The 144,179-nt window shown below is 45.9% G+C and overlaps 1 protein-coding gene across 1 annotated transcript; it reads left to right on the top strand.

Moving 5' to 3' along the window:
- Positions 1-560: 560 nt before the first annotated feature.
- LOC138265087 (processed variable antigen-like) lies at positions 561-85,057 on the top strand. Its single transcript, XM_069212628.1, has 2 exons — positions 561-659; positions 84,005-85,057. Exons 1-2 carry the CDS (start codon positions 561-563, stop codon positions 85,055-85,057), a joined length of 1,152 nt encoding a protein of 383 aa, XP_069068729.1.
- The last annotated feature ends 59,122 nt before the right edge of the window (positions 85,058-144,179 follow it).

The following is a 144,179-nucleotide window of genomic DNA, read 5'->3' on the forward strand; positions in this document are numbered from 1 at the left end:
CTAAATAAATGACCTTTTACACTAAATGATTGGTGTTGCTGAAGTATGTCCCGAAGTTCTTCATTGCGGGATGTTACATTTTTTTTTTTTTTAAATGCCAGAATCCTCTCCTCTCCCAAATATTTACCCAAATCCATCGTAAGGAGCATTCTGCTGACTCAAGTAAGATGGTAATTTTTCTAATGCTGTGTAAACACCGCTGTCTGTGTGTTCTGAGCGAGAGAGACCTCGTAAAGCTCTGCGTGGCGCCAGCAGAGCCCGTCCAGGCCTTCGGGGCAACAACTTGAAGCTCGTGTGAAGAACAGCCCTGCGCGCGAGGACATAGCCGAGATGGGTCCCTCGTATGGCTGAACACGGGCTCCGTTCTACGCACCCCACATTCTCCTCCTGGGGGAGGGGACGGGGACTGTTCAGACATCTGCTTTAGGTTAGGAGTCGAGAGTTGACGGACACCCAATCACCTCAAACTCCCCTCCCCGCTCGTTTCCACACCATAGTCCTCCTGGACATAATATAAACAGCTCGGCGGGACGAGCGAGGGAAGTAGGCAGAGATGTTAGATGCAATATTTTCGAAAGAATTGTGAAGGGAGCGGGATAGACTCTTCAGAGACCACATTCTCGCTGGTCTTAGGAGGGAGTCCGAAGGGATACAACAAAGTGAGTTAAAAAAGTATGTTTGTTTTAGCTTTGAAATATATCTTTATGTGTGCGTCAATGAATACATACTTTAACTTTCGGTAAACTCCCTTGGGTGGCAGCTATGCACGTTTGAGGCAGGATAAAAAACAGAAGTGCGCTCACTTTGCAACATTGTTCTTTTGAGTTTGTAAAGAGGGAGGCGTAAACGACGTGTTTTCCAAATGGAGTCACATTTCTTCTTATGTGATAAAAATGAAACATCTCCATACAACATTCTCTTCGAATACTGAGAAACTGCCTTTTAAGCAACATCTTGGCCACACAGAGTAAGTTAATTACTGGGGTGATGTTTACACTGCTAAAGTATACCAAGTATAACGTTTTTTTAATATCTATAATCCACGTTAAAGTGGGACGAAAGTTAATTTTGTAAGCAGCATATGGTTACAGTTTGCAAAACTATAGTTCCCCTCAAGGTTACTGCACAGATTAATTGGTGTAGCGCTCAGCTTGAGCCAATACACGTCGTATAGCTGTAGTGCCCATCTATAAATTGTCTACTGCAATTTTGTTTTCGAGCTTACTGAGGTCGCTTATTTTAATAGAAAATGAATCTCACCAGTCTAGACTCAGTTCACAGACACAAAGTGGCCTACAAGGATTTGTAAAATTTCCTAAGAAGCACTTGCCTCCGAATGTCCGCCGAGGCTGGGATAGAGTCAGTCCAGTGAGTGTCAGCGTGACAAGGACAGGAGTTTGACCATTGGCCGCACTTGGTGGTACACCACATACGACAGTGTGGTCACAGTCCTAAATTGTGCTACAAATAGTGACTTGGCTGTATTGTATTGTAATCGTATTTATATAGCACTTACTACCCCTGACGAGGCATCAAAGCGCTTTTCGATGAGTAGCATGCTACTCTGGAACCCAACAAGAATTAGTGATGGATTAGTATCGGGAAATAATGAGTACAGTTTTAGTATTATTATGAGTAAATTTGAGCCACGGATATGAGAGTTTGTTAGATAGACTAGAGTAATGAAGGAGTGGAGGAGGAAAGAAATCCAGAAGTGTTAATTGGGAGTATATTCTTCATTTACTCAACCCAAAGGCTTGGGATGAGTAAAGGGGGGTGGAGGAGGGAAGAGTATGTGGAAGGGTTAGGAAGAGCATAGTAGCAGGGTGAGATAAATGCGGGAGAATTTAGTAGTGTTGTGTGGGAGGTAACAGTAGTAGAGTGAGGTTTGGTGAGTTAGATGTGGAAGCGGAGGGAAGAGCTTAGGCCGAGTTATTTAGGAGATGAAAGTAGTAGAAGGGAATTGGGATGAGTCAGAGTGAGAATGGAGGATAGTTTGATAGAGACATGATATATGATGATGAGTAGATAAGTGTGATAAGATGAGAGCAGGAATTCATAGATATCTAGTATAACAACCCACACAGGAGCCATGCAATGATCCACGAACATGCCAAGCACAGAAACAACATATACACATACATACATATATATATATATATATATATATATATATATATATATACACACACACACACACACACACACATGAATACACATACATATGCACATACAATACATAATTAGAACCATGGGTAAAAAATACTTAGTCAAACAGGTTTAAAGAGTGTGTGTGTATTTTATTGTTATGACATATTAGTGATACATATTTTCTAAAGAAACTATAAATAAATAGAAATATACACATAATCTGAAAAACTTTTTATCAACATAGGCATATGCAGTTCATAGTTGATTGAATATGGTGGTTATGAAGGGAAGAGACAACTCTTGAGTAGTTTTCTGAAGACAAGAAAGTTATCTGTGGCTCTTATAGTTGGGGGTAATGAATTCCATAGTTTGGCTGCTTGGACGGAGAAGGATGTACCACCTATGGCTGTGCTGAAGACACGTGTGGCATCACCGCAATACGGTAGCTGCGGCCAGAAAGTTTTTGATTAGGATATCATTTATTATGTATTATCTTACAAATGTATCACAGCCATAATATCAACTACCGCCATATCTTGAAAGTGTATCCGGATAAGTATATATTTACAATTCGTAAATCTACGTATATCATCTTGACGGCATATGTATCTTTAAGCTAAGCAGATGTGAAGGGAGGGAAAATAAGTCTAAACTTACCTATATTTACTTATCGTCACAATATTGTAGTAGTCGTTATTCTGGCTATGATGATTTTCCAGGGCCATATTTTTGCACACAATATTCTGACATACAAAATCGCTCAAGCCTCCCTTATAATAGAGTGCCGCAGACAGTGTTGCATTTGGTCTAAAGGCCAATCCCACTTGTTTCTGCTGGTGTTATTGTGCAGTTATTTTTAGGACCTCTACTCAACAAGAGTTGCTACCATGGCAACTGTTGCCTCACAATGTCCTCTAGGATCTTCCAGGTGATATGGGTTCAGTTCACTTATCACTCAGTTCATAATATTGGAAACTGGCATGAGATCACCAAGAGAATCAATACAGAAGCGAAGTGCTTAAAAGCAACAATGTAAGAGGATTAACAACATGGGTGGGGGGTATTGTTACTGTAATGTATTTATTCCGAGGTACTTATTTGAAACGTGATGCTGCTGCGAGGGAAGCAGGCGTGTCACTGAATCTTGATAAGAGATATTGCAGGAATCATGGTCATAGAGGATGTGACTACTCCAAACTACAACGAAAACTGGGGGTTCTGTATTGGGATCAATTAAGGACGCCTTGTCGGTACATTAATAGTGGTAGAAGTCACGATTGGAGCAATTTATTTCAGTCCAAACACATACTATGTTAAGAAACCTTACATGTAGCATGTGTTATGATGAATCAAGCAAAGATGCAAAATAAGTGTTTGCACGTTTATTTACACGTAATTTACAAGGATTCTAAAATGCTTCAATTTATTACACTGCCCTTGTTGAGATTTATGAAGGGTGCCTACACTTATTTCAGTTGTCCAGCATCTACCCAGAGGTAGTCTCAAAAATTGCCATAAAAAAACACAATCGGACTGAACCATTACTTCATAGGTCCAAACAATTAATTTGGATAAAGCCTTGTGCAGATTGGGAATTACTCGAAAATATAGATAGGTTGATGTGTTTTGGCAAATTTGAATTGGGCCTACTAAGAATAGGAGACAAGGATGTGGAATATTCTTATCCTAAAAAACATATATATTTACATTAAATGTCTCACTGATTATGTAATATTACCACATTGCTAGAAATGGGGACTGTAGTTGGCAGTCGGTTTGCACCCTGTCCAAGTAGGGACCCTCACTCTAGTCAGGATAAGGGAGATACCCAGCTCAGATAACCCCTGCTAACCCCCTTGGGTAGCTTGGCACGAGCAGCCAGGTTTATTTCAGAAGCAATGTGTAAAGCATTTGCACATAACACAGAGTAATACAGTGAAAACACTACAAAAGGATACCACACCAGTTTTAGAAAAATAAACAATATTTATCTATATAAAACAAGACCAAAATGGGAAAAATCCAACATACAGTAATAAAAATATGAATTTTTGCAAGAATTAACTTAAAAATACAGTTCAGTTCCTTGAAGTCGATAGCTCTGTCTGGGGCTATTACGGCATCGTGAACAACAAATCCAACAGTTCAGGCCGGCCGCGGCATCGCAGGCCAGCTACAGTGTCAGGAAGACCCACAAACAGTACCTTGGAAATGTAGGGTGTCATGATCCTCGCAATGAGATCTGGAGTGCGGCATCGCTGGCATCTGTTCCGGAGGTCGGTGCGGGGGTTGTCGGACCCTTGAAGTCACATGCATTGCAGATTGAACTCCAGGCTGATAACGAAGTCATGATCGCTGGCGTGGATGGCATTGGGGCTGCGATGTGAAGCAAGACGATGTGACGTGCAGTGCCCACAGGTCATAGTGCAGGCAGCGGCGCAGTGATGGCATCCTGCGGCGTCAGTGAGGCCAGGGCTGTGGTCAAGCGGGGCGGTGCGAGGTGCTGTGTCTCCAGGTTACGGTGCAGGCAGCGGCATCATCGTTGCTGAAGCGCAGCTGTTGGTAGGCCCAAAGCGGCGGTGTGGCACAGGGCGGGCTCTGTGCTGCACCCACAGGTCACGGTGCAGGACAGGGGCAACTGTTGACGACACAATAGTCAATGGCGCTTGGATCAGTGGACCGGGGCTGCGGTGCGGGATGGGACAGTGCGTCGTGCACCTCAGGAGTGGTGTCCTCAGGCCACGGTGCAGGCAGCACATTGGTGTCAGTGTAGAGCAGTGTCGTCGGGGATGCCGAGGCTGGGGTGTGAGCAAGGTGATGCAGAGTGAGGGGCCCACAGGTCACGGTGCAAGCAGCAACTCGGTGAGGGTGTCAGGTGGCACGTCGGTGAGACCAGGGTTGCGGTGCGACATGGGGCACGGCTCAGTGTGGTGTCGTCAGGTCACGGTGCAGGCAGCGGCGTCGTTGACGGCATCACAGTGGTTTTTCTTCTGTTGAAGCACAAAACACACAGTTTCCAGTGCTGTTGGCAGATGAAGCTGTAGTCTTTGATATCCCTGAGACTTCCAACAGGAGGCAAGCTCTGCTCTAAGCCCTTGGAGAAACTTCACAAGCAGGATACACAGCAACGTCCAGTCTCTGCCATCTTTAAGGCAGAAGTAGCAACTGCAGGCCAACCCAGCAAAGCACACAAAGCAAAAGGGCAGTACTCCTCCCGCTCTTCAGCCCTTCTTCTTGGCAGAGGTTCCTCTTGATCCAGAAGTGTTATAAAAGTCTGGGGTTTTGAGTCCACTACTTATACCCAGTTCTGCCTGTGAAGTAGGCAAACTTCAAAGGAAAGTCTCTCTTGTTGACAAGATCCTGCCTTGCCCAGGCCTGACCCCAGACACACCCCAGGGGGTCAGAGACTGTATTGTGTGAGGGCAGACACAGCCTTTTCGGATGTAAGTGACCACTCCTTCTTCCACTCTACCCCAGATGGCCCATCAGGATATTCAGACTACACCCCACCTCCCTTTGTGTTACTGTCTAGAGGAAATTCACAACTGCCAAACTGTCAGTCTGACCCAGACTCGGAATACTAAAGCAGGCAGAGGCACAACATGGTTTAAGCAAGAAAATACCCACTTTCTAAAAGTGGCATTTTCAAAAAGACAATTTAAAAAGAAACTTTACAAAAAGATGTGTTTTTAAATTGTGAGTTCAGAGACCCCAAACTCCAGATCTCCATCTGCTCCCAAAGGGAAACTTCACTAAAAGTTATTTAAAGGCAGCCCCCATGTTAAACTATGAGAGAGATAGGCCTTGGAACAATAAAAATCTAATTTGGCAGTATTTCACTGTTAGAGCATGTAAAACACATCAGTACATGTCCTACCTTCTAAATACACTACACCCTGCCCATGGGGCGACCTAGGGCCTACCTTTGGTGTTCCTTACATGTAGTAAAAGGGAAGGTTTGCGCCTGGCAGGTGGGTACACTCGCCAGGTCAAATTGGCAGTATAAAACTGCACACACACAGACACTGCAGTATCAGGTCTGAAACATGTTCACAGGGCGAATCATGTGGGTGGCCCGACCAGTGCTGCAGGCCCACTAGTATCATATGATTCACAGGCCCTGGGCACCTCTGGTGCACTTTACGAGGGACTGACCAGTAAATCAAATATGCCAATCATGGATAAACCAATTCCCATCACAATTTACATAGGGAGCACTTGCACTTTAGCACTGATCAGCAGTAGTAAAGTGTGCAGAAACAATAAACCAGTGAAAACAGAGTCCAGCATACCATAAAAACAGGAGATCAGAAGGCAAAAAGACAGGGGAAACGTGCCAAAAGATGCCAGGTCTAACACACCTCATTCTTACTATGGAAAAACAAAGCTCAAAATGAGTACAGATTCCAACACTTCAACAACTAAAGAACAGAAAGTATACCTCGTACAAATGGGAAGAATCAGTAACTACAAAGAACCATTGTGACTGACTTATTACATTGAACATATTATTTGGTGAAGGCAAACTCTTGCCTTAGCTATTGGTGCAGCACCCTCGGTCAGGCAGTATTTACACCAATTCATGGTATCATCAAGAGAACCACAATTTAAGTAATTCATCAGATACTTCTATGTATCTGTTGATATGGTGCGCTGCACTTCAAAGGCTGCTGCCAAACCACCGAAACCGATCACAGGAGTACTATGAAATCCAGTATAAAAACTGGCATGAGCAGGCTTTCAATTGAAATAACTGATGTGAGACATGAGGATTGTCTACATTTTACTGGTTAGCTAGTGTTGAGTCGACCAACAGTTGGATTCACTCCACTGTTCGCCTCCATCTAACAGATCCTATTGTTGAAAATATAGAGCAAATAGTGCTTTGGTCCCTTGGAGACATGGCATGGAGATATTTGTGGGAGGGACAAATAAATTAGAATGCTTACCATGAATTCTAGCAAAGTTACAGAGCACACAGTTGCAACAGGCATGTCAGGTGAGTCACTCTCGTACAAACTGCATTCAGTTTTAGAACCAACCACATAACTAATACACTGAGCAACAGCGTATGATTTGGGCACATGTAACCCTCAATAATGAAGAGGCACCATCTTGCGAGATGTAGCAGCCCCAGAAATATGGCTAAAATGCTATGCAGCGGAACAAAGTGTACGGCATAACCATCAAAGCAGGTAAAATATACTGACCTGTGATCTAAAAATGATTGAGGCCACCACTATACATAAGAACAAGTTAATATAAGCATATTTTTGTCAACACAAAGGATGAATACAACCGATCTGTAACACTCACTGTTGTACATAATCACAATGTTTGTAATATATGATTTACATACGTATTAACTGATCCACATTTTAAAAAACAGCTATTGTACACAATATATCCTAAATTTTTCCTCATAGTGATAACGACTTTTTACAAATGATTCTTCCCATTAGGGCAATAATTCACTGTGGACAGTCAGACTATTATTGGAGGTATTACATTTCTCAATTAATTTAGCCTCATAACATGCCAAGCGAGGTTCGACATAGCCACTTCCTGGATCTGGGGTATTGACAGCTAGTACTGTCCATACAATATCATCCTCACTTCGATGTTTTTCAATGTAGTATGGCAGCAAAAGGACCCCTTGTGTTTTGCATTGTATTCTAGATCTGTTACACAATTCCCTTTTCATGTCCTGTGTTGTCAGACCAATATAGTGTAACTTGCAGAGACAAGCGATGCACTACACAGCATTGTTTGTATTGCAATTAGAGAATGCAGTCCCATTAATGGAAACCACGTTTGTGTTACTAGTAAATTTACATAGGCTACAGGAGCCATACTGGGAGTGTCCTTGAGTGGGTGGCAGGGCTAATAGAAAGGGTACATCTGACTTGGTTTCATTAGGCGTCTAGCTGCTTATACTGGGAATTGTTGAATACCCCTCTCTTCTTGAGAGCAAAGAGTGGTTCTGGCAGGATGAAAATATATAGCAAGTTTTTTTTTTAATTATGCATTTTTATTTTGTTAGCACTGGGGCTACAGGTTATGACTGTCACAGGGACTGTATTCTATTTCTTTTTGGGTGTGAGAAGGACCGCATGAGGTGTGAACTATGATCGTTTCAGTGTGTTTTTAACAAATGATAAGATATTCACTCTCAATTAATCTGTTGCAAAGTAATTTGTCATTTTTATGCAATATTTCTGTCTGTGGGTAAAATTCCTGATAAAGGTCCAGATATGCCCATAGGCAGATTTTCCTTAAGAAAGTTCAGGTGTGAGCTCCAAAAATGAACAGTGCATTTTTATCAGGATAACTAAGAGATGACCATCATTGTTCTTTGTCCAAGAAATTAAATTTGCTTTTGTCAAAGAGCAAGGTGACTTTGAGATTTTTTGAATGATAATTCAACAAAATATTAAATTAATTCAGGACTTTTTGGGGACTATCCCAGATGGTGATAACACTATCAATATACCTGTACCATTGTTTGTTTTAATTTTTAATAGATTGCTTGATTATTAATCAATTTGTCCTAAAAATATGGCATGAAGAGATTTGCCATCTCTGGGGAGAAAGTAAACCTCATCACCATCCCTTTGATTTGATAGTCCATATCTGTTTTAAATAAAACAAGTTCTTATTTAAACAGATGATCCCTAGCTTGGTGGGAAAATCTGTTGGGGAAGCACTAGTAGTCTTTGTTTTGTTTATAATATCTTCAGTAACGTCCAGACCCCATCTTGGGGGACATTGCTTTATAACAGCTGAATACTACTGCAATAGATAGGATGGAAGCGCATCATGATGGACCTCAGTGGTCAAGCACCACTGTCATTTTGCTAGTTAGTGGAATAGATTTTTGGAATCTGACGGTACATGTGTGATCATATAAAGAACTTATGGATGCACCAGTCTCAATTAATCAGGCTAGCCAGTGTCTGTTTTTCCATTGGTGGCAATCCTCGATGAAACAAAGACGTTTGCACCTAATATGTAACTGTAACAACTCCTAGGGGGTTAGAGTGCTCTCCATCACAAAAAAGCATTGTGAAAACCGCAAGAACGTTGTTTAATGTGCTAATGCATGCAGCATAGGCACATTAAAGCCACACAAGAAATGAAGGACTGTCCGCATTGAAGGCTGTCTTGCATTCAATACAGTCTTGGGCCCACATTTATACTCTTTTAGCACCGCATTTGCGTCGTTTTTTGACGCAAAAACGGCGCAAACATACAAAATACAATTGGCCCGTATTTATACTTTTTGACGCTAAACTGCGCTAATGCAGTTTAGCGTCAAAAAAATTAGCGCCGTCTAACGCCATTCTGAAGCGCCATGCGGGCGCCGTATTTATAGAATGGCGTTAGCCGGCATTAGCCGACCGGCGCTGCCTGGTGTGCGTGAAAAAAAAAACACGTACACCAGGCAGCGCCGGCGTAGGAGAAAATGGCGTATGGGCGTCTCAAAATGGGGCAAGTCAGGTTGAGTCAAAAAAATCGCCTCAACCCGATTTGCGCCATTTTTTTACGACGCCCATCCCCCATTAACATGACTCCTGTCTTAGCAAAGACAGGAGTCATGCCCCCTTGCCCAATGGCCATGCCCAGGGGACTTCTGTCCCCTGGGCATGGTCATTGGGCATAGTGGCATGTAGGGGGGCACAAATCAGGCCCCCCTATGCCACAAAAAAAAATACTTACCGGAACTTACCTTAATGTCCCTGGGGTGGGTCCCTCCATCCTTGGGTGTCCTCCTGGGGTGGGCAAGGGTGGCAGGGGGTGTCCCTGGGGGCAGGGGAGGGCACCTCTGGGCTCATTCTGAGCCCACAGGTCCCTTAACGCCTGCCCTGACCCAGGCGTTAAATACAGGCGCAAATGCAGGGTTTTTTGCCCCGCCCACTCCCGGGCGTCATTTTTGCCCGGGAGTATAAATACCACGCACATGCCTGGGAGTCATTTTTTTAGACGGGAACGCCTACCTTGCATATCATTAACGCAAGGAAGGTGTTCACGCCAAAAAATGACGCTAACTCCATGAACTTTGGCGCTAGACGCGTCTAACGCCAAAGTATAAATATGGAGTTAGTTTTGCGTCGAATTTGCGTAAAAAAAAACGACGCAAATTCGGCGCAAACGGAGTATAAATATGCCCCAATTGTATTTTGTAAGTTTGCGCCGCTTTTGCGTCAAAATGTGGCGCAAATGCGGCGCTAAAAAAGTATAAATATGGGCCTTGGTTTTTGTTTCTATTTTAAAAAAAAGGTCACATTGCATGCAAGCCTTCATTATAGTTCTTCTTTAGTTTCCTTGACATAGAGAGAAATCATATCCCATAATACCGAAAATGTAACAAAAATCAGTGACGCTTTTGCTCTTTTGGCAAATTTGAGCTGGAGAAAACTGAGTTGAGTAGAGAGAAATGTTGAGTGTGTGGCCAATTTACATAAGCAAAATAACGTAACATCCATTGGACCATTCTGGTCGTGGGGACTATAGAGTTTATATATGCTTCAAAAACAGGAATACTTGAAGCTCGCAACTGACCTGCAGCCTATAATGATTTTTCATTGTGTACCAACCATACCACAATGAAAATGGTAACATTTAAAGAATGAAAAATGGGCATAAAGAAAACGTATGTTTTCCTCAAATATGCTTAAGGTACTGAGTTTAGATACAGTGATTATTTGTACACCACTGAATTTGGGGTGATTCAGATGGAATTGTGCAAAATGTCTTCTTTCTAGCACACTAACTTATGTTTGGAAGCCCAAAATGCCAAGAAACTCACTTGGTAATAACAAATGTTCTAATATTCTGTGTTCCCATAACATACATAACTCTCCTGATAAAACACGTATCCCACTTGTGTAGCTGGGCCTAGCAGCCATCAATCAATCAATGAATCATGGATTTCTAGAGCACGGCTAATAACCCATAGGGTCTCAAGGCACTGAATGTGGGTGTGCTGCTCAGTCGAAGAGCCAGGTCTTGAGGTCCTTCGTGAACTGCTTCAGTGATGCGATCTGCCAATGCTTGAGAGGAAGTGCGTTCCATGTCCGGGCTGCTAGGTAGGAGAAGGATCTCCCTCCTTCTGTACTTGCTGTCCTTGGCACAAAACAGAACCTGGAAGCATCACGTTTCACCTAACGAAATCAACACTTTTTACAATGTGGGTAGCTGCTGAATTTGGGCCCTAGCCCATTGCCACTCTAGGACACCAACCAAGCCAATGCATTTCTAAAAACTAAATCCCCTGAAGAGTCCATGTCGGTGTGACTCACGTTGACCCCGTAATGTTTTTTGTACCCAGAAGGCCTTGGAAATCTTAAACCTTGCCTGAAAACACCTATTTACCTCACTTTTCTATGAAGAAAGTTCAGAAAACTGTGGCCATCCACAAAATGCACACCACAACATTTCCACACTTTTCCAATAAAAATCATACCTCACTTGTGCAACTGGGCCTAGAGCCTAGGCACAAAACATTCTTATACATGATGTGACAATGTCATAAAATTGAAAAAAGGACCCAGTTTGGCAATGAGGGTAACTTGGGATTTTGAGTACTAGCTCTCCAAACTCAGACATTTGTTAAAGCTAGGGGAGTTCAGGATAGAGTGACTTGCATAGAAACACTGGGTGGGGGTAAGTTTGTGGATCCACGCAGATTCCACACCTTTCCCTCACAGAACATGAGGAAATGGTTAGGCAAAGTTGAGGTTTGCAGGGCATTATGGGTAAGACAACTTCATGGGATACATGCAAGGCACCGTAATCAAACAGCGGGAGTAGGATGTTCATCTGTGTGTACACTCTGCTTCCCAAATGTTTAACCATATCCAAAGTGAGAACTCACAGTGAGATCTCCCTTTTTGTATATAGTACATGTAGGGCACACCACCCTTGAATAACCAGGGCATCTCGTTTTCATAATGGTCTCAGTTTTATAGGTTTCCCTAGGTGGCGGTCAAGCCGGACCCAAATATCCTAGCTATCCTCATAACCAAATCATGTCATTTTTTGACCGGAATTATTGATGTCTCCACGTTTCATTTTGGTGCCTATTGTGTTGCTGGCGTTAGGCCGAGCCACACAACTGGGGCTGTGTTTCTATAAGGAGAAGTGTGAGAACACTTGTGATAGGACTTTTATGGATCTGCACAGATTTCAGAACTCTCTGCCAGAGAAATACAAAAAAAATGTGTGATTCTAGACAAGGTTTGAGGTTTTCAGGGCACTATGGGTAATAAAACATCATGGGATCCACACAAATCACACCACCCTGAACTCCCCTGGTTGTCTAGTAAAAATTGCTTGGTTTTTGGTTGGGTTACCTGGCTGCCCCACCGATCCTGTGCCCAAACAGTGCAGCCTGTCAGAATGGCAAGTGAGCAAAAGTTGGGGCTTACCCCACTCTGTTGGACCATGTGTAAAAACTATTCCCAAAAGAATGAACATTTCTCCTTGATAAGTGGATGGGGTACTTTAGTCCCCAGAGTCTGAAAAAGCACACATTCGTGTGAAACTCACTTATAGATAATGTAAAACTATACAGGAGCTCCTGCTACTGAATTATTCAGAGAACAATGCTTCTATCTAGACAGTTGACAGTCTGTCAAGAATATCCCAATGATATATAGTGCAACCAGTACTGAATATTCCTCTACATGATTATACGCTGTCTGTAAGTAAGTTTCAGATGAATGTGTGTTTCTTCAGATTTTAAACCCAGGTTCATGTGAACATTTGGGTCACTCTTGTGCTTTATTAGCTTAGTCACCAGAGTGGCAGAAAGTCTGTTATGCCTGTTGGGACACTTCCCAATGCCTGTGGGTGGGCTGATACCACCCACTCTTTTTTGTACCTTTTTTCACCAGGGATCTTGTGGGATTTCTGTCCCCTAGGAGAGAAGACTGGGGATATACTCCCCAATGCTCTACCAGGAGTGGGTTGGAAAGTTTGTTGCACCACTCATGGGGTGTGGGTCTGGCTCCATGTTTGGTTGAGTAGCCCCTGCCCATTTTATTATTTCTTAGCATTTTATTCACTGGTGTCTATGGGCTTTCTGTCCCTGGGGGAGACAGTTTGATGGTGAACTTTCCCTATCCTCAGGGCAGAAAGACTGCTGCAAATGTTCTGGGGTGGGGCTATGCCTGTGCCTGGTTGGGCAGTTGACATCCTGCCCCACTCGCACCCTGGGGGCACCTTGTGAACAAACTCTCTATCAGCCCTTGAGGGGGACAAAAAGCATTTATTGCCCCTTTTGGATGATCGCCAGGGTAGGATGTCACTACTCCTTTTTCTGCCAAAATGTAAAATCCCTAGTATGTAGTGAGCTTTCTATCACTCCTGGGAGTGAAGACCCCTAATTGGGTCAAACCTCCTATCCTCCCATTCTGGATCCAAAAAGAATCTCCTGACCCTTTTGGGGTGTGGGTATAGCTTATGCCATTAGGGCTGCCCAATCCTTTTGTTTGTTTTAGCACAGTTTTGAAATCCCTGGCTGTGAGGTTGGGCTATTCAGACAGAGGTCCATCTGCCATCAGGGCGCCAAAATTCTCTGTTGTCCATTTTGGAGTGGAGGTGTGGAAGAAAGGCCCCACCACTTTTTTTGTCTCAGTATAAAATATCTGGTGTTTAAAGTTTTTCCGTCCCCTGGGGGCAGAGCAGATTCCAGATAAACCCCAAATCAGGACAAACCTCCTTTCTGCCCCCTTTGGGTCAAAAAGAGTCTTGCACCTTCTGGGATGGGAGCATGACTCTTTGTCAGGGCATGCCACACCACTCATTTTTTGGTGTCTTTTGAAATTCCTGTGTGTAGATTAGGTTCAGACACCCCTAATATTCCCCTCTAGGGGGGCGGAAAGCCTTTATTGCCCCTTCAGGAGCAATGTCAGGTAGGAAAGTACATCCCTTTGTTTAGGCCAGTGTAAAATTACTGGTATCTATTGGACTTTCTATTGGAAAACCAGAACCAAGGCACACCTCCTCTTTCCCTCCCGGTGCAGAAAGATTATTTTGCCCCTTCAAGGATGGATGTAACCACCCAATACCAGGTTAGCCACCTCCAACTCCTCTTTTTGGGTCAGTGTAAATCCCTCGATGTCTCTAGTGGGTTTTTCTTCTACCCTAGAGAGGACATATTGGAGGCAACTCCCCCAATATGCTCATGGGGTGACAGAAGGATTGTGTTGCCACTGCTGTGATGATGACAAGGCCCTATGCTAGAGAGGACCACACCCAACTCTTTCTTAAAAAAGTGATCCCAGGTAACTAGTGGCCTTTCCTCACTCCCTGGGACAGAATGGGATGCAGACCCTCATCCCGGCGTGGACAGAAAGACTGTATTTTCAGCCTTTTGAGGTGGGGGCATGCCTCTATGCCAGGGCACTCCTCCTGATCCCCTTTTCCTTTTGTCAGTTTAAGTTCCTAGGTGGTTGGTGAGCTTTCTGCCATACCTGGGGGGCAGGGGCAGATTATTTGTAAACAACCATCTCCTTCTACCCCCGGAAAAACGACAGAAAGACTGATTGGAACAAGGGAAGAGAGAAAATTCTATTAGGCCAAGGGTGCACGCACATCATTTAGTGTTTTGGTGTCTGGTAGTGTGGATCCCCTACAGGGATTCACTAGGATGAGGGACCTTTGGAAAGGAAAACTGTAGGGTTCAATTAAGATTCACTCCAGTGCACCATGCTCATTTATTGTTATTACAACAAAAAAGGCATAGCTTGTGTTGCTGGGGAAGCTTTTCCCTAGCAGCCCAACCTGGAAAATGGAAAAGGGAATCCTTTTGGTGATAGCACTAGCAGGATTCTCTTCCCTTGGCTCTTTGATGTGACCTCCATTTCAGTAGTCCCTGACTTAAAACACTTTTGCCAGGAAGTCACATCAACAGCGTCCCAGGGGTTAGCTCCCTAGTAATCAACTGCAGTGTCACAACACAGAGCTAATGAATTACAGTGCTAACATTTTATATTTTTTATTCAAGAAAAAAGTAGGGAACTCACAAATCCCATTTTATTGGAATATAAGCTGTTGAATTTATAGCTGCTGAAATAAATTATGCACTGAGATGTAAATGCAGGATTGGAACCAGTGGGATAAAAAAGTGAGGGGGAGCATGGGATTTTGTACAAGTTTGTGTAATTTGAGGCATATTATATTTTAAAGGGGCTAAAGATGGTTTAAGAGACAGTCTATAAAAATATATCAAGCCTAATTTTACTAATAACCCACACCTACCCTCACATTTTTAACCTTCTGGTTTCATGCTTGCATTAACATCTCAATGCTCATTAACTCAGCCCGCTCTTTTTAAAGGAAAAACTTAAAATTCCTATTCCAACAAAATGGCATTCAGTAGTGCCTCACTTTGGTCATGAATACAACATGTTAGCGCTCTAGTTGTACATTAGTAGTCTGTGATGACCCTGCAATTGATTAATCAGGAGTTAACTGACTGCTGCTGATGTTGGAAGTAAAGTTTTGACTCTGCATGTCAAAATGTTTTACTGAAATGGAAGAGGAATATATTTGAAAACTCATAGACTTTGCTGCTTCATTTTAGCTATCTGGATCACTAATCATAATTTCTATCACAAAAAAACATTTTTTTTTCATTTACTACAATATCCTCTGTAAGAAATGCTATCAGTTTTATAGCTTTGATTTCATAAAGATGACTTCATGTATGGCATAAATACAGAAAAACTGATGGATTAAACCCAGATCTGTGACTGGAGGTGACTGTTTGATTTGTTCCTCATTCCACCCATCATCTGTTGTTTTTGCATTTGTTGTCCGAAGTGGGAAGGGTATGCCCAGACGTGGGTCCTGTGCTCGCTATGCCACCAGATTCAAGCTAGCCTGGCTGATGAGGGGTGATTCGATGTCAAAATGAACATCAGCATTTTTTTCATTTATAATGGAAATTCTTTAAGTTTTACATCGTTTCTTCCATCAAAATAGCTTCCAGTTTGTTTGTTTTGTCATGAATGAACAAGTTACTTACCTTTTCTATCTAGCCGCAGATTCCTTAACTAATAATCCCCAAGTGTTACATAGGCTATGGAAATTTGTAAAGCAGAATCACTGCGCGTAGCTAGGTGTTGTTGTTCGTCTCCATGTCACCGGGGTTATCAACATTGGAATTGAAGTGCTCAGTGCAAATCTAGGTGCCACCCCAGTGTGCTGATGTCAATTTCTTTTCACAACTTTCCATGCCAGAAGTGTGGCGCCACTGAGAATGCTGACATGTTTTAATGTGGACCTCATCGGAGTTCCAAACCATTAATAAATTTGACTTCGACTTGACTGCTTTGACAAGGCCCTCAGAAGCGTGACTCTACTGCATCAGTTTGCAGAGTGGGGAGAATGGGAGGATCGGTAAGGAGTCTGTGGCTAGATGGTCCCTCCTAGTTAAGGTGGTACCAAAGGTAAGTAACTTGTTCCTCTGATAAAGACTTCCAGCCACAAATTCCTTAACATACACTAGGTAACCCAGCAATACCTCCCCAGAAGTGGATCTGTGAAATAGATTTAACCAAAAAGTCCTGCCGAACCGAATGGGCAAAGTGCCTGTTACAATGGATCTGACCATTCAGACAGTAGTGCTTTGTGAAAGTATGTTACAATGCCCATATTGCTGCCTGACAGATATTCAGGTCGGAGACACCTCGAGCCAAAGCTGTGGTTGTGCCATGGCTCTGGTAGAATGAGCAGGTAAGCCCTCAGGGGATTACATCTTGGCCAGTGCATTGCAGATCTTAATGAGGAGCACTATCCATCATGAGATGGTCCATTTCTGCAGTGACTTCCCTTTCTTGGCCCAACATACCAACCAGAACTCTTGTGTGTGATCAAAATAGAACGACAATGCTCTTTTTGGGTCCAGATGGTGGAGTCTCTTATCTTCTTTAGAATGGTGAGGTGGAGCAAAAAATATAGGTCATGTGATGTTTTGGCCTATGTGAAAGGTGTTACAACCTTCAGGAGGAGGCATGGGTCCTCAGAACTGGCTTGTCTGGGCAAAAGGTGATATAAGGAGGGTGCACAGAGAGTTCCTACAGTCAGCTGACCCTTCTGGACAATGTGATGGCCACATGAAAAGCTGTTTTGTTAGTAAACAGTGAAGTTGGCAGTTGTGTAGTGCCTCAAAGGATGCACACATGCAAAAGACGAGGATCAGGTTAAGACCCCACTGGGGCATGATGAATGGCCTGGGGTGACACATATGCTATAGACCTCTCAGGGACCTAGTTGCAATGGGTGACTTGAACCGAGAAGGTTGATCCTGCACCAACACAAATGACAGACAGACAATCATTAAGCATGGTAGCGCGGAGCCCTGCTTGGCCAGAGAAAGAGCAAATGGTGAAATGTGGGACAAGGATGCAGAAAGAGTGTCAATATTTAAGGATGCATACTATGCCACTAATTTGCTCCAAAGGCAGCTGTATACCATCTTGATGGAGGGACACCTGGATGCCTGAATAACATCACAGACTTCAGGGGGAAGCTCAAAATCTTAATGGTCAACACTCAATCTCCACGCATGAAAGGGGAGGGTACCCAGGTTCAGATGCAGAACCCTCTCCTGTTGCTGCAGAAGATCCTTTTAAAGGGGCAGGCTAATCAGAGGACCGATGGTCATGCTCAAAAGCTCGGGATACCAGACTCTCAGTGCCCAATCTGGAGCCACAATAATGACTTGGGCCTGGTTGGTCTTGATTGAGAAACTTGGGCAAGAGTGGTATTGTGCACTGGTGGCTGGTGCTCCACTTGAGACAAAAAACATATCCAAGTGAGAGTCTCTTTAGAAACTTCAAACTGCAGAACTGCTGACACTGTATTTTCTTGGTAGTGGCAAACAAATCTAACCAAGGCTCTCCTCACTCTTGAAGGAGACCTTGCACCACCTCTAGGTGGAGACACAATTTGTGCTCTGCTAGGCATTGACAGCTCAGTTACTTGTCTTGACGTTCAGAGAGCCCACAAGCTGCTGAACCACCAGGGAAATGACCTGACTTCCCAGCCAGACCCAGTGCCTCTTGACAAAGTTGTCCATGACCCCACACCAACCTATTTGTTGCAGTACCACATGGTGGTGGTGTTGTCTGTGAACACCTGCATCGACCTTCCTCAGATCAAAGGGAGGAAGGCTTACAATGTCAACCGAATCACCTGAAGCTCCAACAGGTTGATGTGGAGTCCGGACTGTGCCAGAGACAAGAGTCATCTCCACCTCTTCCAGATGGTCACAGCAGCGCAGGAGTGACACATTTGTAATTAAAGTCAGCTCTGGCTGGGAAAAGGAGAGGCTCTGCTGATGACCTAATCGTGGTTCCCCAGCAAGCACTGCAGGTCTTTTGCAGTTCCTTCTGAGATCTGGACCATGTCGGAGAGATTCTCTTGATGCTGCGCCCAGTGCAACTTCTTTTTCCACTGCAGAGCCTACATATGCCAATGGACATGTGTCACTAGTAGGATGCAGGAGGCCATGAGGACCAACAGCCTCAGAGTCAGTCTCATCGAAATACAGGATACAGGCTACAAAATTGGTTTTATAGTGCCAGATTTATATATTGGAAGGATGTTTACTATGTGTCCACCAGACTTAAACGCAGACGGAGCTTCAGTTTGGTCATGACAGAGATTACTTTGTAGATAACGTGGCCAAACTTTTTTGATGGCCATGGGGAGTAAGGGCCTGCAGAGAAATGACAACATGTGTGCCAGTCCAATTTGGGCAGGCGGACATGTAGTCATTTTTTTACTGTTACTTTTTTACAGGTAAAACCTGGCAGGAGGGGACAGTAAAATCAATCTAATGCTCCCTCACCATGGGAGAAAACTCCCATGGTGAGGGGAGCATTACTTTCTTCTTTTCAAAAAGAAAATCCAGAAAAGAAAAAAGTATACTGTTTGTAACAGGGCTGCGTCCTTCAGACGCAGCCCTGCATTGAACAGTAAAATGCATTGAGAGGAACTGCTTTGAAGGCAACTCCAGCCAGTACCTTTGTTAATGACCGCCATATAAGCTGTCGTTATAAATCTGGGGGGCGGTCCTTTCACCAGGGAACTGGAATAATTTACTCTGTTGCTCTGTTGAACCCATAACCTGAATATCCTGGACTCATCACTCAGGAGGATGAGAGAGGATGTGGTGTAATGGCCTGAGCTGCTGACGTTGGAGCCAGGGAACCAGGTTCGAGTCTCAGCGATGGTCTCAACTTTCTGTGACTCTCGGCCAATCACTTAATCTTCCTGTGCCTAACAAAAAAATTAAGGTGTCCTTGTTTAACCTAACTGGTACTCATGTAAAGAGCTCCAATGCCTTCCAGTCGAGTTAGCGCTGTATAAAACTGCAAAAAAATAGGCCCAAAAGTGCACTGTGTCTGGAACAGCACTGATGAGAAGGAGCATCTGAGAGGGAGTCAGGTGTTACTTCGGCAAGTAGAACCTCAGCGAATACAGGAGGCCCACTGTATTCTGGAGGTGGGAGATGACTGCCTTGAGCAAGCCCGCCTTCAACAGCAAATCATCAAGGTAAGGGAAGACTGGGACCCCCAACCTCTGTAGGCTGTTGCTGCAACCCCTGTCATCACCTTTGTGAAAATCTGTGGGGTGCTGGTAAGGCCAAAAGGGAGCACCATGAACTAAAAATGCCCCTTGCCTACTATGAATCACAGTTAATGCCTGGGAGCAGGCTGGATGGGAATATGATATGCGTCCTGCATGTCCAAAGCTACCATCCAGTCTCCAGGGTCCAGGGGAGGAAGAACATAAGCTAAAGTAGCTAAAGTGACCATCTTGAATGTCTCCTTTTTCAGGAAGAGGTTGAGAAGGTGCAGGTCTAGGATAGGACAAAGGTCTCATTCCTTTTTGGGGACCAGAAAGTAGCAGGAATAGCGACCACAACGTACTTCAGATGCCAGTACCCTCTTGATAGCTACCTAGATCAGAAGAGCTAACACTTCCTGACAGAACAAGGAGAGATGGTCCTCCATCAGCCTATCATAAGTGGGTGGCATGGGTGGAGGGATTTTAAGGAAGGGGATGGAGTTGCCCCCTTTTACAATTTTCAAAACGCACTTGTCTGATGTTATTGTAGTGAGGTAGGTGATAGTGAAACCTGTCTCCCACTGGGTTCCCATGATGGTATAGGGTGTTTGAAGGCTGGAGCGGCTGCGGTGGGAGTGGCAGATTTATCCAGCCTCTGGCTGGTGTTCCGACATGGTTTGTGGGAATTGCATCAACGGCAGGAAAAGGCTGCGAAATCTGGTGGACTTGGTGGAGGAACGGGAAAGGGCGCAGTTGATATCCACTTCCGTTGCCACAGTAGGGGTGAAAGGCAGACTGGGAGTGGCAAGGGGCCATGGATAGACCCAAGGACCTGGCCTTACTTGTGCTGTCCTTAAAACACTCCAGGCTGAGTCTGACTTTGCATCAAAAAGGCGAAAACTGTCAAAGGGCATGTCCAAGAGCAAACCTTGTATTATATAACAATTGTACTGTGGGACTCGTTCATACCATTCAGCATAACTCAGTGCTGATCTATTTTTAATTTATAGTTTATGAGCACCAGAAACAACTGTGTGCCAACAGTGTGCATACAAGAGGATTTAATCAGAAATGGTGAGAGAGTAAGAGTTGATGATGCAGTATGTCGTAACAATACACTGTGAAACACCTCTCTAATTTGCTAAGTGCAAATACTGTTACTCGTACTATTGGTGAGAGGTTCAACATAACTCACTATACACTCATACAATATTTAACAAGAGCCTAACAACCAGTGAAACATCACCCATGTGTCTACTGAGTTAATCATGTCTAGTATAAGAAACTGTGAGAGTTGATAACACAGTAGGAATCATCCTCTTTCTGAAACGGTTGTCTGGTGGAGAGGGAGTCGTAGCCGACTACCATCTGCTTCAAAATAGGCCAATTATGCTCCACCGGGGTGGAACACTCACAACCATGTTAGAAAAGTGCAGTTAAAACATCATACCTATCCCAGTCAAATGTTTCAGTGCCGGTGCATATTCTTTAAGAACAAATACCAATCCAAAAGAATTTTAAACATCAGTCACTTGTGCCTACAAGGAAACGATTGTTATGAGTCCAACCTGAAACCAAGGACATTATCATACATGTTCAGATTGTGGAGTAGGTACAATACTTTAATACAGCCATCATCAAAATGGTGTAAAGAAGTATATCTTACTAATACTGATACCCAGTATTTCTGCATAATGGTGTACATAACCAAAATGACAAAGGCTATAACCCAACATTATTGCATTTTGTTAGTAATACAAGCATGAATGTATTATATCCAAAGTAAAATGATATGATACAAAGTGGTCTTAATATGTATATAGATTCAATATTGTCTTACTGCTAATTTTAGCACATCATTAATATAATTACAGCACTCTTTATACTGTACAGGATTTTGATCCATTTTCATTCCTTCCAAACCAGAAGTGGCAAGATGTTGCTGTCTCTGCTGTCCAGTATATGAACTCCACCACCTGTCAGTAGATTTGATCTTTGGTGTGCCCACATTCCTGAAAATGCCATACCATGGGGGCTGCTTCCACTTTGCATTTGATCTGGCTTCTGGGTTGGACTATGCACTGTTTCACCATTTGTGTTGCCCATCGCACAAACAACTTCATATAGGAGTATATAAGGACATATACATCATTACTAATATTGCAGTTTGAAAGGAATTGGAAATTGTATTATTGATTGCAACAGTTTTAGTGTCAGAAGTAAATGTGCAGGTAGTGCATCCAACACATCTGTAGTAGTCTAGGACATTAGGTAAGCTCCGTAATGCTCAAATGTCACTTTTCACTATAGTTTCTCTATGGGCCCTTAACAACATAGTTCCTGACATTTTTGTTCCTCTTAAAGGCAAACTAGGGAGGTTCTTCACATGTTTCTTTAATTGAAGGCCAATGTTTCCTAATTATCTTTTGGATTTCATTACTGATGGGAGAGGATGTGCTAACCATTACGATTCTATCTTTGGATTCCTCTCTGACTGGGGTCAACACATTTTCCTTGGGAAAAAACCAAACCCTCTCCATGGCTCTAAAGATGCCTTTCCTCAGATACCATGATTCTAGATAAATTGATCTAAGCACTTCAGCCTCTTTGCAGTTGTCTTCCTTGAGATGACAACTATGGTGTGGGAGCAAGAATTAGCCATATGGTAAATTGTTTCTCAAGGCCATTGGGAATTGCTCAGTGTATTCGTCTATGTTCTTTTTTTATATATTATCACAATTGGAGCACTGCATTGTCTGCACTATGATCACTTATTTTGTTGATTGTTAATCTTAATCAGAGTCAAAACATTAAAAGATGCAACCTATAACAGTCCTATGTTTTGCTTTCTTTGCAATTCATTTTGGTCCAATGAATAAGTCCGAGTAATTTTGGTTTCTTCTAAGATACATATCTATGTGTCAATTTGAATGAATCCCACAGGACAATTGATATATTAATACATTCCTACCCTTGTCCACATGGGCAGATAAGCTTGCCCTTGTCATTTAAATACTGATTAGCACAGACAGTTGTCTGCATGGGCATTGCAGTGCTAGGCTGAGAGAAGAGAACATACTCTACAAAGGTATCCAGCAAGGAAGTGGAGGCTTGGACCAACAAGCTCTGGTGGGTTTGTGGGTGATGAAACTGGGGTCCCAGGAGCAGGACATGGTGAAGGGCAGTTGTCCTGTGCACAGGTGCCCTTCTGCAGGGCTTGGAAAAGGCCCTAAGCAGTGCATCTGTAAGGGCTTCATTGAATAGGAGCAAGGGTTCTGAGGGAGCAACTCCCAGCTTAAGCATCTCTGTCAAGACATTCGTCTTGACTGTCACTAAAGGCAACTAAAGGTCCAAGACCCGAGTCTCCCTCCACACCACCACTGCGAAAGAGGCACCCTTCTCTGTATCTACAGTAGGGGGAAGACCAGGCCAGCGTCCAAAGTACTGGCATCTGCCAGTTCCTCATACCAGTTGTTCCGCTAGGTGATGATGGTAACTAAAAAGGTTCTCAGACCCCTCCTAATCATCACCCTGTCCAGGCCTGTAAAAAAAAAGGCACTGGTTCCAACTCGATGGCATGGTGCCGGTCGAACAACATACGTCCATGTGAGAGTTGGATACTGTGATGGGGTCTGCATCTCCATGGGGATTCAGCGGTGCCAGGAGCAACAGCACTAAAGCACACACTATGGAAGGATGAGGCCTCTCACAGGTGGCACTGCTCTGGATCTAGCACTGGATCCAAGGAAGGGCTCGACTTGCACCAAGGGCAAACCCATTGACCGAAATCCGGTAGGGGTAACTCCTGGGCCTGTGGGGCCCGAAGGCACTTCAGAGGGGTTTGCCCCCAAAAATATGAAGTGCATGCCCTCATAAAATTCCTTAAGTTGGGTGGGAGTTTCTCTGGCTCAGGAGCTCTGGGAGACCAGAGCAGACCTTGACAAAGGTTCCATGGTATAGTAGGGTGCACATCGGTGATGCTCCTGTCCCTCGTCCGACGACTTAGACCAGTGATGGGAAGTCAAAGACCACTACAACTTCTTTGGCTTCTTCCTTTTGTGGGATTTACCCATGGCTTCGAGTGCAGCAACGATCATCCGAGACGGATTGGTGAGTGGTCTCAGGACCTTCAGTGCATCTGGGACTGTGAGCAACACTAGGTCATCTGACATAAGGTGGTGAGGAGATTTATGGAACATTCCTTTAGCGCCTTTGGGTGGATGGCATAGCAGTCCATGCAGGCCTTGGAGTCATGGTCCCACTCTAAGCACAAGGGCAAACCAGATGAGGGTCTGTCACAGACATTTGCCTGTGACAAGCACCACATGGTTTAAAGCCTGTTGGTGTTTTAGGAAACATTCCGAACGCACCAGGAGATGGAATCTCAAAAAAGACTTTGACAAAAGGTGAGAAAAAGTAAAAAAAATGACTGAACGTAGCTCTCTCTGGTTCTGCACTGACTGCGCACAATGAAAAGAACTGTTGTCAACACACTGGGGTGGCACCGCCCGAGTCACTTCCGGTGCAGATGAAGCTGATGACGGAGAGCTGAACAGCAACACCTACGGCTGCGCAGGAGCACTGCTCGAAAATTTCCAGCTCCAGTCTGATGCCTTGTACACTGTGGGTTGGTTACTCATGAGGGCTTGGACACCGGGACTGGTTTAGAAACTAACCCCTGCTGTGCATACCCAAAGGCAGAGTATTGCTACCTCTTAATGCTGTCATTAGTGATGTCATCAATTATGCATTTGCAATGGCATCATTGATGTAATCAATTATGTAATTTAACATGTATAAGTGCTGCCCAATTCTGCTCCACCCGTTCCCCCTCTTTTTATCATACGTCTGATTCTGTTCCTTCGGGTCATTTACTGAGGCTCGGTAAGCAGTATAGTGGTTGTTTTATTAAGCCTGTTAATAGTAGCTCCCATTGCAGAGTATGTAAATGCAGCTGTCTAATGGCACTGCCTTGCCACTTGTAATACAAAGAGGGCTGGTAAAATAACAGTGCCAATGAAAACCCTAGCAAAAGTGGTCTACATCACTCATACCTAACCCGTCTCCTCAACCCTCCTATAAAGAGGTGTTAATGTGGAGAGGATAATAGGCAAACATTTGTTAGATCAGATAAACCAAGCTTGAGTTCTATTCATACTTTAAACAGTGAAGTACTGGGAAGGTTTAAAGTTTGTTCTCAGTTAGATCAAGGCTTTGACAAAGAGTGAAAACTCACAAGGATTAATTCCTGAATTATAAACAGACATTTACTAATAAGATTCTGATTATGAGTAACTCAGTTAATTCCGACTCATGCGTAAACCCCTGCTTACGATGGGTCAGAATTAAGAGAATGAAGGTATTTAACACATCTGATCATTATCGGATGTGTTAAATAACTGAAACATAGTTACATTTTACCAGGTCAAACCTGCTGAAATTTAACGCAAAAATGCAAACAGTTTTTTCAGGATCATGTGCCTTTTGATGTGTTAAACACCTAAATCCACTTTATTCCCCACAGACTTGTAATTGGTGTTATTTCTCGCATACAATAAATAACATATATGTTATTCTTATTTATCAGGTGCATTAAATAACACCGAAACTCATAGGCCCATATTTATACTTTTTGACGCAAAACTGCGCTAACGCAGTTTTGCGTCAAAAAAATTAGCGCCGGCTAACGCCATTCTGAAGCGCCATGCGGGCGCCGTATTTAATCAATGACGTTAGCCGGCGTTAGCCGCCGGCGCTGCCTGGTGTGCGTGGAAAAAAACGACGTACACCAGGCAGCACCAGCGTAGGGGGATATGGAGCTTGGGCGTCAAGAAATGGGGCAAGTCAGGTTGAGGCAAATGTTTCGCCTCAACCCGATTTGCGCCATTTGTTTTCACTCCCAACCCCCATAGAAATGACTCCTGTCTTAGCAAAGACAGGAGTCATGCCCCCTTGCCCAATGGCCATGCCCAGGGGACTTATGTCCCCTGGGCATGGTCATTGGGCATAGTGGCATGTAGGGGGGCACAAATCAGGCCCCCCTATGCCACAAAAAAAAAAAAAAAACACTTACCTGAACTTACCATAATGTCCCTGGGATGGGTCCCTCCAGCCTTGGGTGTCCTCCTGGGGTGGGCAAGGGTGACAGGGGGGGGTCCCTGGGGGCATGGGAGGGCACCTCTGGGCTCCTTCAGAGCCCACAGGTCCCTTAACGCCTGCCTTTTGCAGGCGCTCAAAAACGGCGCAAAAGCGGGCGTACGTCATTTTTTTTGACCCGCCCACTCCCGGGCGTGAATTTTGCCCGGGAGTATAAATCCGACGCACATGCCTCGGAGTCGATTTTTTAGACGTGAACGCCTACCTTGCATCTCATTAACGCAAAGTTGGTGTCCACGCTAAAAAATGACGCAAACTCCATGGACTTTGGCGCTAGACGCGTCTAACGCCAAAGTATAAATATGGAGTTAGTTTTGCGTCGAAATTGCGTTAAAAAAAACGATGCAATTCCGGCGCAAACGGAGTATAAATATGCCCCATAGTTAGGCCCGAAGTAGTTAGTTTAGACTGATAACTGTTCTCATTTAATAGCCTCTCAAATTAAAATTAAACTTAAGGGCAGTTATTTCTAATACCGACTATAATGCATGTTATTTGTTTTTTGATAATAGTTTTGATAACATTTACAATTATATATTATGCTATCCCGCTAGCTGGAAAAATTATGAATGCTCCATGGGAGTTGACTATGAACAGAAAGGGATTCTCGATCTTCTCTTGTCTTGGAATGTCCAGAGATTCAATCATATTTATAAAGTCTGTTTTATTGAGATTATATAACCTTGAAAACATTCTGGTATTACAGGAGACTTAGCTCCGTGCTCACCCTTTAATACTGGGGTTTGCTGTGCTCAATAGGCCCGCATCTTCAAACCCACGGTCGGCCCTCAGGTCGGTTGTTAACAGTTTTCATAAGCAAAATTGCCAAGTCAGTTTCTTCTTTAGCAGTGTTATGTTTTTCGTTGTGGGCGAACTTGGTGAATTTTTATCCTTAGGTATATGAAAATAAGGCTTTTCAGTTGTCACTATTGAATATATCTATATCCCCCAAAATTGTTTATGCTTGGATTTGAATCCAAGTGTGATGACTAGAAGCTAATTTATTAACATTAAGTTGCTGATACCCCAAAGAGCTCTTTCTAGAGGCAGGCGATTTTAATACTTGCTTCATTCCATCCGGCTACTGGGAGGAGTAGTCTTTTCCCTGGGCAATCTTGAAAGGTACTGAAGAGAACTCACCGTCTAGTCCCTGACACATTGCTACCTCACTGATTCCTTAAATTTTTCAGCTCTACGAATTCAGCTCAGGACCTGGAAAAAGAGTATGCCCCAAGTATTCAGTACTTACCTCTTGTGCTTCTGGGGATACGTTTACATGAAGAGAGTATTTTTAATTATGTTATGGTGCATTTTACTTTTCACTCTACACTATACAGGATCAGGATCAAGTCAAAGTGGATTACCTGATTTGCTGCTGTACTGGATAAGCATTGGCTTGGCCAACTCCATCCGTAATGTTAGAGATTTTAATAAAATGCAATTAATAAATAGTCCATATGAGTGAAATGTAAGTCTAACCAAAGGCTGAATTTTGTAAGTGAAATTTCCTTTCTAAACTTTGCAAGACTTGCATTTCCTTGGCTTGCTCGATTTGCTAGTGTTAACATATTTCAAAACTGCTTTAGCTCAGCAGAAATGTTTCTACTGTGCCTTTTGCATGGTCTGTTTCATGATGCAAACTTCCTATGCTAACAAAGAAAATTATAATTTCTATTCATTATTAACTGCTTAACCCTCATAGGAATCTCAAAACTTGCTAGACTAATCTTTAACTGGATTCTTTATGGATAGGCTTCTACTGTGAATATGTGTGAGAGCAGAGGTGAATTTATGCAAATATGCTTAAAACTAACATGAATGTTCTTTCTTCCAGAAACCAAGACACATTAAAAAAAATCTTATTTTTTCAATTTGTTTAAATATTTTGTGTTTAGACTTCTCTTTGTTAAAACTTGCATCTCAATGGGAACTGTTCCTGTCTCGCGATGTTCTTGTGTTCTGATTGGCTGATCTAATAATTATCTGAAGAAAATATTAACAATTGTATAGCTTTGTATTGCATATAAAAGTGTCCCAGGGAAAGAACAGAGGGAACTCCCTCAGAGGAGATTCTCACTTACAGACTTATTAGCCATTTTTCTATCTCTTGCTAAAGAGTCTGTTACTGCACTCTTTATGAGTATTGATAAATGTACTGGCTCTTAGATGCTATACCTTTTGCTACTTCATATGACATTGTTTGATACCCTCTTACTCAGATAAATTTTAATTGCTGAGATTTGAATCTTTTCCTTTCGAGAAACTTTTCATGAATAACTCGATTTTAATGCACTTTCATGACTTATAATTATAGAATAGAGATCAGATTATGGAACACGTTTTATGATGTGTTCTGTTATTTATGCTTGCCTAATAAAGAACAAATTAAAAACGTATGGTATATAAAAACATTAGATTCTAACCACAACTCTCATTATTAGCTCCAGAGAATTCACTAAGTTTTTGAGAAATTCATACTGATGTTTGAATTGCAGTTTCCTCTTCCCCAGCTTGTTTTAAAGGTCCCATACTAGGTATCCTAGTAGTTGCAGAAATGTTATAAATTTAGGATTTTCCACATTCCCAGTAACCAACTCAAATGCTTGTTTATAGTTATATGATGTTTTCCTCTCTGGTTTTAAAAACATTCTTCAACATCTTGATTTGGAGTACTCCTGTGAAAAGCCTTCTGTGAAATTCAGCAAGGAAGAATCGATGTTTTGACTTGTGTGACTCATTTTTGTCAATTAGCAGCTGAAATTAGTTTGTAAGAACTCGAATAGTATTGCTTTAATGTGATTTAAAAGAAACACTTAAGGATGTATTTATTGTTCTTTTCAGAACATTAATTTAGCACTTTTAACTGAACCAAGATTCCAAGAGAGCAGAAAGAAAAAAAGGAAGTTCAGAGGATAGCATTCCAATTTCCGTAGACTTCCTTTGCTTAGTCAATCTGAGATTTCTGAGGACCTTCTGCCTCGTCAAGAGCATATGAAGTTGGAGGCATTGAGAGGTCAGTTGAATGAAAGTGAGAAAGAGTGCTGGGTTAAGGTAGGTTTAGGCTCATATTGTGTAGTTGATGGCCTTAGGATCCAGGCCTGTCCAAAATTATCTTTAAGAATGGTGGATGTTTTCTTCATCTCCTCTAAAGAAGATTTGAGAGTGCTGGCTTCTTCATATCAAATCTTCTATAGATGATGCTGGTAATCATTTGTTTTTCCCACTATCTGTAACAAGAACTATGCCTCAACCTCTTGTGTAGTGGTGCCTCTGGATGCCTTTTGAACAGAACGTGGCACAAAAAATAATGTTTCTTAGAGAATTGAGAAAACTCCTGAAGTGATTAGAACCACAACTAACTTCTACTCTTATAGGTGAGATTTCTTCTCTCCTGAAAGGCTTTTTTGGTGATCATAATGAGATGTTATTCTTTGACCTTATTGCTTCTCCAAATTGAGCTGTATGTCAATTAGTCATCTCAAACAATATACTTGTCATCACAGTTTTATCATGTCCATTGTTATGTCTCTGTAAGATATCAGTCAGCAACCTAGGAGATGGAGACCCCATTCATAAATTAATAAAGGCTAACTCTCTTCAGTGCCACTTTAGTATCCTGCCTTTTCTCCAGTTTTCACAAAGCAGATAGTCTGCTCCCCTCCCCCCACAGAGAATATGATTGTGCCACACTAATTGATCCCAATTTCGTTGTTTTTTTTGGATGTATGTATTCCCTAATTGAGAAAGACAAGGAGATTCTTCAGGCTTATTTAAAGGAGTTTAAAGGAGAATTTACAGAATCAGTTACATGTGGCATCACCATCCCCTGCTGGGGCATCCTTCTCTTTTTGTACCCAAGAAAGACTATGATTGTCAAACCTTTTATTGCTCATGGACATTTAAACAAAATCAAATCAAGGATAGATAATCTTTGAATATTGTGTGATGCCCTTTGGGGTGTAGAACATTACTGCAGTTTTCAGCACTTCGTGGATTTAATCATCTCTGATGCCTTTAATCAGTTTATATCACTCTATTTGTATGACATTTGGTGTTTTCAAAGCTGTTCAAGAACATTAAGAATATATAATGGGTTGGTCGTGTCAAGACTTTGGCATCATGGTTTGTCCTGTAACTCTATGATGGAAGAATCTGAAATCCTTTAATTTAAATTGAATGAATCTGTCTTTTCTGTAGTACTAAATAAATTATCAGCTGCAAGATTGACCTCCTACCAATGTAAAAGAGGCTCAATGTTTAGATTGGATTTACAAACTTTAAATTTTCAGTTTATGATGAATTTTGCTGGGATAATTGGCAACATTACTCCGAGCCAATGGAAGGAGAATATGTACTAAGTTTTGTTCTGGGATGAACCAGATAAAAGAGCTTTCACTACATTAAAGCGGATGTTTGTTTGTGTGCCAGTCCTGCATCATCCTGATACTTCAAGGAAGTTTATTGTGGAAATTTGTGTCTCTGAAAGAACAGTTGGAGTGATTCTATTGCAGATGCAGAAAGATGATGGCAATAGCATGGTATAAGCCTCATATTGTGTCAGAGCAGAATTGTGCAGTGTACGTTTAACTAGTTCTTATTTTACTACTGATGTATAGTTGGGGGTATTTTGACTATAAGCAATGCTAGATCTATGTTGTATCAGAAGCGTACAGTAGCCTAGACCATGGCATTTTACTAAGATGTTTTAAATGATTGTAATGATTTAATTAATGAAACAATAAACCTATACTACTGTCGGAGTCAGAACAGAATTGCTGAGTGCATGAAAAGGAACACTTATCCATGAAAAGGGTGTCTATTTAATAGATATAGGCACATATTTATACTTTTTTAGTGCCGCTTTGCGTAATTTTTTGACCCAAGAATGGCGCAAACTTGCAAAATACAATTGTATTTTGTAAGTTTGCGCCGTTTTTGCGTCAAAAAGCGGCGCAAATGCGAAGCTAAAAAAAGTATAAATATGGGCCATAGTGTTTTGATGGGCTCTAGAGAACCATTTGTAATTGGAACGGATCATTGAAATTTGCGGTGGTTGAGAAACTTCAACGTAGGAATAGCCATCAAGCATGATGGGTATTTTCCTTTGCGCAGTGTAATTCTGTCATCACTTATATTCCTGGCTCAAGGAATGTGTTGGCAGATGGCTTTCCCCATTGTTATCCAAAGTAAATGCTCCCATATAAGCAGTCTGTAATTCCTCCTTGATGTGTTGGTTGTTGGAATAGTTTAGTCCCTTTTAGGCAGTGTAAGGATTGTACAAGAACAGCTGGTTCCAATAGAGTTAGAAGATCGCCATCTAAAGACTCTACTGGCTTCACAAAATCAGCTGTATTTTATATAAATTATCTTTAGTCTCACCATAGAATTTCAAGTGTATGAAATAACGATATTTCTGTTTGTAGAGTTTTTAAGTTACTTCTGTTTATAGTTTTAAAGACAACTTTGGCTTTCTTTTTTAGATATGTTTGGTGGTTAACTGCTCTCTCTGTTATCCAGGAATTTGTTTGCTTGTCTTGTTTGTACTCAACATAAAGCATTGAATTTGAAGTTCATCATTAGGAGTGGCCTAAAATTGTGATAATCTGCGAACACCTGATATCCCAGGGATCTCATTATACACCAGCAATAATTATCATCTGTTCACCATTTCAAAATGCGCCATTATGTTAACTTTTTGTTGCTGTCCTGATATTTTCCAGTTCTTTTTCCGTCCATAAATGTTGGGAGGTTTGACCTGCCGAAATGTATCTGGGGAAGATTGCCTCCGTTCAGTAGTAGGCGCAAAAGTCAGGGTTCTGTTATGTGTGGTAACAGGAGATACTGCACATGACGGATTTTATGGGCCGCTCAATAGGAGGACCTAAGCCTTTTGGATTTTAGCAAGGTTTACCACTGACTGTCCAAAAGCACTGACATTGAAGTCAAATTCCAACTGGAGCAATGTATGTTTTTTTGCATCTCTCTGAACCCACTGCCAGCATACACTGAAAGATGTATTAGTTAAGTATAGGCCAGAAAAAGGGGGAAAGGGACAAGAGATAAGAGAGACGCTGCACATCAACACACTGGGTAGTCATACAGCCAGGCAATGACTCCATCTGGAGGAACATGGACATATATAAAGATAAGACGTCTTAAGTAATTTTTATCTATCCTGCTGCAGCACCTGATTTCTGATGCTGTATTTGATTTAGCTGCAGTATATTTCAGTATATCATTTCAGTGTCAAATTAAAAGTCAAGAGTATTCGGGGCTATTATGCTTTTCTCACTTTAGACAGATACCTTCTTTTTTATTTTAAAAAGTTTTTATTGGGGTTTTAGAAAGATAAATAGCAAAACACACACACATTTATCTATCTCTCTCTCTCTCTCTCTCTCTATATATATATATATATATATATTGTCACAGAAATGTCCTGCTACTCTTCCTGTGCTCGCCTGGCTAGGTGGGTGCTCATAAAATGGGCACAGGACCCATTCAATATACGCTCCACATAGAATTTAAACTATGGCACTCCATGCAGTTTGCTGTTCTTTATTTAAGACCGTGATGGTTGAAACGCGTCGCCCTAGATTTGTGATTTTTGAGTTATTTGGATTGATATGGAATTGTTGACTTAAATAAAGAACAGCAAACTGCATGGAGTGCCATAGTTTAAATTCTATGTGGAGCGTATATATATATATATATATATTTATATACATATATACTCACTGAAACAAAACAAAGGTTACAGGGACATTATAGTTAGGTTCTGAATTCACTCGTACAAAACCATAGAAATTAGTTAAAAGAACTCTAAATATAACTGCTGAATTTCTATAGTTTTGCATGGGTAAATTCAGAACTTAACTATAACGTCCATGTAACATTTTTTTTTCAGTGAATGTCTATAGTTTTTTAATGTAGCCAGGCCTTACAGCCAAGCCCTTACTACCACCTAACCCCACACCGCAGATGTCCCTTGGCCGTGTGTGGTACAGGTTGGCCACAGGGCCTGTCTCTGTCAGTTGATTGTTAGTGGGTGCGTGAGTGTCTGATTGGGTCTGAAACTGGGTGTGTAAGTCTATGAGTGTGTCTGAATGGGTGCATGAGTGAGTATGTGACTGGGTGTCTGAGCCTCTGAGTATGTATGAGTGAGTGAATTAGTGTATGAATGAGTTTATGGATTTTCTTCCAAATTTACCATAATCGTGAACATTTTACGAATAAACAGAGGAAATTAGTGAAAATTCATAAAATTCATGAATTTTCATGAATATTTTGCACCGTGAGGCACAATTATACTAAACTTATAATTTGCCCACAAAACTCACATATATCACACGCCTGGGGTCACGGTACCTTCACTCTAACCTCTTCTGCCAGTTTATATTTTAATTTTCACTCCCGGGGACTGTGTCCAATGAAATAAAATGGCTGTCACAACTTTCTAGTCAGGTGTGGTCAGCCAATTGCAACGCTTCTTTTCACACGCGTATTCGTGAAAATCAGCAAACTCCATTAATTATTTGCGGCCAGAGATATACAAATGTGTTTACCCTTAAATATCTCCTAAACTACTCAACGGATTTACACCAAATAACAAAAAGCACAATCTGCGTACCAGCAGCTAGCTTTCTGCCAAATTTGGTGTAATTCCGTCCAGTGGTTTGGGCTGTAGACGTGTTGACAGGTCCCATGGGAATTAACATGGGAAACACAACATTTTTTAGCCTCCTTTTTCTCAGCACCCACTTGACGGATCACCAAGAAACTTCCCATGTGCAACAAGAATTACCGGGCCACTTTATTTTGGAAAATTCCGTGAAGAGTGAAGATTCGTCAAACGGTGCCAAAGATATAGGCAAGTCCAAAAACACTTTTTCTATGGAAACATGGTCCTAACTCTTACTACCTACTGGTGACCGCCTTTAGGTAATATATATATATATATATATATGTATAAATGGAACATAAATAAAGAAGCATAAACAATGGGTTGTCCATATCGCAATAACATAAGGAAGTACATAGTTCTATTCACTGAGTGTATCGATTTTTGGATCTATACATGGACGTGTACTGTAAATGTGAGTGTGGTTGTGTCTAAGACACGAAGTTTGCAATTTGCAAAATGGGAGAAGAAAGGAATTGTGAGGTGGAGTCCCCAAAAAAAAGGGATAGATAGTATGTCAAACCTGCAAATAGGATAGAGATAGGACAATAGTGAGAAAGAGTAATAGAATAGAGAGTAGTGAGGAGGGGAGTTGGGGAAAAGGGATGGATGTTGGGTGAGCGGATGAGGGAGGGTGCAGGAGGAGTTAGTTACTTTATTTTGTTTTATTTTTTGGGACACGTGATATGTAGGCGTCTAACTTTGACCAGATTTTATCCTTCCTTCTGGAGGGTGTTTTTAGGTATTTGTTTAGTAAGTTATCCTCATCGCTACTGAACTTTACCCATTCCCACCATGTGTGTGGTGAGAGTGTGGAAAGATCTTTCCATTCAGAAAGGATGATTTTTAGGCCTATAGTATCATCTTTGTTCTGTATTGTTTGTATATCGGGGGAGGGATCCTCAAGCCAATGGATGCGATCGAAGGCGTCCATTTAGTGTGTGGAATTTGTGAGATGGTTTTGCTAACTTCATTCCAGAAGTTTTTGGAGAAAGGCATTCAATTAGCATATGTTTCAAGTCACCCACTGACTCCTTGCAGCTCCAGCATATCCAGTGTGCCATGGCGACCATCCAGTATCTGCTTTGCGCTAGTGATGGTGTGATGTTGTTTGAGGTAAGGGTCGACTATATGGAAGGCCAGTTCAAGGACCTCTCCTGGGTGCTACATGACTCAAGTAGGAGTGATTCCCAGTTGGTTTCTATAGCTTTAGTTAGGAGCCTGTAGGAGAAAGGAGAGTGTAAATCTTGGATGCCGTGTCACCTCCTTTTGAAAATGTTTGTAATGTGGGGGTAAGTGCGTTGTTTTGGGAGGATTGCATCTAGATAAGATTGTTTTAATTTAAAAAAATTGGTAGAAGTCTAGATCATCTAGGTTATGTTTTGTTTTAATATGGGATAAGGGTAGCAGATTAGAGGGTGTACCAAGATCATTTACTATTAATATACCTTTTTTTTGCGAAGTTATCCAGGTATTTTGAGATGGTTGTTGTACCATAAGGATGCAAGATTTGAGTAACACACTTTGTTGGGGAGCTTACTGTCAACTTTGCGTAAGGCCTTTGCTATTCTTGACATAATAGAAGACTAGTGAGCTGTTTTAATCTTCTTAGCGGTAATTAGAGATGTAAGGGAAAGCAGATATGCAAGTTGTTTTTCGATATCTCGCCAAGAGGGAGCATTGGTGGTGTTAGGGTGGGAAAACCAGAGGCTTCCTTGTTTCGCTAAAAACGCATGTTGATATCTTCTATAGTCTGGTAAGTTTAGATGCCAATGTTTTTTTGGGGAGGTTCTTAGTATTTTTGGGGAAATTCTTGCTTTTTAAGATTGCTATAGGAAGTCATTGATGATTTAATCTATTTTGGTGAAGAAGAAGTCAGATAAGCATAGGGGGGACATGCTAATAAAAAAGTTGACGAGTGGGGTAAATCTTCATTTTGATGGATTCTATTCTTCCCCACCATGTGATATATCTGAATGAGAATGTGTCAAGGATGTCCATCATTTTGTGTAGAGTTGTCTTTTCATTATGGGTGATGGAGTCTCTAAGGTTTTGAGTGAAACACAGACCAAGGTAGTTAAGCTTGTCTGGAGCCCATTTAAGCCCATGGTTGGCAATAACAGAGCTGTTGGCGTGACTGAATAGTGTGATGTGGTCAGCACTAAATCTTCCTTTGATAAATCCTGATTGCGAGGGATGTATTATGTTGTTCAGTATCAGTTCTAGATAGAGAGCAATTATTTTCATGTAAATTGTACAATCAATATTTATTAGGGATATTGGACGTTAATTTCTAGGGCTTGCTCTTTTTTCCATCTTTAGGAATAACTACAATTGCTGCTTTTGCAGCAGTTCCCTTTATTGTACCAGTGTTACAGAATTGTGAGAATAGATCTGCTATGGGGGAAATTAGGGATGAATCCCATTTTTGGTAGAAAGAGTCTGGGAAGCCGCCCGGCCCGGTGTTTTCTTAGCTTTGAGCTTTTTTATTGTGTTGAATACTTTGTATCAGGAGATAGGTTTATCTAGTGTAAGTTTGGGAGTATTATCTATCTTTGTGATGCTGATTTTGTTGAGGTATTCTAAGCATGATTCATAAGGGGTATTGTTGATTTTGAGTAGAGGGAACAATAAAATTGTTCAAAAGTGGATAAAGTAACCCCCACTTTAGTGGAGGGTATACCGAGGTTGTCCTTGATGAGGGATATCCTAGTTTTGCATTGGCTTTGTTTTAGGTAGGTAGCAAGTAATTTTCCTGCTTTGTTACATCTGCATAGCTTTATACCTTTGGGTCATTAGGTGAGCTTTGTTACTGAGGATTTTATTGTATTTGTTTTTTAACTTTGTTAGTTGGTTTATTTGGGACTTATCTTTGGAGTTCTTGAAGTTTTTTTCTATTGATGTGATCTATTTTTCAAGCTCATTTAGGGTACGATTATCCTGTTTGTTTTTCTTAGACGTTAGTTTGATCATGTGATCCCGGATGGTGGTCTTGAGGGCGTCCCATATAATTTGAGGATTAGGGCCTCAGTCCTTATTGGTATCTATATATGTGCCTATCTCTTTACGGATTGTTTCTCTGAGATTTGGATCTTCCGTTAGGAGGTCATTCATTCTCCATGTTTTTGATTTGTGAGAGAAGCCTAAGATATTGTACATTAACAAAATGCAAGCATGATTGGAGACTAGGATGGGTTTGATGATGGGATTAGTCACAAATGGGATGTGTGGTATGTCGATTAGAATGTAATCAATACAAGAAAATTAGTTATGAAGGTGATAAAAGAACAAGTAGTCTTTTCCTGTGAGGTTATAGAGTCTCCAAACATTTTTTTAGACCATGGGGGTCATTACTATATTGGCGGTAAAAGCCGCTTACCGCTGTGCAGAAGAACGCCAACACTCCGCCGCGGCCGCGGAATTCCGCCACGGTCATTATGACCCACAGCTCGGACACCCACACAAGTCCGCCACACCAAAGGTCAGTGATAAACTGGCGATAACAAAACTTCCACCGTCACGCCAACACGAATACGCCCACACTATCATGACTCACGAATCCACGCGGCGGTCTTTCAACCGCGGTATTTCATTGGCGGTACACACCGCCGCGCTCAAAATACACACACATTTACAAAACACTACCACATTGGACAATACACACAACTGATACACATACACACACCACTCTCACACACCCAATACAATATAAAACACACACCCACATCACCCACAAACCCTTACGACCACAATTGCGACAGAAGGCCAGAGAGAGACACCACCTGAAAGAACAATAGCATCCACAGGCCCCTACACCATCACTCACACAACATCCACACACCTCACACAACACACCTCTAAATATCACCCCACACATCACAACACACACCACCCCACACATCACCCACACCACCCCATGGCCCCGCAAAGACACCCCAGGTTCTCTGAGGAGGAGCTCAGGGTCATGGTGGAGGAAATCATCCGGGTAGAGCCACAGCTAATCGGATCACAGGTGCAGCACATCACCATAGATAGGAAGATGGAGCTATGGTGCAGAATCGTGGACAGGGTCAACGCATTGGGACAGCACCCAAGAACTAGGGATGACATCAGGAAGAGGTGGAACGACCTAGGGGGAAGGTGCGTTCCGTGGTCTCAAGACACCACATCGCGGTACAGAGGACTGGCGGCGGACCCCCACCTCCTCCCCCACAACTAACAACATGGGAGGAGCAGGCCTTGGCTATACTGCATCCTGAGGGCCTCGCAGGGGTAGCTGGAGGAATGGACTCTGGTACGTCAAATCTTTCATTACTTCATCCCCCACCCACCTGCATGCTATCACATACCCACTCCCTCGCACTCACCCCCATCACTCCAACTCCTCACGTATGTCCCAATATCACAAACCACACATCCCAAACCCAAGCCCTGCAAGTAACACCAAAGCATGGACACCCATCACCAAAGCATGGCCACTGCACATACCCATACACCCCCTAACCCATTATCACACAAGGTCCTACACAGGAAAGCAAGCACTGGGGTACAGGGTCACCCACCCATTGCACACCATGGCACACACCGATGCAATAATTATGCCTTTAAACCCCTGCAGGACCCATACCCAACGTCACCGGACAGGAGGGTCCAGACATGTCCACTCCACCCACAGAAGAGGCTCACAGTGATGACAGCAGCTCTGTCCAACTGGATCCGGATGACCAGCCCGGCCCATCTGGGACCTGGGGACAGTCGGTTCCCCTCACACTGGCACAGGCCACCACAGAGCCTCCCCCCTCTGGAAACACCAGCACAGCAACCACTCAGCGGGCCCATACCTCTGTCCCCAGGACACGTCAATCAGCAGTGTGTCCACCACTACAGCAACACCAGGGACCTGGGGGCATTGGCAGTGGGCACACGGTTTAGAGAACAGTGGCCCAGGGAAACAGGGGAACTGGGAGGGCTGCTGTGCGACAGGGGGAGGACAGGCCCAGGGAACCCACTCTCCAGGAGGCCCTCTCCAACATCATGGGAGCCTACCACCATTCCCAGGAGACGATGCCAACGGTACTGGCCAAGTTTCAGGAGACCCAGCGGCTGCAGGAGGAACAGTATTTGGGGTTCAGGGAGGAAATCAAATCCATCAATTCCACCCTGGGCACCACTGTAGGGTTGCTGAAGGAACTCGTCAACACCAGGAGGGACACTGTGGCACAACAAGGGGCCACTGACACTAGCCTGGACGATCAACTGCGCATCACCTCCACCGGGGCTAGTGGACAGGAGGCACCGCCAAAGGACCACCACACCAGCACCCAACCCCCTGCAGATGGAGAACCACCCCGCAAGTGGTCCCTGAGATCCAGGACAAAGACAGAGAACAATGCCAAGACCCCCGCCAAGAAATTAGACCACCCTGATTGTCATCCTTCTGTCCCACTTTGTCACCCTGTCCATCCTTAAACTGCCCCAGCTCCACTTCCTATGCCCCTTTGGACAATGCACCTGTGAGACTAATAGACTGGACTCTGCCATGGACATTCCTCCACCATCACCCCTGACCATTTTACAACCCCCTCCACTATTTAGCACTTAAATAAACACCCTTAAATCACAAAACTATCTGGAGTCAGTCTGTGCTTTCGAAAATGTGTATTTGCAATAACTGTGGGAAAATGCTATATCCATTGTATTGTCAACATACCTATGTCACACAGCTCTAGTCCATGAGGAAACAAAGCAGATGTCACACAGTGGGACCCACATCTGTGAAATCGAAAGGGAAAGTGACAACTCAGGGTCCATACACTGTGCGAAAATGACAGACAGATGAGAGGTAAAAGGACCAAACAAATGTAGCAGGCAGTGTTGTCTTCTTACCTGTGTCTCACTGGAAGTATTGTTGGATCACTGTGTTCCTGTTGTCTATGTCCTCTTCTTCTGCTTCCTTGTCTTCACTGTTCACAGGCTCCACAGCTGCCACAACACCTCCATCTGGACCATCCTCCTGCAGAAAAGGCACCTGTTGTCGCAAAGCCAAGTTGTGAAGCATACAGCAGGCCACGATGATCTGGCACACCTTCTTTGGTGAGTAGAATAGGGAACCACCTGTCATATGAAGGACCCTGAACCTGGCCTTCAGGAGGCCGAAGGTCCTCTCTATAATCCTCCTAGTTCGACCATGTGCCTCATTGTAGCGTTCCTCTGCCCTTGTCCTGGGATTCCTCACTGGGCTCAGTAGCCATGACTGGTTGGGTTAACCAGAGTCACCTGCAAATATTGAGGGACAACTGTTAGACACACACTAACTCTTAGGGACATCCCCAGACCCAGACACCTATTCACACTGTATTGGGTCCATATCCTCACCTAATAGCCACACAGAGTGCCTCTGGAGTTGCCCCATCACATAAGGGATGCTGCTATTCCTCAGAATGTAAGCGTCATGCACTGAGCCAGGAAATTTGGCATTCACATGGGAGATGTACTGGTCTGCCAAACACACCATCTGCACATTCATCGAATGGTAACTCTTCCGGTTTCTGTACACCTGTTCACTCCTGCGTGGGGGGAACAAGGCCACATGTGTCCCATCAATGGCACCTATGATGTTGGGGATATGTCCCAGGGCATAGAAGTCACCTTTCACTGTAGGCAAATCCTCCACCTGAGGGAAAACGATGTAGCTCTGCATGTGTTTCAGCAGGACAGACAACACTCTGGACAACACATTGGAAAACATAGGCTGGGACATCCCTGATTCTATGGCCACTGTTGTTTGAAAAGACCCACTTGCCAGGAAATGGAGTACTGACAGCACCTGCACTAGATACCTGATCTTCAACAGGAGAGGACCTATACTGCAAGTGCTGCTGTGACCTCAGTGTGGAAGAGACAATGGCTCATGTGTCTGGGGAAAGGGCCCCTGCCTTCAGCACGGAGGAGCTGGAGAAACTAGTGGATGGGTGTCCTCCCCCAGTACACAGTACTCGACGGTCCTCCAGACAAACAGGTGAGTACACTCTGAGCATGCTGTATGGGCAATGACTGTTTGGAGTGGTGTGGATAAAAAATGGGAGGGGGGAATGAGGCGTGCTTGAAACAACAGTGAGTGCATGTGCGACATAGTAACGGTAGGGATGCGGGCCAATGACTGTGACGGTGCGGGAGCTTATATCTTCTCCTTTTCCCCTTTACTATTTGTGTAGGTCAGTGCCCACCAGAAGAAGGATATTTGGCGTGCCATTGCCAACGAAGTCCGGACCCTGGGGGTCTACCACAGACGGAGCACCCACTGCCGGAAAAGATGGGAAGACATTCGCCGCTGGAGCAAGAAGACGGCGGAGGCCCAGCTGGGGATGGCCTCCCAACGTGGGAAGGGTGCCCGTCGCACCATGACCCCCCTGATGTTCCGGATCCTGGTGGTGGCGTACCCGGAGTTGGATGGGTGCTTGAGGGCATCACAGCAGCCACAAGGGGGTGAGTACACTCTCATTCAGCTGACTTTGCGCGCCTTACGAGGTGTCTGGGTGGGGGAGGTGGGCTGTGGGTTCCCTTAGGCCAGGGCGAGTTTAGTAGGCAGGGTCCCTTCTTAAGGCAGGTCCTGTGGCACCCCACCCCACCTGTATACAGAGCCAACTACACCTAGTCAGGCTCCTGTGACATCCATGTGTGCAGCAATCGGGCATAGCCTTGTAAACCATGTCCCTGGGATTGATTAGGGAACTCCAAGTGCACTGCGTAGTGCAGGGGGCTTCTGTGTCTGTAGTGTCCGCCAACAGTAGCAGTATTGCATGCACTCAACATGACTTTCTTCTGTTTCCCCCCCTTTTTGTGGTCTCCCTGTGCTTGTGTGCATTAGCATCATCAGGCGGAGGAGCAGTGGCACCGGAGCAGGAGGGAGATGCATCCCACATGGCCCTGGAGGGTGACACAACGGAGTCAGAAGCTACCAGTGGGACGGAGGGCGAGGGGAGCTCCACGGCGGGGACAGAAGCTGAGACCAGCTATACGGACTCCTCCTCTGATGGGTGGCCCTCCCTTGCGGTGGCCCTCTGTGTCCCCCGCATCTACAGGTACAGCCGCCACCCCCCCTACCAGCACCGCCCTCCCAGCAGCCCCTCAGCGTTTGAACGTGGCCGCGCACCCAGGAGGGTGGGCATCTCCTTCGCCCCAGGCACCTCAGCCCCTGCCCCTGTCACCCCTGCTGCCCTCAGTGAGGAGGCCATTGACCTCCTCAGGTCCCTCACTGTTGGGCAGTCTACCATTTTGAATGCCATCCAGGGTGTAGAGAGGCAGTTGCAACAAACCAATGCATACCTGGAGGGCATTCATTCTGGTCAGGCAGCCCATCAGCGAGCTTTTCAGACTCTGGCCTCTGCACTGATGGCAGCCATTGTCCCTGTCTCTAGCCTCCCCCCTCCACCTTCCTCCACCCAGACCCAAACCCCTGTACCTCAGCCTATCCCAAGCACACCCTCAGACCAGCATGCACACACCTCAACACACAAGGGAAGCTCAGGAAAACATAAGCACCACACATCCCACAGGCACTCACGCAAGCATCATACATATGCAGACATACCAACAGCCACTGCCTCCACTGTGTCCCCCTCCTCCTCGTCTCCCTCCTCCCTCCCAGTCTCGTCTCCACTCACACCTGCATGCACTACATCGTCAGCCACTACCTCCATCACCAGCACACCCACCACCACATTCCACTCACGTACAGTCACCACCCCCACTACCATTCACACATCCCCTGTGTCTTCTCCCAGTGTGTCTGTGAGCCCACCTCCCAAGGTACACAAACGCAGCCACACACCCACCCAACAGCCATCCACCTCACAACAGCCTCCAGCCCATGCACCTTCACCCAAAGTCACCAAACGTACACCTCCTACAACCACTACCTCTTCCTCCAATCCCAAACCCCCTCCATCTACCCGTCTCAGAGTGTCCAAAAAACTTTACCTGTCCAACCTTGACCTCTTCCCCTCACCTCCCCCACCCCTTCAGTCTCCTAGGGCCCGCCTCTCCAGGTCCCAACCCAGCGCCTCAGCCACAACATCAGCGGGAGCAGTGGTGCCCGTAGTGACCGGCTCCTGGAGTGCGCCAGGCAGCAGGGCAGCCAGTGTGCCAAGGAGCCAGAGCATTGAGAGTCCCCCACCTCAAAAACACCAAATGTTGGCCAGTGCCCAGCGGGAGAGAGGAAACAAATCTTCAAACAAAGCCGCTCCCAGGGGTACAGGTGGGAGTGTGGATCCAGCTGCGCCACCATCCAAGGTGGGGAAGGGGCACACTAAAACTGGCAAGTCTGGGAAAACCTGCACTGCGGACAAGACCGCCACCAGCACCGCTGCCAAGGACACCGCCGCCACCAGCACCACTGCCAAGGACACCGCCACCACCAGTACCGCTGCCAAGGACACCGCCACCACCAGCACCACTGAACAGGACACCGCCGCCACCAGCACCATTGAACAGGACACCGCCGCCACCAGCACCGCAGGCCACTGAGCTCCAAAGATTCCGACGCTACTGAGGCCGCCACGAGCAGGATGAAGCACTCTGGGAACAAAGCCCCCTCCAGAACCAGTGGAGAATGACATCCACTACCTCTGTCCTTGGCAGGATGAAGCACTCTGGGCACAAAGCCCCCTCCAGAACCAGTGGAGAATGACATCCACTACCTCTGTCCTTGGCAGGATGAAGCACTCTGGGCACAAAGCCCCCTTCAGAACCAGTGGAGACTGTTATTCACTTGAGAGACTGTGGCTTTGCACTCCCCAGAATGCAGCAGTGGGCAACCCACCCACTGTAGCGACTTGAGAGACTGTGGCTTTGCACTCCCCAGGATGCAGCAGTGGGGAAACCACCCACTGCACACACTTGAGAGACTGTGGCTTTGCACTCCCCAGGATGCAGCAGTGGGCAAACCACCCACTGTAGAGACTTGAGAGACTGTGGCTTTGCACTCCCCCGGATGCAGCAGTGGGCAAACCACCCACTATGGAGACTTGAGAGACTGTGGCATTGCACTTCCCAGGATGCAGCAGTGGGCAAACCACCCACTGTAGAGACTTGAGAGAGTATGGCTTTGCACTCCCCAGGATGCAGCAGTGGGCAAACCACCCACTGTAGAGACTTGAGAGACTGTGGCTTTGCACTCCCCAGGATAAAGCAGTGGGCAACACACCCACTGTAGAGACTTGAGAGACTGTGGCTTTGCACTCTCCATGATACATCAATGGGCATGGAGCCCCCTCGTGGATCTGGCGTCGTGCACTTAGCCGGCTGAGGTGCTCCCCCTTCCCTTTCCCCTGAGGTGCCTTTTTTATTTCTATCTGATGCCCCAGCAGTGTTCTCTCCGTCTTGTTCGGGTATCTTGTGTGGGCCTCGCCCATGCATTTTGGGCCCAGTGGTCCACGGACTATGATGGTGGAATCCCTTGGACTTGTATTCTTGGTGTATATATTTGTTTATAGTGTGAATATCTTTATATATATGTATATATTTTTGATTCATGTCTTTGAATAGATTACAATCATTCGACTCATTTCCTTTTGTCCTTGCATTCTTCCAGGGGGTTTGGGGGTGTAACTGTAATGTATCATGATGTATTAGTGTGTGTGTTGTAGTGGGTGAGGGTGGGCGTGGGGGTGTTGCGTGTTGTGTCACTCTCTTTTCCCTCCCCCTCCCCTGTGTCGTAGGTGCAGTACTCACTGTGGTCTTCGCCGCCGGCGTTTGTGCTCCTGGTAGAGGAGCAGGAAGAAAAAGGCAGGTAGAATCTGAAGTTCCGGTTCCATGGCATCCTGGTTCCTCGTGGGGTGTGTAGAGGTGAGCGTTTTCCCTTCCAAGTCCTGTTTCCGCTGTATTTTTGTTTGCGGTGAATCCGCCCCGGAAAATGTGGAGGATTGGACTGTTGTAATTCTGTGGGCGGTAAATTGTCTTCCGCTTGTCTGTGGCGGTTACCGCCGCGGTGTTTGTTTGTACCTCCTTGGCAATTGGAGTGTTAAAGTGGCTGTCTATGCTGGCGGTTTCCGCCACAGTTGTGATTCCAAATTTTTTCCCGCCGGCCTGTTGGCGGTTTTACCGCTGCTTTAACACCGGCCGCCAGGGTTGTAATGACCACCCATGTGTTTTGCAAAAGTTTAGCATTTAAATGTGGGAAGGCACAATCTGAGTTTCAATCTAGGGTGCGGTCCCACAGGAAGTTGAAATCACCACCAATAATTACTCTAGAATGCGGTGGAAGGAGATTTATCTTTTTTTCAAGGTTGATCAAAATGTTGGGTTCTCATTGTTGGGGACATAAATGTATATAACACAAATTTCATTGTTGTCTTTTTACACTTTGGTGAAAAGCCATCTGCCATCTGAGTCTGCTTCTGAGTACTTGATGGAGAGACCAGAAGATATGGAGATGAGGGTGATTGTGCCATTTTTTATTGGTGGCTGCAGCACATGCCAGATCACTGACCCAAGTTTTCTTTAGCAAGGTAGTTTCTTACAAGGCAACTTTTGGGTCTTGTAGGAGTATACGGTCGCATTTGAGCTTATGTGTGTAGTCTAGGTCTTTTTGATGTTTTGTAGGGTAGTTTAAACACTTAGGCCCTCATTACAACCCTGATGGTCGGTGGAGGAGTGGCGGTAATAGCGCAAACAGGCGGGCGGTAAAAAAAATGAAATTACAAGCATGGTGGTGACCGCCATGCAAAACTGCCACTTCTCCACTTCGACTGCCAGGGTGGTACGACCGCTGGGCTGGAGACTTCGGTCTCCAGCCCGGTGGCCGTCAACTACACCACCGGCGGTATCACGATCCCTCATACCACCATGGATTTCGTGGGGTTCTGTTCCGCCACGAAATCCATGGCGGTAGGCACTATCAGTGCCAGGGAACACGTTTCCTGGCACTGATAGGGGTCTCCCCCACCTCCTCCCCCTCCCGTGAGTCCTCTCCCCCAAACCCACGACCCCCCTACCACCTCCCAAAGGTGGTAGTGCCCACCTCCCCACACACCCCCAACATTGACACACACAACCCCCTTCACGCAGACTCACACAACTACACATACACGCACACATCCACACAGACATACACACACACATTTTCCATACACACAACACCCCCCGCATGCATACACGCACTCACACACCCCCTCTACACACTCACACGCAAACCGCCATGCACGTCCACAACACACAACAGCCCCCACCCACTCCCCTAACAGACGATCACCTTACCTTGTCCGGTGATCCTCCAGGAGGGAACGGGATCCATGGGGGCTGCTCCGCCGCCAGCTCCCCGTCACAAGAACACCGCCACGCGGAATCATGGGACGTGATTCGGTGGGCAGTGTTCTGATGATGTGGCGGTGGAACAGCCTCCACTTCACCACCGACCACCAATATGGCTGCTGGTTGCTCTCCATCCGGAAAAGGGCGGAGGGCTGCCAGCAGTCACAATACGCTGTGCAGAAAACTGCCTGCACTGGCGGTCTTCAGCACAGCGGTACCTCGTGGTCTTGTGAAAAGACCGCCGAGGTCCAAATGAGGGCTTTAATGTTAAGGGAAAGTATTTTAATGTTATGCAGTATTTGAGGTGAGGAGCACGTCAGATGTGTCTCCAATAGGTGGACTGAGGGGCTGAGGTATTTGGTTAATGAGTGAGGTGTGGAGGGGGAGGAGGATGTTGTTGCTGCAGATGGGGTAGGTAATGTATCGGTAGAGGTGGGATGGTGAGGCAGAGGTGGAGGAGTAGAGAGGAATGAAGGAGTACGGAGATGAAGAAAGAACATAATGAAATAGAGAAGAGTTAAGTATAAGTGCAGCGTAACCTGGATAGGAGTGTGTCCAGGTAGCTTGTAAAGGTACATGTAGAGGCTTGAGCAAATAATGAGCGGAGGAGGCCTCAAGTAGAAGGGCCTAGAACTGGGCAATTGAGAGCTGTACCCCTTTGGTGGTATATGTGAATGTTATTGTGAGGATGCTGTTTAGTGATGGTGTTAATGATTTGTGATTTGTTTGGGACATTAAGGCAGCATAGAACAGAAGGGTATTTGTTCATAGGGTATTACGGAACCTAGGTTGAGAGGCATTGTTGTAGATGATATTGGAAGTGGCATGTGGGCTGACCCCAAATAAATTGAATGTCAATTAACTCTATCAGAAGCTTAGAATAGACTTGTAGGGGATTTTGAGCCTTGTAGTATGTGAGGTTATTTATTTTGCTGAGTTACGCATTAAGTTTTGAGAGAGCTACAATGAGTTAAGTTTTGAAGCAAGATTTACTAACATTAGTGTTAGGCAGCATTGTATGGAGGAGATGTGTATTCTGATAGCTATCTGTACTATCCTTAGTAGTAGAACAGTAGACTTAAATCAACTTTCATTTAATAATTGTAGCATTTGTAAATCTAGCTGAGATCTATTGTGAACCAACATCAACAATGCAATGTACATTTGCCAAGGTAAACTGACGGTACAATCCGAATCAACCAGCCTAGCGATCTAATCAGCAATAAAAAACTTTAGTAAGAACATTATTGTAAAACAATTGTGAGTGTGTTGCGTGACGTGAAATCGTAAGGTTAGTTATGAATTTGTCTTGCTGCGTTTCCGAGCAGTACCATGTGTGCAGTCATAAGCAATGCTCCTCTACGGCTGATTGGGTGGACATAGGGTAATATGGAGTATTGCAAGAGTCTAAGGTCCATATTTATACTTTTTTAGCGCCGCATTTGCACCACTTTTTTACGCAAAAGTGCCACAGACTTACAAAATACAATTGTATTTTGTAAGTCTGCGCCGCTTTTGCGTCAAAAAATGACACAAATGCGGCGCTAAAAAAGTATAAATATGGGCCTAAGAGAGCAGTTTGTTAGATCAAGATGATGGGTTGCTGTTAGTAGAAATTTGAGGTAGTGTAGGTAGATATGCTACACATCCTTAAGGTGTCAGTAGCGGTACTTATGGGTATGCGATGCATAGAGCCCTAGTTTCCCAAAATACTTCAGCATTGTGGCTAATAGTGATTAAGGGTCAATGGGTTAGTGACATCTTGCTATATGATGTACTGCCATGGGAGAATATTGTTAATACACATTGGTTAGTGGGATTAGGGCAAATTCAGTGCCAAATGTTTGGGGTGTTTTAGATAGCAATAGATATTAGCATTACATTTACATTTTTTAGCATAAAAGCTGTAAATTTAAGAGGTTAGCTGTAAATCTTGAATTTCTGAAATAAAGGAGTCCAAGTCTCTGTGGTCATCGAAGACCGCTGTTTTCCATTGTGAGTCATTTTTAGACATGCAGTCCCCACACATGAGAATTGTATGGCTAGGTTTTGAGAGTCTTGTGCTGAGCCAGGAAAGCCTTCCTCTTTTTGACAGTGTCTTTAGAGTAGTCTTGGGTGATTCCAATTGAAGATCCTTGCCATTTAATCTTGTGTACCTTCTTTATCTGTGAGAGTCTAGCCTCAGTGTGTGGGTACCTGAGTGGTCTAAAGAATACCGCTCTTGGAGTTTTGCTGCTTTGGGTAAAAAGGTAGGTACACCGTGAGCGTGAACAATTTCAAAGACGTTGGTAAAGACTATGGCCCTCATTACATCCCTGGGGGCCGGTGTTAAAGTGGTGGTAATACCACCAACAGGCCGGCGGTAAAGAAAATGGAATCACGACCATGGTGGAAACCACCAACACAGATAGCCACTTTAACACTCCGACCGCCACAGCAGTAACAACAAACACCGCAGCGGTCACCGCCAACAGACAGGCGGAAGACAATGTACCGCCCACACTATTACAAGGCACCAATCTGCCAGCTTTTCCGGGGCGGTACCAATGCCATCAAAAGCACGGCGAAAACAGGAATTGGAAGGGAAAACACTCACCTGTTGACACACAAGGAAGAACTAGGTCGCCACGGAGCCCAAATTGCAGATCCTACCGATGTTGCTGTATCTATTAATACACCACGAAGTGGAAGGAAGGCGCCGGTGGCGACGACGACGGTGAGTACTGTACCTAGCACACAGGGGAGGGGAGGAGGGAAAAGAGAGTGACACACACACGCGCCACGCAACACCCCCACCCGCAACAGCACACACATATCCAATAACATCACAGATACACCCGTCACCCCCTGGAAGAACGCAAGGACCAAACGAAATGAGTTTAACCTCTTAGCTGCTGGGCCTTTTCCCCCCAGTGCTGAGCCCTTTTTTGGCTATTTGGGGTAGTTTGCGCTTAGGGCTTCATAACTTTTTGTCCACATAAGCTAACCACGCCAAATTTGCGTCCTTTTTTTCCAACATCCTAGGGATTCTAATGGTACCCAGAGTTTGTGGTTTCCCCTGGAGGAGACCAAGAAAATAGCCAAAATACAGTGAAATTTTTGTTTTTTCCCAAAAAATTGGAAAAAAGGGCTGCCGAAGAAGGCTTGTGGTTTTTTCCCTGAAAATGCCATCAACAAAGGGTTTCTGGTGCTGAAATCACTAACTTCCCACCTTTCAGGAACGGGCAGACTTGAATCAGAAAACCACATTTTTCAACACAAATTTGTCATTTTACTGGGACATACCCCATTTTTACTATATTTGGTGCTTTCAGCCTCCTTCCAGTTAGTGACAGGAATGGGTGTGAAACCAATGCTGGATCCCAGACTGCTAAACATTTCTGAAAACTAGACAAAATTCTGAATTCAGCAAGGGGTCATTTGTGTAGATCCTACAAGGTTTTCCTACAGAAAATAACAGCTGAAATAAAAAAATATTGAAATTGAGCTGAAAACAACAGCCATTTTTCTTTATGTTTTACTCTGTAACTTTTTCCTGCGATGTCAGATTTCTGAAAGCAATATACCGTTTTGTCTGCTGGACTCTTCTGGTTGCGGGGATATAAAGGGCTTGTAGGTTCATCAAGAACCCTAGGTACCCAGAGCCAATAAATGAGCTGCACCCTGCAGTTGGTTTTCATTCTATACTGGGTATACAGCAATTCATTTGCTGAAATATGAAGAGTGAAAAAGAGGTATCAAGAAAACCTTTGCATTTCCAAAATGGGATCAAGATAAGGTTTTGAGGAGCAGTGGTTATTTGCACATCGCTGAATTCCGAGGTGCCCATACTAGCATGTGAATTGCAGGGCATTTCTCAAATAGACGTCTTTTTTACACACTCTCTTATATTTGGAAGGAAAAAATGTAGAGAAAGATAAGGGGCAATAACACTTGTTTTATTATTCTATGTTCCCCCAAGTCTCCCGATAAAAATGATACCTCACTTGTGTGGGTAGGCCTAGTGCCCGCGACAGGAAATGCCCCAAAGCACAACATGGACACATCCTATTTTTTTTATAGAAAACAGAGCTGTTTTTTCCAAAGTGCCTACCTGTAGATTTTGGCCTCTAGCTCAGCCAGCACCTAGGGAAACCTACCAAACCTGTGCATTTCTGAAAACTAGAGACCTAGGGGAATCCAAGGAGGGGTGACTTGCGGGGCTCGGACCAGGTTCTGTTACCCAGAATCCTTTGCAAACCTCAAAATTTGGCTAAAAAAACACATGTTCCTCACATTTCTGTGGCAGAAAGTTCTGGAATCTGAGAGAAGTCACAAATTTCCTTCCACCCAGCGTTCCCCCAAGTCTCCCGATAAAAATGATACCTCACTTGTGTGGGTAGGTCTAGCGCCCGCGACAGGAAACGCCCCAAAGCGCAACGTGGACACATACATATTTTTGGAAGAAAACAGAGGTGTTTTTTGCGAAGTGCCTACCTGTAGATTTTGGCCTCTAGCTCAGCCGGCACCTAGGGAAACCTACCAAACCTGTGCATTTCTGAAAACTAGAGACCTTGGGGAATCCAAGGAGGGTTGACTTGCGGGGCTCGGACCAGGTTCTGTTACCCAGAATCCTTTGCAAACCTCAAAAAGTGGCTAAAAAAACAAGTTTTCCTCACATTTCGGTGACAGAAAGTTCTGGAATCTGAGAGGAGCCACAAATTTCCTTCCACCCAGCGTTCCCCCAAGTCTCCCGATAAAAATGATACCTCACTTGTGTGGATAGGCCTAGCGCCCGCGACAGGAAACGCCCCAAGGCGCAACGTGGACACATACAAATTTGTGGAAGAAAACAGAGGTGTTTTTTGCGAAGTGCCTACCTGTAGATTTTGGCCTCTAGCTCAGCCGGCACCTAGGGAAACCTACCAAACCTGTGCATTTCTGAAAACTAGAGACCTAGGGGATTCCAAGGAGGGGTGACTTGTGGGGCTCGGACCAGGTTCTGTTACCCAGAATCCTTTGCAAACCTCAAAAAGTGGCTAAAAAAACAAGTTTTCCTCACATTTCGGTGACAGAAAGTTCTGGAATCTGAGAGGAGCCACAAATTTCCTTCCACCCAGCGTTCCCCCAAGTCTCCCGATAAAAATGATACCTCACTTGTGTGGGTAGGCCTAGCGCCCGCGACAGGAAACGCCCCAAAGCGCAACGTGGACACATACAAATTTTTGGAAGAAAACAGAGGTGTTTTTTGCGAAGTGCCTACCTGTAGATTTTGGCCTCTAGCTCAGCCGGCACCTAGGGAAACCTACCAAACCTGTGCATTTCTGAAAACTAGAGACCTTGGGGAATCCAAGGAGGGGTGACTTGCGGGGCTCGGACCAGGTTCTGTTACCCAGAATCCTTTGCAAACCTCAAAAAGTGGCTAAAAAAACAAGTTTTCCTCACATTTCGGTGACAGAAAGTTCTGGAATCTGAGAGGAGCCACAAACTTCCTTCCACCCAGCGTTCCCCCAAGTCTCCCGATAAAAATGATACCTCACTTGTGTGGGTAGGCCTAGCGCCCGCGACAGGAAACGCCCCAAAGCACAACATGGACACATCCTATTTTTTTTATAGAAAACAGAGCTGTTTTTTCCAAAGTGCCTACCTGTAGATTTTGGCCTCTAGCTCAGCCAGCACCTAGGGAAACCTACCAAACCTGTGCATTTCTGAAAACTAGAGACCTAGGGGAATCCAAGGAGGGGTGACTTGCGGGGCTCGGACCAGGTTCTGTTACCCAGAATCCTTTGCAAACCTCAAAATTTGGCTAAAAAAACACATGTTCCTCACATTTCTGTGGCAGAAAGTTCTGGAATCTGAGAGAAGTCACAAATTTCCTTCCACCCAGCGTTCCCCCAAGTCTCCCGATAAAAATGATACCTCACTTGTGTGGGTAGGTCTAGCGCCCGCGACAGGAAACGCCCCAAAGCGCAACGTGGACACATACATATTTTTGGAAGAAAACAGAGGTGTTTTTTGCGAAGTGCCTACCTGTAGATTTTGGCCTCTAGCTCAGCCGGCACCTAGGGAAACCTACCAAACCTGTGCATTTCTGAAAACTAGAGACCTTGGGGAATCCAAGGAGGGTTGACTTGCGGGGCTCGGACCAGGTTCTGTTACCCAGAATCCTTTGCAAACCTCAAAAAGTGGCTAAAAAAACAAGTTTTCCTCACATTTCGGTGACAGAAAGTTCTGGAATCTGAGAGGAGCCACAAATTTCCTTCCACCCAGCGTTCCCCCAAGTCTCCCGATAAAAATGATACCTCACTTGTGTGGATAGGCCTAGCGCCCGCGACAGGAAACGCCCCAAGGCGCAACGTGGACACATACAAATTTGTGGAAGAAAACAGAGGTGTTTTTTGCGAAGTGCCTACCTGTAGATTTTGGCCTCTAGCTCAGCCGGCACCTAGGGAAACCTACCAAACCTGTGCATTTCTGAAAACTAGAGACCTAGGGGATTCCAAGGAGGGGTGACTTGCAGGGCTCGGACCAGGTTCTGTTACCCAGAATCCTTTGTAAACCTCAAAAAGTGGCTAAAAAAACAAGTTTTCCTCACATTTCGGTGACAGAAAGTTCTGGAATCTGAGAGGAGCCACAAATTTCCTTCCACCCAGCGTTCCCCCAAGTCTCCCGATAAAAATCATACCTCACTTGTGTGGGTAGGCCTAGCGCCCTCGACAGGAAACGCCCCAAAGCGCAACGTGGACACATACAAATTTTTGGAAGAAAACAGAGGTGTTTTTTGCGAAGTGCCTACCTGTAGATTTTGGCCTCTAGCTCAGCCGGCACCTAGGGAAACCTACCAAACCTGTGCATTTCTGAAAACTAGAGACCTTAGGGAATCCAAGGAGGGGTGACTTGCGGGGCTCGGACCAGGTTCTGTTACCCAGAATCCTTTGCAAACCTCAAAAAGTGGCTAAAAAAACAAGTTTTCCTCACATTTCGGTGACAGAAAGTTCTGGAATCTAAGAGGAGCCACAAACTTCCTTCCACCCAGCGTTCCCCCAAGTCTCCCGATAAAAATGATACCTCACTTGTGTGGGTAGGCCTAGCGCCCGCGACAGGAAACGCCCCAAAGCGCAACGTGGACACATACAAATTTGTGGAAGAAAACAGAGGTGTTTTTTGCGAAGTGCCTACCTGTAGATTTTGGCCTCTAGCTCAGCCGGCACCTAGGGAAACCTACCAAACCTGTGCATTTATGAAAACTAGAGACCTAGGGGATTCCAAGGAGGGGTGACTTGCGGGGCTCGGACCAGGTTCTGTTACCCAGAATCCTTTGCAAACCTCAAAAAGTGGCTAAAAAAACAAGTTTTCCTCACATTTCGGTGACAGAAAGTTCTGGAATCTGAGAGGAGCCACAAACTTCCTTCCACCCAGCGTTTCCCCAAGTCTCCCGATAAAAATGATACCTCACTTGTGTGGGTAGGCCTAGCGCCCGCGACAGGAAACGCCCCAAAGCACAACATGGACACATCCTATTTTTTTTATAGAAAACAGAGCTGTTTTTTCCAAAGTGCCTACCTGTAGATTTTGGCCTCTAGCTCAGCCAGCACCTAGGGAAACCTACCAAACCTGTGCATTTCTGAAAACTAGAGACCTAGGGGAATCCAAGGAGGGGTGACTTGCGGGGCTCGGACCAGGTTCTGTTACCCAGAATCCTTTGCAAACCTCAAAATTTGGCTAAAAAAACACATGTTCCTCACATTTCTGTGGCAGAAAGTTCTGGAATCTGAGAGAAGTCACAAATTTCCTTCCACCCAGCGTTCCCCCAAGTCTCCCGATAAAAATGATACCTCACTTGTGTGGGTAGGTCTAGCGCCCGCGACAGGAAACGCCCCAAAGCGCAACGTGGACACATACATATTTTTGGAAGAAAACAGAGGTGTTTTTTGCGAAGTGCCTACCTGTAGATTTTGGCCTCTAGCTCAGCCGGCACCTAGGGAAACCTACCAAACCTGTGCATTTCTGAAAACTAGAGACCTTGGGGAATCCAAGGAGGGTTGACTTGCGGGGCTCGGACCAGGTTCTGTTACCCAGAATCCTTTGCAAACCTCAAAAAGTGGCTAAAAAAACAAGTTTTCCTCACATTTCGGTGACAGAAAGTTCTGGAATCTGAGAGGAGCCACAAATTTCCTTCCACCCAGCGTTCCCCCAAGTCTCCCGATAAAAATGATACCTCACTTGTGTGGATAGGCCTAGCGCCCGCGACAGGAAACGCCCCAAGGCGCAACGTGGACACATACAAATTTGTGGAAGAAAACAGAGGTGTTTTTTGCGAAGTGCCTACCTGTAGATTTTGGCCTCTAGCTCAGCCGGCACCTAGGGAAACCTACCAAACCTGTGCATTTATGAAAACTAGAGACCTAGGGGATTCCAAGGAGGGGTGACTTGCGGGGCTCGGACCAGGTTCTGTTACCCAGAATCCTTTGCAAACCTCAAAAAGTGGCTAAAAAAACAAGTTTTCCTCACATTTCGGTGACAGAAAGTTCTGGAATCTGAGAGGAGCCACAAACTTCCTTCCACCCAGCGTTTCCCCAAGTCTCCCGATAAAAATGATACCTCACTTGTGTGGGTAGGCCTAGCGCCCGCGACAGGAAACGCCCCAAAGCACAACATGGACACATCCTATTTTTTTTATAGAAAACAGAGCTGTTTTTTCCAAAGTGCCTACCTGTAGATTTTGGCCTCTAGCTCAGCCAGCACCTAGGGAAACCTACCAAACCTGTGCATTTCTGAAAACTAGAGACCTAGGGGAATCCAAGGAGGGGTGACTTGCGGGGCTCGGACCAGGTTCTGTTACCCAGAATCCTTTGCAAACCTCAAAATTTGGCTAAAAAAACACATGTTCCTCACATTTCTGTGGCAGAAAGTTCTGGAATCTGAGAGAAGTCACAAATTTCCTTCCACCCAGCGTTCCCCCAAGTCTCCCGATAAAAATGATACCTCACTTGTGTGGGTAGGTCTAGCGCCCGCGACAGGAAACGCCCCAAAGCGCAACGTGGACACATACATATTTTTGGAAGAAAACAGAGGTGTTTTTTGCGAAGTGCCTACCTGTAGATTTTGGCCTCTAGCTCAGCCGGCACCTAGGGAAACCTACCAAACCTGTGCATTTCTGAAAACTAGAGACCTTGGGGAATCCAAGGAGGGTTGACTTGCGGGGCTCGGACCAGGTTCTGTTACCCAGAATCCTTTGCAAACCTCAAAAAGTGGCTAAAAAAACAAGTTTTCCTCACATTTCGGTGACAGAAAGTTCTGGAATCTGAGAGGAGCCACAAATTTCCTTCCACCCAGCGTTCCCCCAAGTCTCCCGATAAAAATGATACCTCACTTGTGTGGATAGGCCTAGCGCCCGCGACAGGAAACGCCCCAAGGCGCAACGTGGACACATACAAATTTGTGGAAGAAAACAGAGGTGTTTTTTGCGAAGTGCCTACCTGTAGATTTTGGCCTCTAGCTCAGCCGGCACCTAGGGAAACCTACCAAACCTGTGCATTTCTGAAAACTAGAGACCTAGGGGATTCCAAGGAGGGGTGACTTGCAGGGCTCGGACCAGGTTCTGTTACCCAGAATCCTTTGCAAACCTCAAAAAGTGGCTAAAAAAACAAGTTTTCCTCACATTTCGGTGACAGAAAGTTCTGGAATCTGAGAGGAGCCACAAATTTCCTTCCACCCAGCGTTCCCCCAAGTCTCCCGATAAAAATCATACCTCACTTGTGTGGGTAGGCCTAGCGCCCTCGACAGGAAACGCCCCAAAGCGCAACGTGGACACATACAAATTTTTGGAAGAAAACAGAGGTGTTTTTTGCGAAGTGCCTACCTGTAGATTTTGGCCTCTAGCTCAGCCGGCACCTAGGGAAACCTACCAAACCTGTGCATTTCTGAAAACTAGAGACCTTAGGGAATCCAAGGAGGGGTGACTTGCAGGGCTCGGACCAAGTTCTGTTACCCAGAATCCTTTGCAAACCTCAAAAAGTGGCTAAAAAAACAAGTTTTCCTCACATTTCGGTGACAGAAAGTTCTGGAATCTGAGAGGAGCCACAAACTTCCTTCCACCCAGCGTTCCCCCAAGTCTCCCGATAAAAATGATACCTCACTTGTGTGGGTAGGCCTAGCGCCCGCGACAGGAAACGCCCCAAAGCGCAACGTGGACACATACAAATTTGTGGAAGAAAACAGAGGTGTTTTTTGCGAAGTGCCTACCTGTAGATTTTGGCCTCTAGCTCAGCCGGCACCTAGGGAAACCTACCAAACCTGTGCATTTATGAAAACTAGAGACCTAGGGGATTCCAAGGAGGGGTGACTTGCGGGGCTCGGACCAGGTTCTGTTACCCAGAATCCTTTGCAAACCTCAAAAAGTGGCTAAAAAAACAAGTTTTCCTCACATTTCGGTGACAGAAAGTTCTGGAATCTGAGAGGAGCCACAAACTTCCTTCCACCCAGCGTTTCCCCAAGTCTCCCGATAAAAATGATACCTCACTTGTGTGGGTAGGCCTAGCGCCCGCGACAGGAAACACCCCAAAGCGCAACGTGGACACATACAAATTTGTGGAAGAAAACAGAGGTGTTTTTTGCGAAGTGCCTACCTGTAGATTTTGGCCTCTAGCTCAGCCGGCACCTAGGGAAACCTACCAAACCTGTGCATTTCTGAAAACTAGAGACCTAGGGGATTCCAAGGAGGGGTGACTTGCGGGGCTCCGACCAGGTTCTGTTACCCAGAATCCTTTGCAAACCTCAAAAAGTGGCTAATAAAACAAGTTTTCCTAATATTTCGGTGACGGAAAGTTCTGGAATCTGAGAGGAGCCACAAATTTCCTTCCACCCAGCGTTCCCCCAAATCTCCCGATAAAAATGATACCTCACTTGTGTGGGTAGGCCTAGCGCCCGCGACAGGAAACGCCCCAAAGCGCAACGTGGACACATACAAATTTTTGGAAGAAAACAGAGGTGTTTTTTGCGAAGTGCCTACCTGTAGATTTTGGCCTCTAGCTCAGCCGGCACCTAGGGAAACCTACCAAACCTGTGCATTTCTGAAAACTAGAGACCTTGGGGAATCCAAGGAGGGGTGACTTGCGGGGCTCGGACCAGGTTCTGTTACCCAGAATCCTTTGCAAACCTCAAAAAGTGGCTAAAAAAACAAGTTTTCCTCAGATTTCGGTGACAGAAAGTTCTGGAATCTGAGAGGAGCCACAAACTTCTTTCCACCCAGCGTTCCCCCAAGTCTCCCGATAAAAATGATACCTCACTTGTGTGGGTAGGCCTAGCGCCCGCGACAGGAAACGCCCCAAAGCGCAACGTGGACACATACAAATTTTTGGAAGAAAACAGAGGTGTTTTTTGCGAAGTGCCTACCTGTAGATTTTGGCCTCTAGCTCAGCCGGCACCTAGGGAAACCTACCAAACCTGTGCATTTCTGAAAACTAGAGACCTTGGGGAATCCAAGGAGGGGTGACTTGCGGGGCTCGGACCAGGTTCTGTTACCCAGAATCCTTTGCAAACCTCAAAAAGTGGCTAAAAAAACAAGTTTTCCTCAGATTTCGGTGACAGAAAGTTCTGGAATCTGAGAGGAGCCACAAACTTCTTTCCACCCAGCGTTCCCCCAAGTCTCCCGATAAAAATGATATCTCACTTGTGTGGGTAGGCCTAGCGCCCGCGACAGGAAACGCCCCAAAGCGCAACGTGGACACATACAAATTTGTGGAAGAAAACAGAGGTGCTTTTTGCGAAGTGCCTACCTGTAGATTTTGGCCTCTAGCTCAGCCGGCACCTAGGGAAACCTACCAAACCTGTGCATTTATGAAAACTAGAGACCTAGGGGATTCCAAGGAGGGGTGACTTGCGGGGCTCGGACCAGGTTCTGTTACCTAGAATCCTTTGCAAACCTCAAAAAGTGGCTAAAAAAACAAGTTTTCCTCACATTTCGGTGACAGAAAGTTCTGGAATCTGAGAGGAGCCACAAATTTCCTTCCACCCAGCGTTCCGCCAAGTCTCCCGATAAAAATGATACCTCACTTGTGTGGGTAGGCCTAGCGCCCGCGACAGGAAACGCCCCAAAGCGCAACGTGGACACATACAAATTTTTGGAAGAAAACAGAGGTGTTTTTTGCGAAGTGCCTACCTGTAGATTTTGGCCTCTAGCTCAGCCGGCACCTAGGGAAACCTACCAAACCTGTACATTTCTGAAAACTAGAGACCTTGGGGAATCCAAGGAGGGGTGACTTGCGGGGCTCGGACCAGGTTCTGTTACCCAGAATCCTTTGCAAACCTCAAAAAGTGGCTAAAAAAACAAGTTTTCCTCGCATTTCGGTGACGGAAAGTTCTGGAATCTGAGAGGAGCCACAAGTTTCCTTCCACCCAGTGTTCCCCCAAGCCTCCCGATAAAAATGATACCTCACTTGTGTGGGTAGGCCTAGCGCCCGCGACAGGAATGGATCACACAAGGGTCAATGGTAGTCATTGCTTGAGTTCTACTGTTAACCCTGGAGTGATTCATTCCTGAAGCATGCACTAGGCGAAGGCACACAAGCGGGGTTGTGTTTTTATCAGGACAAGTGGGGAAACACTGGGTGGTCGGAATTTTGAGGATCCCTGCAGATCCCTGGACTTCTGCTCATTGAAATGCAAGGAAATGTGTTTTTTAAGCACATAATGTAATTTCAAGGGGATTCTGGGTGAAGGAAAACTGGTGAGAGCCATGCAAGTCCTGCACCCTTGGACTCCCCTGGTACTAGTTTGTTAAAGTTAACCCACCACTCACACTGGTTGGTTTTAGCACCACCAGAAATTATGGTTTCAAAGCATGATTACTTACCAAAGTATCTGAATATTGAAACCAAGCCTTCTGAAGGTGGGCCATAAAGCCGCGTCCAGGCACCAACCTCTTTATGGTCCATTCACACGCCATTCACGCACAACAAACAACCCTTTCATATCGCCAGCCACGGGCCCAATCCAATCAATCACTCCACTCACATTAACTTACCGCTGCCAGACAAGGGCCCATCACATTCACACGCCACAGAACGGAATAGGTTTGACTACATTTTACCACCTGTCAAGTAACTGCCTCCTTCTTCCTTAACATTAAAAAAAATTCATGCGTAACAAACCTTTACTAATGACTCCTGTGACAGCCACCTGAGGCTCAGGAAGACATGTTTTTCATGCGCCTTTAACGCACTCTCTGCGCTAAATCCAACTCCTTACAGTTTGTGGATGCAAGTTGGGGGTGTCCGAGTATGCCGTACAAAGCGATTCCTCGAACTGAGTGTGCATATTTACCTTTGAAACTAAGGGAGACATGCTGAGGATTTCTCATGCTGTTACCTAAAGAGAAGGTCATAGGCTACCTGCCTCCTTCTTCCTTAACATTACCAAATGCATGCGTAATAAACCTTTACTAATAACTCCTGTGACAGCCACCTGAGGCTCAGGAAGACATGTTTTTCATGCGCCTTTAACGCACTCTCTGTGCTAAATCCAACTCCTTCCAGTTTGTGGATGCAAGTTGGGGGTGTCCGAGTATGCCGTACAAAGCGATTCCTCGAACTGAGTGAGCATATCTACCTTTGAAACTAAGGGAGACATGCTGGGGATTTCTCATGATGTTCCCTAAAGAGAAGGTCATAGGCTATGGAAAAGGGTAGTGTTTGGTACATAGGGGAGTCCATGAGAACGTAGCATATGTCCCAGCCAACATTATGTGCAGTGATGTGACTATAATGCACTTATACAGCAAACTGAACATCTACTAAGTTCTGATGGAGGATGAACATGAAAAGCAGGTCAAACACTGACCTATACAAGTCATTCTCCTTCAGTGCTGGGATGGCACCAATGGGTTTGAATCCATAGGTGTAGATGATGTACATCTGTACTACCTTTACTATCTGCCTTCTACCTGTGCAATAACCCTGTGAAGGCACTCCTACCATAAGCTTTCCTTACCCATCCATGTCTCTGTTCTCATCAGAGTCCTGGCTAATCCTGTATAATAGCCAAGTGAACCTATACTAGTTTGTGGAAGCAAGTTGGGGGCTTCCAAGTATGCCCTACAAAGTGATTCCTCGAACTGAGAGAGCATATCTACCGTTGAAAGTAAGGTAGACATGCAGGTGAAGAAAGGGTACTCCATGGCAATGTGGCATATGTTCTGTCCACTAGTATATGCAGTAGGGAGAAGAAAATGCATGTTAATTGAACAGAACACCGACCACGCCAAAAGGAAGTCAATGATGAAGTAAAATTCTGTGGCTCCTTGCCTAACGAAGCAGTGGCCCATGGACGTTCGGTATCCATGCACTGCCACTGAAAGGATTACCCAACAGCAGCTCAACCTCAGTCGATTTCCCAGAACTTTGCTTTAGTATGATACAACGTAAAGCAAGTAGGGATACAGAGGCCTGGTTGTGATGGACACTGGGGACAGTAATACCGACTCTCCTGCCGCTTTCCATGCTTTGAGCACACTTTACAGCGACGACATGGACGATCCTTTTTGGGTGTTTTAGGTATGCGATCAGCAAAGTGTCGCTCCTGCAGCCTTGCCACATCCTCCAGAACATATGAGGTGGAGGCTGCTGCTTCTTCTGTAACAGCAGTGAGGCTTTCAATTACAGACAACTGGAAGTCAAGGAAAGTCATGAGTCTTCCTGTTGTTGTCTGACGGTAAACAACATACGCATTATATGTTGCCATCTGAATCAGGTGGGTAAACAGTTTCTTGTACCAAGTGTGAGTTTTACAACACGCATTGTATGGTTGAAGAACCTGGTCGTTCTTGTCCACTCCACCCATGTACTTATTGTAATCGAGTATACAGATGGGCTTGTGGACTTCGGCCATCTGACCCCAAACCGTGATGGGAGAAGTGCTCTCATCATGAATTGTAGTGAGCACGTATACATCACGTCTATCTAGGAACTTGACTGTGAGCAGTTCGTTAGAACGCAATGCAGTACTCTGTGATTTCTGGAGCTTCTTGCAAACAAGCTCCCGCGGGAATCCTTTGCGGTTACAACGAACTGTACCGCAGGCCACAGTGCCAGCTTTGTAGAGCTCACTGAACAGCTCTACTCCTGTATAGAAATTGTCCACATAAAGGTTATAACCTTTGTGAAGAAGTGGCTGGACAAGTTCCCATACAATCTTACCTGTGACCCCTAACACGGGAGGGCAACCTACAGTGTTTAGGGTAGAATCCGTCCCTGTATACACTCTCAGGCTGTACACATAGCCAGTAGAGCTCTCACACAGCATGTACAGCTTTATGCCATAACGAGCTCTTTTGCTCGCAATGTACTGTCTGAAAAGCAGCCGTCCTTTGTACAGGATCAAGGACTCATCGACTGCTATATTCTTTCCAGGAGTATATATCTCTGGAAACCTGGCAGACAAATGTTCCACGACAGGCCGAATTTTGAACAACCTGTCATGATCTGGATGGTCCCGGGGCAATGCAGCAGAATTGTCATTGAAATGCAGCATGCGCTGCAATAGCAAAAAACGATCTCTGCTCATGTATGGTGCGAAGATGGGAGTTACCCAAACAGTGCGAGTCGTCAAGTAGGACTGCAAGGTGGGTTTCTGTACTAACCCCATTTTGAGCGTAAGGCCCAAAAATATCTTCAACTCCGCCAGCGAAGTGGGAGTCCACTGGCGTGCCCTAGAACGGGGCCCTAGAGTGCCTCCGCGCTCCCTCAGAAATTGGTCTGCACGCAAATTTGTTTGCTGCACAACTTTCTGAAGAAAGTCAACATCCAAAAACAGATAGATGTAGTCGACTGGCAAAAAGTTAGCTGTATCGACTTTACATCCAGCGTCACCAGTAAAAGGTGGAATTTGGGGCTGAACCAAACAGGGGGGCTGCCAAGAGAGCACTCTCTCTGTGCTTGCGGCAGCAAGCACGTGCTCTCTGGGTTCGGCTAACCCAATGTGGTCCCGCTGCCCCGAATGTGCTTGCGAAGGGACAGCACGGATGTCGTCATTGTCTCCTTCAGACTCACTGGAAGAGGTGTCGTCAGATGGGACTCCGCCGACTGAAAAATCACTCCCAGAATCTGCCCCATTGTCCTCTCCCTCAGATGCTGTCTCAGTGTCTGCTGTCTCAGTCTCTGAGCCTACATCAGAACTGTCCTCCATAACCCGAGCTAGGGCTTGATCAGAAGTCTTCCAACCAGACGCCATCTCTGCAACTGGCTAAACTGTCCCTCTAAATTACTAGCCTACGTAGAAGGCAGATAGTCACAAAATTGCGTGTGGGTATGTTTGTTGTGTACAACAGGAAATGTCGTCACCTTACCTTCGCTTCTTCTCCAATTCTGCAGATTTTCTGAAAACACTGAAAAAAACAAAAAAAGAATGTATTACTTCACCTTACCACACACCCTGTGCAACAGTCATTTTTGGTGCTCTGCCTCCCATTACCTCCTCTTCTAATTCCCTCAGTACTACCCAGCAAAAGTGCCACTCATATCTCCATAGTCCCCCTGGCATTACATTTGTTTTAAAGCGCAGGTAACGCTTGCCTTTACTAATCCACTCAGCTACTTTATGGCAACTGCCACTACAGAAAAGACATGCATGCATGCATATATATATATATATATATATGTATATATATATATATATTGTGTGAACAAGATTCTCACCCCACTACACGAGGTTCAAATTGACATCTTTTAATGCAAGCAACAGCCACGTACGCGTTTCGACTCTCAGGGATTCTTGATCACAGTAAATGAGTCCCTCTTTTCTTTCATTGTTTATACTTGCGATAAAACATGTCAATTTGAACCTCGTGGAGTGCAGTGAGATTCTGGTTCACAAAATATTTCCGAGGTTGCTCTCCTCCATCACTGAGCACCGGCAGTGGAGTGCACTGCGCAACAGTCTTTTTAACCAATTTGTGTTGCATATATATATATATATATATATATATATATATATATATATATATATATATATATATATATATATATATATATATATGTTTAGAAACAAAGTGGTTGAAGGGTTGCTGGGCGGCACACTCCACTGCCGGTGCCCAATGACAGAGAAGACCAATCTAGAAATTATCTAATGCCGAAAAATTTCACCGCACTCCACGAAGTACAAATAAAAGTGTATTTTATTGCAGTCAATAACCACCAACGTGTTTCAACTCACCAAGGAGTCTTGATCACGGTCCTCGTGGAGTGCGGTGAAATTGTTCACCATTATAAAACAACACACACAAGAATAACAAGCATTTACAATGTAATGGGTCTCGCATCTGATCGAGTTAGAGCTATTAGCGTTATAAACTCCTAACCCAACTTTTCTTGCCACATAAATTGATAATTGAAAGTTAAACTCTTTCACATAAGAGAGACGATTCACAGCGCCACGCCCACCATGAGCATCATGTGAAGAGTTACACAAAAGGAAAAGAAGTTCGCTCGCAGTTAAACGTAACAGCAAAAGTGCAATTAGCCATGTACCAGGGGCGATGGCCAAGGCGGTAACAAAACCTCCCCAAGGAGGGACAAAGGTAAATCATTTTCCAATGTCATCAAAGGATTTTTGAAGGGCAAGCCCACGAACGAGTGGTAGTGATGGGCGTGAGGTGGGCGTTGTTAGAAGCCCAGATACACACCAACAAGTCAGAAAAGCAGCACATGGACGCTGCAATGCTTGTCCTGAAAATAAATATACACATATATATGAGAGAGAGAGAGAGAAAGAAAACACGACACTCATGTCACAAACCTTTTTTTTATACATGTGTGCTTGCCCTTGGCAAAGCACACATGTATAAAAAAAATATTGGCCCCATTGATGGTCACCCTAAGGGCTGACCAACAATGTTTTTTTTTTTTTTTTTTTACCCTGGGGGGGGGGGGCGATTGGCCCCCCCAGGCAAAACTACATGTTTTTTTTTCCCCCCCTGGGGTCGGCCCGTGTTCCAAGGGCCGACCCCGCCATTTTTTTTTTATTTCGTTTTTTTTTAATTGTGGGGGGCGCGATCGCCCCCCAAAACTGTGTAAATTATTAAATATTGCCCCCGGGGGGGTGGGGGAGGCAGCCCGTTTACGAGGGGGCCGACCCCCCCAAAGAAGATCCCTGGTGCCTAGGGGCGTTTCCTGGCTGTGGATCGCAGCCGCGCTGCGATCCACGGCCAGGAAACGGTGCCAGGGAGGCATCGATTAGAAAGGGGAGAGCCTCCCCTTTCCATCGATGCCTCCCTGGCATCTGGGGAGGCCGTTTTGGCCTTTTTTTCCTCACCGGAGAAAGAGAGAACGCTTACCTGCTTCTCTCCTTCTCCATGGGGAAAAACTGCACATGGACGCTGCAATGCTTGTCCTGAAAAAAATAATAATAATATATATATATATATATATATGTCTATGTATATATATATCTATATATATCTATATATATATATATGTGTAAACATATATACACATATATATGAGAGAGAGAAAGAAAACAAGACACTGAAGTCACAAATCTTTTTTTTTTTATACATGTGTGCTTGCCCTTGGAAAAGCACACATGTATAAAAAAAAACAATGGCCCCATTGATGGTCACCCTAAGGGCTGACCACCAACTTTTGTTTTGTTTCTTTCTTTTTTAACCTGGGGAGGTGATCGGCACCCCCAGGCAAAACTACACGTTTTTTTTTCCCCCCTGGGGTCGGCCCGTGTTCCAAGGGCCGACCCCGGCATTTTTTTTTTCGTTTTTTTTATTGTGGGGGGCGCGATCGCCCCCCAAAACTGTGTAATATATTTAATATTGCCCCCGGGGGGGGGGGCGGCCCGTTTACGAGGGGGCTGACCCCCCCAAAGAAGATCCCTGGTGCCTAGGGGCGTTTCCTGGCCGTGGATCGCAGCCGCGCTGCGATCCACGGCCAGGAAATGGTGCCAGGGGGGCATCGATGGAAAGGGGAGAGCCTCCCCTTTCCATCGATGCCTCCCTGGCATCTGGGGAGGCCGTTTTGGCCTTTTTTTCCCCACCGGAGAAAGAGAGAACGCTTACCTGCTTCTCTCCTTCTCCGGTGGGGAAAAACTGTGACGCCAGCGCGCCTCGCGGCGCGCTGACGTCATAAGGGGGCGGGAGGGGGGTGGGATGGAGACGCGGAAGCTCTTCCGCGTCTCCTACGGTACAAAAAAAACAAAAAATCCTCCGGTGCATTGCACCGGAGGATTTTTAACCCCCTCCCTGGTGTCGGCCACTGGTCGTGACCCGCACCAGGGAGGGTGTGTGGGCGTCGGCCAGTGGCCGACGCCCGCACCAAAGGGGTTAACTAGTGGAATATACGAACAATCAGATAGACCAAGAGAACATCAAATAATCAGTATACACAAATATTTACAGCAAGTACACAAGTCCGTACACTGTCCCATGAAATGTCCGTGGACCAGTGGTCCCAAAAAGCATGGGCGAAGCCCACACATGACACCTGCCTCAAAACGGAGAGAACAGTGCAGGGGCATCAGGTCGAAAAACAAACAGGCACCTCAGGGGGAAGGGGAGGGGGGACACCTCAACAGGATGATGGTACGACACCACTGCTCCTCTAGGGGCTCCATGCCTTCTGCTTGGTCCTTTGGAGTGCAAAGCCACAGTCTCTCAAGTGGGTGGGTTGCCCACTGCTTGGTCCTGGGGAGTGCAAAGCCACAGTCTCTCAAGTCTCTCAAGTGGTTGGGTTGCCCACTGCTTGGTCCTGGGGAGTGCAAAGCCACAGTCTCTCAAGTCTCTCAAGTGGTTGGGTTGCCCACTGCTTGGTCCTGGGGAGTGCAAAGCCACAGTCTCTCAAATCTCTCAAGTGGATGCACTGCCCACTGCTTGGTCCTGGGGAGTGCAAAGCCACAGTCTCTCAAGTCTCTCAAGTGGATGCTTTTCTCCACTGGTTCTGGAGGGGGCTTTGTGCCCAGAGTGCTTCATCCTGCCAAGGACTGGGTTAGTGGATGCCTGTCTCTACTGGTTCTGGAGGGGGCTTTGTGCCCAGAGTGCTTCATCCTGCCAACGACTGGGTTAGTGGATGTATCTCTCTACTGGTTCTTGAGGGGGCTTTGTTCCCAAAGTGCTTCATCCTGCCAAGGACTGGGTTAGTGGATGTGTCTCTCCACTGGTTCTGGAGGGGGCTTTGTGCCCAGAGTGCTTCATCCTGCCAAGGACTGGGTTACTGGATGCCTTTCTCCACTGGTTCTGGATGGGCTTTATGCCCAAAGTGCTTCATCCTGCCAAGGACTGGGTTAGTGGATGTATCTCTCCACTGGTTCTGGAGGGGACTCGGTGCCCAGTGATGCTGCACCTGGGGTCTGGCAATTGACTTTGTCTCACCTGGGTGTCTCAGCCACACGATGTACCTGGAACAGGTAGCATGATACTCTATGGAGGCAGACCCACACTCCATCCTGCTGCGACTTATGCTGCCAATTGCTGGTTCGTGTCAGTGCTGGAGGTGGTGTCTCAAGTGGCATGTCCAGGGTCCAGGACGTCACCTGCGTACTCCGACGGCTGCACACTGAGAATGGGGGTGACGTCCGACAGGGTAGCATCGGCTGTGCACGTGGCGGTGCTGATGGTGGTGCAGGTGGCTGCGGCAGAGATGCTGCCAGTGCTGGCCGTGGTGCAAGTGACTGTTGCGGTGGATGGCGACACCATACTGTCTCCACCAGCCTCGGATGGCTGATCCTTGGGGAGGATGCTGCAGGCTGACATTGTGGCAGCGGCGATGCAGGTGGCGGTGCATGTGGTGGTGCAGGTGGCGGTGCAGGTGGCAGTGCAGGTGGCGGTCGGAGCGGCGGTGGTGACTGTGGTGCATGTGGCTGCCATCCCTGATGATATGGTGGTCGCCAGCCCCTCACCAGGAGACATCGTGTCCAGAGGTGATGTGCCCTTTGGCTTGTGGCCCTTCCCGATCTTGACAGTCACCACAGGGACCTTGGCACTGTCCACTCGGTGTTTGGGCGAGGCCTTGGTGGATGGGTGGTGTGACTGTCCCCTGCTGGAATCCAGCCCCTTTTTGACCTTTGCAGGTGGGGGAATAGGGTGGTCCTTCTTTTCTGTCAGTGGCACACTGGCAGCTCTGACGGGTGCCCCCTTAGACCGTACTGGAGTAGCAGGGACCACAGCAGATGCAGATTTTGTGGCTGAGGTGCTTGGCTGGGATCTAGACATCCTGGCCCTAGGGAAAGGAAGGGGGGTGTAGGTGTAGGGAAGAGGTCAAAGTTAGCTAGGAAAAGTTTTTTTGACACACTGGGATGGGAAGATGGAGGGGGTGTGGGAGTGGAGGAAGAGGTAGTGGTTGTAGGAGGTGTGCGCCTGCTGAGTTTGGGTGAAGGTGCATGGGTTGGAGGCTGTTATGAGGTGGATGGCTGTTGAGTGGGTGTGTGCCTGCATTTGTGTACTTTGGGAGGAGGGCTTACAGACACACTGGGAGAGGACACAGGGGACGTGTGAATGGTAGTGGGGGTGGTGATTGCACGTGAGCGGTGTGTAATGATGGGTGTGCTGGTGATGGAGGCAGTGGCTGATGATGTAGTGCATGCAAGTGTGAGTGGAGACGAGACTGGGAGGGAGGTGGAGGACGTTGAGGAGGGGGACACAGTGGAGGCAGTGGATGTTGGTATGTGTGAATGGGTATGGTGCTTGTGTGAGTGCCTGTGGGATGTGTGGTGCTTATGTTTGCCTGAGCCACTTTTGTGTGTTGGAGTGTGTGCATGCTGGTCTGATGGTGTGCTTGGGATAGGCTGAGGTAGAGGGGATTGTGTCTGGGTAGTGGAAGTTGGAGGGGGGAGGCTGGACACAGGGACAATGGCTGCCATCAGCGCTGAGGCCAGAGCCTGAAATACTCTCTGTTGGGCTGCCAGAGCCTGAAATACTCTCTGTTGGGCTGTCACGCCAGAATGATTGTCCTCCAGGTATGCATTTGTTTGCTGCAAATGCCTCTCGACACCCTGGATGGCACTCAGAATGGTTGACTGCCCAACAGTGAGGGATCTCATGAGGTCAATAGCCTCCTCACTGAGGGCAGCAGGGCAGACTGGGGCAGGGCCTGAGGTGCCTGGGGCGAAGGAGATGCCCACCCTCCTGGGTGAGCGGGCACGGGAAACATGCTGAGGGGCTGCTGGGAAGGTGGTGCTTGTAGGGGGAGGTGGCGGTTGTACCTGTTGTTGGGGTGGGCACAGAGGTGTCCGCCACCGCCAGGGATCTTCCATCAGAGGAGGAGTCGCTGTTGATGGTATCCCCTCCTGTCCCCGTTGTGGAGCTCCCCTCACCTTCCGTCCCACTGGAGAAGGGGGGGAAAGACAGAGGACACACATGATCAATGCCAGCAACACCACTACCGTTGGCGGACACAACACACAGGGAGCAGCTCTATGCAGTAGGCCATGCACTAGCAGTTAGTAGGAAAATCTCCAGGCCATGGAGTACTATGCCTAACACCATTTTCTGCACACCTCGAACCCACAGAAGCCTGCCTAGTTGTAGATGTCCACTAACAATATTGGGCTTGGAGTGCCTGAGAGCCTGCCCAACAAGGGACCTACCCTACCAAGTTCGCCCTGGCCTAGGGGAACCCACAGCCCACATCCCCCACCCAGACCCTTCGTGAAGCGTGCAGAGTCAGTTTAATGACACTGTACTCACCCCCTTGTGGCTGCTGTGATGGCCTCGAGCACCCATCCAACTCCGGATATGCCACTGCCAGGATCTGGAACATCAGGGGGGTCATGGTGCAACGGGCACCCCTCCATGTTAGGAGGCCAGCCCCAGCTGGGCCTCCACCACCTCCTTGCTCCAGCGGCGCAGTTCCTCCCATTTCTTGTGGCAGTGGGTTCCCCAGTCTATGATAGACCCCTAGGGTTTGCACTTCCTTGGCGATGGCACGCCAAATACCCTTCTTCTGGTGGGGGCTGACCTAGAGGAAAGGTACAGGAGGAAAGGAATTACTCACCCGTCTGCACCGTCATGCTCATTGCCCACCAGTTCCCACCCATGCCCTGACGCACATACACTCACCATCCTCACATGCAGGCCTCAGCCCCCCCACATGTATCTTCCATCCACACCACTCAAAACAGGCATTTCCCACGCATCATGCTCACAGTGTACTCACCTGTTTGTCTGGAGGACCGTAGGTTAGCGTGTACTGGGGGAGGACCCCATCCACCAGTTTATCCAACTCGTCTGCGGTGAAGGCAGGGGCCCTTTCCCCAGACACTCGAGCCATTGTCGCTTCCAGACTGAGGTCACAGCAGCATTTCAGTGTAGGTTCTCTCCTGTTGAAGGTCAGGTATCAAGTGAGTGAACAGATAGAAAATGGTGGTCACGTCCGCAGCGGTGCGTACCGTCACCGCCGGCGTACATCGTCATTGGCTCCTGGAACCCATAGGGCCCAATGATAACCAATGCTAAATTGCATGGCGGTCTTCGACCGCCTACAGCGATGCTGCACAACGTCAGCGCAGTTACCTCATTTCCCCTTGTCCCTCTTTACAGGTCAGGCAGCCGCCATTTCAGGGGGGCACACGGCATGGCACCTAACTGCGTCACAGCACAATTTGGCAGATATACGGACAAACTACGCCACACACGGATTTACTCACATTACTGAAAACACACTTGGAAACCTATGTGGTACATGACCCCCTGCTCACCATTCTCCTCCATAGGGCACATCCGCGGAGGCAGATGATGAGATGGCATCATCCTCCGGTGTAGAGGCCCCTGGTGGACCTGTTGACAATGGAAGACAGACACATCATTATCACCTACAGACTTGATCGTGCCACAATCCAAGACCTGTGTGCACAATTGGAGCCAGACCTGATGGCAGCTATCCTCCCTCCCACAGGAATACCCCCTCTAGTGCAGGTCCTGTCAGTGCTCTATTTCCTGGCAAGTGGCTCCTTTCAAACTACAGTGGCCATGGCATCTGGGATGTCTCAGCCAATGTTTTCTAAAGTGTTGACCAGAGTGTTGTCTGCCCTGCTGAAACACATGTGCAGCTACATCATGTTTCCACAGGTGGATGATTTGCCCACAGTGAAAGCTAACTTTTATGCCCTGGGACATATCCCCAACATCATTGGTCCCATTGATGGTAGTACACATGTGGCATTTGTCCCCCCGCAGAAATGAACAAGTGTACAGAAATCGAAAAAGCTACCATTCTATGAATGTGCAGATGGTGTGTTTGGCGGACCAGTACATCTCTCATGTGAATGCCAAGTATCCTGGCTTTGTGCATGATGCCTACATTTTGAGGAATAGCAGTATCCCTTATGTGATGGGCCAACTCCAGAGGCACAGGGTGTGGCTAATAGGTGAGCCCAAGGTCCCCACACAGTATGAGTAGGTGTCTGGGTATGGGGTCATCCCTAAGGGTTAGTGTGTGTCTAACAGATATCCCTCGACATTTGCAGGTGACTCTGGTTACCCCAACCTCTCATGGCTACTGACCCCAGTTAGGAATGTCAGGACAAGGGCACAGGCACATGGGTGAACTAGGCGCATTATTGAGAGGACGTTCGGCCTCCTGAAGGCCAGATTCCGGTGCCTCCATCTAACAGGTGGCTCCCTATACTACTCACCGAAGAAGGTGTGACGCCAGATGCCTTTTCTGCAGGAAGATGGGCCTGATGATGGTCTTGTGGCAGCGGTGGAGCCTGTGGACAGTGAGGAAGGGGAGGCAGAGAAAGAAGATATTGACAACCGAACGAACATTATCATGCAGTACTTCCAGTGATACACTGGTAAGAGACAGTCACTGCTCCTCACATATCTGACTACTGTAGGACATTGTATAGGTCAGCCTCTTCACCTCTGTCTATGGACACTGACAGTTCACTTTGGCTTTCCATTTTTCAGATCTCGATACCTCATTCTGCCTTCTGCTATATATACTGCTGCCCAACAACTGTCATACATTGGTATGAGCAAATGAATATTTACATTGATATTTGTTGGTGATGTTGTAATTATACATTTGTGAAAGAACAGACTGACTCCAGATTGGTTTGTGATTCAAGGGTGTTTATTTAGGGGCTAATGTGTATAGGGGTATGTGGAAGGGTCTGGAGTGATGGTGGAGGAAGGTCCATAGTAGAGTCCAGGCTCTTGGTATCACAGGTGCATTGTCCAATAGGACATAGGAAGGGGAGTAATGGCAGTTCAAGGTGGACAGGGTGACATAGTGGGACAGAAGGGTGACAATCAGGAGGGTCCTATTTCCTGGCGGGGGACTTGGCAATGTTCTCCGTTTTCTGCCTGGATCGCAGGGATCGTTTGCGGGGTGGTCCTCGTTCTGCAGGGGGTGGGGTGCTTATGGGCTGTTGTTCTTGTGGCGGGCCTCCTGTCCACTAGCGGAGGTGGAAGGCTGTTCATCGGTTTGGCTAGTGTCAGGGGCCCTTTGTTGTGCCACTGCCTCCCTCATGGTCTCGCCTATGTCAGCCAGCACCCCTGCAATGGTGACCAGGATGGTGTATTTGTTGGTGAGGTCCTCCCTGATCCCTATGTAGTGTCCCTCCTGCAGCCGCTGGGTCTCCTGAAACTTGGCCAGTACCGTGCCAATGGTCTCCTGGGAATTGGTGTATGCTCCCCTGATGTTTGAGAGTGCCTTGTGGAGAGTGGGTTCCCTTGGCCTGTCTTCCCCCTGTTGCACAGCAGTCCTCCCAGCTTCCCTGTTGTCTTGTGCCTCCGTCCACTGAACCATGTGCCCACTGCCACTGACCCCAGGTCCCTGATCGTCCTGGGTTAGTGGGTTTGCCTGGGGTCCCTGTAGTGGTGGGCACACTGCTGATTGACGTGTCCTGGGGACAGTGGCATGGGCCTGCTGGGTGCGTGCTGTGGTGGTGTTTCCTGAGGGGGAGGTTCTGAGGTGGCTTGGGGCTGTGGCAGGGGAACCGACTGTCCAGAGGTTCCTGATGGGCCAGGCTGGTCATCTTGATCCAGGCGTGCAGAGCTGCTGTCATCACTATGGGCCTCTTCTGTGGGGGGACTGGATATGGCTGGCACCTCCTGTCCAGTGACGTTGGGTAGGGGTCCTGTTGGGGGGTAAATTATTGTTATTTTATCTGTGTGTGCCATCTTGGGCAATGGGTGTATCTCCCTCTATTAATGTGCTTGTACTATAGCCTTGGCCCTTGTGTGAGTGGTGATTGTGTGCCCTGGGTTAGTCTCTCTATTGGACATGCTTTGGTGATGGGTGTCCATGCATATCTGTGATGGGTGTCCATGCATTGTTGTTGCATGCAGGGCTTGGTTGTGGGAATGGTGGGGCGTGATGGTGGGGTGTGAGGGAGATGGTGGAGTGATGGGAGTGAGGGTGAGGGTGGGGGTGGGAGTATGTGGTGGCATGCAGGTAGGGTGGGGGGGATATAATAGTAAAATGTTGACTTACTAGAGTCCAGTCCTCCGGCTACTCCTGCGAGGCCCTCAGGATGCATTATTGCCAAGACTTGCTCCTCCCATGTTGTTAGTTGTGGGGGAGGAGGTGGGGGTCCACCGCCAGTCCTCTGTGTGGCTACCTAGTGTCTGAATACCACGGAATGCACCTTCCCCTGTAGGTCGTTCCACCTCTTCCTGATGTCATCCCTTGTTCTTGGATGCTGTCCCACTGCGTTGACCCTGTCGACAATTCTCTGCCATAGCTCCATCTTCCTAGCAATGCATGTCTGCTGCACCTGTGATCCGAATAGCTGTGGCTCTACCCTGATGATTTCCTCCACCATGACCCTGAGCTCCTCCTCAGAAAACCTGGGGTGTCTTTGAGGTGCCATGATGTGGTGTGGGTGATGTGTGAGGTGATAGTAGACGGGATGTGTGGGGTGAGTTGTTGGGGTGTGTGGTGTGTTGTGCGTGGATGGTGTATGAGTGATGGTGTTGTATGCCTCTGGATGTTGGTGTGGTCTTTGCTTTTCTCTCTCTGTCTGCTTCTTCAAAAAATGTCGGTGTAAGGAGTTGTGGGTATTGTGGGTGTGTGTTTTATAGTGGTGTGAGTGTGTGGTGTGTGTATGTGTGTCAGGTGTGTGTATTTTGAATTGTCCAATATGGAGTAGTTTTATAAGTGTGTGTGTATTTTGAGCGCGGGGTGTGTACCGCCATTGGTTTACCGCGGTTGAATGACTACTGCGTTGATTCGTTGGTCGTGATACTGTGGGCGTATTCCTATTGGCGTGACGGTGTGGGTTTTGCTATTGCCAGTTTATCACTGATCCTTGGTGTGGCGGACTTGTGTGGGTGTCTGTATAGTGACGGAATTCTGAGTGTGGGTCATAATACCCGTTGCGGATTTCCATCACGAACACGGTATGTTGGCGGCCGTGGGCACGGCGATCAGTGGGATTTACCGCCAGGGTTGTAATTAGGGCCTATATCTAGCACCTCTGGGATAGACTTTTCTATGAACGCAGAGCATGATGTTGCTTGCTAATCAGCCCCTTTTGGCAGACCAAAAATTCACAGGTTGCCTCTTCTATTTCTGTCTTTCAGTCCTGTGACATTTCTTTCTAGTCTGTTCAGTCTTGCTGTAGTGGTAGTTGTGGATTTAGTAGAATTGCATTTGAAGTCTTCCAGCTGGTTAATCTGTGATCCCGTCTCTGTCACTCTGTTTCCCAGTGACAGGATATCTTGCTTCAGAGATGTGGGGCCTGATTGCATGGATTCAGTGGTGGATTTTGTCAATTATGCTTGGATATATAACACATCAAGTCATTGCATAAACAAGTCCAGCGCAGCAGGGTTATCTGCCTTTGGCTTGATAGGGGAGTCTGGGGCTAATGCTTAGATCTCTTTTGTGCAGGTTTTGGGTCCTTGGAAAACCCTCTAGGTTCCTGCGTGTCACTAGATCTTTGATCTGCCATGTTAGGATGAAAGACCCTGTTTGATATGAAGTGGTTTTGACTCAGTCGGGGTAGAAGAGAGTGTTGTATTACAGCAATGCACCGCTGCTTAAATTCTGCAAAGGGCAGTTGGAAGGTGGTTTGCTGGTTCTGCCTACTGACTGTATAACTTTAACTGTATATCCTTAAATCGCTACCGCATGCACTCTTCTCTTGTGTTTATATTATGTGATACACTTTAGACTCACTTCGGAGTCTCCCTTTTGTAGTGTTGTCACCGGAGCTGGACTGCACCACTACGCGGAAGTGGTGGGTGTAATGTTACCCCTGCTATCGGTGCGAGATGGATCGCACCGTGACCAGTGCTTGAAATGGAAAAATTAAAGTGCCGGTACTCTGTGCCAGAGTACCTGCTTGTTCCTGAGAAGTGCTGGTACTCTCCTATTAAAAGTATTAAGTTTTTCTTGAAATGTGCCGGTACCCTCCCTCTCAAAATAAAAAAGTGCCGGTACTCAGTACCGGACAGTACCGGCCCATTTAAAGCACTGACCGTGACAAGGAGAGGCAGGATATAAATAGAAGGGGAAAAAGGCGCGATAGTTAGTGTGAGCTAGAGAGTTAAATTAAAGTGTTAATTGCAACCTGCAGTGGCCCCGCGTCATTATTTGGCGGCCACGCGCGACCTGACACCTTTGCTTCTCTATTTTACCTTGCATCTTTTTTCTGCCTTTATTTGCTTCTTTATTTTACCTTGCAGTAAGTCTGTACTTAAGTCACCAAGTAGTGGTTCTGCAAGTTGAGTTTTGCAGTGTTGCGTACCCCTGAATTGGCTGGAGTAGGAGAGTCTTGTGTTGCTGGTGGTGGTTTTGCTTGGGGAACTAGGAATGGTCCAGAAGGAGCAACCAGATTGATTGCAGCAATGAGAAGGTCAGGCAACGGATCAAAATTTGTATTTTTTGGTGTCCCGGCTAGTGGTGATGAAGCAGAAAATGAAGGTTTTGATTTATTAACGCATAAACGTAGTGTGAAACAATCATGTGTGATATTAACCGAACTAATAAAGATTGTACGGGGACAAAATGTGCCCTCAGAATAGTTTGCCATCATTTATACGCGTGCTTTATATAACGTGGTGTGGTAGAATTGCACTAATCCGACATAATCATAAACATGTGCTACGATTTGCTTATTTGAAATGCCTTAGCTTAGCATTACTTTAGCGGAGGCTTTGGCCTAGTTGCCTGGTCTCACGGTTTAGATGTTCGTATTTTTCCACTGTGCTATTAAACGTGTAGTTCTGCTTGAAGCTGTACTTTTCCACAGAAACTGTTCACATGCTTATCTTAAAGTTAGTGCCAGCCTGGCATATTTTCTCTTTAATTCAAGGTCGACTTGCAGGTGCGGACAATGGAGGCTCTGAGAGTAAGCTAATCGAGAGACAATGTTGCAAATTACGTACCCATCTCCAAGGATAATGTATGCTTAAGTAAAAGCTTGAGAACTGTCGTTTTTGATTGGTCAATTTGAAGCTAACCTATGAACCCACCAATGGAGACCCTACTGGACTTGAACTGTTGTCTATAAAACCCAGTTGCACGAGAGGAAAGCTCTCTATCTTCGGACATCCCGCCATTTTGACTTCGTAGCTACTATGACCCATTTGCTGTGACGCCATTTTGAGAGACTTCAATGCTTTCTCTAATCGAGAGAAAGAGACCTTAATGATTCTTGCCCTAGAGACTTTAACTTTGATTTGCCCCTTTGCATGAAGTAGTAATCTTATCTTGCCGCCGTGAGGCAATTGCCCCGTTCACCCCTGCCCCTTTGTCCCGGCCCTATGCTGATCGAGAAACGATACCTGTGAGACGAAGAATTAATTGATTGCTGATCGGAATTGGTAATTATGAAAGGAAATTGTAAAATTGCATTGTGTTTCTTTTAGGTAACCAACTGCTGATTTTGATAAGGACCCTAGCTAGGAGTTTTCTAAATTAATGTTGCTAAATTGTTTTTTGCATGAAGTCCCACATGCTGATGCTAATTTGAGGTTAGACGAGGATTCCATATGTCGCACGATGCAATTTGAGATCTTGTTATGCTGACTAAATGTACGCAATTAGCCCATTGCAGATTATCGTATTAGTGCTTTGTATTGCCACTATCGAATGCCTTGTGATTCAAATGCTACATAGATTACACTTGTTCCGACGATATGGACAGCTATTAATGTTCATTTATGTTTATCATTTGGTGTTGAGACACATCTATATCGTGCTAGCTTTGTTAATATAGGGAAATAAATTCACTAACTTTGCAATAAACTGGTGTGGTTATTCCTGACTGAAAGGTCAGGGTTCGCCGAAATGTATTCTGGATTAATTGTTAAGTGTTATGTTGTTCAAGGTGTTGCTTATGTTCGTTATTGATTATCGATTTGATGAAGTTGATTGATTAAGAGTACAGAGAGTTCCCACTTCGTCAAAAGATTCATCGACCTAAAGAGCGTCCGAACGCAGGTAAATTGCTACCACGTTCCGCTCTATCAGTAGATGGTAGCAGAGGACGGTTCCGTCTTTTGGGACCCTGTACCATTAGAGTACATGGTGTTGGATTAACGGTTACGCATTTTGAGGCCTCATTCGAGAAGTTGAATTAGATTTTTTTGGATGAAAATAATTGACAAGATGATGATGGGCTAGGTCCACCGCGACTTTCCCGGGATCTCGGAGCTTGCGAATGGAGAGAAAGGAGATGTGGAAACAGCGTTGGCGGTACTAGTGATGGTATGAGTGAAGTTAGGGTTTTGCGCTTGCACAGCTTATTGCCGCAGAGTGTGTGAAAAGGTTGCAAGGGTTTTCTTTTAAGGATAGCGGAGGTGCGACTCCGAGTGTAGAACTAAGAAGTCGTCGAACTTCATAGAGATAGCGGAGGTGCGGCTCCGAGTGTGAGAGTAGGGAAGTCGTCGAACTTCATGTGCGTCTGGCGCTTTGTGCATAAAAAGGTCCACGTGGTTGTTGTTGTTGAGACGGGCCCTGCGAGGTCAAGAGACTCCGGAGTATGTTGATCCATGTTGTGGTCTGGGCGGTTTAGTAGGTTGATCGGGCGTGGTCAACGAGTGGGTACGTGTGTTAGGGAGTGATAGAAACTTCGACTTCTGGCTTTGACAAGATTCTAAGTGCACTAGAACAGATCATTGACAAGTTGAGAGTAGGTCTGCGGGTCAGATTTGCTAGCGAATGTGGGGACTGAGAAAGACGGAATAGCGGCCGAGGCTGGTGAAAGAGATCGAATAGTGGCCGAGGTTAGTGAAAAATCCCTAAGGTCCTGAAGCGATTATGTTACCCTTCCTGTAGTAAACCGACAGATCTGTTTTAGTTTTTTGGTAGCTCGCGATACATGCAAAAAGTTGTTACGGGAGGAACTGAGTGAAGGAGGACTAGCCGCGAGGCTTTGTCAGCCGCAGTGTGTGTGAGTGTGACGTCACTAGGAGCCGCGCTGGGATAGGTTGGTGGGTGAGACGGGTCGCGCACGGATTGGACGCAGTCCGTGGCACTCGATTGGAAGGGGAAAGGCAGGTGAAGAGTATTCCGGGAATTAAAGTCACCTATTGATTACAAATTTTGTGAAATAACAGTGACCTATTGATTATAAACTTTGTGAATTAAAAGACGAGAAAATGAAATTCCTTAAAGCATTCAGGAGCGCGATGAAGGGAGAGTCATACATCAAAGCGAGCGTAGGGGAAGAGACGCCGCCCGAGGGCACACCAGCTTACATTGTAATGGAGGAAAAAGGGGTAGCTCCGTGTCTTTGGCTAAAGCAATGGCACAAGTGGACAGAGAAACATGGGAGCGTAGCATTCCCGATACATGGGACATTCAATATAAGGGTCCTAGAGAATTTGAGATTCACGATGTATGACATGAAGGTACCTCCAAGGCCAGCACAGTTTGAGGCTCTAGCAATATGGGAACTCATGGCTAGACAGCAACAGAAGAACAAGTTTGAAACAAGGATGAGGAAGGTAGAAAAGACACTAGCGGATGCTAGGTGGGATAATGCGCAGAAGGTGTGGAGGTCAGATGTATTGCAGGGAATAAAATTGTTCCCCGCAATTACTAAAGATGAAGAGGAGACAGGTAAGAAAGCTACCTGTAAGACAGACAGGAAGTGTTCCAAGGACAAAGAGGACGAGGAAAAGTTGAGAAGAGAAGAGGAGTTAGAGGACGAGGAGTTGATAATGCAATTGCTGAACGACCGTCCACCGCCTTATGCAGAGAATGGACAAGGTCCAAGTACCAGTTCTGCCCCTCCGGCATCGGTACAGAACAGTGAAACGCAGAATACAGGAGTACCATCGGGATCTAAGGATCCGAGTTTACTGCTCACCCCGCAGATACCGCAGGTTAGGAGAATGTATCCAGATGTGCCCGTGTTGAAACCAGCAGAACATTAACAGCCGCAGATGCCAGGGTACTACAGCAGTGATAACAGTGGAGGAATGATTCTAGATCCAACCGTAAGGGGCGTACAGAATGGTTACAACCCAACAATGGCACAAGCTGAATCAACTCAGTTTATGATGCCTCAAAAGCAGATGCAGGGAGGAAACGCTCATGCTCAAATGACGGGGAATCAGATGGGCATGCCGGCAATGATGGCCCATAATATGGGGATGAACATGCCTCAGAGTATGGGAAATGGGCAAAATCCAGATGCGATATCACTGCCCATTACCGTAGGTCCAGTGGTACCTTTGTATAGTCAGCCTAACTTAGGTATGAGCAGTCAGGGACAAATGCTGCAGAATGGGACAGAAAGAAGGTGCATAGAAAACACTCCAGGGATAACCCCGATAGCGACTCAGCCAACTGGGTCTGGGTCCTTGATGGAGTTTAGTCCCGTATGCGCTCAGTCAACACTGGTGAGGTCGAGCCCCCCACTGATAATACCATTAACATCAAACACTGAAAAGTTGCCGCAACCATCGATGACAGTCGATGTGAATGCTACACTGATGGGGGTAAATGCGCAACAGCTGACACAGTGGTTCAACAGTTTAAATTCCACACAAAGTTCAGACAGTGGGAAAGGAGACGATTACTTGAGCAGGATGAGGCTGAGCATGGAAGCACAAGAATTGGTGGAAGGGAATATGGGTGTGAACAGGTTAGAATCCTACACGGAAGAGGAATTGAGGTATCTATGTCCAAAGATCACGAAAGAGGTAAACAAGGTACATAAAAGTTTGCAGGAAGTAGCAGACAGGAACGGGATTGACATAGGCAAGACGAAACACTTGAGCAGGAGCTATAGGTTGGATTTTGGGACCACAGATTTTGAACACATGAGATCAGCAGGCATGAAGGCACACCTTAGAGAATTGTTGCAGAGTGCCCAAGTGTGGAGGTGCTTAGACAAGTGGGAAAGCAGATGGGTAAAGAGGAAGGATAAGAGGAGGGACAGTGCCACAGAGCACAATGAGAAAAGACCGCAGAGCAGCGAGACCGTAACCATGTTACCCATGAGGGAGACAGCAGGGGGAAAATTAGTACATGTACCATGGCACAGGAGTGATATTCAGTCTTTTACGAATGATTTTCCCAAACTGAGGGAGAAGCCGATCGAATGGTATCAACAGACTGATAGGTTTGTGAAGCTTGCCAAATGTCTCTGGGAAGACCTGAACACTTTATTCGAGATTGTGGTTCCGGCAGATTTGTGGGAGGATTGCAAAAGAGCTGTAGGTTGACCGACAAGTGAACCAGAGAGAGACAGAGAGACGGGTGCACCATCACCTATGGTGATGTGTCTGTACTATAAGGTGATTGAGCATTTGAAGACGAAGGTTGCCGTGAAAAATGTGGATTGGCAGAAAATTGATCGAACTGCCCAAGAGGCTAAAGAATCGATTCATAGTTACTATGAGAGGTTGTTGAAGGCGTTCAAGAATTACAGTGGCACGGAAGCAATTGAGGCGAAAGATATGCTTCATTTTGTGTTCAGATTTGTGGAAGGGCTGAAACCAGAGATAAGCCAGATGATAAAATCGCATTTGATCTGCTGGCAGTCGAAACCGATTGATGAAGTCTTGACTTATGCGAAATACTGTAGCGACGAAATTGAGGTGAAACAGAAAAAGCTGAAAGAGAAGGTGATGATGATGCAGCTTAAGGTGGCTCAGACAGGCTTGCAAGGTCTGCAGGGACTGCAAGGGTTGCCAGGGATGCAAGGGTTCCAACAGCAGGTACCGCAACAGCAGCCGCAGTTGCAGGGAAACATGGTGTTTCAGCAACAGCAGCCGCAGTTGCAAGGAAACATGGCGTTTCAGCCACAGGCCAGAGGCAGAGGCAGAGGAGGTTTTGTGAATAATGGTCCGGATTTGAACACTGTTGTGACAGGTGTGCAGGCAATGAAGAAAGTGATGCCGTGTCACGCGAGCGGAAACGTAGGTCATTGGAAACGCGAGTGTCCGATGGTGGTGCAGGAAGGTGCAGGTGCAGGTGTAGGTGTTGGTCAGCAAAACAATGATGTCAATGCATTTCAGACAATGAGAGGCCCGAAAATGAGAGGTCCGAACACAAATTTTCAGACCATAAATCAATTGCAGGGATTACAACCTATGCAGCCGCAGCAGATGCAGATGCCCCGTGTGCAGATGACGCAGATGCAGCCGATGCAACAGCAGTTACCCTTGGTACCTAATCAGCAAATGCAAATACCTTTGGCACCAATGAGTCAGCAGCAAATGATGGTTCCTCCACAGGTAACGGGTCAGGTAATGAGCACAAACGGCACAGTACAACAGTTCTCATTACACAGTGAAAGTGGAATAAACAACGTATGGGAGAGTGAAAGTTCAGGAGAAGAAGGAGACTGTGTGCTTGCGGCATTCCTAGAAGCTGATCAAAGGGGTCCGTACGTTGAGGGAAGAGTAATGGGTCATCGCGTCTCATTCTTGGTTGACACGGGAGCCACACGTTCAACTGTTAAGAGCAGTGAAGTACCAAATTTGCCACTCTCAGGGAGGACAGTTCAAGTGGTGGGAGTAGCAAACAGGCATCTGACGAACCCAATAACAGATCCGGTACCAGTCAACATTGGTAACTATCAAGGGGTACATCAGTTTGTGGTGTGGGACTCAAGCCCGATAGCACTGTTAGGAAGAGACCTATTGTGTAAATTGGGTTGCTCGATCATGTGTTCAAACGAAGGAATAACAATAGAGACGAGCAATGATGGGGAAGACGAGGACAGTGTAGAGGGGGATGAGATAGAAACAGTCGACGAAGAGTATCCTCTGATTTGTCTTTTACCGATGATAACTGAAGAAGATATCCCAGCAGAATTACGGGAAAAAGTCGGAAAGGAAGTGTGGGACATGACAGGGAAAGAGGTGGGATTGATGAAAGGAGTAGAACCAGTAAAAGTGATGGTAAAGCCCAATGCGATCTTTCCCCAGACCCCACAATACCACATGCCACAAGATACCCTCATGAAAGTTGCCCAACTTATTGACGAATTCGTGAAGCAGGGAGTACTGAAAGAAGTATTAAGCAGCCCATGTAATTCACCGATAATGGGACTAATAAAGCCAAGTGGGAAAGTCCGACTTGTGCAGGATTTGAGGAAAATAAATGACATCATAATTAAGTGCTGCCCTGTCGTACCGAATCCGGCTGTGATAATGTTTCAGATCCCTTGCGAAGCTGAGTGGTTCTCAGTCATCGATTTGTCACAAGCATTCTTTTCTGTGCCTCTTCATGAGGACAGCCAATTCCTCTTTTGTTTCAAATTCCTAGACAGAGTATACAGTTGGTGTCGAATTCCTCAAGGGTTCTCTGAGTCACCCTCGATATTCAATCAGGTTCTAAAGAAAGACTTGGAAGAGTTAGAGTTACCATTCGAGTCAACCTTAGTACAGTACATTGACGACTTACTGGTTGCATCAAAGACAGAAAGTGGCTGCACAGCCGATACCATTGCTTTGTTGAACCATTTGGGAGGGAATGGACACAAGGTGTCTCCTTCCAAACTGCAGTTCTGTCAGAAGAAAGTGAAATACTTGGGTCACCAGATAGAGAAAGGATCACGGAGAATAATGAAGGAAAGAATTACAAGTGTACTTCAAATGAGTCCACCAAAGACAAGGAAGGAGGTGAGGAAGTTTTTGGGAATAGTGGGATATTGTCGCCAGTGGATTCCCAACTTCTCGACTCTAGCGAAGCCTTTGCTGAAATTGACCCAGAAGGATGCCTTGGATCAGATCGAACTGAAAGGGGATGAGATGGATCCTTTTGTTGAATTGAAAGAGTGCATGTGCAGGGCTCCAGCTTTAGGTATGCCTGATTACACGAAGCCTTTCACATTGTTTTGTCATGAACGTGATGCATGTTCTTTGTCTGTCTTGACTCAAGCCCATGGTGGCGTAAACAGACCAGTAGCGTATTTTTCAGCTACTCTGGATCCGGTTGCAGCAGCACTCCCAGGGTGTTTGCGCGCCGTAGCAGCAGTTGGTATCAGCCTCACTCAGAGTGAAGGAATAGTGATGGGACACCCAGTAACAGTCATGGTCCCTCACTCAGTTGAGATACTTTTGACCCGCTCCCGAACGCAGCACATGACTGGAGCAAGACTCACAAGGTATGAAACGACTATTCTGGGCTCACCGAATGTGCAGCTGAAAAGGTGCACTACGTTGAATCCAGCTACCTTGCTTCCTGGAGAACATGCTGAAATTGAGAACGCTGAAGACGTCGAGCATGACTGCCTTCAGGTGACTGAATTCTGCACAAAACCCCGACCGGACATCAAGGATACAAAACTTGATGAAAATGACCAAATTCTTTTTGTTGATGGTTCATGTCTAAGAGATGGGGTGGGAATTTTGAAAGCAGGATATGCTGTATGTACTGTGACAGGGGTCTTGGAAGCGGGATGGCTCCAAGGAGTCTATTCTGCACAAGTAGCAGAACTTGTAGACCTTACTAGAGCATGTCAATTGTCTGCATTGATGAAAGTCACCATTTACACTGATAGCCAATACGGGTTTGGGATTGTGCATGACTTTGGACAACTGTGGTCACAGAGAGGTTTCCTGACTTCTTCAGGATCCCCAGTGAAAAATGGGGAGAGAATAAGGGAGTTGTTACATGCCATTCAAGTGCCAGCTGAAGTTGCAGTGGTAAAGTGCAGTGCTCACACGAAAGGACAGGATTATGTGTCTCTGGGAAATGCCTATGCAGATCAAGTCGCAAGATTTTGCGCTTTGAACTGTATATTGCTAAGGGATGATTGGAATACAATAAGTGAACCAGAACTCGAACCAGCTGAAGCATTTGCCTTGAAGGTCGTAGATACAATAGAAGAACTAAAAGCACTACAGAATAATGTCAGGGAGGATGAAAGAGATTCCTGGATTAAATCACAATGTATAAAGAGACAAGACGAGCTATGGGTTTCACATGAGGGAAAATTTGTTCTGCCAAATAGTCTCTTATCACAGCTTGCGCGGTTCTATCATGGGCAAGCTCACCTAGGGAGAGATGCCATGATAAGATTGTTCAAAACTGATTGGTTTAACCCCAGATTTCGTCAAGCTGCAGAAGCAGTTTGCCTCGATGTGTCACTTGCCAACAGATGAACCCAGGAAAGGGGACGGTTGTGAACGCGAGTCACATTGGTAGGGCAAGCGGTCCTTTTAGTCGTATGCAGATGGACTTCATTGAGATGCCTGTGCATGGAGGTTTAAGATATGTGTTGGTGATTGTGTGCATTTTTAGTCATTGGATTGAGGCATACCCCACACGTAGAAACGACAGCCTTACAGTTGCCAAGCTATTATTGAGGGAGTTAATACCACGTTTCGGATTCCCGATCTCTTTAGAATCAGATAGGGGAAGTCACTTCAATAACGAGGTGATGAAGTTACTTTGCGAAGCACTGAACATTGAGCAAAAGCTGCACTGTAGCTATCGCCCTGAGGCATCAGGACTGGTGGAGCAGATGAATGGTACGCTGAAATCGAGAATGGCAAAAATATGTGCATCAACAAATTTGAAATGGCCTAACGCATTGCCCTTAGTGCTAATGTCAATGAGAAACACTCCGGATAGAAAAACTGGATTGTCTCCGCACGAAATTCTCATGGGCAGGGCTATGAGACTTCCTGCAGTTCCCGCAAACATGCTTTTGAATATTACAGATGATATGGTGTTAGACTACTGCAAAGGTCTGGCTGACGTGGTTCGCTCTTTCTCTCACCAGGTGGAAGCGACCACCTTGCCACCGATCCAAGGTCCAGGACACGCACTGAAAGCAGGTGACTGGGTCGTGATAAAGAAGCACGTGAGGAAGTCGTGTCTGGAACCCCGTTGGAAAGGCCCTTTCCAAGTGATCCTGACGACAACTACCGCTGTGAAGTGCGCGGGGGTTCCCAACTGGATTCACGCCAGTCATACAAAGAAGGTGTTGTGTCCCACAGATGAGGAAGTTGAAGCGCTGAAACTACCAGTGCCTGATAAAACGGTGCCGAGTGCTGAGACAGAACAAAAGCGAACTGAAAGCGAACAAGCAACAGCAGGAGAAAAAGAGATATTATTGGAGAACGAAGAGTCCGACTCACTTGGGGAAGACCAAGGAGAAAGTTCAGACAGCGACGACGAAGCTGCAGGTGACAAAGAACCTGAGGCAGCTGAGGGTAGCAAAAAGCCTGAAGCAGCTGAAGGTGACAAGGAACCTGAAGCAGCTGAAAGTGATACAGAGCCTGAAGAAAGTAACGGTGACGAAGGGCTCGAAGAAAGTGAGAAAGCAGGAGAGCCTGAGCAGAAGGGGGCTTTCCCAGAAACAGACGATACAGAAAAGGAAAAAGAGAACGTGACCGATTCCCCTGAAGGTGGGGACAAAGAAGAGCAGAACGAGAGAGTTCAAACCTCTACAGAAAAGATCGCAGGTCCATCAAACGGACACGGTGCAAAAAGAAGACTAAGTATCTCACCGATAAAAGAAAAGGGTAAAGAAGGTTTGAACGAGGGAGGAAGGCCAAAAGTGAAAGAGAAAAGAAAGGAAGTGACTGTCGTGGAACAATCGTCAAGTGAAGAAAAAGACTTGGCGAAGGAGGAGAGTGCCAGCGAAGCAGAATCGAAAAGAGAAGCAAAATTGAAAAGGAAAAGGATACCAAACAGGAGGTATTCCGGTCCTGAATGGGCATATGCAGTAAACGATGATTGGACTGATGAGTTTGTATCTCTAAGCATCGAGAACGAAGAAGAAGAAGAGATACCAATAGAAAAGAAAAGTTTCATAGACTCTGTTGATTGAAACGGTAGTAAATGGTAGTGCTTGCTGCAATCTAACGTGAGACAAACAACCAGCTGAGACATTGCTAAACCGAATTGAGACAAATGCTGCTAACCGATAAGTGACTGGCCTTTTGAAGAAGACGGTGTGAACATTGTGCTCGTTCAGCTTTGTAACTGAATTGCTAAGTAGTTTCATTTATAAGTGCTTCTAGCTCTCTGATTCTATACAGATCATGCCTAGGTACGATATGCAGAATAATAGAAAGAAATATTGTAAATACGTGTGTATAGGCTTGGTACTAACATGTGTACTAATAATAATGGCAATTGTGTTTGGAATGCATGGGAAGGGTGAGAAGGAAACTATTGCTGCTTCTACTATTGTTCCTGTTACTGTCACTGAACTAACACCATTGAAAAGACTAGCAATGGATGAGAGGCTCTTGCATGATAAGAAAGAGCTTTCGTATAACGTTTTCTATCGCTTACTAACAGAGTATGTTGAGACTATGGATGCGAAAGATTGTTATGTGTGTACCCAGATACCGACATCAGTAAAGGAAGGGGTGACTTATCACCACATGCCTCTTACATATGGGATTACATGTAGTATAGTAATGTCTAGGTTTTATGGTCAATCTAATATACAGTATTTTTTCTCAAATTATGATGTTACCTTTGCTTATGTTCCTATAATAGCGCAGCTAAGCGAGACTGCAAAATATTGGGATTACAAAATTATGAGGGACTTTTTCGAGCCAATGCAACCTTTTGAAACGGCTCATGCTCATAGGGAGAACCTTACTTGCTCCGTCTCTGCTGTAGAAATAAGCTTTTTAGATCGCACAGATGATAGAAGGGCTCAAATGAAAGCGAAATTAGAAAAGGAGCTATACAAGAGGACTTCAGTAGATAATTATGATTTTGCTGCTATAAAGACACAAGGGAAAATTGCTTTAGATGCTTGGCATGTAGGGAAGTTTTGTATATATCGAGGTGAATCGTACTATGACAATATTTTTGTAGGAGCGAGTGAATGCAAACATACGTTTATCTTTAAGGCCAAATGGACATTCATGATGGACGGACTTGACCCTGTCATTCCAGGGGTGTATTACATTTGTGGGCATAATGCCTATTATCGTCTTCCAAAGGGATGGTGGGGAAGATGTTATTTGGGTATAGTGTTTCCAAAGGTTTATCAGCTGGATGACATATCGATGATTGAAAAGACACCTGGATCCCATCGTATCCAGAAAAGAGAGACCGCAGCTGCTGTGGTAGGTGACATATTTGGAGCCATGATTCCTTCATTAGGAGTTGTGCTGAATTCCATCAAAATAAGAAAGTTGTCTACTATAGTGGATAACATGTTGACAGAATTTTCAGGTGCTATAATCCTGATGGATGCTGAACTTGCAGCGGAAAGAGCTATGACTCTTCAAAATAGGCTTGCTTTAGACATTCTTTTAGCAAAGGATGGAGGCGTTTGCAAAATGATTGGTGCACGTCACTGCTGCACCTATATACCTGATAATAGTGTGAAAATTAAAACTATGCTTGCTAATCTAACCAAAGAAAGTGCAGATTTGAAAGAACTGAAAGAACCAGGAGTGTGGGAAAAGGTTGGAAAGGGACTTGCTTCAGTGGGACATTGGATTGGGGGAATTTGGAATGGAATATTATTGAAAATAATAGAAGGAATATTAATAGTGATAATTTGTGTATTTGGAATTTGGGGAATAAAAAGGGGAATAATAATGATTATGGAGAAAATTAAAAGAAGAAAGGAGGAGAAAATAATGAAAAGAATGGCAGAAGAATACAAAGCGCAAACTAGGGGAACTAAAAGGAAAAGGGAGCTGACAGAATTTTAATGGGATAAAATTTGTGGGCTAGATTTGTGTGATGACAAGTAGTCATCAGAGGAGGGATTGATGAAGCAGAAATTGAAGGTTTTGATTTATTAACGCATAAACGTAGTGTGAAACAATCATGTGTGATATTAACCGAACTAATAAAGATTGTACGGGGACAAAATGTGCCCTCAGAATAGTTTGCCATCATTTATACGCGTGCTTTATATAACGTGGTGTGGTAGAATTGCACTAATCCGACATAATCATAAACATGTGCTACGATTTGCTTATTTGAAATGCCTTAGCTTAGCATTACTTTAGCGGAGGCTTTGGCCTAGTTGCCTGGTCTCACGGTTTAGATGTTCGTATTTTTCCACTGTGCTATTAAACGTGTAGTTCTGCTTGAAGCTGTACTTTTCCACAGAAACTGTTCACATGCTTATCTTAAAGTTAGTGCCAGCCTGGCATATTTTCTCTTTAATTCAAGGTCGACTTGCAGGTGCGGACAATGGAGACTCTGAGAGTAAGCTAATCGAGAGACAATGTTGCAAATTACGTACCCATCTCCAAGGATAATGTATGCTTAAGTAAAAGCTTGAGAACTGTCGTTTTTGATTGGTCAATTTGAAGCTAACCTATGAACCCACCAATGGAGACCCTACTGGACTTGAACTGTTGTCTATAAAACCCAGGTGCACGAGAGGAAAGCTCTCTATCTTCGGACATCCCGCCATTTTGACTTCGTAGCTACTATGACCCATTTGCTGTGACGCCATTTTGAGAGACTTCGATGCTTTCTCTAATCGAGAGAAAGAGACCTTAATGATTCTTGCCCTAGAGACTTTAACTTTGATTTGCCCCTTTGCATGAAGTAGTAATCTTATCTTGCCGCCGTGAGGCAATTGCCCCGTTCACCCCTGCCCCTTTGTCCCGGCCCTATGCTGATCGAGAAACGATACCTGTGAGACGAAGAATTCATTGATTGCTGATCGGAATTGGTAATTATGAAAGGAAATTGTAAAATTGCATTGTGTTTCTTTTAGGTAACCAACTGCTGATTTTGATAAGGACCCTAGCTAGGAGTTTTCTAAATTAATGTTGCTAAATTGTTTTTTGCATGAAGTCCCACATGCTGATGCTAATTTGAGGTTAGACGAGGATTCCATATGTCGCACGATGCAATTTGAGAACTTGTTATGCTGACTAAATGTACGCAATTAGCCCATTGCAGATTATCGTATTAGTGCTTTGTATTGCCACTATCGAATGCCTTGTGATTCAAATGCTACATAGATTACACTTGTTCCGACGATATGGACAGCTATTAATGTTCATTTATGTTTATCATTTGGTGTTGAGACACATCTATATCGTGCTAGCTTTGTTAATATAGGGAAATAAATTCACTAACTTTGCAATAAACTGGTGTGGTTATTCCTGACTGAAACGTCAGGGTTCGCCGAAATGTATTCTGGATTAATTGTTAAGTGTTATGTTGTTCAAGGTGTTGCTTATGTTCGTTATTGATTATCGATTTGATGAAGTTGATTGATTAAGAGTACAGAGAGTTCCCACTTAGTCAAAAGATTCATCGACCTAAAGAGCGTCCGAACGCAGGTAAATTGTTACCACGTTCCGCTCTATCAGTGGTAGAAGACTTTAAATATACGTTTCTCCTACCTATTCTTTCTATTAGTTGGTGATGTAATTGTCCTAACAGGCTCACATTTGGCGAGATTAGAGACTTTTATGTGCCCCTCGAGAGGCCCGGGCTATGTGGCGTCTATATTAAGGTCAGGTGGTTCATTTCAGTGGTGTCAGTTGGTGCACAACCGGATCATGTATCCCTAGGTGGAGCTTTCTTTTTAGCGCTCTCGGACAGATCTGACGTAGTGCCAGTCCTCTGGAAGCTGCTACCTTGCTTCCATACAGTGCAACAGCCCATGATCGGAGTTGGTTACGGGGGAGCTCGGCTCATAGACGGCCATCTTCTTCAGGTGGTAGACACGCCCCCAGACAAATACCTGCTTTATTACAAGAACATGCTCTGGCACTCAAATTGTACTTTGTAGTGCATTTTGTTCCCTGATTTTCTTCTGTGACCTTCATCCCTTGTTATTATTTTTTATTTTGATTTTTTTGCATAAAGCTGGTTGGATCATTTTTTTATCTGAGATCTTCTATAGACATAGCATGACTCTCTTCTACTTGATATCAGGAGGAGTCTCGTGACTTAGAGATTTCTCAGTACTAAGTTTGCCTTCAAACAAGAATTGCAAGATTGCCATAGCAGGTTTCTCCTCTTTGTGTATTTTTTCGCCCTGCTATGGTCCTCTAAAGGAGACACTTGATGCCTTTCACATCTATTATTCTATGCATGGTGATGCCATTGCTGCCAGCAGAAGTCACAATTTTCTCTGGCAATCCAGGAGGATATTCAGCATCCAGTCCTCGACATGGACATTCATTTCTGGTATAGGAGTTTTGCACATGAGTGCTGGTGTATACGTTCAAATATCTATATTATATTGACAAGAGCACAATCGAAGGAAATTGTAATGCACCCATGGTGTGGTTTGAATAGATTACATTAATTTAAAAAAAAACCTTCCCTGAGGCAATTAGTAAAAATGATTTCATTAAAAGCCTTTGAGGATTTGGACGTTCAGAGGTTATCATATATATAGAAAAACTTTCATCTAGGAAATTAGGCCTGGTGCTTTTTGTGTCACAATAAGCATGCACCCTTAGCATAATACTTCAAAATGTTGTGGTTTTATAATTGTGAATGCTGGAAATTCTCCTTTACAAAACAAAAGGAGTATTCTTCATGTATTGAGTGAGAACTTGCTGGATGTAGAGGTATCTACATTCTCACCCTCTTTTAATGAAGTAGGGTATATTTGCCTGTAAAACTGCAAACAAGCCTTCTGACCCTGAATGTCATCGCAGGGTTCACTATATGTTCTACCTTTTGGTTCTCAGCAGTCTCCTTTTTGCTACGAAGAGGAAAGTTAAAGGCAAGAAGTAGAAACTACAGAAATTAAGGGCTCCAAGATGTACTTTTACATCCTGACACTATTCATAACCTGTGATACCAGGGCCAGAACCAGATGTTCCAAAAACCAAACTAGGGGCAGTGATTCATCGCTGTCGGTATGAGAGACAGAAATCTTAGAGTCCATTAATACGCAGGGGCTAGGTTATGTCACTTCTGATCAGAGTATACTGAATTCATGCTTTGCCACAATACATGTGTGAGAGATTTAAAAGGTTGAAGAATAAAATCATTAGCATCAGTCAATGAGGTTGCCAGTGGTCCTAATGCAAGCAAATAAAATGCCCTCCAACCTCATCTCCCATTAGGTAATAAACACTGCACCACGATTATAGCTATAATTGTGGTGCAGTGGGCCCCTGGCTCCTGGCACTAATGTGCCCGAAGAATTAATGATAGCTTCTGTTGAGAAGGCTGGAGAAAATGAAGCAAGATCACAGTTGTAATGCACAGTGCCATGTACACTGAATTTAAGGCCTCTTTTAAGCTCAGTGGCGGTCAGGCATGGAGAATGCAGAAGCCCAGAATATGGAAATTAACATAAGAGAGAGCATAGTTACACTTTTAGTTGAGGGGTGTATTTCTGGTGCAGGTAAAATGGTGCTAGTATAAAAGACCTTCACAGGCACTGCGCAGGTGCAAGCCAACATCCCGAGTTGTTTTGTGTTTCCGCTTTTAAACCAGTTTGTTACCCAGCCTTGCATCCCTACGCCTTGGTGTTTTCTTCCTCTTCCTCCTTCATTCTTGACAGACCTCTGCTTAATTCATTGATCTGCAAATCCAGATTCCTCAAGATATATCTTCACTTTCCCTCTCCTTACTTGAGGATAGGACATTGTGCTGCTACTCCTCTGGTGGCGTTTGGTCTCGACATCAGGCATGGAGCCTTTGAAAGACTTGCATATGACAGCTAGCATATGCAATAGAATAGTTACACTTCCAGGTTAGGGTGGAGCTTAAGGTGCAGATAAAGCAGGGCTGGTATATCAGACCTTCTAGGGCAATGAGTAGGTTTCTGTCAACATCCACAGTTGTTTTGGGTTTTCGCTTCTGAACCAGTTTATCACCTGGACGGCATCCGTACACATGCTTCTTCCCTCTTCCTTCAATCCTTACAGCATCCTGGTTAATGCATTGATCTGAAAATCCAGACTACTCACCCTTCTTTAATTCCCCTCTACTCACTTGAGCATAAGTCATCTTGCTTCTGTTCCTCTGAATGCGCCGCTGTGCTGCTTTCCTATTCTTGGCATTTTTCAGCTCTGGACCTGTATCTTGGCCAGGCAGAGGTTTATTACCATCTCCCTGCACTGAGTGGGTGGTAAACTACAACCACCATTATTTCTGTGTTGTGTCATCATATTAGCTAAGTACTTTTTCCTATCTTTTGCTTTGACGAGATTACCAAGCGGGGGCTCTGTAATTATCCAGGACAGCTGCTGGCACCATTCTTAAGATGTGCCTCCAATGTATTGTAGTTTTCCCTACTTTTCTTCTGGCTCCTATCTAAGGTATTGCAATTCAGTATCATGAATGGAAAAGGTGGACCTTTAGGAATGTGAGCTGTATCTCTTAGGGTTATAATCCATACTACATAGTCTGATAGCTACACCCCTGGCATTGTTCATGCATCTGTATTCATGCCATTAGGTGTCTATGAATATCCTAAAAGACATATGTATACTCCGTCTGCACCGAATGTGCGTCAAAAATGTTGACGCACATTCGGCGAAAACCGTGCACCATATTTAAACTTTGACGCCCAAGGCCGCGGACATCAAAATCCCGCCATGTGCGTCATTTTCTGGATGCAGGAAACCGCCTTGCGTTAATGATATGCAAGGTAGGCATTCCCGTCCAAAAAATGACACAAACACCTGTGCGCTTTATTTATGCTACCGCTCAAAAATCCTGCACGGCCGGGAGGCGGAGTCAGAAAATGACACACAGCCCGGTTTGCGTAAAAAATTAACGCCTGGGTCAGGGCATGCGTTAAAATGGGGCAAACCCATCTGTATTTAATCAAAACACACAGAAGCAACAGTAGAGCTCCTAAAGGAAGACATGGAGGTGCTTTTTATCCATTGTGCATGCAGACGCAGAGCACAGGACCAGCAACAGCAGCTTCCACAACACCAGCAGGGACCCCAAAGGCAATGCAGAAGGCAGGAGAGAATATTCCGCACCAGGACAACCCTTCTTGGCCTCAGGGAACATTACATCATCCAGAGGTACAGGTTGAACTGGCAAGCCATTCAGCAGCTGCTGCGCAACATTGAGCCACATTTGGCACCCAGCTTGCAGACACTCCACACCATCCCACCAGAAACCAAGCTGCTAGCTATACTACACATGTTGGCAAGTGGATCCTTTCAAACCACTGGTGCTTTGGTTGCTGGAATCTCACAGCCATCATTCTCCGCCTTCCTGCCCAAGGTATTGGATGCCATCATCACACTCACACCCTGCCACATCTGCTTCCCCAACACACAGCAGAAGCAGCAGGAGACAAAACAGGGGTCTTACCTCATTAATGGATTTTGACACGTCCTTGGTGCCATTGACTGCACACATGTACCCCTTTTGTCACCTGCTGCAACTGAACATCTATACCGCAACAGGAAGCACACACACTCCATCAATGTGCAGGCCATTGTGGATCACCAGGGATTGATCACCAACATCGTGGCAAAGTATCCTGGGAGTGTACATGATTCATTCATCTTCCATCACTGTACCATCAATCAACACTTCCAGGATGGACGATATGGAAATGGACTACTTGTTGGTAAGTACAGAAACCTATTTATACACACACTGCACAGCAACCCTCTAGGACAAACAACACATACACCATGACAGCGACATGTGGACAGGAACACACTGAGGTTGTGACACCGCTAGGCATGTTTGATATCCTCACCCAATGGGAGACACACCTAGGGACAAAGTACTGTTCCAAATAAAAACTAATGCCACTCCACAGACACAAGGGGAAAATGTAAAACAACACAATGACAAACACATGGTGCCAACTGGCATTACATCTGCGAATATGAAACTCCAATAAGACATCAATAACACCCAATCACACACCCTTCCAGCCAATACGTACTGTGTAAGGGGTGTGGAATGTAATTTGCTGCAGGTCAAACACCGTGAATCACATAGCATTATGATGACTACAATAAAGGTAACATGCAATCATTGAGGCCATTCCTATATTTCACATCACTCCTGCTCTCCCATTGCCCACTACCAAGAGGCAAGTGGACTGTGCGAAGAACACATCTTGATGGTACTATATGGAAGATGCACATTCATACACATACGCATTGTGACAAATTAACACACACACAACAGATGTACTGCCATACGGACCTTCTGAAACACAAAACGACAACCTCACAACCAAGTTAGGCAGCTGAACTAGACCATGTGCAGTAGTCTAGGTAGACGTTACAACCTGAGTCAACTTGCCAAGGACAGAGAAATAGGTCTGCAGTGAACTTGTCACACATGTGAAATTAGTATACAGTCAAATGTTAAGACGTCAATGATCACAGCGTACAGAAAAGTTTTGCTAATTGTCATCTTGCAAAATGTAAGCGTCTCACTGATGGTTAAATTAATCTATTGCATATGTCAAAATGTATGGGATGTCCAGGGTACATAGATGCAAACGTGTTACCACCACTGTTGATTTGATTCTGTGTATGGATCTATCATCTCACCCCCAGTGAAGACACAGGGACACCTGTATCACAAGTCACAATGCAAGGGAGTACACACTGTATTGCAACTCTCAAAATATACTGCTGACAACCGGTCAGCAGCCAAACACTCGTTCAGCCAAGGAAACAACCCAATGCTGATGGTACATCCTAGAAGCCTAGGAATCAACACAATAACACAAACACAAATGAGTCACAGACAACACAAGAGAACTACTACCATGCAAGGTGATATTAATGGGGCAAGCTACATCAACATGATCTCAATCATTTTCTCTTTCAGCTGATCAGGAGTATGGGATCCAGCCATGGATTATGACCCCATTTGGCAACCCAAGCACTGCAGCAGAGCGTGCCTACAATGAGGCACATGGGAGGACACCACCATAGTCGAGAGGACCTTTGGCATTCTGAAGTCGAGATTCAGGTGCCTCGACATCACTGGAGGCAGCCTCCTATACTCACCAGAAATGGTCTGCAAGATCATTTTAACCTGTGCCATCCTGCACAACATTTGTGTACGAAGGAACATTCCCCTATTAGAACCAGAGACACAAATGCCTGAAGAGGAGGAAAAGGAGGATGCTGGCCATCAACATGAGGGGGACCAACCAAACACAGCTGCAGGATTAGGTAGGCACCAACATATTGTCAACAATTTCTTTTTAATCAACTCACCATCACCACTGTATTAACATATGTAAATAAACACCTATAATGATCACCATATCATGGTCTGGGTAATCATTTTTGCTCACCTTTATCTCTAACTATCAGAATAAGAGTGTAGCCTCATGGAGCATTGCTGATATACCGATCAGGACACAGAAATTTCCAAAGCAATTGTGATGCATATTAATCAACAGTCACATTCACACACACTGTAAATGATATTTATCCTGTACATTTCACTTTTGAAGGGCAATAGCAGAGGACCACACCTATTTCACACATACATGTTGGCAACATGATTCATTGCAGTATATGGCACGCAACGAAGACACCATCAGTCAATAATGGAACAAAAAGCATCATACATGAGGCAGCGGATGTGCAATTGCAACAGTAACATTAATGTATGGCCAGACCCTTGACAGCAGTAACTGTTGCATCACCTATCTTTGCAATGACCATGTGTGACTAGAATCCCATATAAGCAGAACGTAGATAGCACAAGTGCCACACCTATGACAAGCATTGCGCACATGACATTCCATGTACATGTCAGCCCATGTCCTAAGTCCTGACACACCCATCTTCCCGGTCTCTCCCCACCCGTCTTAAGAGGTCCCTGGAATGGTAATATGTGTACCCAGATATTCCCTCCTGTACACACACACAGACTCACAATCTTAATCCAGTGTGCTTCACCCTTTAGTATGGTATGCCAGAGTCATTGTACATCTGTCTGCATGGACGTCAGGTTAAAGAATGCACTGGCTTGTAGTCTCTAAGCCCTGTTATCACCTGTAGATTGCTTCCCATGTGAAAGGTACTGTTGGCCATTTGAACTAGAATCTCACCTACAGGACTTGTGAGAGACTGATGCAGCACACACCTGTGAGCACCTCCATGCAGACCAGCCATTTTAACATGCACTGCCCTTGCAGATGCTTGGAACAGCATAGAAGCTGCCATTTTATCGATTACACTGTTATGCATTGCCCTAAAAATCAGCTGTGTAACACAGCCCTTGGGTTAATGTGTCACCTTCCAAAACACAGGACAAACACAGTTTTCCATGTCAACTGTCTTGTTCCTCCTCCGACCAGTCTCAGTCAGACCACTGAGTATGTACCTTGTGAAATTGCTGGATCCTGATTGACCCTGCATCCTTTTAGCCTGACTGGCACCTGTCTGTGCGTTAGCCTAAAGGTTCCTTGTGGCTACATATGTATCATAGTTACTTTCCCAACCCTCACATTCCTCCTGGGGTATTTTGTCAGGTGGTTCTTCAATGCATACTCAAATAAGTTGTATAGCATAATCTGCTTATTTATCGTACCATTGTTGGGAACTTGTCTCCAAATACCCAAATCATGGCCTATCCCTTGTCTGGGTCTCGTGTATGCATGAGATGACAAATTGTGACAGTGTACCATGGCTGTATGCAAGGATTGGGTATGGTGCCTCCAGCAGAACCAGCAACGTCAGATAATGTGCATGAAAAGTCCACACATGTTGGGACCCTGACAGTTCACATGCTGATTCACATTACTCCTAACATATTGATAGGCCGTGCATGGTGAATAGCCTCGAGAATAATCAGCACAGAGGCTATGATGTTCCCAGATGCAGTGGGAATTTTAGAGGCCAACCTGTGTACAAATGTTGTGATGACAGCTGTCGGTACAAGAATCCTGAGATATGATCTTACTCAGCACACCAAGGTTGCCCTGTTGACAGTCTCATAGCACATCTGCAGTGATAGGGTAGGGCAATCCCCATGTGGGTTCTCAAATCCTCATTGGCTTTACTTGCATTGATCTCTGAAGGATACTCAGTAGATACAGGAATAGCCGCCACAGACTCATGAATAGACCTGGACGTAACTGTGACAACATAGACCCCTAAAAATATACAGTCTAAACATTGGCCCACACACATGAACCAGACACCTCTGTGCATTTGATCACTGGAAATATGTGGCCAAGTGCTGCTTGGTCTGCTGGTCCTCCACTGCCACAGGAGACTTGTGGCTCAGTTATATGACCACAACTGTGGCGTGACATTACAAATGTGGTTTATCTTTGGCTCTCCGTGTCACAAACACGGTACCCACTTAGTACGTACATGTGCCTGACTCATGGTGGGTTCACCAACAAGTGCCTAGGAAGCAGTATTCAAAATTCCGGGACATGTGATGGCCAAGTTTTGGACCATTGACATGAACAACCGCCTGCTATCTATCCGGTGCATGCTTTGTCATTTGTGGTGTTTATGTTTCCCAAAAACTAGAAAGGGCACACAGCAGTTGTTGCTACATGTATGACTAACACATGTCCTCTCTCATTTCCACACTGACTTGCATCTGAGGGTTGGACACATTGACTTCACATGCATACAAGCATATTTGCAATAATGCATCTTGTGATGGTCACACAATGGGTCCAGAACAATTTTAGTAGCCAAAGCACACACATTGAACCTTAGGCATTGAGGTATTGTATTTATGTGTGTCACCTTGCTATCCGCTCCTGACGCCAAACATGCCCAAATTGTGTAATACATATATGTAGGCCACACATTTGGCCATCTATTGCGTCAGTCAAGGGTGAAAATCCTGTACATGAAGTAGCGGATCATGGTCCGCAGTAGTATGATGTGTCACATGTGCCCACACACCTGCCCAAAGTGGGTGCAATCAGCCTATCTCAGTATTTTCACAACTGCAATGTACCATTAAAATGGTAAAATGACCCAAACCCAGTTAATGCCTGAAATTTTGCTGCATACGTGTAAAAAAATTACGCACATGGGTCTAAAAATGGCGCTTATGGACGAATAACGACACATAATGCCCTGAAAGAACCATTGGTCCTGAGTGGTATCTTCCACATTGTACCTCCGAAAATTGGTTAAGTTTGAAACTATTTAGAACCATATAGGTGCAGGCTTAAAGCTACTCCTGTGCGTCGATAAAAATGACGCACAGACTGTATGCGTCAAAATATTTTGACGCATGACAATAAAAACGCCCGCCATTTTAGGCAGGAAGTGATGTAATAGGATATCCTGTTTACAGAATAGGTACAGTGGGTGTACTTTCACTTTCACCTTGCAGTCTGTGATATTTCCTGACTGTGTGGCTGTGTCTCAATTTGTCTCTGTGCATTTAGTGAATTTGTCTCCTGTGTGGTCTTTTTATTGTCTTTTTGTGATTAAAAACTTGTTGTAGTATTCTGTCTGAGTGTTTTTTCTGGTCATTTGTGTTGTACACTATTGTCTTTGTTTGGTTGGGAGTCTGTTGTGGGTAGTGTTAGTTGGGCTGTGTTAGTAGTTTATTAGAATTTTTCCTGTCCTACTTTTCCCCTATTCTCCTTTGTTCCCCTTTATCCCCTATTTCTCTTTTTGTACCAATATGTTGGGTAGGCCTCCTCTTGGCAGGATGGGAGAGGAGGAGCTAGGTGGGTTCCATGGCTGGTGTGCCATTTCCTACCCCTGATGATTGAGGCAGGTGGGCGTGTGATACAGGGGTATCACACTGAGGCACGGGGACTCCGGTGGGCAAAGGTGTTGCATCATCTGCAAAGGATTTACAACACACCCAAGAAACGACCACCAGCTGAAGCACCGCTGGGCTGACGTTGTCTCCAGGGAGCAAGATCTGCTGGACCACCTGGGGATTGTGATTGGTGGCCCTGTTGGTGAGTACAAATCATGTTAATGTGCACGTTTAAATGCTCTGTAGTGACATCAGCTAATTTTTACAATACCTACCAGCAATGTTGTTGAGTGTGTGGGATGCTACTGAAACATACAGTCATATTTCTACTTTGTTAAGGACCACAATTGCGAGCTGTTTGGAAGCAAGAGCTCCGCAAACTTACTGAATACATTTGTATTATGTAAGTTTGTGCCACCTGTGTGTCAAACAGCAACACAAATCAGGAGCCAATTAGGTGTAGATATAGGCCACAGTTGCCTGTGAGGTATAGAATTTTCCGACTCATTACCGTCATTTGTTGACGCAACAGCTAGACTGACTTTCTAAACACAACAGGAGGCTGAAAATTAGTGCAGGCTTCACATCAATTGATGATAGCAATGTGGCACTAACATACGTCTCATGTATGTTTGGTGAGTGTGTAAGGAAAACGATCATGGAAATCCCAAAAATCTTAGGGATTATTGTGCCCCTCCTTCTTTTCGGATACATGTCTGATCTGGATTTGGACACATAGGTAACAAGTTCTAGCTGCGCTCAACTAACATCTTAGACTGGTATTTGGAGTTTGTAGTGCCACATTTCAATTAGGGATGGCTGGCCAAAGGTATGCACATGGGTTCATATCTCTATGGTTGGTGCAACTCATCATAGCTGTGCCACATCAAATGAAGAAACTGTAACAAAATGAGGGCTAACAATTGTCCCTGGCCCTCTGTACATTGTACCTGTGTGTCATAAATTTGTCATAGTCACAATGGCTGGTTGACTGGTAATGCAGTCCTCACGGAAAGTGGCTTTGGATGTCTCTCATGGATACACATGATGATACGAAGACACACCATGATTTGGTCTGCTCACTAATGAAGGAGCATGTTTGCCACCACATGATAGTTAGGGCCACTGCATGAGTGCAGATATGTGTGTATCACTTACTGGAGTCCCTGGGTCTGTACATGTTTGCCGTGGTATGTAGGATGCAGTATCATCATGTCTGAGAGGCTTCCCATTCTGATGTAATCTTACACATAGTATTTGTCTTTGGAATTGTTGTACAGTGCACAGACATTGAGCACATTTCTCGCTTCCATGCCTTACCGGTGGACCGGCACCCTACACGGTTGGCGAGGTGGCTCGTTTTGAGGACCCAGACAACTCCAGTAAGTGTTGATATGTCTGTTATGTGCTGTGTTTGCTGGTGATGTGTGATGGACTCCTGTGTGTTAGACACATAGCAAGGTGTGATGCGCTGGCCAATCATTTGTTTTGTTCCATGAGTGGAATATCATTTTATCACCATCTTTGAGTTGGCCAATCCTTATCGTATTATTGTATTTTGGTATTCAAGGTCAGTCCTGTAGGCACAGCAATGTGAATGGGGATGAGTCATGTTGATAAAACTGGATTCAGAAAAAGTCGCACTGGACCATATTAGTGAATTAGTCAGCCAGTCAGACCCGATTTCTCCCAGAATAGGGATGCCAAATGCTTACCCACAGACTTCTGCTTCCCTATTCACTGATGAACATGTTGAACTGTATGTTAAACTTCCTGCCAGCATGTAGCTCCACATGTAGTGCTACGAGTATGTGGCACTTGAGTACAATGGCCTAGGTGTGCATGCAACTCATGGCCAGAGGTGTTCTTGCATCTCTCTGTTTGTTGTAAGCCATGGCCTACTGGTAGTAAATGATGTGGACAAAGGTCTGCATTTCCAAACATGAGTGTTGATTGGATTGTCCAAGGGTTATCTGTCTCCTATATGCAGATCCTCCTTACCTGTGGTGTGTGTGCTGGGCCAAACCCATGTCCAGCTTTCCTTAGCTTCCTGGGTGTCCTTGTTTTTGGATGTTATTAGTTGATAGCCCGCAGATATCGCCATGAACGAGCCTCCGGAGCCTGGAGGGCATTTGCACAAGGCGGCCCTTCTTTGTCTACCACAGCCACCACCAGCACCACTACCACTACCACCCAGGTGGCAACTACAGCAGCTGGGACTGTTGCGGGACCATTAAGGGTAAATGCTCCTGGACCAAGCACCGCACCAACTGCAGGGCAGACTACAGCCATTGCCACAACACGTGCCCATGCATCCTCGGCTGGCACCCAGACCACCCCTGCTGCATCCATTGACCCTGCTGCTTTTTCCCAAATGGAAAGGAAATTGCACCGTGTCCTTAGAAGGATGACCAGACTGCAGAAGGAGGTGCGACAGGTCAACCGGTGGGTGTGTTCAGTCAAGAAGACCCTCCGGAGGACCAACCTATAGACATGTAGACGGACATGATTCCCTCCCCTCCCTCCTCTTACCCTCTTTGTGGGTTTAGGGGACTTAGTGTTAGGTTAGTATAGGTTGTTAGTTTAGTTAGTGTTAGTGGGTGGGAGTGGGGGTTTCTGAATATTTCTACTGTTTATTTTTATGTGTGTGGGGCAATGTTGGGCTTCTTGTGTTAAAAAAATATATATATATATATTTGTTTAGTATAGGATAGTATGTGTTTAGATTAGTATCTGTTGTCCTCCATGTGTCCCGTCTCATAAGAGGGGTGGGGGGTTGATGTTTAGATTGTTTCATTAAATGTGATAAGTAAGTTTAGTTTGGGTTAGTTAGGGACAGTTGTGGGTAATGAATAGTTAGAGTAGATTAGGTTAGGTAAGGTCTTTCCCCGAGTTTTCACTTCTGTTTTTACTGTTTAATAAATATCTAGGTAACCCTTTACAGTATGTGTCAAATGCTTGTAGATCAGGGCCTTGGCATGCATGAGTGAACAGTGTCTCTTTTGTATTAGATTTTGTGTCCGATGCTGCAGACAAATCCCAACTGAGCTGTAACATTGGCAGCTACCCCAAAGCTACTTAGCTACGATTCGGCCATTCATTGCAACCACCAATCACGGTTACTATGGATCCCAAAGTGTGGCTTTTTCATGATGTATGTTTTCAATGTCACATACTGTGCTTCCAGATTTAGTATTGGGAACACTGTGTTAAGTCTGATGTCCAAGGAAATCCATCTAAGGTGAGTGGTAGTAAGCTCTCTTGTAGTATTGTGTACATCATTCACATAGATCATTTGTTACACTGTTCAGCGTGATTATTTATTTGGATGTAAACTCATACACCTCCATTCATGCAGTTTGGTGGGTGTTAGCTTAAATTTGTGGGAAATGTCACATACGTTAGTTTTGCATTGAAGCAATAATTTGAAGGCACTATTTTCTGGATTTGACATCCATTGAGGAAGCATTATTCTGTCCAACACAGCATTAAGGTGTATAGTTTCTCTTTTCCTCAGAAATAACCCTCAGGAAGGGCAGAGTATGGTAGAATCCAGGCCACTGTGCATAGTTATCAGCCCACATTATTTCACGACAGTTGTATTGACAATCTATGATAATTGACAGGAGGTAAAACTTCACTGATCTACTGCATGGTTGATGTGTCATATTACACAGAGACAAAGTGGTTGTGTAAGTGCTATTTATTGATAAGTGCTGTAGTGCTATGTGTACATTGTCCATGATTGTGAGTCCATTGTAGTGACATCTTCAATTGTGATCCAACACAAGTGCAAAAGGAGATGTCATTGGACATGCTGTGGTGAAGTGTCAGACAGTGCAGAGGGACAGGACTTGCCAAGGAGTTTGTTGGAGACAATCACAGGGCAGGTTGACAAGATAAACAGTGGTTTGCAGAACAGTGCTTGAGTACAGTTGTTGCAAGACTGGCATGTTACAAAGCACAGGACCTTGGTAATAGGTGGCCATGTGGCAGGGACTAGTGCTATCGGGTACTCTTACGTGTGAAGGTGGTCTGTTCCTGGTCTTCATCTTCTGATGTGTGTGTTGCCTCCTCTGCACTTGGTAGTGGTGGTTGTGAAGGGGCAACACACACCTCAGTGTGTGTAGACATGGAGTCAGACATCCCGGTAGCTGCTACCTGTGGGGGTCTTATGGGCAGTACTGCTGCAAGGAGGATCTGCTGGTTCTTAAGAATAGCAGCCACATTACGGTGGTAGGCAGCCAGGTCGGCCCTGAGGGGTTCAATGTTGCATTCGTGCATGTGTTGACAGGATTGCTGTTGTAGGTGTTGGGTCAACTGTATTACAGCTCTGCTGATTTCCTTCAGCCTTTTTTCTACTTCCTGAAAGATAGTTGTTCGCCCTTGCATAGCTGCTGCCTGTTCCTCAGTTGACATCATGCACAAAAGCACACCCTCTAGGCTGGCTGCCATAGCTTGCATCCCCACCTGCACCTCCTTGGCCAGCTCCCGCTGTACTCCGACTGCAGTTCTCTCAAAGCTGGTGGCAGTGTCGTCAGAGTCCTCAGCTGTATTGGAGCTGGCAGATCGTACAATTGGGGTGGTGGGTGGGTCCTCTGTGATGGCTGCTGTATCTGTGTTCCTCCTTGTGACTGAAGGTAGGGTCTTTAGGGTTCCAAGGACCTCTTGGAGGGTCTGCTGGCTGATGTTTTTCAGATCGTCATCCATGTCATCAGGGTAGTCCTGGACAGGCATATCCACAGGAGATCCATCCTTCTCTGCAATGAAATACGGTACAATTAGTGTGTCAGTGTTGTGGGCTTTGTAATGTACATGCCTGCCTTGTGATTATTTTTACCTTGTGATCTTGGTTCCCGTTCATTGCTCCTGTCTTTAATATTAGCATTCTCCCAGGCCTATGCCCTACCTGCATGTCATATGTATTGTGGTCAGTTTGTGGACTTGTCGGCATCATCTCCTCTAGTTGTTGGTTCTGGCCAAATAGTGAATTGCCACCTTCTTGTCCTACTCAACCCTCCGTCTACTTCCATTCTCATAGTGAGGCCTTTCACTGGCTGTGGGTGCTCTGATGGCACTAGCACCACACTTAACGATCTGGACCTGCTCCAGTCTCTGATCTTTCACATCCACCTATATGTAGTAGCAATGTAGCGTATACTATGTATAACATTGTAATGGCACAATATGGATGTCAGCACTGGTAATGTGTACTGCTGATGTTGGGTAATGTGTGGTACATTGGATTGCCCTGATAGTCGTAGCAGTGTCCTATTTCTTCCTCTGACTGTGCAGGTGTATTTCTGTGACCAGTTACATGTGTCCTCCCACTCAATGCTGTTGTCTGAGCAGTATGACATTTGGGATGTTGCATTGTGACCAAGGCACAGGATGGACCCTGACATATGCAGCATGGGTATGACATTAGTGCTGTGTACCTCCTAATGTCGATGACATTGGCTGATGTTTGCGGCAACTATGGACATTCACATTTGACAGGACTGGAACATTTGTCTTGTTTCAGGGGATTGTTGATGTTGTCATCCTGAACCCTCTAATTTGGGTGTGTTTGATCCATGGGGACGTTCCTGCCATTAGCTACTTGACCAGCACACACAGCGGAGGTGGTAGTGGCAACTGTTGTCAATGTTACATTCCAGTTGTCGGTATGGCTAGAGGTTGTTAATTGGGCCATGTGAGAAGGTAGCCTCTTTCTAGCCTTGTTACCCCCACTTTTGGCCTGTTTGTGAGTGTATGTCAGGGTGTTTGTCACTGTTTTCACTGTCTCACTGGGATCCTGATAGCCAGGCCTCAGTGCTCATAGTGAAAACACTATGTTTTCAGTATGTTTGTTATGTGTCACTGGGATCCTGCTTGGCAGGACCCCAGTGCTCATAGGTTTGTGGCCTATATGTATGTGTCACTGGGACCCTGTCACACAGGGCCCCAGTGCTCATAGGTGTGCATGTATATGTTCCCTGTGTGGTGCCTAACTGTCTCACTGAGGCTCTGCTAACCAGAACCTCAGTGGTTATGCTCTCTCATTACTTTCAAATTGTCACTAACAGGCTAGTGACCAATTTTACCAATTTACATTGGCTTACTGGAACACCCTTATAATTCCCTAGTATATGGTACTGAGGTACCCAGGGTATTGGGGTTCCAGGAGATCCCTATGGGCTGCAGCATTTCTTTTGCCACCCATAGGGAGCTCTGACAATTCTTACACAGGCCTGCCACTGCAGCCTGAGTGAAATAACGTCCACGTTATTTCACAGCCATTTTACACTGCACTTAAGTAACTTATAAGTCACCTATATGTCTAACCTTTACCTGGTAAAGGTTAGGTGCAAAGTTACTTAGTGTGAGGACACCCTGGCACTAGCCAAGGTGCCCCCACATTGTTCAGAGCCAATTCACTGAACTTTGTGAGTGCGGGGACACCATTACACGCGTGCACTACAAATAGGTCACTACCTATATGTAGCTTCACCATGGTAACTCCGAATATGGCCATGTAACATGTCTATGATCATGGAATTGCCCCCTCTATGCCATCCTGGCATTGTTGGTACAATTCCATGATCCCAGTGGTCTGTAGCACAGACCCTGGTACTGCCAGACTGCCCTTCCTGGGGTTTCACTGCAGCTGCTGCTGCTGCCAACCCCTCAGACAGGCAGCTGCCCTCCTGGGGTCCAGCCAGGCCTGGCCCAGGATGGCAGAACAAAGAACTTCCTCTGAGAGAGGGTGTGACACCCTCTCCCTTTGGAAAATGGTGTGAAGGCAGGGGAGGAGTAGCCTCCCCCAGCCTCTGGAAATGCTTTGTTGGGCACAGATGTGCCCAATTCTGCATAAGCCAGTCTACACCGGTTCAGGGACCCCTTAGCCCCGGCTCTGGCGCGAAACTGGACAAAGGAAAGGGGAGTGACCACTCCCCTGACCTGCACCTCCCCTGGGAGGTGTCCAGAGCTCCTCCAGTGTGCTCCAGACCTCTGCCATCTTGGAAACAGAGGTGCTGCTGGCACACTGGACTGCTCTGAGTGGCCAGTGCCACCAGGTGACGTCAGAGACTCCTGCTGATAGGCTCCTTCAGGTGTTAGTAGCCTTTCCTCTCTCCTAGGTAGCCAAACCCTCTTTTCTGGCTATTTAGGGTCTCTGTCTCTGGGGAAACTTTAGATAACGAATGCATGAGCTCAGCCGAGTTCCTCTGCATCTCCCTCTTCACCTTCTGATAAGGAATCGACCGCTGACCGTGCTGGAAGCCTGCAAACCTGCAACATAGTAGCAAAGATGACTACTGCAACTCTGTAACGCTGATCCTGCTGCCTTCTCGACCGTTTTCCTGCTTGTGCATGCTGTGGGGGTAGTCTGCCTCCTCTCTGCACCAGAAGCTCCGAAGAAATCTCCCGTGGGTCGACGGAATCTTCCCCCTGCAACCGCAGGCACCAAAAAGCTGCATTACCTGTCCCTTGGGTCTCCTCTCAGCACGACGAGCGAGGTCCCTCGAATCCAGCGACTCTGTCCAAGTGACCCCCACAGTCCAGTGACTCTTCAGTCCAAGTTTGGTGGAGGTAAGTCCTTGCCTCACCTCGCTGGGCTGCATTGCTGGGAACCGCGACTTTGCAAGCTACTCCGGCCCCTGTGCACTTCCGGCAGAAATCCTTCGTGCACAGCCAAGCCTGGGTCCACGGCACTCTAACCTGCATTGCACGACATTCTAAGTTGGTCTCCGGCGACGTGGGACTCCTTTGTGCAACTTCGGCGAGCACCGTTTCACGCATCCTCGAAGTGCCTGTTTCTGGCACTTCTCCGGGTGCTACCTGCTTCAGTGAGGGCTCTTTGTCTTGCTCGACGTCCCCTCTCTCTGCAGGTCCAATTTGCGACCTCCTGGTCCCTCCTGGGCCCCAGCAGCGTCCAAAAACGCCAAACGCACGATTTGCATGTAGCAAGGCTTGTTGGCGTCCATCCGACGGGAAAACACTTCTGCACGACTCTCCAAGGCGTGGGGGATCCATCCTCCAAAGGGGAAGTCTCTAGCCCGTGTATTCACAGCTCTTCAGCCTAGTAAGAGCTTCTTTGCACCAACCGCTGGCATTTCTTGGGCATCTGCCCATCTCCGAGTTGCTTGTGACTTTTGGACTTGGTCCCCTTGTTCCACAGGTACCCTCAGTCAGGAATCCATCGTTGTTGCATTGCTGATTTGTGTTTTCCTTGCATTTTCCCTCTAACACGACTATTTTGTCCTTAGGGGAACTTTGGTGCACTTTGCACTCACTTTTCAGGGTCTTGGGGAGGGTTATTTTTCTAACTCTCACTATTTTCTAGTAGTCCCAGCGACCCTCTACAAGGTCACATAGGTTTGGTGTCCATTCGTGGTTCGCATTCCACTTCTGGAGTATATGGTTTGTGTTGCCCCTATCCCTATGTTTCCCCATTGCATCCTATTGTAACTATACATTGTTTGCACTGTTTTCTAAGACTATACTGCATATTTTTGCTATTGTGTATATATATCTTGTGTATATTTCCTATCCTCTCACTGAGGGTACACTCTAAGATACTTTGGCATATTGTCATAAAAATAAAGTACCTTTATTTTTAGTATAACTGTGTATTGTGTTTTCTTATGATATTGTGCATATGACACTAAGTGGTACTGTAGTAGCTTCACACGTCTCCTAGTTCAGCCTAAGCTGCTCTGCTAAGCTACCATTATCTATCAGCCTAAGCTGCTAGACACCCTATACACTAATAAGGGATACCTGGGCCTGGTGCAAGGTGTAAGTACCCCTTGGTACTCACTACAAGCCAGTCCAGCCTCCTACATTGGTTGTGCAGTGGTGGGATAAGTGCTTGAGACTACTTACCACTCTTGTCATTGTACTTTTCATAAGAGAAAAATATACAAAACAAGGTCAGTGTATATACACATAGCCAAAAAGTTTTGCATTTCCTCTTTTCACTCTTTTCTAAGTGCTGAAAAGTACTCCTAAACTTTCAAAAAGTTCTTAAAAGTTTAAAAAGTTTTTTTCTGTCTTTTCAAAAAGTTCTGAAAACTTTTTTCTCTTTTTCTATCACTTCAACTCTCTCTAAAAATGTCTGGCACAGGCCAAAATGTTGAACTGTCCAAACTTGCATATGATCACCTTAGCTGGAAAGGAGCAAGGAGTCTCTGCATAGAGAGAGGTTTGAGTGTAGGGAAGAATCCTTCCTTAGAACTGTTAATTAATATGCTTAGAGTACAGGATAAGGCCATAAGTGCCCAATCTGTAGAAAAAGTAGCTAATGGTTCTCAATCTGATCCAGGGACTCCCCCAGGAAAAGGTTCAGGAAAGAAACTTCTCAGCCTGCCCATTACTAGACAGTCTAGCATAGTTGGTACAGAGGTTGAATCACATCATACTGATGATGTGCTCTCACATTATGCTGGTAGCCAAGCTGTTAGGGTGCCCTCTGTAAGGGACAGGTCTCCTTCTGTTCATTCCCATCATACCTCTGTATCTAGAAATGTCCCTCCCACCCACCCTGATGACAGATTGTTAGAAAGGGAGCTCAATAGATTGAGAGTGGAACAAACCAGACTGAAGCTCAAGAAGCAACAGCTGGATTTGGATAGACAGTCTTTAGAAATAGAGAGGGAAAGACAGAAGTTGGGTTTAGATACCCATGGTGGCAGCAGCAGTATTCCCCATAGTCATCCTGCAAAAGAGCATGATTCCAGGAATCTGCACAAGATAGTTCCCCCTTATAAGGAGGGGGATGACATTAACAAGTGGTTTGCTGCACTTGAGAGGGCCTGTGCTGTACAGGATGTCCCTCAAAAGCAGTGGGCTGCTATCCTATGGCTATCATTTACTGGAAAAGGTAGGGATAGACTCCTTACTGTGAAAGAAAGTGATGCCAATAATTTTACAGTTCTTAAGAATGCACTCCTGGATGGTTATGGCTTAACCACTGAACAGTACAGGATAAAGTTCAGAGAGACCAAAAAGGAGTCTTCACAAGACTGGGTTGATTTCATTGACCATTCAGTGAAGGCCTTGGAGGGGAGGTTACATGGCAGTAAAGTTACTGATTATGAAAGCCTGTATAACACAATCCTGAGAGAGCATATACTTAATAATTGTGTGTCTGATTTGTTGCACCAGTACCTGGTAGACTCTGATCTGACCTCTCCCCAAGAATTGGGAAAGAAGGCAGACAAATGGGTCAGAACAAGGGTGAACAGAAAAGTTCATACAGGGGGTGACAAAGATGGCAATAAGAAGAAAGATGGTGAAAAATCTCAAGATAAGCATGGGGATAAGGGTAAAACCAAAGATCCCACTTCAAATCTTAAACACTCTTCAGAGGGTGGGGATAAAACAAATTCTTCCTCTTCTTCCCAACCTGCACACATTAAAAAGCCTTGGTGCTTTGTGTGTAAAAACAGAGGCCATAGGCCAGGGGATAAGTCCTGTCCAGGTAAACCCCCTGAGCCTACCACCACTAATACATCAAGCTCTAGTGCCCCTAGCAGTAGTGGTACTAGTGGTGGGACTGCTGGCAACAGTCAAGCAAAGGGTGTAGTTGGGTTCACTTATGGGTCCTTAGTGAAAACTGATGTCATCAGTCCCAAGACAGTTTCTGTCACACCTAGTGGCATTGGCCTTGCCACACTGGCTGCTTGTCCCCTTACAATGGATAAGTACAGGCAGACAGTTTCAATAAATGGTGTTGAGGCCTTGGCCTACAGGGACACAGGTGCCAGTTTCACTTTGGTGACTGAAAACCTAGTGCCTCCTGAACAACACATTATTGGACAACAGTATAAGATTATTGATGTCCATAACTCCACTAAGTTTCTTCCCTTAGCTATAATTCAGTTTAGTTGGGGTGGAGTTACTGGCCCTAAGCAGGTGGTGGTATCACCTAGCTTACCTGTAGACTGTCTCTTAGGTAATGACCTAGAGGCCTCAGGTTGGGCTGATGTAGAGTTTTATGCCCATGCAGCCATGCTGGGCATCCCTGAGGAATTGTTCCCTCTCATTTCTAGTGAAATGAAAAAGCAAAGGAGAGAAGGCCTGAAAACTCAGGATCCCTCTCCATCAACAGGTAAAAAGGGTATCACAGTATCCCCTAACCACCCTACCATTCAGGATACTATTCCTGTGGGGAGAGAAACCTCTCCTGGGGTGGCACCTGTTCCAAGGGAATCATCAGCTGGCAAAGCTGGACTCCCTGAGGTGGAAGTACCTCTCTGTGGGATAACTAACATTGGTGAGAAAAACAGCACCAGTTTAGTTAACATGGAGCATCCCTCCAACCCTCCCAGAGAAACTTTAGTGCAGAAACCCTGCACTACCTCACAACACTTAGGACAGCATCCCTGCCCTAGTGTGGAGCTCATAGGACAGCATCCCTGCCCTGCTCCAACTCAAGAGAAACAGCATCCCTGTTCTCTCTTCCAGCCAGATGGACAAAGTTTTTGCCCAGCTATGGCTTTTCTGAGACAGCATCCCTGTCTGGCATTTCCATCACTACAAATAGGTTCAGTGGACAATTCCCACTGCTCTAAACTAAAACTTACTGATAGAAACTCTGAAAATACATCTTCACATTGTTGCTTAGCTAAAAAACTTCAAACAGGGTGGTTTACATCCCCACAGGGAAGTAACCATATAGTGGATGATAAAGGGAGTAACCAGTCTATTGCAGAGCTACTCTCTACTTATCACCACTTAGACAATAAAGTCTCAACTGGCCAAGGTTAGCCTTATTGTCCTTCGTTTGGGGGGGGGTTGTGTGAGAAGGTAGCCTCTTTCTAGCCTTGTTACCCCCACTTTTGGCCTGTTTGTGAGTGTATGTCAGGGTGTTTGTCACTGTTTTCACTGTCTCACTGGGATACTGATAGCCAGGCCTCAGTGCTCATAGTGAAAACACTATGTTTTCAGTATGTTTGTTATGTGTCACTGGGATCCTGCTTGGCAGGACCCCAGTGCTCATAGGTTTGTGGCCTATATGTATGTGTCACTGGGACCCTGTCACACAGGGCCCCAGTGCTCATAGGTGTGCATGTATATGTTCCCTGTGTGGTGCCTAACTGTCTCACTGAGGCTCTGCTAACCAGAACCTCAGTGGTTATGCTCTCTCATTACTTTCAAATTGTCACTAACAGGCTAGTGACCAATTTTACCAATTTACATTGGCTTACTGGAACACCCTTATAATTCCCTAGTATATGGTACTGAGGTACCCAGGGTATTGGGGTTCCAGGAGATCCCTATGGGCTGCAGCATTTCTTTTGCCACCCATAGGGAGCTCTGACAATTCTTACACAGGCCTGCCACTGCAGCCTGAGTGAAATAACGTCCACGTTATTTCACAGCCATTTTACACTGCACTTAAGTAACTTATAAGTCACCTATATGTCTAACCTTTACCTGGTAAAGGTTAGGTGCAAAGTTACTTAGTGTGAGGACACCCTGGCACTAGCCAAGGTGCCCCCACATTGTTCAGAGCCAATTCACTGAACTTTGTGAGTGCGGGGACACCATTACACGCGTGCACTACATATAGGTCACTACCTATATGTAGCTTCACCATGGTAACTCCGAATATGGCCATGTAACATGTCTATGATCATGGAATTGCCCCCTCTATGCCATCCTGGCATTGTTGGTACAATTCCATGATCCCAGTGGTCTGTAGCACAGACCCTGGTACTGCCAGACTGCCCTTCCTGGGGTTTCACTGCAGCTGCTGCTGCTGCCAACCCCTCAGACAGGCAGCTGCCCTCCTGGGGTCCAGCCAGGCCTGGCCCAGGATGGCAGAACAAAGAACTTCCTCTGAGAGAGGGTGTGACACCCTCTCCCTTTGGAAAATGGTGTGAAGGCAGGGGAGGAGTAGCCTCCCCCAGCCTCTGGAAATGCTTTGTTGGGCACAGATGTGCCCAATTCTGCATAAGCCAGTCTACACCGGTTCAGGGACCCCTTAGCCCCTGCTCTGGCGCGAAACTGGACAAAGGAAAGGGGAGTGACCACTCCCCTGACCTGCACCTCCCCTGGGAGGTGTCCAGAGCTCCTCCAGTGTGCTCCAGACCTCTGCCATCTTGGAAACAGAGGTGCTGCTGGCACACTGGACTGCTCTGAGTGGCCAGTGCCACCAGGTGATGTCAGAGACTCCTGCTGATAGGCTCCTTCAGGTGTTAGTAGCCTTTCCTCTCTCCTAGGTAGCCAAACCCTCTTTTCTGGCTATTTAGGGTCTCTGTCTCTGGGGAAACTTTAGATAACGAATGCATGAGCTCAGCCGAGTTCCTCTGCATCTCCCTCTTCACCTTCTGATAAGGAATCGACCGCTGACCGCGCTGGAAGCCTGCAAACCTGCAACATAGTAGCAAAGATGACTACTGCAACTCTGTAACGCTGATCCTGCTGCCTTCTCGACTGTTTTCCTGCTTGTGCATGCTGTGGGGGTAGTCTGCCTCCTCTCTGCACCAGAAGCTCCGAAGAAATCTCCCGTGGGTCGACGGAATCTTCCCCCTGCAACCGCAGGCACCAAAAAGCTGCATTACCGGTCCCTTGGGTCTCCTCTCAGCACGACGAGCGAGGTCCCTCGAATCCAGCGACTCTGTCCAAGTGACCCCCACAGTCCAGTGACTCTTCAGTCCAAGTTTGGTGGAGGTAAGTCCTTGCCTCACCTCGCTGGGCTGCATTGCTGGGAACCGCGACTTTGCAAGCTACTCCGGCCCCTGTGCACTTCTGGCGGAAATCCTTCGTGCACAGCCAAGCCTGGGTCCACGGCACTCTAACCTGCATTGCACGACTTTCTAAGTTGGTCTCCGGCGACGTGGGACTCCTTTGTGCAACTTCGGCGAGCACCGTTTCACGCATCCTCGTAGTGCCTGTTTCTGGCACTTCTCCGGGTGCTTCCTGCTTCATTGAGGGCTCTTTGTCTTGCTCGACGTCCCCTCTCTCTGCAGGTCCAATTTGCGACCTCCTGGTCCCTCCTGGGCCCCAGCAGCGTCCAAAAACGCCAAACGCACGATTTGCGTGTAGCAAGGCTTGTTGGCGTCCATCCGACGGGAAAACACTTCTGCACGACTCTCCAAGGCGTGGGGGATCCATCCTCCAAAGGGGAAGTCTCTAGCCCTTGTCGTTCCTGCAGTATTCACAGCTCTTCAGCCTAGTAAGAGCTTCTTTGCACCAACCGCTGGCATTTCTTGGGCATCTGCCCATCTCCGAGTTGCTTGTGACTTTTGGACTTGGTCCCCTTGTTCCACAGGTACCCTCAGTCAGGAATCCATCGTTGTTGCATTGCTGATTTGTGTTTTCCTTGCATTTTCCCTCTAACACGACTATTTTGTCCTTAGGGGAACTTTGGTGCACTTTGCACTCACTTTTCAGGGTCTTGGGGAGGGTTATTTTTCTAACTCTCACTATTTTCTAGTAGTCCCAGCGACCCTCTACAAGGTCACATAGGTTTGGGGTCCATTCGTGGTTCGCATTCCACTTCTGGAGTATATGGTTTGTGTTGCCCCTATCCCTATGTTTCCCCATTGCATCCTATTGTAACTATACATTGTTTGCACTGTTTTCTAAGACTATACTGCATATTTTTGCTATTGTGTATATATATCTTGTGTATATTTCCTATCCTCTCACTGAGGGTACACTCTAAGATACTTTGGCATATTGTCATAAAAATAAAGTACCTTTATTTTTAGTATAACTGTGTATTGTGTTTTCTTATGATATTGTGCATATGACACTAAGTGGTACTGTAGTAGCTTCACACGTCTCCTAGTTCAGCCTAAGCTGCTCTGCTAAGCTACCATTATCTATCAGCCTAAGCTGCTAGACACCCTATACACTAATAAGGGATACCTGGGCCTGGTGCAAGGTGTAAGTACCCCTTGGTACTCACTACAAGCCAGTCCAGCCTCCTACAGGCCATAGTTAATGTAGGGAGTATAGTGGCTGACGTGTTACGGGATGTCAGTTTGACGTTGTGCCCTTCCCTCCTGTCCTGGCTTTACCTTTGCAACATAGTTGGCATGGCAGCATACACCCATGGGAAGGTTGTTGGCGTTGTGTAGTGGTGTGCCCCAGGTTTCCTCTGAACGGGCCATGGCCCGGTGCCATGCCCCTTTACCCATGCCACTCCCTGAATATGATGATTTACATGCATTGTATAGTAGGTATTCCACCCCCTGCTTGCAGTTCACATTTGTGCATTTTAGTTCCCCATGCGACTTACCCTGCATGTGCATTGTCTCCTGGTAGTCTGCTCTGTCCTGTCCTTGAATCCCTGTGACGATCTCCTCAGGGATGACGGCTGCGATCATCTCCTCCATGTGGTCTAGGGGCTCCTGTGGTGCTGGACTGCCACCTCCAGTCTGCAGTGCTGCCTTCCTGTTCCTGCCCATCGTTTCCTTGGTCCTGCGCTTGCAGTCATGCCAGCGTTTCTTGCACTCGATGACTGTTCTGCGTACTTCTGCCACACTGTTAATCTTGTCAACAATTTGTTGCCGCATTGCCTCTCTCCTACTGATTGGCAACTTTGAGGTGACAAACAGTTGGTGCTGGTGTTCCGTCACCTCTTTCACCAGAATTTCCTGTTCCTCTGCACTGAAGCGACCGTTTCTTTTCCTCTTCTCCCTGTCCTGGGTCTTGTGTGGGTCCTCCTGGCTGGTTCCTGGTCTGTTGTCATCTTTCTGGGGTCTGTGCATGCATCTCGGATCCCTTTTGGCTCTCCTCTGCAGTACTTGCAGTGTTTGCGGTGAATTTTGACGCTATTGCGTCAAAAAACGCTGCATATCCGGTTTGCGGTGTCATAAATCGTCTCACAGTCATTTCCACCGCGTTAACGTTGTTTTCTTTACGACGTGGCGCTGTAGTGTGCATCAAAGAAAATGGCTCACAACTGTGGCTTGCGCCGCCATGCCTCAAAGTATAAATTTGACGCCCGCACGGCGCACACAAATGGCGTTAGCCGGCGGTAATATTTTTGACACAAAACTGCATTGGCGTAGTTTTGCGTCAAAAAGTATAAATATGGGCCTTAATACATTTTGGTTGGATTATAATTCTTAGTTGTATGACCATAAAACAACATGTGATATTGCCTGATGCAAGACGAAAGTTAGTTCACTAAAATATCAATGCATGAAGAAGTACTTAGCATAAAATATGAAACATTAAATGATTACAGCCACTAAAAATCTCTCAGGGCTGCATTCCAATCCAACTTTTTTAGGTCAAGCATGCAATCGCTCTGGCTTGTTGTAATCTATCTGTGGACTTTTAACGAAGCCCACCTCAAGCCCATCACTATCACTCGTTCGTGGGCTTGCCTTTCAAAAATCGTTTACTATCATTGGTAAATGCATTACATTTGTCCCTCCACTGGCAGTTTTGTTACTGCCTTGGCCATCAACTCTGTTACATGGATGTTAGAAATGGGGTTTCTGGTTGGCTAGGGTATGCACCTCAGCCAGGCAGAACTTACCCACTCTAGTCAGGGCAAGGGAGTTACACGTCCAAGATAACCCCTGCTCACCGCCTTGGTAGCTTTGGCACGAGCATTTAGGCTTAACCCGGAGGCAATGTGTAAAGCATTTGCACAACACACACAACACGTGACGCAATATCCCCACCACAAAGGAAACACAACACCAGATTATATGAAAATATACTGTATTGTACACAACGCAATTATCAGACCAAACATCACATATTAGTACTATCCTGCTACCTTAGCAGTTGTCAGAACGTTACACATTTGTTACTCTGCAGACTAGCAGTAGTCACACATAACACACAGGTTACTCAGTATTCGCAACATAAGCAGTAGTCAGGAAACACGTTATCACATTAGAACACTTGTCATAAGAATATCATAAAACACCCATAGTAGGAACATTAGAAAACATATGGCAAGTTAGAAAAACATATTAGCAAGTCATGCCCATAAAAGGAACATTTGCATATGTATATGAAACACCATCAAAAACAGGTAGGCAATATATAAAATCAGGAGAAGTCTCTAGTAAGAACTTAGGTTCTATATATTGTTCCTTTAACAGTACCTGGCTTGATGAAGGCACCTCCAGTGCCTAGAGGATAAACAATGGGGCCTCCGGCGCTCCTATGCGCAAAATGGGGGCTTCTGACATCCCTTGAGGAGAGGAGGGCGGCACGCACCTCCCCTGTACAATGGTCGGGCCCCTCTGGGGCGAGCCCAGGTCAGGGAAATCCTTAAGGAAGGAGGGGCGAGCTACGCACCCCTTCCGAATTGAGAACGGCCCCTCCAGGGACCGTGATAACTGGGGGCCCCCCTAGGCCTCCACCGGCCCTCTCGAGGGGGGCCCAGGTCAGGGAAAACCTTAAGGAAGGAGGGGGGCACTACGCACCCCCTCCGAATTGAGAACGGGACCCTCCAGGGACCTGCGAACTCCTGGGGTCTCCCTGGGCCTCTGTCGGCCCTTCCACAGAGGGAGACCCCTACAAAAATGCCTTTGGCCCACGAGGAGGCCAACCAGGGAGCCGGCGGTACGGGCGAGCCTCCGGTGAGGTTGCTGCCTGGCCGCTCGACAACAGAAAGTCCTCCGGGACTTCGACGGACGAGGGAGAGGCGTCCTCCTCTCCCTCCAACGACGTCCTGGCCCAAGGCAGGGCCTATGATGCCCCGGGGGTGCTCCACGGAGCGGTCCTCGCCCCGGGGGCACCAACAGGAGCACGGTTGCTCCTGAGAACAAAAAGGAGGTTTTCTTTGTGCCCCAGGGGCACTACAAGGTGCGCGAGTCTCGCGCTTTGTAAATAAAGGGCGCCCGGGCTGCGGCGGTGATCTGGGGCATCCAGGAAGCGCTTTTCAAAGCGCTAAAGCCATACTAATAGCCCGGGTTGCGGCGGTGATTCCAGCATGAAACAGGTGCCTCGAGGTGCCTGAGGGCACAGAAGAGCGCTCTCTCAGCGCAAAGGGGATATCAAGGCAGCACTCCTCATGCAGGGAAAGGTTACAGGGGTCAGGGGCCACAGCACCCTGCCCCTGGGAACAATGAAGCAGGAAGGAGCACAAGTCTGGTGGGTCCAGCTACAGGCCAGCACAAGGGGTGCAGATGATGGCAGTTCCTCCTAATGACCGGGCAGGTCACAGGTTAGCACAGCAGCAGCAGCAGTCCAAGGTGGTTTCCTGGTGAGTCCATTCAGCAGCATCTTGTGTCCAGGTTCAATTTCCAAGAGTGTTCAAATTGTGGGGAAAATTCCCCTGTACTTATAGTCAGTTCTTACAGTGTTTTACAATGGTAGGGAGAGGAGGTTCCAGCCAGTTACAACTGGTTCTGGGAGTGCCCCCTCTCTCCTATCAGCACAGGCTCCAAACATCATTGGGGGGTTAACGACCCTATTGTGTGAGGCCAGGGCACAGCCTTTACACATGTAGGTGTGCCCCACCTCTTGCTTCTCTCAGCCCAGGAAGACTATTCAGTATGCAAATGCACCTCTGTGACACCTCCACCCTCCCTGTGTACAGGCTGTCTGAAAAGTATGCACAAAGCCCCAACTGTCACTCTGCCCAGACGTGGATTGGAGTCAAGCTGCAAAACACCAGAGTCATAAGCACAGATAAATGCGCACTTTCTAGAAGTGGCATTTCTGTGATAGTAATAAAAAATACACCCACACCAGTAAGCAGCATTTATTATCACCGTCACAACCATACCAAACACGCCTACGCTAACCCTCATAAATCAGACAATACCCTTTACATATAAGGCAGGGCATTTCTAATGCAATCGTATGAGAAGGCAGCACTCACAGCAGTGAGACACCAAGTTAGGCTGTTTGTCACTACCAGGACAGGCCATGCAGTATGGCACATGTCCTGCCTTTCTACATACATGGCACCCTGCCCATAGGGCTAGCTAGGGCGTACCTTAGGGGTGACTTACATGTAGTAAAAGGGGAGTTCTGGGCCTGGCAAGTAACTTTAGATGCCAGGTCCCTGTGGCAGAAAACTGAGCAAACAGGCCCTGCGCTAGCAGGCCTGAGACAGGTTTAAAAGTCCACTTCAGTGGGTGGCGCAAGCAGCGCTGCAGGCCCACTAGTAGTATTTAATTTACAGGCCATGGGTATAGAGATACCACTGTACAAGGGAATTATAGGTAAATTAAATATGCCAATTCGGTATAAGCCAATCATACCAACTTTAGATGGGAGAGCACCTTCACTTTAGCACTGGTCAGCAGTGATAAAGTGCTCAGAGTCCTAGAGCCAACAGCGAGACGTCAGAAAAACCAGGAGGAAGGAGGCAAAAAGACTGGGGATGACCCTGCGTAAGGCAAAAAGTCCAACAATGGATAATTGCACTTTTGCCGATATGTTTGACTGCGATCAAACTTCTTTTTCCTTGTGTATCTCTCCTTCGCGCTCATCCTCATGGCGGCCGAGGCACTTTGAATTGGCTTGCTTATTGCAACTGTTTTATTTTTCATTTTCAATTTATGTGGCAAGTGAAGTCCAGTTAGGAATTTCCAACTCTAATAGCTCTAACTCGACCGTAAGCGAGACCCGTAGCATTGCAAATGCTTGTTTAGCTTGGCTTCCTCATTATAGACAGGACCCAGCCGTATGCAAGTCAGTCTTGTCCCCATCTCACAAGGGGCTGTCCGGACTGATCAGCTATGGCCAGGTTTCCTCTAAACAGGAAATTGAGAAACTCTAGAATGATTTTGGCTTGGAATGAAGCCCAGAGTAATTACAAGTGGCTGAGATTAATTAATGTAATCCATCCATCACTTGATGTTTTTTGTTTTGTTTTCTCATTGTGATGGCTGATGTGTGATGGGTATGTCCAGGGGTGGCTCCTGCAGCTTACTGCGCAGAAGGACTCAAGCCGCACGCACTGATGAAGCCCAATATGGCTGACAGTCATCTGGGGTTGCTTGTGTTCCTGTTAAGAGGGCGTGTGACCTGACAGTTCAGGATGGACTGTTCCTATCTGAGCTTATTTGCTTGTAGTTTTATTCTGAATGGAGTGGCGCCATGAACAAAAAACGCCACAGGCTGGAATACGGCTTTAGGAACAACTAGAGGTTGAGAATAATATATGCATTCTACCATCACTTTTTTGTAGTCAATGTGGCATATTATCCAGTTTGACCCCAATGACATCACAGGTTTGAAAACTTATCCCACCCTTACCCCTTATCATCCTTCTTCTAAATTCTGAGGGATAGGGAAACAACATAGAATATAAACTACAAAAATCAAAGCCACTCTGTTAAACCATGTTGATTTTGTTTACACCCTACTATCTTGCCCCGAGTGAGCGGGCAGAAAGGGCAGCTCCACGGGTACCCAAGGTCGAGACAGGAGTCGCAGATTCTTTTATCAATGTACCCCAGTTCCTATGAATGTTTTTGATTTTTTTTCGTTTTTTTCCACATTCTCGTGGTTTCTCATCCACTGAGTTCAACGTCACATTCTGTGGTATTTGAGCATTGAAAGCCTTGGTTCATTGATACGTGTCTATGAGAAAAATGCATAGTAAAAAAACCATTAAATAGAAAAGGTAATAAAAAAAAATCTAACTTCCGTTTCAACTTCACGTTTCGGTTTACGTCCCTCTTAATGGGTCGCCATATTTTTTTTAATCATAGGGTTTTCTAGGTAGCCCGCTTTTGCCATGCGTATCATTTATTGTGAGCCTATGACCTCCACAACGCTCGGAATTAGTAAGCAACTCCTCTGAAGCAAAAACAAGTCAAATCAATTAGGGGGCCAGTAATCAGTGGGCGTTCTATTGACCACAGATGAGTTCAATTAAAAATACAATGTGGCTAAACCACGCCATGTGTGTCTTCTAATTCGGTTCAGCTGCGGTCACACACTGTAAATTGAACCAAAAACGTCAACAATGACAACTAACTCTGCCTGTTTTTTTTAACACAGCTGTGGTTGTTTCATGTGTTAATAGCTTATCCGTGAAATACTGAGATACTACTAACACTTCCACTTTTCCTTCACGTACGGCTCCATATTTCCTTCAAATACAACTTTTTTTCACACGTCTTTCAATTTACTTCACGCATTGGTCCCACTTTTCTTCACATGTGGCTCACACTTTCCTTCAGATATAGCGCCTCATCATGAGCACGCCCCCTGTGTGCCCAATGCCCATCAAAGCCCGGAAAAGGCTGGGCTTCCAACCCCTCGTGGCATTAAGTCCTGGTGACTGGAAAGTTCCAAGATGATAAATAGGAAATCTGTGACTAACAATAAGGACCTCCTCCTTGCTAACTCTATAGCAACTAAGCTACCTTACAAATGCTATGGGGGCTACTGATCAGGACATTGATTTGGTCGAGGAACGTTTGAGCTCACCTGAAAGATCAGTCACTGCGGGTGGGCTGGGGAATGCAGTCTAAAAGCTGATAGTGCCTTACTTTGTTCTGTGTCTGGAAAGAGAGACTAATTCTTGTGTCTGTGACTTACCATAAACCTCTGACGCTTTGGGCAGTGCTGGCTCTAAACTTGGTAATACTTCTTTGTGTTTTCCTCCACCAGTTAAAAAGAATAAATAATTGAAACGCCCCCAGCACGGTTAGGGAAATCCACCCCTAAATGACCAATGAGTGTTGGTTTAGATACAGCTGTTAATAAAAAAGCTGGTAATTTGGGTAAAGATTTATACACCAAGTTTATTCTGTTGGACACCTGGCTTACTACTTTTATGGGTTCAATCTTTATCCGCTGGGGCTCCCTGGAAGGTTTCATTTGGGGTTCAACTCAACTCTAAGGGATTTGGCACTTGGCAATATTGATAATTGTGCCATTAAGCAGCCGCAAGCCCTGACACATCCTCACTTGGCAACATTTCTTGCTGAACTAAATCTGATAGTAGCAAAAGCCCTGATCATGTTTCCACTACCACCTGCCAAGCAGCTCTAGCAGAGAACGTTTCCACCCTTCATGTCCCACCAGAAGCTACAACCTGTACTACAGTACTTAAGGGGTCACACCAATCGGGCGGGGCATTATCAACTTGTTAATAAGGTAGTTAATTGACTCAATGGAAAGTCAGGTGGATATGGTCAGCTACATGATATGATCAATATGGTGCAGAGAATTTTGTGGGCGGGGAAGAGGTCTAAACCTGGCACTAGTGACTGTTCTAAAAATGAATTTGTTGTTTGCAACATGTTTGTTTAAGGTCAAGCATTCCTCTTATGTCAATAGCAGGATCAAGGCATTAGCATTAGGGTATTGTTGTAGCCCGAATGTGTATCCACTGATTACCCCTTCCCAAGAACACCTGGATAGGGAGTTACCTTTTTCTACAACATTCTCCATCACAGTCTCGTACAAATGTGCTGCCTTTTCCCAACCAGATTCCCTAGATTGACAGAGAAGTAATGCTTGACGAACCATTAGTACCATTGTGAGGGATAGCCCATCTAAATAACCCCCTACCCTAACTTAAATTACTAGATTCTAATGCCGGAAATAGGGACTACACTACCAATACAACGATAGCTTATAGGCCAAAAACTCCACCTTTTGGACTTATTGCATGAATGAATATTGCAGAGTTGCTGCTAAACTAACTAATCCAGAATGGCCGACTTTTATCAAAGGTTACAACATTTTGTTTTGTCAAGACACTTGGGCTACATCTGTGAACACATAGATGGTTTCACATCTTATTTCAGTCCTGCGATTCCTGCTAGCAAAATGAGGTTGACCACTTTAGTAACTCTTTCATTCCCAGGTAGGGTAGTCTGGTCTGATTTTCTGTCTTCTCATTTTCAATTACATTTGATATGCAGTAGCCCAAGGATGTTTCTATTAATTAGTTTTTATAGCAAAAATTGTAATCTAAATAACACTGCTATTCATAAGTCCCTAAATGGGGAACTTGAGTCCTTTATTAATAACCATAGCGGTCCTCTATTTTTTGTATGCATGAGAGATTTTAATATTCGCCGCTGTCACTTATTCACAATGGTGGTCTAACAGACCCAGAGGATGATGCTCTTACACATTTTTTTTACAGTCCTTATGGGGATGCTATTAATCTGCCTGCTTCTATTGAAGCTTCACTTTTTATTTCACCCTTGACTCTTTCTTGCACATATCCGTGTTGACCTCAATTACTTTATGCTGTTTTTCTATTAAGTTGCAGACGCGATTCAACTCGCAGCCTCTAGCCTTCACAAAAAATAAGGGTGTGCTGTTGAGGTGAGACTGTGTCAATAAGGATAGATCCTTTACCGAACTCATTGGTGACAAAAAACACGTTTTATAATGTTTAGATGGAGATGGTGTAGGAATCATGCTGTTAGTAGTCTTCAAACTATTCACTCTAGGTCACATAAAAATAAATTTGCTAGATGGTTTCACTCTCACTGTAAAAAGGCACACAATATTCTTCTGACCGCCTTAAAAACCATTCCTTGAGATCCTGACACTATGGCCCTCATTAAAACCCTGGCGGTCGGTGTTAAAGCAGTGGTAATACCGCCAACAGGCCGGCGGAAAAGAAAATGGGATTATGACCACGGCGGAAACCGCCAACATAGACAGCCACTTTAACACTCCGACCGCCACGGCGGTACAAACAAACAGCGCAGCGGTAATGGCCAACAGACAGGCGGAAGACAATGTACAGCCCACCCTATCACAAGATGCCAATCCACCACCTTTTCTGGTGCGGAACCAACGCAATCAAAAACACGGCGGAAACAGTACACAGAAGGGGAAATCACTCACCTCTCCACACCCCACGAGGAACCAGGACGCCATGGAGCCAGAACTTCAGATCCTGCCAGCGATGGTCTTCCTGCTCCTCTATCAGGAGCTCCAGAGACGGCGGCGACGACCACGGTGAGTACTGCACCTACAACACAGGGGAGGGGAGGGGGAGGGGGAGGGAAAAGAGAGTGACACACACACACACGCAACACACAACACCCCCTACCGCCACCCTCATCCACAACACCATACACACAAATACATGCTGCAACATTACATATACACCCCCCACCCCCCCTTCAATAACACAAGGACAAAAGGAATTGATTTGAACGATTGTAATCAAGAAAAATCCAGTTGTCAAAACTCTAAATACAGTATATACAATTATGTACACCAACTACACAAGTCCGGATAGTGCACCAATCATTGCCCGTGGACCACTGGCCCCAAAATGCATGGGCGAGGCCCACACTCGATACCTGACTCCAAACAGAGAGAACACTGGAGGGGCATCAGATGGAAAATAAACAGGCACCTCAGGTGGAGGGGGAGCACCTCAGCCTGATGAACGCACAACGCCACTGCTCCACGCGGGGGCTCCATGCCCACTGCTGTATCCTGAGGAGTGCAAAGCCACAGTCTCTGAAGTCTTTCCAGTGGGTGGTTTGCCCACTGCTTTATCCTGGGGAGTGCAAAGCCACAGTCTCTCAAGTCTTTCCAGTGGGTGGTTTGCCCACTGCTTTATCCTGGGGAGTGCAAAGCCACAGTCTCTCAAGTCTTTCCAGTTGGTGGTTTGCCCACTGCTTTATCCTGGGGAGTGCAAAGCCACAGTCTTTCTAGTGGATGTCTTTCTCCACTGGTTCTGGAGGGGGATTTGTGCCCAGAGTGCTTCATCCTGCCAAGGACAGAGGTAGTGGATGTCTTTCTCCACTGGTTCTGGAGGGGGCATGGTGCCCAGAGTGCTTCATCCTGCCAAGGACAGAGGTAGTGGATGTCTTTCTCCACTTGTTCTGGAGGAGGCTTTGTGCCCAGGTTGTTCATCCTGCCAAGGACAGAGGTAGTGGATGTCTTTCTCCACTGAAAGTGATGCATCATTGAAGCTGCCCAGGCTCCTGGAACTCACCACCAGCCTCGGACGACTGACCACTGGGGATGGCAGCCATGTCTGCGGTGGTGCCACTGGCTCAGGATGTCACGGGGCTGCTGGCGGTGCTTGTGGCGCTTGCGGCTGTGTCAGTGCTTGTGGCGGGCTCTGTGGCAGCGGTGCTTGCGGCGGTCTCTGTGGCAGCGGTGCTTGCGGCGGGCTCTGTGGCAGCGGTGCCGGAGGCTGGGTCAGTGACTGCGGTGCTGGTGGCGGGCTCAATGACAGCGGTGCTGGTGGCGGGCTCTGTGGCGGTGCAGATGGCGGTGCAGGTGGCGGTCTTCTCTGCCGTACAGGTTGGCGTCGACGTGGACAGAAGGTGTGACACTGGTCCCTCACTCAGTGCCACCATGCCCTCTCCTGACCTGCCCTTCACTTTCTGGCCCTTCCCCACTTTGGATGGTGGCGCTGCTGTCTTGCCACTATCCCCTTTCGGTTTCCCTAAGCCCTTGGTGGCAGGTGTTTTCGGCTTCTCCCTCTGGGATGTGGGCAACTTTTTAAGTTTTGCAGGTGGCGGAATGTCCTTGCCCTCGCTCCGAGGCACACTAGCAGCCCTGATGGTTGGCGCACTCCAATAGCCCGCAGTTGCTGGCACCACTGTGCCTGGTGATGTGGTAGCTGTGGTGCTGGGTTGGGACCTGGAAAGCCTGGCCCTAGGCGACGGGCGGGGGGGGAGGTGTAGGGAAGAGGTCAATATTAGCCAGGAAAAGTTTTTTAGACACACTGGGTAGATGGAGGGGGTTTGGGAGTGGAGGAAGAGGTAGTGGTTGTAGGAGGTGTACGTCAGCTGAATTTGGGTGAAGGTGCACGGGCTGGAGGCTGTTGTGAGGTGGATGGCTGTTGGGTGGGTGTGTGCCTGCGTTTGTGTACTTTGGGAGGAGGGCTCACCGACACACTGGGAGAGGACACAGGGCATTTGTGAATGGTAGTGGGGTGGTGAGTGCACGTGAGCGGTGTGTGGTGATGGGCATGCTAGTGATGGAGGTAGTTGCTGAAGATGTATGGATGCACGTGTGAGTGGAGACAAGACTGGGAGGGAGGAGGGAGACGTGGAGGAGGGGGACACAGTAGAGGCAGTGGATGTTGGTATGTCTGCATGGGTATGATGCTTGTGTGAGTGCCTGTGGGATGTGTGGTGGTTATGTTTGCCTGAGCCACTTTTGTGTGTTGATGTCTGTGCATGCTGGTCTGATGGTGTGCTTGGGATAGGCTGAGGTACAGGGGATTGGGTCTGGGTAGAGGAGGTTGGAGGGGGGAGGCTGGACACAGGGACAATGGCTGCCATCAGTGCTGAGGCCAGAGCCTGAAATGCTCTCTGTTGGGCTGCCTGGCCAGAATGAATGCCCTCCAGGTATGCATTTGTTTGTTGCAAATGCCTCTCAACACCCTGGATAGCATTCATAATGGTAGACTGCCCAACAGTGAGGGATCCCAGGAGGTCAATAGCCTCCTCACTGAGGGCAGCAGGGCTGACTGGGGCTGGGCCTGGGGTTCCTGGGGCGAAGGAAATGCCCACCCTCCTGGGTGAGCGGGCACGGGACACACGCTGAAGGGGCTGCTGGGAGGGCGGTGCTCGTAGGGGGGTGGCGGCTGTACCTGTGGATGCGGGTGGCACAGAGGGGCCCGCCACCGCAAGGAAGCTCCCATCAGAGGAGGAGTTGCTGTTGCTGCTGTCACCTCCTGTCCCCGCCGTGGAGCTCCCCTCGCCCTCTGTCCCACTGGTGGCTTCAGACTCCGTTGTCTCACCCTCCAGGGCCAAGTGGGATGCAGCTCCCTCCTGCTCCAGTGCCACTGCTCCTCTTCCAGATGATGCTATTGCACACAAGAACAGTGAGACCACAAAAAGGGGGGGAGACATAAGAAAGACATGTTCAGTGCATGCACTACCACTACCGTTGGCGGACACTACAACCACTGTAGACCTCAGCACTACGCCATGCACTAACAGTTCCTGGATTATTCTCAAGGCCATGGAAGCTGCACACATGGAAGTCACAGGAGCCTGACTAGTGTAGATGGCTGTTACCACTGGTGGGGTTGGGGTGCCACATAGCCTGCCTCACAAGGGACCTTGCCTACAAACTTCGCCCTGGCCTAGGGGAACCCACTGCCCACTTCCCCCACACAGACACCTCGTAATGTACGCAGAGTCAGCTGAATGAGAGTCTACTCACCCCCTTGTCACTGCTGTGATGCCCTCAAGCACCCATCCAACTCTGGATATGCCACCGCTAGGATCCGGATCATCAGGGGGGTCATGGTACGAAGGGCACCCCTCCCACATTGGGAAGCCATCCCCAGCTGGGCCTCCGCCGTCTTCTTGCTCCAGCTGTGAATGTCCTCCCATCTTTTCCGGGAGTGGGTGCTCTGTCTCTGGTGGACCCCCAGGGTCCAGACTTCCTTGGCGATGGCACGCCAAATATCCTTATTCCGGTGGGTGCTGACCTAGAGGAATAGTACAAGGGAAAAGGTAAATCTTTCACCGTCCAGACCGTCATAGTCATTGGCCCACGTTCCCACCCTTGCCCTGACTCACATGCACCCACCATCCGCACATGCAGGCTTCAGTCCCCGCCCCATGTAGCTTCCATCCACACCACTCTCAACAGTCATTGCCCATGCAGCATGCTCACAGTGTACTCACCTGTTTGCCTGGAGGACCGTAGAGTAGCGTGTACTGGGGGAGGACCCCATCCACTAACTTCTCCAACTCCTCCGAAGTAAAGGCAGGGGCCCTTTCCCCAGACACATGAGCCGTCATCGATTCCAGACTGAGGTCACAGCAGCACTTGCAGTGTAGGTCCTCTCCTGTTGAAGGTCAGGTATCAAGTGAGTGAGCAGAGACAAAATGGCGGTCACGTCCACGGCGGTGCGTACCGTCACCCCCGGCGTACATCGTCATTGGATCCTCGGACCCATAGGGTCTAATGTTAACCAATGCAGGATTGCGCCGCAGTCTTCAACCGCCTACCGCAACGGTGTAGAACGCCAGCGCAGTTACCTCATATCCCTTTGGCCCACCTTACAGGTCAGGCAGCCACCATTTCAGGGGGCCACATGACAAGAATAATAACTGTGTCACCCCTTTGTAGGCCTTGCATACACACAGTAACAGGCACATTGCGGATTAATAAATGTGTGCTAATGACAATTTGTGATACCTCAGTATTGGCTGACTCTCTGCTCGCTGTTCTCGTCCATAGGGCACGTCCGCTGGGGCAGGTGATGAGATGGCGGCATCCTCCGGTGTACAGACCGCTGATGGACCTGTCGACAATGGAAGAGAGACACGTAATAGTCACCTACAGTCTTGATCATGCAACAATCCATGAACTGTGTGCCCAGTTGGAGCCAGACCTGATGTCAGCTATCTGCCATCCCAGAGAGATCCACCCTCTAGTGCAGGTCCTGTCAGTACTCCATTTCCTGGCAAGTGGGTCTTTTCAAACAACAGTGGCCATTGCATCAGGGATGTCCCAGCCAATGTTCTCCAACGTGCTGTCCAGAGTGTTGTCTGCCCTGCTGAAACACATGCGCAGCTACATCGTTTTCCCTCAGGTGGAGGATTTGCCTACAGTGAAAGGTGACTTCTATGCCCTGGGACATATCCCCAACAGCATAGGTGCCATTAATGGGACACATGTGGCCTTGTTATCCCCTGCAGGAGTGAACAGGTGTACAGAAACAGGAAGAGCTACCATTCAATTAATGTGCAGATGGTGTGTTTGGCCGACCAGTACATCTCCTATGTGAATGCCAAGTCTCCTGGCTCAGTGCATGACGCTTACATTCTGAGGAATAGCAGCATAGCTTATGTTATGTGGCAACTCCAGAGGCACCGTGTGTGGCTAATAGGTGAGGACAGGGAGCCTATACCCTGTGAATAGTTGTCTGGGTCTGGGGTTGTCCCTACGGGTTAGTGTGTGTCTAACAGTTGTCCCTCGACATTTGCAGGTGACTCTGGGTACGCCAACCTATCATGGCTACTGACCCCAGTGAGAAATCCCAGGACAAGGGCAGAGGAATGCTTCAATGAGGCGCATGGGTGAACTAGGAGGATTATAGAAAGAACCTTAGGCCTCCTGAAGGCCAGGTTCCGGTGCCTCCATATGACAGGTGGTTCTCTCTACTACTCACCAAAGAAGGTGTGCCAGACCATCGTGGCCTGCTGTATGCTGCGCAACCTGGCTTTGCGACGCCAGGTGCCTTTTCTGCAGTAGGATGGTCCAGCTGGAGGTCTTGTGGCAGCTGTGGAGCCTGTGGACAGTGAAGAAGAGGAAGCAGAAGAAGAGGATATCGACAACAGAAACATTATCAAGCAATACTTCCAGTGAGACACAGGTAAGAAGATATCACTGCCTCACACATCTCATACTATTGTTTGAACTATCATAAGTCTGTCACTTTCACCCAGGGTATGGACCCTAACTTGTCACTTTGCCTTTCCATTTCACAGATGTGGGTCCCACTGTGTGACCTCTGCTATATTTCCTCATGGACTAGAGCTGTGTTACATCGGTATGTTGACAATAAAATTGACATTGCTATATTCCATAGTTATTGTAAATACACATTTGTGAAAGCACAGACTGACTCCAGATTGTTTTGTGATTGATGTGTGTTTATTTTTGTGCAAATAAGTGGAGGGGGTTGTAAAATGGTCAGGGGTGATGGTGGAGGAATGTCCATGGCAGAGTCCAGTCTGTTTGTTTCACAGGTGCATTGTTCAAAGGGGCATAGGAAGTGGAGCTAGGGCTGTTTAAGGATGGACAAGGTGACAAAGTGGGACAGAAGGATGACATTCAGGTGGGTCTCATTTCCTGGCGGGGGTCTTGGCAATGTTCTTGGTCTTGTTCCAGGCTCTCAGGGACTGTTTGCGGGGTGGCTCTCCATCTGCAGGGGGTGGGGTGCTGGTGTCGTAGTCCTGTGGCGGTACCTCCTGTCCACTAGCGCCGGTGGAGGTGGTGGGCTGTTCATCATCCAGGCTAGTGTCAGGGGCCCCTTGTTGTGCCACAGTGTCCCTCCTGGTGTTGACAAGGTCCTGCAGCACCCCTACATTGGTGACCAGGGTGGTGTTGATGGACTTGAGTTTCTCCCTGATCCCCAGATAGTGTTCCTCCTGCAGCCGCTGGGTCTCCTGAAAGTTGGCCAGTACCGTTGCCATTGTCTCCTGAGAATGATGGTACGCTCCTATGATGTTGGAGAGGGCCTCGTGGAGAGTGGGTTCCCTGGGCCTGTCCTTCCTCTGTCTCACAGCAGTCCTCCCAGTTCCCCTGTTTTCCTGTGCCTCTGTTCCCTGAACCGTGTACCCACTGCCACTGCCACAAGGTCCCTGATTTTCTTAGGGTGGTGGGTTTGGCTGGGTTCCCTGTAGTGGTGGACACACTGCTGCTTGACGTGTCCTAGGGACAGAGGGATGGGCCCACTGGGTGGGTGCTGTGCTGGTGTTTCCTGAGGGGGGGGCTCTGTGGTGGCTTGTGCTGCACTCCTACCGGTCTGACTGCCAGATTACAATCCTGGTGGTTCGACCACCAATAGACTGCCACCAACACCAGGATCATGGATCCCGGAAGGGTGACAGCGGTCAGAGTCATGGTCAGCCACAGCAGCATTGAGTTCAGCATCACTGTACTGATTACGAGTCCTCTTAATGCCAGGGACATGGTGGGGTCCCTGCCATGAAAAAACAGGTGGAAAGACAGTGCTGGGGGGCCACAGGTGGGCCCGTGCAGTGCCCATGCCCACGGCATGGGCAGTGACAGGGCCTCCCTGCCAGCACCCTTGGAATGCACACTGTCTGCAATGCAGACAGTGCGCCGAGGCCAATGCCGTAGCACTGTTTCTACCGGTCTGACCAACGGAAACATCATAATACAATGTTTCCACTGGTCAACCTGGTGGAAACATCATAATACCACTGGAGGGGAGGTCGATGGTAAAACAGCAGCTTCCTCCCTGCAGCTTTGGCGGTCGGATAATTTGACCACCAAAGTCGTAAGAAGGCCCATAGTCCTGATGGAGAGATTATGCAGGTATTTAAATTAAATAGAGTCATTTAAATTAAGTGCGTTAGGAGTGCGTCCTGGCACCTTTTTATCCACCCTCATCATAAATAGCCTGGAAAAACACATGTTTAGCCAAAATATTGATCTGCCCTGTGTGGGTGCAAGTCCAGTTATTGACACTGCTTTATTCCAATTATGCAGACCTCCTTCACAGGACTTCAGTTGGCCTCCGGTTGCATAGTTCTCTATTTTTATGGCAAATTTAGGTCTGACAGTAAATCAGACCAAAATACACATTATGGTATATGGATCACATAAGAAGAAATTTACATCTTTTACTGTCAATAACAAAAGACTTAGCACTTTTTCATTTTCCTTTATTTAGGCGTCTTATTTGACGCTACTCTTAGATGGGGCCCATTGCGACGGGCTTCAGCAATGGCCTTGCAAGCAGCACTGAGATCATATTTAGTTTTGCCTCCAAACATGGAATCAAACCTCTTAAAGAATTGATCATGGTGTATTTTTTCCAACATCCTAGGGATTCTAGAGGTACCCAGACCTTGTGGGTTCCCCAGAAGGAGGCCAAAAAAATTAGCCAAAATACAGTGAAAATTTAGATTTTCAAAAAAAATGGGAAAAAGGGGCTGCAGAAGAAGGCTTGTGGTGTTTTCCCTGAAAATGACATCAACAAAGGGTTTGCGATGCTAAAATCACCAGTTTCCCAGCTTTCAGGAACAGGCAGACTTGAATCAGAAAACCCAATTTTTCAACACAATGTTGGCATTTTACTGGGACTACCCCATTGTTACGATTTTTTGTGCTTTCAGCCTCCTTCCAGTCAGTGACAGAAATGGGCGTGAAACCAATGCTGGATCCCAGAAACCGAAACATTTCTGAAAAGTAGACAAAATTCTGAATTGAGCAAGGGGGAGATCCTACAAGGGTTTCCTACAGAAAATAACAACTGAAAAAAAAAATATTGAAATTGAGGTGAAAAAAACTGCAATTTTTCTCTGCGTTTTACTCTGTAACTTTTTCCTGCAATGTCAGATTTTTGAAAGCAGTATACCGTTACGTCTGCTGGACTCTTCTGGTTGCGGGGATATATAGGGCTTCTAGGTTCATCAAGAACTCTAGGTACCCAGAGCCAATAAATGAGCTGCACCCTGCAGTGGGTTTTCATTCTATACCGGGTATACAGCAATTCATTTACTGAAATATAAAGAGTAAAAAAATAGCTATCAAGAAAACCTTTGTATTTCCAAACTGAGCACAAGATAAGGTGTTGAGGAGCAGTGGTTATTTGCACATCTCTGAATTCCGGGGTGCCCATACTAGCATGTGAATTACAGGGCATTTCTCAAATAGACGTCTTTTTTACACACTCTCTTATATTTGGAAGGAAACAATGTAGAGAAATACAAGGGGCAATAACACTTGTTTTGCTAATCTATGTTCCTCCAAGTCTCCCGATAAAAATTATACCTCACTTGTGTGGGTAGGCCTAGCGCCTGCGACAGGAAATGCCCCAAAACACAACGTGGACACATCCAATTTTTTACAGACAACAGAGGTGTTTTTTGCAAAGTGCCTACCTGTAGATTTTGGCCTCTAGCTCAGCCGGCACCTAGGGAAACCTACCAAACCTGTGCATTTTTGAAAACTAGAGACCTAGGGGAATCCAAGATGGGGTGACTTGTGGGGCTCTCACCAGGTTCTGTTACCCAGAATCCTTTGCAAACCTCAAAATGTGGCTAATAAAACACATTTTCCTCACATTTTGGTGACAAAAAGTTCTGGAATCTGAGAGGAGCCACAAATTTCCTTCCACCCAGCGTTCCCCCAAGTCTCCTGATAAAAATTATACCTCACTTGTGTGGGTAGGCCTAGCGCCCGCAACAGGAAATGCCCCAAAACACAACATGGACACATCACATTTTTTGACAGAAAACAGAGGTGTTTTTTGCCTCTGCTTTGGGGACCCACACAAGTGAGGTGTCATTTTACTTGGGAGACTGAGGGGAACGCTGGGGAGTAGGAATTTTGTGCTAGAGCGGTGATCGTACAAACGAAAGTCAGGGAAATATGCTTTTTAAAGACAATTTTGAGGTTTGCAGAGGAGTCTGGGTAAGAAAATGTTGGAGGATCCACGCAAGCCACACCTCCCTGGACTCCTTGGGGTGTCTAGTTTTAAAAAACGTCTGGGTTTGGTAGGTTTCCCTAGATGAAGGCCGCACCCAGGACCAAAAACATAGGTGCCCCTCCCCCCCAAACACAGGTAGTTTTGTAATATATCATTTTGATGTGTCCACATACGTCTGTGATGTGCCAAACACTAAAATTGTGAAAATAAACGCACTTAGGTTATGTGAAAAAGACCCCTCACCCACCAACCAAGTTGGTGGCATGCTTCATCATCGGGGTCCCACCCGAAGCACCTAGCGTGTCACAGGTGTGCTGCGACGCCTGATTACAGCGGAGCAGGTTTTGTAATTTTTACCACACATACTGGTTGGATTTTGCAGGAGGGTGAGTGATGGTTCAGTGGATCAAATTTTATTAACAAGAGATTTCACAAAAATGAAATGCACTGTTAAAAACTGAAAGGCCAAAAAACTGAACCAATGACTCACAGCTCGTGAGCTGTAAAGCCGCGGCAAGGCACCAACCGCTTCACAGTCCATTCACACACCTTTCATACATGACATTCACAAGACCATTCACGCCGCCAGCCACAGGCCCAGCACATTACAACACTCGCATTGACAGACAGCGCCACTCAAGGGTCCATCACTTACATACGCCCACATGCCTGATACAACAATCACACCAGCTGATGGGAGTGTGTGGACTGGTGTTTGCCTGGCAGTGTGTTGCAGTAGCCAACAGCAAGTCAATATGTACACTATGTACACCCTCAGCCAAGCCCCACTCCACACACAATAGCATCACTTTTTTATTTATTTTTTTAAACAAAGAAACCCCTAACTAATTAGAAATAATTACAAAACTACAAACACAAAAGCTCTAACTAAGTACATGACAGAAATGCTAACCATGAAACCGAACACATGAAAATACAAAACAGACATGAGTTTACGCTCATGGTTGTTCCCAGTAATTCTTCTGGGTGTGGTAATTCTTAAAACAACCACCCACACACAGCTCAGGCTTTGAAGGACAATCTGGGCAGTACATTCAAGTCTCCCTCCGGATACCTCTTCGAAAACACACTCTACATTTCTTAGCTGGAAAGTCTTTTTTGAGTGTGGGAGGAAGGTGCTCAGCAAAGTGGCAATCTTTAAATCTAGCCACATCCTCCACCACTGCTTCTCTAGGAACTCTGGCCTGTTCCACCACAATAAGGCTCTCTATCACTGACTCCTGAAATTTCACAAAGGTCATCTTTGACTCTGGAGACCTATCCTTAAACACAATAAATGCATTAAAAGTTGCTAAGTGGAAGAGGTGAATTGCTAACTTCTTATACCAAACGTAAGACTTACGAATAGCAGTATAAGGTTCCAACCTTTGATCAACTCCATCTACACCTCCCATGTGCTTATTATAATCTAAAATGCACACAGGTTTGCGCACTTCAGCAACCTGGCTCCAAACAGTCACGGGGGAAGTACTCTCATCATGGATGGTACTTAGCATGTAGACATCCCTCCTCTCTGAAAACTTCAAAGCTAGCAGCTCATCATTCGGCAAGGCACTGCACTGTCCCCTCTGAAGTTTTTTACAGACAAGCTCCCTTGGATAGCCTTTCCGGTTACAACAAATTGTGCCACAAGCAACAGTGTCCACTCTAAACAATTCCTTGAACAACTGCACTCCAGTGTAAAAGTTATCTATATACAAATGGTGACCTTTGTTGAACAGTCGTCTACCAAGTTCCCACACAATTTTCTCAGTAACTCCAAAAGTGGGAGGACAACCAGGGGGGTCAATACTGGAATCCCTACCAGTGTAAACACGGAAATTATACACATATCCTGTACTACTTTCAGACAGCATATACAATTTAATTCCACATCGTGCCCTCTTGCTAGGAATGTACTGCCTAAAAACTAAACGACCCTTGAAGAGGACCAAAGAATCGTCCACAGCTATTTCTTTGCCTGGAACATAGACCTCTGAAAACCGATCTACAAAATGATCAAGGACATGCCTAATCTTAAAAAGACGGTCAGAATCAGGGTGATCTCATGGCAAGGCTAATGCATTGTCAATAAAATGCAGCATCCTAAGAAGAAGCAAATACCGATTACGACTCATTGTTGCAGGAAATTTAGCTTTTGCCATCAAGGGACTAGTAGACCAATAAGAAGCCAGTGACTGCTTCCTTATCAACCCCATCAAAAGAGTCAAACCTAAAAACCTTTTCAACTCCTCCAAATTTGTGGGAATCCACTGGGCAGCTTTAGAGTGAGGCCTAAGCCTATCAGCGTTGTCCCTCGAATACTGCTCCGCATACAAATTAGTCTGCTCAACAATCTCCTCCCAAAACACATCATCCACAAATAACTCAAAGAAATTGACAGGCAAAAAGTTCTCAGTATTGACTCTACACCCCGGGAGACCAGTAAAGGCAGGCAACTCTGGCTGCTCCATGTTTGGGGCAACCCAGAGTTCAGGTCTTCTAACGGGAAACCTTCCAGCCCCAGGTTGCTGCACTAATGGCACATCAGTGTCCTCCTCTGAAACAGGCCCTTCATCTGCACTGAGTGTGGCTTCCTCATCAGAAGATTCCTCTCCGACAGAAACTTCACTGCCAGAATCCCTCACTTCCTCCTCTGCCTCAGATGCAGAGTCCGTCTCATAATCATGATCAGACAATGACTCAAAAAGCATACCAACCACCTGCTGAGCAGTCATCCTGCGGCTAGCCATGATCTTCCTACGAAAATTAACTGGACAAATGCACCACCAACAACCAGCACTGTGTAAGATAAGTAACAAAGTGTAGCTTTATTAGTAAGAGTTATAAACTCAAAAACTATACCGCTCACTTGCCTGTAAAAGCTTGAATCACCAGCAACTACTCTGCACAGACACAGCAATCACCAATGATATCCCACAAAAAAAAAGAAAGAAAAGCAAATTAGAAATAAGACAACACAATTACCATTGTGCACAAATCTAAGGACAATTTCACACAAACCTGCATTTAGTACACCACCTACAAACATGTCATTCATGCATGGCAACAATACACCTTTGGAGTAAATTGTTTTTACTTACCTAAAACATGCAACTATGCAAACCACAGGTCAACCACCGCCAAGACCGCAAGGAGCCACAGCAAAGAAAGCAAAAGCTTTGAACTAGAACAAAAAGGAGGAAAAAAATTATCACAAATGGAAATACTTCATCAGTTGACAAACATCCCACCATCAAGCATTTAGAAATTGTTGCCTAAGTGGATTCTGCCATAGGGGCAGATGGGCCTACTAACAAATAGGCCTATGTGCCCCAAGGAGGGCAGAAAATACCTTTAGTAGTGTGTCCCCAGGGGGAGCGACCTTTGCCCAAGGGCCCACGCCCAAACAAAAAACAAACCACACACCCACACTATCCCTGGTGTCTAAGTGGATTCTGCCCCCCTTGGGGGCAGATGGGCCTAAAACAAATAGGCCCATCTGCCCCCAAGGGGGGCAGAAATGGCCAACAGTTCAATGCCCCCCTTGGGGGGGGGTGCCCCTTACCCAAGGGGACGCCCCCCACATAAATAAACATATTTAAAAAAATCCCTTGCGTTCTAGTGGTTTCTGCCTCCCATGGGGGCAGATCAGCCCAAAAATAATAGGCTGATCTGTCCCCATGGGAGGCAGAAATGGCCTTGGTACATGTGCCCCCAAAGGGGGGGTGACCCTTGCCCAAGGGGCCGCCCCCCCTCCACTAACACACACACACACTATCCCTGGTGTTTAAGTGGCTTCTGCTCCCCTTGGGGGCAGATGGGCCTAAAAAAAAGGCCCATCTGCCCCCAAGGGGGGCAGAAATGGCCAACAGTTCAATGCCCCCCTTGGGGGTGCCCCTTGCCCAAGGGGACGCCCCCCCCCCCCACATAAATAAACATGTTAAAAAAAATCCCTGCCGTTCTAGTGGTTTCTGCCCCCCTTGGGGGCAGATGAGCCTAAAAATAATAGGCCGATCTGTCCCCAGGGGAGCCAGAAATGGCCTTGGTACACGTGCCCCCAAAGGGGGGCGACCTTTGCCCAAGGGGTTGCCCCCCCTCCACTAACACACACACACACACTATCCCTGGTGTCTAAGGGCTTCTGCCCCCATCAGCCTAAAAATAATAGGCTGATCTGCCCCCCTTGGGGGCAGAAATGGCCACAATAAACATGCTCCCAAAAGGGAACACGTAAAACACTAAAATACAACAACAACAACAAAAATCCCTGGCGTCTAGTGGATTCTGCCCCCCAAGGGGGGCAGAAATGGCCAGCATAAACATGCCCCCAAATGGGAGAGACCCATGCCCAAGGGGCCCCTCCCAAACAATTACAAATTTCAAGAATAAAAAAAATACAAAATCCCTGTCGTCTAGTGGGCATTCCTGCTGCTCGATCGCAATGCGATCGGGCAGCAGGAATGCTCAAAGAGACACCGGTGGAAAGGAAAAGCCTTCCCTTTCCCCCGGTGCCTCTTTGGCCCAAACCCCCCACCCGCCGGAGGAGAAACTTACCTGTTTCTCTCTTTGCCGCACTGGAAGCAAATGGCTTCCAGTGCGACCGGCAGTGGGTAATGATGTCAGCGTGCAATTGAACGCTGACGTCTTTACGGGGGTGGGGGTAGAAGGGGAAGGTGTTCCCCTTCCATCCCCGCCTTGCGGGGGTGGGGGGGAACCGCACGGAGGTAGCGCTAGCGCTCCCTCCGGGCTCCGTGCCGGGGACGTAATGGTTACGTCCTCGGCACAGGAGCACTGTGCCGCGGGACGTAACCACTACATCCGCGGCACAGAAGGGGTTAATGTACAATGTCTGTCAATTGTTACCTATGGTGCTGGTCTCTGGGACACAAATACAGAGAGTCCTATACAGAGGACTGCTGGCCGTGCCACCTGAGTACTGCTCTTATCTTTTCTTGGGGTGCAGCACCTAGCAGTGTGATGGAAAAGGAGGTGTAAGAAGGACTTGAAGATGTACGCAGCTATAGAGCAACAGCCTAGCCAGAGAGACAGAGGGGTGGTGTGTGCATAAACACCAAAAAAATATTTATTAGAGAAGATCCAGACATCCATATGTCCACGTGCATCAGACAGAGATTCCATCAAATGAGTAAAATGATGCCAAACAGGAAAGTACAGAGCTGGTGACATGAACAGGAGCTATGCACCTTTTTAAAAGCAACAGTGTTGCCCACTGCCTTATAATCAATCTTCATGAATGGGGGTAAGAGTAGATGTGGACTTGAGCTTGGCAACGTAAGCAGAAAATGCACAATCTTTAAAATAGCCAGATTTAACCCAGTCCTGCTAGACCAAAAAAGGCCAAACTTTTAAGCAGGCTTTGAAGCCCAAGGACTCTCTCATTCTCCTGAAGCCTGACAGGTGGGTCAGAAAAGTCCTTGTCATGTCAAGGCTCAGACCCTAGCCAGACTGGCAACTTACACATGTGAGGTGAGAGACAAAGAGCTTGGTGTGTTGCTGCCCTGACAGCACATGAAAGAGTCATCCCTTCTTTTTTACCCTTTTATCTTCACTCCATGCAAGCACAATACTTGCTCTTAGATCAAGGAGAGTCTTGATATCTCTGTGCCACGAGGAGCCGAGGAGCAGTTCATCGTGGGCAGGATGGGAAGATAAAAGCATCCCTGAAAATATTTTAATGGTAGGTCCCATATTTCTTAGAGTAAGCACAACGAATTGGCAGAAACCTCTCCAAAGGCATTTGGGTGGACATTTGACTCAGTTCCCTTCCCAGGCATTTGTATTGTAAACACTAAACAAAATGATTCACTTTACAACACAACTTTCCAAATATATTTGTGAAAAACTCACTGGTATCGGGCAGTTCTAAAGAGAAATGTGTGAAATATTCCAGTACTTCATGCTTTGGCTCATTTCCATTATTATTCTAGGGCACGTCCTTCTCCAAATGAACTTGTGTGCTCTTCCATTTTAGTTGGGTGATCCACAGCCAACGCAGCCCCACTGCCAGACTCTGGTGCCACAGCCCACTGGGAGTTTTCCCTTTGTCCATTATGTCCAAACCAACCCTCACAACATGCAGTAGACAGCAGTCTGGGATGAATGACCACATTGCACTGGTGTTAGTCTCTCTAAGATGGCTCTCCATATTGAGTGTCCTTGTCCTGGCTTTTCTTACATTCAAAGCTCATGCATAGTGTGAGCATAGGTGTTGCCACTGCATCTGATAACTCAGAGTATCCAGAACTTGGAAAATGTGCCAGCTCACCAATTTTCAATACATTATCAGTTTTGCAGCGATTGACACAGATCTAAAGTTCCAATCAATGCAAATAATGACTCTTCCTATCCAGAGTAGCAGTGAGGGAAGTAAGTCAGTGGAGAGTCCGTAAAACCAGACAAAAACGCCCTTTCTTATCCATGTTGCATTATAACCCTCCATGCAAAAAAACAAGGGCGGTGTGACTTCATAAGGCCAGAACGGCCCCAGGAATCTACCCAAATCATTGCACTTGAGAGAGCGTAGCTTATATAACATAGCTCTATATTAACATGAAATGTTTATAAACTAATGTATATTAATGCCGCATAGAAACTGTATTAATATGTTTTGCTAAAACGTGCACTTGAAATGTGACCACGGGGAGTGGCCACTAATGTATACGGGGACTAATGAAACTGACTAATAATGGTGAAATGTTTATTAAATTGTGATTTTACATTAATGTTGAAAGGCTAAATGTATTAGATTCTTGCTAATAAAGCAGTAGGCCTTAGTTAGCATGAGTCGAGGCCTAGCTGCCTGACTCTCATATTAAATGTATTTTTCTAACGTGCAGTGTGCTGACTTGCTAAAGGACGTGAACTCTTGTTTTTTCAAAAGTTAGAAGCTGAATGTAACTGTAGTAGATCCGTTCTCATGAAATTCACCCTGCCTATAGTAACATTTTTAGCTAAATGCAACAGTGTAGATTAACAAGGTCGCCAAAACCGGTACGGACAATGGAGCCACTGACCGAAGATGTGCAAAGGACCAGAAGACGATGAAATCATACCGGACAAACCACCCGCTAAAGACATCAATCATAAGCACCAATAAAATACGTGGGAACTGTTGTGGGGTGACAAATGTGATGACTTAATGTGTTTTTAATTGGTTATAGATAGTGGGGTGCAACCCCTTGTCCAATTAGATTTTAGGGGAATGTACAATGAAAAAGGGATAAAACCCCTTGACACACAGAAATGAGTTAGTTAGTTAGGGAGATGCTGATGCGATTTGATATGATCCAGAGACTTTGTCACTTTGCCTAGTGACTTTGCTGATTTTACTTAGAACCATCCTTGCCCTTAGATTACCCATTTACACTTTACCTCCTTAAGAGGGAAGTGCCTCCTTTCTTTTCCCGGAGCTGAATTACTGATGGCGAATCAACTTATGTCCTGAGGACGAAGACAGAACCTGAGTGCTGACCAAACTTGGAGGGTAACTATATGACAATTAAATTGTGCTTGTCTGTTTGCTTTTCCTTTCTAGGTAACAACTGCTTTTCCTTTGACAGGAGCCATAGTTAGATGTTTTCCAAATTGGTGTTACGAAATTGTTTTGCATGAAGCCCAACATGCCGATGCTAATCAGAGGTTAGGTGAGGGGTTCACTAAAACTGACGCAAATGAACAAATGACTGAATCTACGCTTTGTTGAATCATACGCTGGTATACTCTGCTAATGATAGTTTATGTTCACGCCGTGCTATATTCTAATGTTTGTGATTCTTGCTTTGATGAAATCTTAACAGAGTTGCCATGTTGTGACTATGCTATTATGTTTCTTGGTTCTGAGACTAATACATTTGCTAGTTGTAATGTAACCAATAGGGAATAAATATCACTAAATTCATACTAAACTGGTGTGGTTATTCATGACTGCAAGGTCATGGTGGCGTCTTGAGTTTGATTGTCTTTGACTAAAGTGAAATGCATTGTTGTGATAAATATTGATGACATTATTGACGTATTAATTGACATGTTGATTAGCTATCTCGTCCTAAGGCGTCTCTCAACAGGGTCAAAAGATTCATTGGCCTAAAACGAGTGCCAATGTGTAATAATTTATCATAAAGGGACGCGTTAGCACACTCAATGCCGGGCCCCCTGTAAGACTTTGTGCAGAGCTGAAATACATTCAGAACATGATCCCGGGCACGTTGCCAGTAATAACAAGCGACAGACATAGTAACACCAGAAATAGAAACCCCCCAAACCATAGATAAAGTGGTTAGTGCTGAGTATTTTGCACAATGTAGCTCTTCTGGAGAAACCCCACCCCATACCACTATTGGCAAGCCCAGGCCAATGGAAACCTCCCACAAAAAGACAGAGCAAAAGACTGCGCAGAGCAAGAAATAAACAGATAATCAGACTGCCAACATCCATTAATCATAAAAAGTCCAACAAAATATATATCTTTGGAAAAAAAGAATGCAGCATTCAAGGCATATGTCAGGGCCTAGGTACAGAAGATAAAGTCACTCAGCAGAGATGCCCCCACCCCCGAACCGGTTCATTGCAGGGGCACAGGCACAAGCTTTACCCAACATGGTCTGCCCGCAATAAAACCTCAAAATGTTTTATTCTATCCAATGAGTGGTCCAGGTTTGAGGCCTACGTCACCACGAAGGCAGTGAAGGAAACACCACATCCCTTGACAGTTAAGATCATTCCAACCTCCTAGGCGATCCAAACGCCCTTGTAATAAAAGAAGGGCCTGCTGCTTCAAGAGATCAACAGATTCGTATAGATTCATACAGCTACCTAGGAATCTGGCAAGAGAGCTCAGTCTGTGATAAAGCTCATCCAAATGCCCTCAAATCAGTCAACTTACGCTTAATTTACATAGACCTCCACAGACCGGCTTCTGTCAGTTTTCACACTGAAATCTTTTTTTATTCACATCTGTGGCCTTCACCCAGAAGCTTTAATTATAGCTCTGGATCCCGGGTTTACGGTATTTATTTTTTTACATTTCCACCTGCATCTACCCATGTTTAGTTTGTGTTATGTTTACCGTATTTATCCATATTTATTTCGGGTATTATTAAAAAAAAAATGAAGCTGAAACTAGTATATTTCCACTTTTATATAACCGATAGCTGGGCACTGATACTCGAATACCTTATATGTTTCAATGATGTGGACACCACAGATAATAAATCAATGAAAACCTGTAAATTGTAGTATCAACCTTGCACATATCTACTGCTGTTTAAGCTAGTACTTAAAATTCCTTTCCTTTTTAACCCCCTTTCTTGTGAATTCGCACAGCTAATGGCCTGGTAGTCGTTACTGACAGCATATAGAATCACTCAAAAAACAACCTATTTTCCGTTTTTATATACAATGAAAAATAAATACAGACAGGAAAATAACTGGTTTTCTGTCTGTATTTCTTAGTAAAAATGGAAAACCGTGAATCTGTTCTTAAATTATCTAGATCGTGCTAAATGGTTTAATTAAAATTGGAAATCGTGTTGTTGAGCTTGAGGTGTATACTCAATTCACTATACATCAACTATTGTTTTCGTTTACACAAGGCTGGTTTTGGCTCACCTATGTTACTTAGACCCACTCCATTGTGGCATGTAATTAAGGTCTGGATTTACTAGAGTATCACCCAATGCAGTGCAGCAACCAAAAATGCTGTGCTGTGTTGTGTTACAGGGAGGGAGCAGGAGAGCTCTATATCTTCAGAAGTATGGCACTTTCCTCCACTCTCCCTAGTGCTGGCACGGAATGTTTGTTGCCAAGTGGCACACACAGACCTTTGCTCCATAGTGTAAGGGTGTCTGCACGAATCTTGCATAAGTTTTGTACTGGAAGACTTGCCTTCCATTCCAAAATACTATGCCAAGACAACTTTTAAAATTGTTCCTACTTTGTATGTGTGGTGTACAGTGCAGCATACATGCAAAGTCAGAAAAGAAAGGAGAAATAAAAACATTTTCAGTTTTAAAGGCTACTTTTAAGTTGCCTTATTTTTTTACACATGTCTGCTATTGTTAGTAGACAGGGTTTTGCATCAAAAACCATGGGTGGTTGCATAGAAACAACCATGTACCACCCTTGTACCACCCCCTTGATGCTAAGTAACGCAAAGCAGTGCTTCGTGCTGCTTTGCGGTACTTTTAGACAGCTTTCCAGTGCAAAACAAGGCTTGCACTTGAAAGTAAGTAACAAAAAAAGTTTGTGCTGTTTTCCATCACATTTGTGATGCAAACACAGCACAAAGTAGATGTAAATCTAGCCCTTGTAGTGTCATAGAGATGATTCAAAAGTTTGGATAAAACATTTCAATACATTTATAAAGAGATCAAAAATGGAATAATCCTGAGAAGAGTCTTATCGAAGGAAGCTTTCAAGAAAATCATTAGAATAAACATATCTGTATTCTCTTATCTATGTAAATGGGATTTTGAAAAACTAAGCACTTTTAAGAGGGCATAATATGGACCACCATCAGATCATTCATGACCTACAGAAATAATATGACTGCCACAAAACCCAATTTTACTGCTTTTTATAGTTTAGGCATGGACTTCAACCCTACATCTCGAGCATGGAGGAATTTCCGGCGTTTAGTCCTTTGGAGGCTCAGGTGCTCTTCACCCATCTTATCTGGCACAAGCTCTCATTCATAATGACATCACTAGTTTTAAACACACAGCCTCTTTTCAGATCCTTAGGGAAACATGGACTCGAGATCTTGAGCAGCTTGACTATGACTTGCGGGAGGTTTGGGCTCCCTGAGAGAGGCAGCCATCACAGCCCAATGTCATCTCATGCAATTCAAATATCTTCATAGATCTTACATCACACAGTCCTTAATTATGGCAAATGGGCGTGATCACCCTCTTCCTGCCATCATAGCTCCTTTTATCTCGGAGACTTGCTTCATACAGTATGGGGATGGCCGGTTCTTTTCCCCTTCTGTGGTGGGGACTGGACCTCCTTAGGAGAGGTTCTGGGGTGCCTATCACAAATGATTCTAATTGATTCCACTGTACATCTCAGATTGAGTTGAGGGCAACAGATATTAGAAAACATTATTGTGTTATTGTGGATAGTGGTGGCGAATCAGGACATTGCACAACACTGGGGCACAGTAGATATCCCCCCCATAACGGAGTGGAATAAGGCCTGGACAGATGCATGAACCTGGAAAAGCCAATCTATGTTGCCAGAGAATGCCAGCAGAAGCACAGAAATGTCTGGGGGATTGGCCCATCAAAGAGGTTCATACTTACACCATACACCACTCTCCCGGTAGCCCTAGATCATGAAGTGCAAATGTATAAAGCCTGAGCAAGGGAGCTATCATACATTCTACTCCTAAAATATGGAACCTGCATGTCTGTTGACATGCGGGGAAGAGATGCTGTGAGGGCAAAGCAACACAGTCATTCTTCCTTTCCCTTATGATTACTTTGGCAACTGGAAATCCCATGGTCAACATTCATGTCTACTTCTCCGTATATTGTACTACTAGCATTACTAGTGAGGAAAAAAACAATAAAATATGTCAATAAAGGTGCCAAATAAGTCCAAGACATCATTAGAAATTTGAGACCTCACTGGTATCTTACTGCATCCTTTGGACATTCTATTAGAACACTTGTTTTAGGAATTATGATGTTTCTACTACCCATTACAGAGTGGGGACTTATATGGACCAAAACTATATTCAGTAAGTGCCACTTGTGTGGAGGAAAAAATAAAACAGATCACTACTTGTTATGCATCTATGTAAATTAACTTATGAGCGAAAAAAATCTAAAATTCTGCAAACCATATTTTAAATGATCCGGAGTAAGGCCAATGGTACATTCCATTAAAGTTTGTTTCATAGGGCATAGGTGGCAATTTGTAGGGTGTGTGATTAGTTACAAGGTGATATTGATTTATACATCACATGATTGTGATATCCCATGTTGACCAGCCTGGTCAAGTTAAAATGGTTTGTTTTTTAAATTGTTCTGGCTGATGATATACCTAGGGCCTGCTCTAGCTAGTAAAGATAGCTTGTTAACCTGTTATCAGTCAATCAAAAGATAGACTGGAATAATGTTGTCTAAGAAATGAAAAAAACTAGGAGCTTGAGTGATATATACATATTTATAATGAGGGAAGCTGCTATATTTCTGTTTAAGTTTTGTTTTAACTAGAGAAGGTACCACCAAGAGGCGAAGCAGATGATATAGTAAAAAATGTTGTCCAGGAAGAAATTGAAACTAGTGACTTGATTAAGAGTTATTTAATTTTTGTAATTATGACAGCCCCGATACCTCTACTTGTGATATAGCCTGATCTTTGTCTTTTGAAAGATATTTACATTTTAAATATACTATTATGTTATGAATGGTAAAACATTGTATTCCGTTTTTTTAAGTAGTCCAATACATTTTTACAAATTACTAATCGCTCAAAATGGTTGCTGAATCCTACATAACAGAATTACCACACTATGAGATGCTCCGAAATCCAAACAACTCATTGCATTCACCTGAGTCACAATATGGGTTCCTTCCAAATCGAGGAATGTTTACAGTGAGAAAGCCCACACTTTCATTGAAAGAAATACAATTCAGCACCATCTTTACCTCTTGACTGACCAAACTTCCAAATTTAGCAAACCACTTTGATATTATAGTCATAATGCTTTCTCAGCTTCACTGATGGTTTGCTAATCCTCCGCAATGTTTAATTTGTATATTTATTTACCTCTCAGGTCCCACTGAACTGTGGAATCTAATGCTAACTTGTTTAACTTCCATATCGTACTGAACTCTTTGTTCAGAATATGAGGTCGGCTGGGGATGGATCATCGAAGGTCTTTATACAAACAGTGGTTGTATGAAAGCGCCTTTTTTGTTTGGTCATCCCCCAAATGTTTGGATTATTGCTTCTGGTTTTTCGACTCTGAACTGGACTAGGCTCTGCTGCCCCACAGTACATGTGCTCTGGCTCCTCATTGTGCATGTGAGCTTGGCTGATACATGATGGTCAATTTCAACTTATATTTAAGTCCCTAGTATATGGTATCATGTGCCCCCGGGGTGAGCAAGATGTCACTATTGTACTATAGCACTTACTGTGTCACCACTACAGTAACAAGGTGAAAACAGCTCTAGGTTTACACTGCAATCTAGTTGGCAACTTTCAAACTGCAAACCCAGCACAGCAAAAAAAAAGTTTTGCCAGGACAAAATTTCCTTTTTAA

The sequence above is a fragment of the Pleurodeles waltl genome, chromosome 11, assembly GCF_031143425.1.
Source record: "Pleurodeles waltl isolate 20211129_DDA chromosome 11, aPleWal1.hap1.20221129, whole genome shotgun sequence".
NCBI lineage: Eukaryota > Metazoa > Chordata > Amphibia > Caudata > Salamandridae > Pleurodeles > Pleurodeles waltl.

Bases quoted from the DNA above. Each gene is read 5' to 3' on its own strand.
- LOC138265087 (XM_069212628.1), top strand. From the start codon at position 561: ATGCAATATTTTCGAAAGAATTGTGAAGGGAGCGGGATAGACTCTTCA. The intron at 660-84,004 runs GTGAGTTAAAAA...TTCTCTCACCAG, and splicing joins GTCCGAAGGGATACAACAAA to GTGGAAGCGACCACCTTGCC.